Source organism: Pelmatolapia mariae, linkage group LG10_11 (assembly GCF_036321145.2).
Source record: "Pelmatolapia mariae isolate MD_Pm_ZW linkage group LG10_11, Pm_UMD_F_2, whole genome shotgun sequence".
NCBI lineage: Eukaryota > Metazoa > Chordata > Actinopteri > Cichliformes > Cichlidae > Pelmatolapia > Pelmatolapia mariae.
Window position 1 is genome coordinate 30,345,121 of NC_086236.1, and position 144,179 is coordinate 30,489,299.

At 42.3% G+C, this 144,179-nt stretch overlaps 2 protein-coding genes across 8 annotated transcripts; one reads left to right on the forward strand and one right to left on the reverse strand.

Moving 5' to 3' along the window:
- The first annotated feature begins 2,352 nt into the window (after positions 1-2,352).
- On the forward strand, positions 2,353-17,685 carry LOC134635854 (cytochrome b5 reductase 4). The gene is made up of 16 exons (XM_063485451.1): positions 2,353-2,548; positions 3,968-4,092; positions 4,800-4,953; positions 9,309-9,409; positions 10,180-10,264; positions 10,618-10,699; positions 10,796-10,853; positions 10,933-11,026; positions 12,593-12,625; positions 12,715-12,837; positions 12,985-13,125; positions 13,990-14,136; positions 14,373-14,523; positions 16,388-16,474; positions 16,871-17,032; positions 17,519-17,685. Exons 1-16 carry the CDS (start codon positions 2,437-2,439, stop codon positions 17,571-17,573), a joined length of 1,710 nt encoding a protein of 569 aa, XP_063341521.1. The 5' UTR covers positions 2,353-2,436; the 3' UTR covers positions 17,574-17,685.
- Positions 17,686-23,508: 5,823 nt separating this feature from the next.
- On the reverse strand, positions 23,509-91,548 carry cep162 (centrosomal protein 162). 7 transcript variants are annotated; one of them, XM_063484997.1, is made up of 29 exons: positions 91,387-91,541; positions 88,909-88,999; positions 88,400-88,517; positions 86,224-86,346; positions 75,479-75,656; positions 72,671-72,756; positions 72,538-72,599; positions 72,110-72,140; positions 64,194-64,268; positions 58,229-58,426; positions 57,724-57,805; positions 55,956-56,205; positions 55,651-55,879; positions 55,282-55,430; positions 53,297-53,431; positions 53,055-53,186; positions 37,887-37,999; positions 37,421-37,520; positions 37,205-37,331; positions 35,340-35,503; positions 32,321-32,422; positions 32,002-32,241; positions 30,037-30,234; positions 29,553-29,859; positions 28,137-28,269; positions 27,435-27,576; positions 27,265-27,363; positions 24,420-24,554; positions 23,509-23,931 (listed from the first exon to the last, which is right to left on the reverse strand). In XM_063484997.1, the coding sequence occupies exons 2-29, from the start codon at positions 88,972-88,974 to the stop codon at positions 23,731-23,733; spliced, it is 3,975 nt and encodes a 1,324-aa protein (XP_063341067.1). In that variant the 5' UTR covers positions 88,975-88,999; positions 91,387-91,541; the 3' UTR covers positions 23,509-23,730. The 7 variants fall into 7 exon arrangements, 6 of the variants coding, with proteins under 6 accessions (XP_063341067.1, XP_063341065.1, XP_063341066.1 ...); XM_063484995.1 differs by having other exon boundaries at positions 58,220-58,426; XM_063484996.1 differs by lacking the exon at positions 91,387-91,541 and adding an exon at positions 91,222-91,337 and having other exon boundaries at positions 58,220-58,426.
- Between the last annotated feature and the right edge of the window lie 52,631 nt (positions 91,549-144,179).

Genomic DNA, 144,179 nt, shown 5'->3' on the forward strand with positions numbered 1-144,179 from the left:
ACGGCAAGTGTGCAGCACATCAAATAAAATGGTCGCCAAAGTTATTTGTTTATCTACCCGCCTTGACCGCGTGAGTTACCATGGAAACTCTGTTCTGTGCTATCATGAGCTGTCTGGTAAACTGACCCAGGCCAGAACACTGTACATTCAGCCAGTCCAACAACCGCATGCCACTGGGAACTAACTGTCAACAACAGCAAACAGTCCATTCACTGCAAATGTTTACGAGAAGACACCGGCAATAAGGGCTGAACATGCAGAGGAAGAAGCAGATGGACATTAAGGTCTAATGGGCTGTTTCTGGTACGAACCAAGTGTTTTTCATGCTGCCTATCTTCACAGCTGCTCTGCAAAGTCCTGGCACAGATGGCTAGTTGTGAAAGAAGAATCAGGAAACAATTGTCAAGAACAACTGGTAATTTCCTGTTGCTGAGATGTGACAGCTGAGCCTAGATCAGGTACATCCCACTGAACATCAAAAATATACAATCATCATGATCATATATGACAAACTAACAAATCACCATGAGTGTGAGCAGTGCTGTGCATATCGACCTCATGTTTTCTGCTGTCTTAGGCTTTGCTCAGTGAAATGTGAAGTTTCTCTTTATTCAAATTCAGATACTGGAGTGTTTTTTGAAACTAAACTATAAAACTTTGGCCATAACAGCCCACTTCTCTTCAAGTCTTTTGGAGTTTTTTCTCTGTTCTGTCTCTCTATGCACTAACTGCCACAAACAGCAGCTGTAAGCATCTCCTTATTTCTCATTGTCTGTGGCATCATGAGAATCAGCTGCTGATTTAATCAACTATTAGCCACTGCATACAAACCCTAACAACTCGTGTGTTCATTCGCGAAACTTTAATCCTCACCATAAGGGTCACGTTCCAAACACTACTACATAATTCAGATCTTAAATATTTTTGGTAAATTAAACTGTATATTTCAATCTTTTCAGACTGCAATAACCGAAAAATGATTTCTCACTGATATTTTTACGTTTCCCAATTCGCACACAGCTTGCATAAATTTTTATTTGAACTTATTCAAACCAACACTATGGAGGTCTCCTTCATTATCTGCATTAGACCAACTTCCTGTTAATCGTTAACCAATATGGCTGGTAGCACATGTTCTAGACAAGTAGCAGGTACAGGAGGGACCCTATGAGATTTATATGTGGGACTGATTACATCATTAATTTATAGTGCAGAATGCTGAAAGATATATGAACAGAGAGTATGCAAAGGGACAGAGCAAAAATGAATGGGACTTTTATCCTCACTGAATGATTGCTTAAGTGCATCGCTTTAGTCTGCACACAAACACGAGGTCAAATAATCTTTAAAAATCTTATCTAGATTTACACTTCACACTCTGTCCCTTAATTTCCTCTGTAATGGATCCCTGATTGTCGTGGAGGAACAACCCACCATCCAAGCCCAACCCAAGCAGTGTGGTGGCCCCCAAGGGCAGGCTGGTGGTCCTTGGCCAGTGTTTGTGAAAGGGCCCCAAGCTGCGTGCACCGTGGCAAATGAGGCGCGTGACTCATCAGACCAAACATGGGATTAGCTGGTAATGATCTGGCAAATGGTTTTGAAATTGTAATTATCTGGCCTTCAGCTGGATCTGATAGGAGGCAGGGACACATAGAAGGACTGACAAAAAAGGAGGTAGAAAGGAAAGTTATAGTTACTATTTGTTACGTGACATGCACATAAGCAAAAGTCTCATTTAAATATAGTACAGTTGGGACTAACAGAAAATACACACACTTTGCACAAGATTCAAGCAGAGGGAGAACTTAAAGAAAAAGGACTGAAACATGAACAAGGAGAGGCAACAAACATGACACCTTCAAATCCTAGCACATGTCCACTCCAATCTGACATAACTGAGCTCTAACTCTGTGTTGATATTCCATGCATGCAACAAAATAACATCCACAGAGACTGATGTAAACCATTCAGTCATTACTGCTGACCTCTGCTGCCACCTGCAGGGAGGAACATAGAACAACTTGTAGCGATGCCCACTAAAGTTCCACATGCTGGGGTATTACTGCAAACCCAGCAGCAAAGCAAGAAAAATATAAAATAACACAAAAATAACACAAGTCCAAGTAAGTAATGAACCAAGAACACATATTATAGCTTTAGACTACATTTTACCAGACAGTTTGAGTTCACTGAAATATTCAATAATACACTTCATGAAGCCTGGCCATCATTAACGTTATTGCTCTCTACCGACTAACAGAAATACTTGTCAGTGGGTCTTGACTAGGCACATACAGGCTTTTATTGTGAAGGTTGGGTACTCTTGTCCATTAATCCTCTTAGCAGATTAGCCTTTGAAAAGCAAACCCTCCAGAGTGCACAGTAGTAACATTGAAATGAAGATAAAAACGCTGTGTAACATGCCACGTTTCCACAATGCCAGCTGACAACCAGACAGATTCAGACGAGGAGGAGGAGGAAGATGACGGCGGGAGTGAGGGAGGAAATAGTTCATCTGTTGTCACTTTTTTCAGCAGTTTAATTTCAGGTGTGTTTTCATGTCAGTGTAACTAACCCGACTCTATTCAAGCTAACTTTGAATTGTTGTGAGTTTTTCTGAATGGTGTAATCAGTGTTGTTTTTGATGCAGCTCCTCTTGCTCTGTAGTGACACCCTACCAAAGAGATCACACAGTGTCACCAATGTTTTGCTGATGTTGTTTGTAAATGTCTTAACTGCAGCACCCCGAGGAAACCCTGAGACCTGTACTACAAGGCAGGGTTTGGGCTTATCTGGGTAACTCTAGAGTTCACTCTGAGCCTTCTGTACTATGAAGCAAGTTCAACATATCCAGAGTATCTTTTCATGACCTGGAAGCACTTCCCCTAACACTGACAGTCAGGATAAGTGGTTGCATGATGCTGGTTATCAGCCTGCTAAGTTAACCTGGGGTTTACTGATACAAGCGTGTTCATATGAAAGAGTTGTGTTGGAAACATCTGGCAAGTCGCATTGATTAGTGTACTGGCAGCTGAATTGAAGAATAAACTATAGATTTAGAAAAAATACACACATAATACAGAATGAAAGCAACAAAACATAAATAATTAATTAAAGATGAAACTCACTTTACAGTGTTTACAGTTGGGGCATATTGCTGCCCCTCACTGAGCCTGTTTGGAAGGTTCTTCCTGTTAAAAGGGAGTTTTTCCTTCCCACTATTGCCAACTGCGTGTAGTCTGAATGTTGGGGTTTTCTCTGTGTTATTGTAAAATCTTTGTCATACAATATAAACCTCCTGGAGGAAACTCTTGCTGTGATTTGGTATTGTAAAAATAAAACTGAGCTGAAATGAATTTATTTAAAAGTATGAACAGCATCAATGAATTTGCACTTCAGGAGCTTCGGTCTGGAAAGAGGCTTTAGCTGATTTGAAGTCTAGAAAGAAGCTAAACAACTGGGCAAGTCCACAAACGTATGACTATCTCAGCTCTAAGACACGGAAGGATCTGGTGGATCATAATCGAGAATTTTCTTAAATTCATATTTTTATCGTAAGAAAACGGAAAGATAATCTGCTCACGTTAACCTTGTTTGGTCGCGAAGCAGCGACGTCGCAAAATGATGACTTCACGTCTTGACTTTGTCGTCAGACTGTGCGACAAATGTAGTCTTATTTATTTACGGAAGCTTAAGCCAGGCGGTAGTTCGCACTTACATCCTGGATAAGGAGAACTACTGAATTTGATTATTAAATATTTCTTTCAACTCGCAAACATTAACTTCAGTCGAAATCTCGATCTCTAGATTTACCTCTAAAGTACGTTGACCTGTTAGCCTAGCTTAGCCTAGCAACACTGCTGAGATGTGTCATGAGAAGCAGGGAGCTAGCACCGCCGACACTATGACAGCACTGTGATATCTGATGTTTGTGTGTGACTGTGTTAAACTGCCGCTGGTTAAACAGGGTTTGTACGAAAGTGGGGCTGCTTCCGAACCGTTCACAACATGTTAAACGTCCCGACCCAGTCCTTTCCGGCACCGAGCTCCCAGCAGCGGGTCTCTCCGTCCGGCCAGTCCGGGAGGAACAAGGTAACTCACTTTCTGGATCCCCCAAACACCCGTGAAACCCGCACACGCCCGTTACACACTTTATTGTGTTAATGCGCTTTCTCCCTTCTTTACTTTTCTAACCATTTATTAATTATCCTCCAAAATATTTATTGCGCAATTGACTTTTTTACATTTCTCTTTATTATTCTAATAAATCAAAGCTTCTCTTCTGGCAAATAAGTCAGTGAGTTCAACTTGGCACATAAAATAAGCTCACAGTGGAAATAACCGAGTAAACTGGAGACAATTGTGTCGTTGTTTCCGCTCATGAAAACAACTGAACACTTTTTGCCACATATAAATCAAGATTTCACGTTGTTATCTGAAAATGTCGAATCCAACAACGAGTTCATACCTAATTTAATCAAAGTGAAAATGTTTTTTGTTTGTTGTTTTTTCAGTGGCGGAAACAAATATTCAGCTAAATAAGTAAACGTAAAATAATGTCAGACCTCGCTTCGTGGGATGCATCAGGTGTTGTGTATGTGAAGTAACAAGGCTGGCTGCTAGTATGGCCAGTTTATGATTTATGTTTTGCATTAGAGAGTGGTATTTATTCGTTTAGAGTTTTGGATGTCACACCATTAACATCTGGTATATTAGCAAAATTGAGTTTCCACAATGCTCCAGAGAGCTCTGCTGTCTAATATTTGTTCCTAACGTTTTTCATGACTCTGCCCTTAAAGGTGGCATTGAAGCCGGGCCACAGTCTCATGGACTGGATTCGGTTTGCCAAGAGTGGAAAAGATCTTACTGGACTCAGGGGGCGCCTCATTGAAGTTACTGAGGAAGAACTGCGGAAACACAACAGGAGAGAGGACTGCTGGACCTGCATACGAGGTGAGTCTGCAGGGGCCTTTATTCTTGGAGAAAACTTCATGGCACTTCTCTTTGTGAAGTTTGTCCTTTTGATAAGGCCATCTGTGTTGATAGGCTCATGACACAACGTGGAGTTTGTGTCACTTTTAATTTGTCATTTTTCTGTGGTTTCCCCAGGTAACTGTTAAAAACCGTTTCCCTTCATGGATTGGTAAAGTAGCAAAGTGTAATGTGTAATAGATTTTGCTCAGTTTTCAAAATTCAACGAACACCATGAACCACAAAGTGCATCTAAAGAAAACAAAATACTAAATGGTGTCGGCTTTATTGAGTTTACTTCAGTGAGCAGGTCCTTCTGATTTACCTACAGCAGAATTTTATTTACTGACAATAATACTGTTTGCTTTGACCGTACAGGCCCGCTAACACATATAACATAACCCATATCAGTGTCAGTCTCATATGTCCTCACAGATGATCGACCATGTCACTGTTATACCGCTGGTTTGAAGCAGGGCTGGGCGATATGAGGAAAATCTAATATCACGATGTTTTTTGGCTGTATCACGATACACGATATATATCACAATATGTCTGAATAACCTCCAAAAACAAATGTGATTCTCAATCATACACGGCCCAACATCGCACAGCTGTACTCATTCAAATCCACCGTTCAGTATGTTTTTCTACTTTGAATACAAAAAATCTGAATGAATTGAAATGTTTTATTTTAACCCTTTTGTTGTCCTTGGGACATTTTTGTGCTCTAAAGAAATCTTTTGCTCTCAAAAATGTGTTTTTTATTCATCAAATGGTCTGAAAATAACAGAAGTTATTCATTACTATGCTGTGCATGATTGGAATAAGTTTTAAGTAATTTGATTTATTTATGGGGTTTTTATTGGATTGTATAACACCTGTGGTCCTCGGGGACAAAAATGACCCCAAAGTGTTGCAAAGGGCCGTATTTTCACACCATACTGCTTTCAAACATCTTTGATCTTGGATCACTGATGTGTGGGGTCAAGCAAAGGTCACAACAACAACAACAACAGGCAGCACAATGAGGAGGCAGGTGCTCTACATTCAAGTCAACTGTATTTATACAGCGCCAAATCACTACAACAGTCGCATCAAGGTGCTTCATGTTGTAAGGTCGACCCTACAATAATACATACACAGAAAGTTCCCCTCCAGTGCACTAGAGGCTTGTGAGCTAATTTTTTTACCATGTTGTGCAAAGGAAAGACCGGTAGAACAATGCATATATTGTCCTCTGGTGTAATGAGGAGGAAGAATTAATGTTCAGGAAGATCCAGGGTTAGAAGATAAAGAAAATATTGCAAATATTTAGATCACATGCTACCCTTTCTCTGAAAAAGCACATGACCCACCTGCAGAAGTGGAAGAAGGCTATGAAGTGAAGCAAAGTGATGAAGAATCTGAACTATGTTCAGGTAGGTTCTCAGGCATCCAGGACATGGTAGTCTGAGGAGCTTGGAAAGAAAGTGACTGGGCTTCTTGAAGTTTCTTGAATTTTCAGAATGTGAAACTGAAATAGAAGATGTGTCAGAGGACTACACATCTTCCATTTCAATTATGATGAAGATCAAGCAAGAAAGAGGAGTCAGCTGAGAGAGAGGAATATTTGCAGTAATGTGAGGAAACATTGATCTGGTCTTCTATCCTTCCCAGTGACAGACGATGCATGACTCTCTCGTGCATCACAGAGAAAGACAGTCTACCACAGTCCAAGCACATATGCCAGGTCCCATACTCCTTCAGTGGCTTTTCTACTCGAGCACTGAAAGCATTATACACCATGTATTCTGCTTGTATTCTGCTTTTTAACGTTCACATGCCAATGGATGCATCAGAGACCAAGTTGGGGTTCAGTAACTTGCCCAAGGACACCTTGGTAAGAACTCCAGACTAGAGCACACAGAGATTGAACCAACAACCATCCAAATAGCAGATGACCTGCTCTACAGCCAACTCAATGACAAACAAGGAGGGACAACGAGAGAGGAAGAAAAATGGACCGAATGCAGCTGTAGGCACATGTGGGTGTGTTGATTCTTACTGTTGTGCATCCAGTAAAGTCGCTACGGCCAGTTTATGACATCCTGAGTCTGGTAGAGAAGTTTTAAAGGTGACACAAGATTAATCATAGATGATTATCATTTCATGATAAAGACACAATAGATGATCGTCGTTCATCACACAATTATTGAGGTGTATGCAACAAGTGGGTGTTTCTCCTGCTGTGATGTAAGATCCAGGTACTGATGTGACTGTATGAGCGCCTAGTCCCCTTCAGAGGACTCTGTCCATTCCAACAGAACATCCAAAGTAAACCAGGGAACTATGAGATAAAAACATGGGCAGTATGTGATGCCAGGTCCAGCTGTACATGGAACATGCTAGTGTACGATGGCAAACCGCCTGGCCTGCAGTCAGGACACGCGAGTTGTCCCCAACATTGCAGGTTTCCAAAAGAAAACAATCACCTGTAACAACTTGTTTACTGAATATGACCCTTGGCCTGCAACTGCAGAAAAGAAAGCTGTCCATGATGGGACCAGTACAGAGGAATAAACCTGAGCTTCCTCCTGCACTTGTGTCAAATATGGACACACCTTTGTCCTCATGAAAGTTTGCCTTCACTCAGACCCATGCCCTGGTGTCCTACCATGCCAAAATATAGAAAAATCACATGTAATGAGTTGGAATAAAGATGAATAAAACCTTGAAACACAGAGATGGATGATATTTTATACTTATTGCTTTATAAACAGTCAAAGCAAACTGGGTCATTTTTGAGCCCAGAGGACAACAGATGTGATTATTTGCTGCCAGTAAAAAACTTGAAGTTGTTCAAAAACAGCTTCCTAAATAAACTTTGACATAAACCCGTCTGTGATCATCTGTTAAAGCAACTGACTCTGGTTGTGAAACGATAATCACAATAACTGATCATTTAATTTATTTTTTTACCCGAAAATAAAGAAACGTTTCGTATAAATGAGGCTTTATCAGACATAAATTTGAAATGGAATAAAGAAATAGTGTCAAAATGTTTGAATTAAGTTTAAATTAAAAGTGAGGGGTAAATCCACCTCATATTAATTAAGTATCAATCAAACCAGAAGGCGACATTTTTGACCCCTGAGGACCACAGGTGTGATTATGTGCTGCCATTTAAAATTTATAATTGGTTCAAAAAAACTTTCTCACTAAAGTTCAACATACAGCACTCTGTAGTTAGTCAGACAGTCAAAATAATCTAAACATTTTATTTTTGCTCAAAAACAGAGCATACTTTATGTAAACAAGGTCTGGTGGCCCAAAAATGTAAAATGTTGGGTAAATTTTGTGGTCATGTGTTGGTCTTAAGTCAAACTAAGCTGTAACACTGAATTGATTGGCAATTTATACTTAATACTTTAAAAAAACACTCAAATGAAATGGGGTCCCGTGAGGACCACAGGTGTGTGGGAATCGGGAGGACATGATGAGGGTTAACAGAGGTTTTTCACAGTGACGATGCTGTTCGTCTCTTTCTGTGGTCAACAACACTGACCTTTAACAGAAGGTCACGGGAACAGAAAAGGACATCGAGCAATATTTCATCAGACAAAACAACTGAAATTAAAAAGGTGCTCCTTTGTGCTTAAACAAAAACTGTCTAAACAAAAGTGTAGACAGCGACTACAAAAACCACCGACTGGTGAAATCCAAACGACAGCGAGTCTCATTCCCTCGCTCGTCTCAAACTCCCGCCGTCACCATGTTTTTCCCCATGTTGTAGTAAATAAACACGCATGCTGAGTGCAGTGTGTCAGGTTGGGAGGGGGGAATTGGTGATGCGTTTGCAGCGTGTGGGAGAAAACAAACTCAGTGAATTACATGCAGACAGCTTAATATTGCCATGGCAACGTATACTCAATGGTTATGATAAAGCCATTTATGCATCGCACGTGGAAAAACTCGTGATACATCGAGTGTATTTGATAAATATGGCCCGGCCCTAGTTTGAAGTTTGGTTTCATTTAAGGTAAAGCAGAAGTGCTGCAGCCTTTGAGGACGAGGTCTGCACAGCTCTGTGTGAGGAGCTGAGTCAGACTCTGCTGCTTCTCGGTTAGACATTGCTAACACAGCTGATTTCTCAGTAGAGTGTGTGCATGCTCACGATGTGGGACCTTTACTGGGTTTTCTGCTGGGGTGTATTCTGTGTAATTTTAAAAATATAATTAATTAAAAATATGATAATATTGAATAATCGTTTTATGCTCCTGTTTTTATCTGTATCTGTCTGCAGAGGACAAACATAAGTTAATACACATAAAACTTTGTGTGGATGTTTTTGACAGGTATGGTGTATAACGTGAGCGCCTACATGGACTACCACCCTGGTGGAGAAGAGGAGCTGATGAAGGCAGCAGGAGTAGATGGAACTGAACTCTTTGACCAGGTATGGAAGAAAAAAGTAAATGCAGTGTATTGTATAGGGAGTAAAGTGACACTAAAATACTTTTTTCCATGTTTGTCATTGACATATTTTCAGGTTTAAGATACAGTAAAAAGTCTGGAATGCATCTGCAGATTTATGATAAGTGCTAAACGTTTAATTGGTTTACCAGTGTGCACATGAAGCGACTGTAGGCTCATCACTGGAGTCCACCAATAAATCAGTTACAGAGTTGACTTCACATGTCCACTCTTTATTCTAGGCAGGATTTGTTTGTTTAGTCATGCCGATGTGTTTAGTTTAGATTTTAGCGTCAGACTGTGACATAGTTCTTTATCAGTCTCACAGTCAATTAAAACTACTCTCTTGTTGGCTTTATGTGTGAAAGTGGGGCCTCGTTAACAGGCAAAGCTGAGCAGAGGTGAAAATAACTCTGGCAAGACTGCAGCAGGACTTTTGTTTGCAGTATGATATAGATTTGTAAGCTCAAAGCTTCAATTCAGCTTTATTTATACAGCGCCAAATCACAACAACAGTCGCCTCAAGGTGCTTTATATTGTAAGGTCGACACTACATTGATAAATACAGACAAAAACCCAACAATCATATGACCCCCTATGAACAAGCACTTTGGCGACAGTGGGAAAGAAAAACTCCCTTTTAACAGGAAGAAACCTCCGACAGAACCAGGCTCAGGGAGGGGCGGGGCCATCTGCTGTGATTGGTTGGGGTGAGACTGACTTGGATGAGTGTATATGTGTGTTTGTGCGCAGGTCCATCGCTGGGTCAACTATGAGTCTATGCTGAAAGAGTGCTTGGTGGGCAGGATGAGCACCAAGGCCGCCACAGCTGTTAGAGGTACACACAGTGATTTACATCCATCTACACTCTCTACAGAAAAACACAACCTTTAACTAAATCTATGAAGCTGTTACACTTCAGTCCTGGGGGTGGGGGTAGGGGGGGGCTTTTCACAAGTATACATGTAGAAACTGCTGTGACTCTACATCCTGGTGCTGCCATAGTTGTGTTCAAAAAAATAAACATGTTTGCAGCTGTGACCAGTTTATCGGCACATCTGTAATAAATACACATAAATGAGCTCAGAGAATCGAGCCCTGCCGTGAATGTTCATGTTTAGTATGATGTGTTGTTATTATTCCAACTAAAAGTTTTTGCTGCATCAAACATGGTTTCGTCTGTTGCCATAGCAATCATCCCTCCCCCACCTGTGACTGGCCTCGCTTCACCGACTTCAGTGGCTCCTCTTCCAGACAAAGACTCTCGCCCTCGGTATGAAGGACAGTAAACACCTAAAGAACACATCTGATACATCTGATAAGGAAGCTCTCAAGTGACAATATCATCTTCTTCCTGTTGCTGCTGCAGGTACGATTGGTTCCAGACTGATGGGACTGTTCATCTGGTTGTTTATACCAGAAGAAAGGTAATCGCTCCACCTGTGATGTACCAGTACAACCAGTACCAGCTGTGCACACAGTAACTGTACGATCTGTATGTGTCAGATACCCAGCTCAGGCTGTACCACTGTCGATCTAAAGGCAGGTGTTCTTCGACTGGAGGTGCTGCTGGGGAAAATGTCCTACATGATTCATTTGCGTGAGTATTTTATTGCTGTGTTGCATCGATCCTAAGCAGCATACTACGCTGTATCGCTGCAGCAGTCTTTCACTCTACATTGTTCAATAAAATATAAACAGATTAATAATGAAAGCTCTTAGCCGTATTCGTCCAATCTGGTAAACACAGAAACATTTTTATTAACTGTTGTTATCATCTGCCTGTCACTCATAGCAGACTTTGTGTAAGGAGATAGTGTGGCACTAAGCTAAGAGGCCTTAAAGAGCTCCTGGGCTGGAAGTTTGATACACTACGTAAAAAAAGCACCGTCTGATTTTTACCCCTCAGCTGTAAAAGGCTCCTGGGGTCATCAACGTGGCCCTGCTGTGAGGGCGGGCAGCACAGGTGTATCTATGAAAAGTAAACTACAATAACTCAGAGTTTTCTGATCACATGAGACAAACACTGAGCTACACTGACGAGAGCGGGAGCTTCATACAGCCTCATTCACCCGTACAAGCAGCTTGTTTCTGTGCTTAAGTTCTTTCTATCTAACACTGATACGCATTCGTACTCTGATGGGCACATCGGTAGATCAGCTGATGACCCGCTCTACCTCCTGAGCTATTGCCACTCCAAGAACAGCCTATCAGCTGTCAAGCGTGGTGGTGGTAGCATCGGGCTGTGGGGCTGCTTTGCTGCCAGTGGTCCTGGTGCAGAAAAAGGACGACCTCTGAACTCTTCAACTTGACCTCACATCAGCAGCTAGACAGTTAAAACAGCACAGGACAGTGATCCCAGACTGGTCAGCTGTTGTTTTGGATAAAGCAGATTAACCTTCCCAAAGCCCCGAGCTCAACTGTATCGAAAATATGTGTAAAACTGACCAATTTAAACGAACTGTTCAAGGTGCAACATACCGAGAGATATTTAATCAAGTATTAGTCGGAATGTATGTACAGCATTTAAGCCTGTATGTATCTGTTTGACTTTGATGAGAGAAAATACAAAATGGATTTAAATTTGTGTGCTCAATTCTTGTTTTGTATCGTTCCACTTTGGGAAAAGAGCCGTTCCAAGAAATCATTAAAAGCCCAAAGTGAGCCTGAGTTTCGTGCCCATGATGTGTAAACGTTTGACCACAGCTATACAAGAGCTTTCTCCCAAGCATTCCTCCGTCATGGAAGTAATACAGAGATATTTGTTAGTTCCCACATGTGTTATAGCTGACTCTCTATTCTCTTCACCCCTCACACGTCACAGCAGGTGGTTCTCTTTCTGCTGTCATTAAGCATTTCATCATAGCAGACGATCTGAAAGCTGGGGTTGTAGTCTTGGTCTTTGCTTAACTTTATAAAGGTGTGAATTGGTGGTATCCAGATGTAGCTAAAATCAGATTATGGTTTGATTTGGTGCCAGAACTACTTGAATTTCTAATGAGGTTTTTAAGTGCTGTTACTTCTGGAAGCCCCAGTTTTTCTCCTGCAGAGATTGCTCTTGTTCCTCCAGCTTTTAGCATAGCTTCTGTCAACACAGCCGTAATGTGAGTTTCAAGCTTATGAATAAATGATTTTGTTTGTAAAATCGACTTTCGTGCTTTTGCAGGTCTCTCTAATGAAGTTGAGGAAAATGTTGCAGGTGAACAACATCTTTGAAAACAGATTCTGTACATTAACATTCACTGTCTTGCTCTTGTCCTTAAGTTGGTAAGTTGTTATCATCTACAGTTCACACTGCTTTCTCCGTGGGAAAGATCCAGGTTAGCATACGCAAAGGTACTCACGGAAAATGGGCGAGCCTCGGTCAACCTCTGGAGTCCCATAATACGTTTGTACGCCAAAAGGACCGAGGTGGGTTCCAACAACATCACAGATGTGCCTGTGTAGCCTGTTCACATCGTCACTGGATGACATCGTTCCACTCGCTTCCTACATGCTGTGTGCTCAGATAAAAAGAAAGATACATAGGAGACCACATTGCTGTTCCCTGTTTTACAGCTCTCTTCTATCGGGATTGTGTGTTGGTGTCTAAGACTGAGGTGAACCACAACACTTACCTGTTCAGACTGCAGCTCCCTGCTGGGACTGTCATGCATGTGCCAGTCGGGAAACACGTCCATCTGAAAGCGCTCGTCCAAGGTGAGCAGTCGTGCAGGCAGCTGGTGACACATGTATAAGCTCCAGTTTAGAGGAAGCTTAAAAACACCTGTGGAAAGCAGGTGTGGGAAGCCTGCTGAAAATAGAGCAGTGTTAGAAAGTTTATATTGTGTGTCAGAGAGGATGCTTCATTATCATCTACAACCATGAAGTATACAGTGATACAGAGTATTCACATCCTTGTTGTTAATGTGTCTTAAAACAGTTGAACATTACATAAAAGTTGTAAAGTGATTTTCATGTCATTGAGTGGAAAACATGACGTTGCACTTGGTGGAGGGATGCTTGTTGGCAAGCACAGCAGTAGATGTTCAGCAGGTTTGCACACATCTCAGGGTTTGTGCTTTTCCACTCCCGAGTGCAAGTCTGCAGTCCTGATGTCCTTTCACAGCTCTTTGGTTGTTACTTCAGGAGTATCTGACTAATTGGTTTATTATAATGTAGTGCACAGCCTTTGTGTGGGAGACAACTGTGGCTGGGTTGTAGGGGATCGCTACTTATTTTACTCAGTGAGCTGCAAATGTGTATAATTCAATTCATATGGGATTTCTAACTTTTATGTAATGATTTTTTACATCACTGTGCATTTTTGTGGCAAGTATTTCCATCAGTCTCATTCTGAGCCTTACTATAGTTAAAAATGAGCACAGCTAGATAAGTGATGACTGGTCAGTTAGTAAAATGCTGATATTAGTTTGATACAAACTGATTCAGCTTATTTTTATTATTTTAATGGCAGCGAATCACAGACAGAAACAGCTCTGACCTTGGACTGTTTCTGAGAGTGTGACATCACCGAGACAGGCCCAGCTGTAAATCTTACTGCTGTTTGTCATCTACATGCAGACGTGGAGGTAGTGAGGCCGTACACTCCAGTGGAGCACATATTTCCAGCAGCTTCTAAGAACTGGTCACAGGAATCAGACCTCTACCTCATGATCAAAGTCTACCCTGATGGAGCGTTCACCCCACACCTCAGCAGCCTGAGTGTCGGTGAGTCACATTCAGGGAGCACCTCCCTGGGAACATGGATGAGGTCCAGTGACTTCTCTCTGCTTAACCTGTAACAAACAAAAGTACAATGAAAAAACCAATGTGTGCATTTCCACGTGTGGCACAATAACGCGACCAACTCGCCATCTAACAGTAAATAATGTTTTGAATTTTGATTTGATGAAGGTGTTTAATCTGTGTAAACTGTTGTAATAATGACGTGTTTACTCTTCTAGGTGACCATGTGGCCGTAAGTAGTCCAGAAGGCACCTTCAGTCTCCGCCCTCTTCGTGATGTTACAAACCTCTACTTAATAGCTGCAGGCACAGGCTTCACGCCCATGGCTCGTCTCATCCGTGCGGCCCTCGAAGACATCGAAACCATCGGGTAGGAGCAAACTTTCAGAAGTATCGCTTATAAGTGACACCTTTGTATTCAGTGCTGATCAGTAAGTGCATTCATTTATATAAATACATGTACTTGGAGCAACCATCTGGTTGTTGGTCACCTCCCCGAACTGTATCAGGAGTCTCCAGGGCATGAGAAACAAACAAACAACGAGAGAAGCAAACAAACAACGAGAGAAGCAAACAAACAACGAGAGAAACAAACAAACAACGAGAGAAGCAAACAAACAACGAGAGAAGCAAACAAACAACGAGAGAAACAAACAAACAACGAGAGAAACAAACAAACAACGAGAGAAGCAAACAAACAACGAGAGAAGCAAACAAACAACGAGAGAAACAAACAAACAACGAGAGAAGCAAACAAACAACGAGAGAAGCAAACAAACAACGAGAGAAGCAAACAAACAACGAGAGAAGCAAACAAACAACGAGAGAAACAAACAAACAACGAGAGAAACAAACAAACAACGAGAGAAGCAAACAAACAACGAGAGAAGCAAACAAACAACGAGAGAAACAAACAAACAACGAGAGAGCAAACAAACAACGAGAAGCAAACAAACAACGAGAGAAGCAAACAAACAACGAGAGAAGCAAACAAACAACGAGAGAAGCAAACAAACAACGAGAGAAGCAAACAAACAACGAGAGAAGCAAACAAACAACGAGAGAAGCAAACAAACAACGAGAGAAGCAAACAAACAACGAGAGAGCAAACAAACAACGAGAGAGCAAACAAACAACAAGAGAAGCAAATATGCAAACAAAAAAGATGACCTGCAAAGACATTACACTCATTCATTCATTGCATGCTGTGGGTCAAATGTTTGTGCGTACCTGAGATATTTCTCTTCTTTGTTGTGATCAGTTTTGGGTTTCATTACTCAAAAAAGTTACTTATTGGTCACTTTTCTTAAAAGTAATGCAGTACGTTACCTTCCAGGAATTTGTTTCACTGCTTTTTACATCGTTTTTGAAACACACGTCTGATAATCACCATTTAAACACATAAAGCTACAGCCCCACACACCAACACTGATCTCTGTCCTAATGAGGACACACGTCATCTTTCTCTTAGTACTTAGGTGTGACCACAAAGCAAAGATGAAAGTGGTTGCCATGGTGATTGTACTGTAGAAACGGAGGCTGACTGCTCATCAGTGCTTATGTTAACTGTTGAAACTTAGAGTGTGTCTGCTGGGCTTGGGTTGCCATTCACTCAGCTTTAACGTCGCTGGGTTTTTGGCTAGATTAGCATTAGCATGTTTGCAAAGCTCCAAAGTTGCGTTAGCAGCATGATGCAGCTGTTGTGGATGCAGTTTGCACTTTACCATCGCACTCCTTTTATAGAAATAAAAGTCATGTCCATCCACTCTGAAGACTGTGGCACTATGAAGTGCAAGGGGAACTGTGGGATCGATAGACAAGCAAACTAACAAGGAATTAGACTTCTGGGAACCGGTTCTTGATTCCCATCAATACTTCGGAGTGCTTGAAGGATCTGGTTAGCTGTGCAACAGCTTTAGTATCTCACACCCACTCACCATCTTTGATTTATTCTTGCAAATCCAACAAAACAACAAATACGTTTCCACAAACTTGATCATTTTATATGCGAAAACAAGTGTTTGGCTGCAACATCTGTCTGTCATGTGTGGGTGGTTGATTATATTTTGTTTGAGGATCTGAGACTGTGTCCTTAGATGCCCTGTGTGCACTGTAACCTCTGGTGTTTTACCAGTGAACTCCCCGTGCTCTTCACATTAGTTTGAGAAAACAGTTGTAGTGTTTTTCAGTTGGCTGCTTGCTTCATAACCTACAACATTTTTGTGTGTCTCCAGAAACACAAAGCTGCTCTTTTTTAACCGACGAGAAGAGGACATCCTTTGGCGCTTTGAACTGGATGAAGTGGCTGCTAATAATGACAGGTATAGGAGCTGTGCACCTGGGCAGTGCCTCACACTGTTGGTCGTGTTAACAACAAGCCTGTAAGGTGGTGCATGTGAACAAACAGCAGGATGGACTCATTGGTAGAAAAGAACCCGAGGTCTAAGAAAGAAAAAGAAAATACAGAGAAAGAGAGACGATGAGGAAAGGAGTAGTAACCAGTTTAGGCCAGTGGATTTTTGCATCCTGTTAAATGTCTATGTCATAAATATGTTATGGCCAATTTAGATAGCTGGTTCAATATTTGTTTTAGCCTTTGGAGCTTCAATAAGCCGGTGTGTCAGAAAAATACCTCAACTGAAATGAATGGCTGTGGAGATATGTTTACATGTAAAATGGCTCTCGTGTCTCGTCTTCAGTTTGTTGCTGTGTGTTAGGTTTCAGGTGGAGCATGTCCTCTCTGAGCCCAGTGAACGCTGGACCGGCTGGAAAGGTCAGGTGAACGAGCCCATACTTACTGAGATGCTTGCCAGGCCTGATGGGTCCAAATGCTACGTGTGTGTCTGTGGCCCTGCAGCCTTTACAGAGCTAACACTCGGGTAGGTAACACAACCGCACTGCTGCTCTGACAAAGTGTTTTATTTAAAAGCCGTCCTCACAGAGATCTATGTTGTGTTCTGTTTGACTGACTGCACTGTTTCACTCGGTGTGCAATCACAGCATTTAGGAGCTCCAATACAGTCATGTGATACGTCCTAGAAATATCATTGAAACAGCCAGCGAGCATGTTCACGTAGACTCTGGCAAAGTCTCAGATTTTTATATGATCATTAAATAATAAATGTGTTATAAATTCAAAGGCCAAACTGCCTCAGCTCCTCGCTCTATTCTTTTCTTTTCTTTTCTTTTCCAAGGACTTGATGTAATTAATGGCAGATATTTTTCCACCTTTTTTAAGATCTGAAATCTTTGTAAAACATTCAGCTGCCCGGGCCTAACAACACCAGACTGAGAGCATTTTCCATGTGTAGCGTGAACTGACTCAGCTTTGTGTTGACCTCCTTTCCTGTGTGCTCTTCTTTTAGGTTGTTGAAGCATCAGGGCTTCAGTGAGCAGGAGCTCCACGCCTTCCAGGGTTGACATGAAGGGAACATTGTGTTTCTATGCGTCAAGAACTTGATGATGCTGATACGTTTGAGGTGCTCTGAGGAACATCATATAAATAAATAGAAATATCACTGGTACTGTTTCAGATACAGTGGCTCCAGAAAGTATTCATTCAACATTTGTCATGATCCAGCCTTATTCCAAAATACATTCAGTTCATTTTTCACTTTAAAATTCTACACGTGATACACCATGATAGCAAAGTGAAAAACGTTTGCTTAAAGTCTTGCAAATACACACACACACACACACACACACACATGTATGTGTGTGTGTGTGCACATGGCCTTAATGCCTACTCCAGCTCATTTAGCTTAAAGCTGCTCTTAACCTCGTCAGCGAGGTAACCTGCGCTCACTGGGCATATTTCTATTTTTATTAATTCCTGCTCACCTGAATGCTTTGAGGAGTGAGCAGCCAGTGACACCTCAACCTGAGTCCAACATGCTGATTTTTATAAACACTGCACCTTCAGTTCTGCCTTGACAGAACCTCATCACCTGCCTCTAGTTTTTAATTCAGTTTTATTTATAAAGTGTTAAAATCACAACAGCAATCCCTGCGAGGTGCTTTATATTGTAAGGTAAATAATAATACAGAGAGTTCACATTGCAGGATGTTATGCCACGCAGCTACGAGGGTAAAGGAAACCACACATAGAGACCGAGGCCTGTGGAAATCTGTGACTCTTTCTCCCGAGGGTAGAAGTTTACTAACAATGAAATGTCCCAGAAGTATCTCTGCGTGCTAAAGAAAAGTGTTGCAACAGAAGGAGATTTTTCCAACTATCAAAAAGAAAACTAATGAACGCCAAGTGCTTCCTAGCATGGTATGGTGGCACCACCGCCTGGTCACGGTGCCAGGAAAGCAGCCTTTTCCCGGGGCTTTAAAAACGTTGCTCAGGGTAAATTCAAAGGTTTGCTTTGATCATATCAAACTCATTGCTACATAATACAGGCCTCAGCAGTGCCTACCTGTGGCTGTAGCTCAGGTGGTAGAGCGGGTCACCTACTAACCAGAAGGTTGTTGGTTTGATCCCAGTCTGCATGCCAAATATCCTTGGGCATGATACTAATCCCAGGTTGCTGTTCAATGCATCCATCGGGGTGTGAATGTTAGGTAGCACTGAAAGCCTAGAAAAGTGCTGGTGTGATTGGGTGAATGAACAAGTTGTATAAAGCGCTTTGAGTGCTCAGATAGGGTAGAAAAGCGCTATATAAGAACCAGTCCATTTACCTTTAGCTCCTCCCACAATAGTTGGTGCACATTGTTCCCATTGGGCTGTAGTCTCTGGGTCTTCAGTTTCAAAAGGTTATAGCACTGAGCTACCAGGTGTTTCTTGGTTCTTTGCCCATTCATAGTTATCACATTTATGCATATAACCTCTCTGAGCTGGCATAGCCATGTTACATCAGTTCCATGTTTTCTGTCCTTACCCATGTAGGCAACTTCTCATCTGTCCTGTTCTGGTTTCCCAACACCTGACCTTGTTAAGCTGGGTGACGTCTAAGCCAGTAGTTAGGCTTAGCTAGCATTTGGGGTGTAGCCCATGCTGCATGCTGCATGCATGTCTTGAATGGGTATAATACGGTCAGTGGATACAATTAGAAAACATCGTTTACATTACAGTTGGTAAACTTCATCAATACTTGGTCAGCTGACATGACTTATCAGGCATTCGGGTCAGTCAGTCAGGGGCGCACATCCACTGTTACAGTCACGTCCAAAAGTACCTCAGCATGGCTCCTCTGCTCCTGCAGTGTGATAACACAACCCTGGAATTGTGCAACAAAGACATTCAGGCTGCAGATAGAACAATGTGATGTGCTATGTAGCTGCAACAAGAATGAATCCAGCAGATTCCATTAGTGTGCGAGCAACACCACAGCCACAGCTCTGCATTTGTGTCATATCAGTAATGCCAGCTCACAGTTTTTGTTTAGGGAAACTGCGCTACTTTTAACATAAGGCTTCAAACTTGCATTTTTTGGAGGGGGCAGCCTGTAGCTCGGGCTGGAACAAATAATCTTGAACTTGTGGAAAAATAAATTGACACCAATCAGATTTTCTGAGGTTTATTAAAAAAAATCCGGATCAATTAAGCCAGAACAGTCTTCACACCTGCACTGATACTGAAAAGAATAAATAACATCTCCTTTACACATGTGTGGATACAAACACTGTGTTTGCAGCTGTATGCAAAAGTTACAGTTAACAGTACATAGAGGTTAAATCAGGTGAAACATTTCTAACCTTTGATTATTTTAATTCATTCACAGCACTTGTGTGTAAAATGTATTAATAATAAGGATGGTGAATTAACATTGGCTGTTTTGTAGCAGATGGGTATCTCAGTGGACACTGTAAAGACAAATTAAAGCATTTACACCGAGTGTGGTGCTCAGCTGCCCCGTATCTCAGACATAACCTGGAAACACAGTCTGAAGAAGGTAACATCATCGTCCCATCCAGACCACAGTCTGTGCTCCCTGCTTCCCTCTGGGAAGAACGAGGTTCAGGAACCTCTGATCCAGAAACAACCAGCTCAGGAACACCGTTGTCACAATTTAAACCCTACACACACACAAGCACACCATGCACACAAAAATAACATTGTGCAAATACTGTGAATCCATGTACATGTTGTAATTACTCTGTAGGCTTCTCTTTTATTCATGTAAGTTACTCCGGACAATAATGTTATATCGTTTCCACTTCATATTAGATACCAAACTTTGTGTCATAGTTTGAGTATTGTAGTTTTCAGTGACAATAAAACAGTCTAATCTAATCCAAAACCGTCTTAATTTTGATTACTAATCTTCATAAGCTTCCCGTTAGGTGCAGGATTCAGGAGATCAGGTTGTTTATTCATGAGAGGCTGTTATTGAGTTTAGGCTGTGCGACACACTAATAGGTCACTCTGACAATCTGCTCTCTAACACAGGGGATGACATCATGTGTTAAGAGAGCAAACACTACATTAACACTACTGTCAGACTAATATTGTTTTCCATTGAACATGATTGTTGGGCTGCTTTAGGCAGCAAGGGTCAGTGTCACTACTGGTACCATGAAGTAGTTCTGACGTTGCACAGGCCGTAGAGAACATTATGCTGCCGTAACATCGTGCAGATGAACAGTTTGGTCTGAGGATGCATCTCCAGAGGGATGCACAGACCTCTGCAGGCTAAGCACCTGACTGCCATTAGATATCGGGCCTGAGCCCAACAATGCCTGGCCTCATGTGGCACGAGTATGCAGCCAGTTCCTGCAGCATGGGGACCATTAACTGCCCCCATCTTTGTTTTGGTCCGTCCAACACCAGCAGATTGCACTTCAGACTGTCCGGGAGCTCGGCAATGACCATCGAGACGTGGGGGGGAAATGCCCCAGGACACTATCGTCGTCTCATTAGGAGCATGCCCTGATCCTGTCAAAGTCAAATTTATTTATGTAGCACATTTAAAACAGCAACTGTTGACCAAGGTGGTGTACATTTAAGGTAATCAAAAGACATAAAAACATAGGAAGAAATGATAACATTTAAGAAAAAGAAGCATAAAATGAGAAGATTTAAGTAAGAAATGAGACAAATAAAGGTCATACAAACTCTTTCTGATTTAAAAGCCAAGGAACAAAAGTGGGTTTAAAAAGAGTCCAATGTTGGGGAGGTCCTGATGTGAAGGAGCAGTTTGTCCCACAGTTTAGGAGCAGTTACAGCAAAGGCCTGATCTCCTCTGTGCTTTAATCTGGACCTCGGCACAGGAGCATTTGAGCCGTACCCCCAGTGAGCTTGTTGGGGTGTACCAATTTAAAAGACCAGAAAGGTGTGAGGGTGCTAACCCGTGCAACGGCTTCAAAACGAATAATAAAGCAACAAAGGATCCAGCAGGTGCATCTTTCCAATCCTGGGAAATGTAGGATGCATTTGTAGGCTGTATTTGGATGAACTTATAAATTGGGACACCCGTCACTGCCTACAATACGAACCTAAACGATGCCACATCCAGTGTGTCCAAACACAGTAGTCCAGTCAGGTAGAGATATCTAGCACGGTTTTTGGGGTGTTTTTCGCAACTGATGTTTAACACTATATTAAGAATGCCTTTGCAGTGTAATTGAGAGAATCCTTCTCTCATCTCACATGATTTTATGCTATTTATGTTAAATAACAGCACTTTTTCTCCCACTTCTTTTTGAAGTATTATTCAGTATGTTTACCAGTTTTAAACAGTGTTAATGAACACGGGGTCTGTCGGTCAGTCATTTTAAAGCCAGCACATCCTGTATCACACAAATGTATTTCATCTGAGAGGGTCAGGGTCCAACACAAAGAGATGCAAAATTATGAGAAACTAGAACTTTGTAGATAACTGCTGGAAAAAAGTTGAGAATTTGTGTTCGTGATCTGACGTATTTTCTCCAAAACAAAATATTCAGCAACTCATCCACAAAGTGGCAGCCAGGTGTCAGAGACGTCCTGAGATGCATAAAGTGTAAAAGCTGCCAGTGCTCCGCTGACACAATAACACAGACCTCTGAACTTCTGGCATTAACGACACAAAAACTTCCTGATTGTAACGCAGTAAGTGCCAGGAGCTCGTAGATTTGGGATTTCATAGCCGAGTAGCTCCTACAGGAGTTAATAGTAAAGGCCCCAGTATTTTTGTCAGTTATTAATTTCACCCCCTGCTTTAAGTTTACTTTTTTGTCCCACCCTCTTAATAGAAACTCCATGTCCTGTAGTTTTCTTGGCTGCTGCTAAACAACAAGAAAGTTCAGCTCCCTCCTGAGGACCGAGGCCTGGAGACTGGCTAGGCCGCTCCTTTGTTGCCTTGGCAGTATGTTGGCAATCACTGTCAGGTTGGAAGACCACGACAATCTTCAGTATTCTTGCTGGTGGTCTTGTAGCTCGTTCCAGCCTTGTGCAGGTCCACAGCCTCGTTCCTGACATTTTTTGACAGCTCTTTGGTTTTTCCAATGGTGGTGGAGAAGCTGGAGTGGAAGAAACTGACTCTGAAGACAGGCGGCGTGCTTTAAACACAAGTTAAGATCAGTAGTGTCTGTAATTGACTGATTGTAATCTGTGTCCCACATGGGCGCACAGCTGCCACAGACTGTTGTAGGGGATCAAATCCGTATTTCACTCAGTGACATCAGCTAGGACCAGGTTTGACAGCATTCCTCGTCAATGGCTTGAGCATGAATTGATGATTAATGGATTTGCTCGCTTGATTTTATAGTAGACTTAAATATGGCTACTCTCTGCAGTTTTCTGTACTTAACTGAAAGAGTGATCACAAGGAAAACGGCATGTACATGAAGTCTTCAGAACGAGGAGTTTTCTGTTTGAATGATTCAGTGACTCTGCTGCTATAGATATGTAAGATCTGACAAACCAATGAACTGTAACAAAAAACCTTTCTCAGGTGCTATGGGTTTCATTATATTGCCAGCTCATCTAGGACCACCAAACTGTGCAAAGAATCCAAGAAGATGGAAAATTTGATAATGAAGACAAATTGGATCTATGAGTTGAATCTGGAGCTGATTTCTTATCACAAAGTGTGGCATGTAGTTGACCTGCAAAGGCACTGAAACAGAGGAAAAGAGATGAAGAATTGAGACTCTGATGTCAGTCCCATCAAAAACACCTGCAAAAAAAAAAACTGACTGGCATGTTACGCAGTGCTACCCAGCAGCCATGCTCGGGTGCAGGCTGCTAACCAAGCTGGCCAGTGTTAGCTGAGACTTGGCCTTCCACCTCACACTGGGGCCATAAGGAGAACTTTTACTGCAGAATATTTAAATATGTATTCATTGTGGTTGTGATTAAGTATATTACTTTTATCTGCAGGCCCTGTTGTCATATCTAGATATGTAAAACAGTCAAAAAACAACAAAATAATGTTCAAGAGGTTTCTTTATTTTACATTACTGTTTCCTCTGTGGAGGCAGGGATGGTAAGCCAGTCTTTGCAGGTCTTTGGTGCAATACTGATCCTAATAAATCCTACCATTACCATGAAAAACATAAAAATAGTTAAATAAAAAGGAAAAACTTCTATTGCTGACACACTGGCATGGAATCAGTGCAGCGTTCACAGTATCAGCTTTCAAACGTTGTATTAACTCCTCTGTGGAATGGCGAGCTCAGGCGTCGGGAGAACCACTCCCTGTCGTTGGAGATGTCTCAGGATGTCCAGGATGGAGTCGAGCTCAAGGCGGAAAGCATCCATCTCCCTGCTCTTGTCCTGAGCCAGACATCTCCAGTGCTCCAGCTCAGACTGCAAATCATCACCTGGCGTCTGCCACGCCCCCCTAAGCACCTGAAGGACACAAACAAAAGACCTCAGGTTGTCTTTGATACAGTATAACTACTTCATCTGACCTCTATGTGAATAATGTCATCAGGGGAAGTGTACAGTCTTCTCCACCAAACAGCATATATGTTTGGCCACAGGTTCAGCAGTGTGTTTAACTCCGATGTCTGTATGATTCGCAGAGGGTTTCCCAGAGTCCAGGAGACGTTAGAAGTCATTTATAGCATAACATTCAGGTCAGCTTACGTTTCCGTACAAGTTTGTCACTAGTTCAAGTTAGTTTCATTTACGCTGACAAAGTGGATCCAGAACTGCTTTTGTTTGAACGTGGTTAGATCAGGGGATCACCCACCGTGGATGTCCAAGCCTTTGTGTTCAAAGTTAATCACAACTGCTGATTTAAAACACCTGAATCTTGACCTTAGGGGTCACTACAGGTTCACATCAGGTTCTGGGTTCCAGTTTCTGTCAGCTGGTTGTGCCCTCACTGGTACCTGCTGCAGCTCCTTCTCTCTGTGCTGGTGTCTGAGCTCCATGTTCAGTATCTTCCTCTCCAAGGTGCACAGGAGTTTCACCTCTGAGCTTGAAGCTTCTTTAGCTTCCTTCAGCTCCTGCAGCAGTTTGGTTAGCTAAACACGAGAGAGAAGCAGCTAATCAGCTGGATAACTAGCTAAAACATCTGGTTTAAAAAAAGGAACATGTAAATGTTAGCTAGGCCTTTGAAAGTATTAACAGTCTAGTGTATTGCAGATTCAGCAGGGTCATTCAGTATGGAATGCCAGGACTGCCAAAATGAATTAATTAAATACACCATTAAATAAATAATTAAATGTGTCAATAATTAATTGGAATTAATTAATTTAATACATATTTATGACATATTTAATTAATCAATTAAATTACCAGTTTCAGTCGCCAATTCTGAATTATAACTAATGTGAAAAACATGTTTAAGTAGAGAGAGCAAAAAAATCCAGTTAACATCTGATCTTTGTGCTTTTTGTTCAATAATCAGCGTGACCTGTGTATAAATGCATAGCTTTATTAAAAGAGATAACGTCGGTGTTTCCGTCATTACTGTACGAAGCTTGTTAGACACTATGAAACACGTACAGACCTTACGCTGTTCGACTAATGTTTTTATTGTGAATACTGATCATGAGTGAAAACTGAAGCCCACTTGGCTGCCTCGGAGGCCTGTACACCACAGAGCGAGGTCAGCATATCCAGGATATCTTCAGCGCTCTAGCACACACCCTGCTCACCTGTCAGCTGTTTAACACCTGCTGCTTATTCCGGAAACACGCCCACGTTACCTGGTGATGGTCACAGTTTAACGTGGGCAGCTGCAGCTCGATATAACACAATGTCGGCGTATTGTTCTGCACAAGACAAGTAAATTTGTTTTTTTTCCTGAGCTCAGAGCTGCTGGAGTTTGTGTTTCCGTCAGAGTGACTGACCTGACGGATTTAAACGGAGAGCGATGGACACCTAGAAAACTACAGAGCACTTTATCAGCGGCTGATATCCAGTCACCGGCAAACCTTCGCTCAGTTTTAGCTCTCAGTGGTTAAACACTGGACTTAATTCACTCAGCTTCTGTCAGTCGGGTCATGTTTACTTCACCGTTTTATTTACAACTCAGCAAATCGGTTTGGCTCAGATTAAAGTTACGTTTCATAACTGCATAGTTTTACTGAATTTACATGTCTCACTGGAGCACGTTAGACTGAACCATTCGCTTTTCTTTATCTGGCGTTCATATGTGTGATTTAAACTGTGAATTTCAAGTTAAAACTAACATTAAAAATCTTTTTTTATACAAGGAGAAAAGAGAAGGCGCATTTCCACCAAGAGGAGCAGCGTTGAACCAGCGTAGATACTGAAAGACTTCAGCCTGCCCAGAAACATTACATCCTCTGTTTTTTAATAGTTATTCAACTGTATCCTAAGCAGCAGCTGTCTGTTAGAATGAGCAAAGTTTACTAAAATAAAAATAAATGAAGGTAACATCTGTTACCTTCATTTATTTATTTAGGCTTGTTACAAACTATGAAATCGTGCAGACTTCTGGATGTTAGAATAAAACTAATACTGCTCATGAATGAGACTAAAGGTGTCCTTTATAACTAAACATGTTATTATCACCTCCACATTTATATCATATTTAATTATATAGCACGTGTATTTCAGTAATAGCCGATTTATCTCAGTGTAGTGGTGAACAGTCACACAGCTCAGTGGGCGTTATCTGTGATACTCCTAAACTATAATGGAACCAAACAAATTCACTTGTCTTGTGCCGACATTGTGTTATATCGAGCACCGGCTGCCCACGTTAAACTGTGACCATCACCAGGTAACGTGGGCGTGTTTCCTGAATAAGCAGCAGGTGTTAATCAGCTGACAGGTGAGCAGGATGTGTGCAGGTAAACTGAGGGTCTGTCGAGCTGATCGCTGGTGTCGTGAGGAAAATGTCAGCTCGTTATTTATGTTACAGAAACATAAGGACATGAGAGCAGGCGGAAAGAGACGACCGTTCGGTGAAAATGAGAATCTGCGGCTGCAACATGTGGAACACACAAATCTAACTGGTTAACGTAAAAAACAGTTAAGATGGAACAGCGGGGCTGTGAGCTCGTACACGCTGTCAGCTGAATGTTAGCTAGCAACATCTCCGAAAACATCGGAACACTTTTGCAAACATGTTGTATATTGGCCAGCTGAGCAGACGTGAACTGTACGCCACTACGTTCACGGCTAAAACATTATTGAAAGTGTAGTTGGTGACAGACAAACGGCATTTAAAAAGTTACATTTTAGAGCGCCACCACCATTGCTGCTTGTGATTTGAAATGCATTCTGGGATACCTGGCTGCCCCAAGTCCACACCAGCAATCGATTATCTAGGATCGACCTGTCTTGACTTACTTTGCACGGTAACCAATCAGATGTTAGAGAAGATGCAGTGGCAGCGTTAACCCCGCCCACTTAGTTTGATAGGTCAGGACTGCCAAAATGAAATAAATAAATACATCATGAAATAATTAATTAAATGTGTCAATAATTAATTAAAATATGAAATAAATAATTAAGTAAATGTGTCAATAATTAATTAATTAATTAATTGTCATAAATATGTATTTAATTAATTCCAATTTTAATTAATTATTGACACATTTAATTAATTATTTAATGGTGTATTTCATTAATTCATTTTGGCAGTCCTGGCATTCCATAATTCAGAGGCATCTGTGTCCAATCATAACTCTGCCAATGAAAAGTGGAAGAACCAGGATAGAGAGCCATCAGAACTCGATCAGCACAGCGATCTTTCACCTGCGTCTGCAGAGCATCCTCTCTCCTCCTGGATATTTTCAGTGCTTCTTTGCACCCCTGCAGTTCTTTCAGCTGCTTGTCTAGATGATCCATCATTATCTGCAGGTACATATGAATGTTAAAACAGCAGGCTCATGTTGTACAGAGGCTGCTTGATGAGGGAGCCCTACCTCTTGAGTGCTCAGCTTATTAGTCAGTTCTGCAACCTTAGAGTCTGAGTGTTCGAGTGCATGGGTGGCCCGCAGGTGGTCCAACACTCTAAGGTGTTCTGCCTTCATAGTGGATAGCTGCTCTTCAAACTCCTCTGTCAGCCTGGGAGATTAAATCATATCTTTAATCCAGGGGCAGCAGGTGATTGGCTGGGTTATTGAAGAACATCCTGCTTCTTTGCAGGATGGGTCAATATCTATTTGCACTATGAAGCACTGTCCAATCAGTTTTGCAGTATTTGCCTGAATCTGAAGAGAGTATAACTTTATATTCTTGAGAATTCATCAGCAGTCACATCAGCAACACAAATGTTCCAATGGCAGCCATGCATCCCCAACGTGACATTCCCTTCACCGTTTTCCTGACAGATGATGTGATCTGCATCATCTCCATACACTTTTTGTTCTTGAGTATAACCAGTGGTTTGCACTTTGTTGTACACCTGTGTATTTCCACTCACAAAGGTCAGACATTGACAATGATATTCCCCCATCAGCCTTTTACGGCTGAGGGATAGAAATTCAACACTGTAAATGAACTTTGATATTTTGTCTGCTTCACTGCTTTAAGTATAACATTTCCTAAACAGCAAGTGCAAGTAGAACCATTTGGAAGCAAGCAAAAAGCACACAGAAGCAAAACTACAAAATGACCGACTGTACCTGGACAGCTGCTGCTTGGCCTGTGCAGCATCAGCCTTCAGAGCTTCCTTCTCCTGCTCGCTCTGCAGGAGCAGAAGCTCCACCTGCTTTTTTAAAGCTTCATTCTCCTGCAGAACCTCAGAGATATGACTCCCTGTCAGAAGAAGGAAACATGAAAAAAATCTTCTAGTGCCTCCAGCTAGCTGCATTTTTTTAAATCTGGAAAACCACAGCCCTGCTTATAGACGTTTTTATAAAGAAATCTCTGCTGTTAGTGTGTACACTGGGACTGATGTGGTAATGTTCTTACTTTCTTCTGATGCAAGTCTAGAATATATAAACAATATTTGTTTGTAAACCACTTTCAAGGATCGCTCGACAAATAACAGTTACACACACACACACACACACACACATATATATCAGTCGATTCACTCGACTGAACTATAACTTTTGTTCCCTGAAAGAAAGGAACGAGCTACAACACATGGTCCCTTGCTATGCAGCTTTGCTCAGTAAAGAGCAGGAACTGCAGAATGACTGTACACATGCAGGTGGGGCCACGTCCTCACAGGTCATCTGTCTTAAAGATGTAAACAGAGATGTCTTCAGCCAGGCTTGATATCCCATACTATATGTAAATGGACCAGTACTTTTCTACTACTACTAGTGCTTTTACACAACGTGCCTCATTCATGCAATACTTAAAAAAAATAAAAAAATCTAAGTGCGTTCTACCTACCGTTCACACACACTCATATGGAAACCTCGGAAAGCAACATGGGGTTAGTATCTTGCCCAAGGAAACTTGGCATGTAGACTGGAGCAGTTAGGGATCGAACCACCGACCTTCCATTCGGCAGATGACCTGCTCTACCTTTGGAGCTACAGCCACCCCCCATATGTGCATATGTGTTTCCTCTCCTTCAGGGAACAGAAGTTATAGGCATAACTGGTCATTTTTAACACTTGAGTTTTTCACACAGCTCTGAGTTTGCTATAACTCTGATCTTCTCTGTGCTGGGTGATGAACCAACAGTAACACAAGCAAGACTGTTCTACAGATCAAATGGAGCATATTTTTTGTGCACTGTCTCCATCTGACAACCAGGCTCTCTGCAAGCAGACTGCAAACGTGCTACTTCTTCTGAACCATAAATTGCCCCCTTTCACTCACTATGTACTTATACATCACTCTGCATTTAATTATGAGTTGTTATTAATCTTTGGCTCTCTTCCACAGCAGGACTTTTGTCTCGTCTCCTTGCTCTCGTCTCCTTGCTCTCATCCCCGATGAGGCGAATGTTGTTGGGATTTGGAATTATATAAATAAAATCAAAGTGAATTAAACAGTGTGACCACAAAATATTTTCATTGCATCAGGTGATCTTTAGTCCCTATTGTGTATTATTTACTTTAAAAAAAGTGCATTCCCACCTGTGAATACGGTGGGCTGATAGGTCTTCTCACACAGAGCAGCTGGAAATGTTTCTTCTCCTGCAGTGAGAAAACCGTGTGTTTTAGGGAGACCTGGTTGTTGGCGTTTGCTCTCAGTGGATCGTCTTTCTGCTCGTGTGTTGGGGGCAGACGGCATGTTCCTCCGTTCCTTCTTCAGTCTGTCCACAGTGCAGCTCAGTTCCTGAATGATCCGTGTCTTTTTAGCGAGCTCTTGATTCAGCCGCTCAAGCCGCACGCCAATTGCTGCCTCGGCTTGGCGCTGGTGCCGGCTGGGACTCAGCAGGGCCTGTAGAACGAAGGGCTCTCCTCAGTATTGTATAATCGAGTACAAGTTTATTTTGTCAACTCCTCCATTATCCTACTTCATCCATTATTTCAAGGTTTCAGAGCAAAGACTGCCTGCTCTAGCATCTGGAGACAGCTAAGAAAATAGCTCATTGCTTTTAGTAAGACTTGTACTGACCTTCTGTTTAAGCTGCTGCTGGAGAGACTCGATCTGCTCGTGCAGAGATTTCTCTTTCTGTTCGTGGCTCTGCTTCACACGGTATAGCTCTTCCTCCAGAGCCTGGACTACCGATGACTCGGACCCAGCTGCTGCTTCAACCTGCTGCTTACGTTGCAGCTGCTGCTCCAGCTCACAGATCTGCTGCTCGTAGCGAAGCTACAGAGTAGACACATAGTGGCATCCAACAAAAATCTGCTACAATGTTGCAGGTTGTTCGTTTTTAAGACTCAGTTTGTGAGCATGATTTAAAATGTGTTTGATTTTATAATGTGTCTAATTTAATTAAATAACTGTGACAAGTCATATATAAAACGGTCCTTAATGAAGAGGAATTAATAATACAGGACCAAGGGCAGAACATCAATGACTGCAAGCAAAGAAACAACAAATCAAAAGCAGCTACCGATCAAGGAACACTGTTACTGATCCCTGTGTGAAACAAACCACATGTGCTTCACACACTTTAGTGATGTCTAAACAGTGAGTGAGCTCTGCTATTTACGAGATACACAAACCACAAACAGGTACAGCTGGAAACCGAACCAGTCAGCAGCTGACAGGCTCGTGGGTGTAACTAAGCAGGTGGACGCCTACAGACTCAAATCCTCCACAATAGAGTGGCTGCATTCCATTATGAAACAATGCTCTGCAAACACTATAATGAATATGTCCAAGGCCATGACAAGAGTCCAAACTGAAATAAAACCTTTCTGTCCTTCAGTTTTTCTACAGAAATCCAAATGGCCAGTGACTCATAGAGCTGTCACACAGCGAACAGTTGCTGAGGGGTATTTTACTACAGTGAACCCCATAAAAATGGAAACTTCTATCAGAAAAATATGATAATGTATTCACTCTGCCTCATCTCTTGAGTTATCTGCTAATCGGTGGTGCTTCAATCCCTGGCTGCTCCACAGGACTGTGAGTGTGTGTGAATGTTAGAGCTTGTGGACAGGTGACTGAGACGAGCTGTATAAAGAGCTTTAAGTGCTCAGAGTAGAAAAGCGCTACTAGAGGTACTAGTTCATTTGTTCCCTCATCTGATGTTTTTAATGATCATTTCATCATTAAATGACACAAACCACAGAAAATAATGGTTCTCACATAGACTTCTATAAAAGACACTGGAGTATCTACTATAACCACGGGACAGACGTCTGAAACACGATTCTTCACTGTCATGAATCAAACTACTTCCACAGCAAGAACATTTAAAAGTGTTGGTTCAGCCAAATGAGCACATGAAACACATTTCCTCACTCATCTGCTGTAAACCAGACGTGTAAAGGAGAAAAATAAAGGTTTTACTTGTTAGTCTCACAGCTGTGCGGTTAAGAAGCTCATTTACTGACTGAAGCTGAACTTATTATGTCACACTGCTTCCTCTTTGGGCTTCACAGTTCTCTATGAAGCTTCTGTCTGTTGCTTTTCTACCACACCAAGCAGGAGGAATGCACACAGGAAGAGACGTGGTGATCACAAAGTGTGGATTCAGTGACTTCTACTGATGACCAGCAAGAGATGGTGGCTGCCCTAATTCTACAGTATTAAGATGTGATTAACGTATTTTTTTGCCATTTAAAAAGGACAAAAACCAACCCCACACTAGCAGACAGCTCTAAAAGTTGTGTATAAACACGCCCATAGCAGCCGAGGCCTCCAGCAGCATAACTAAGGCCGGATGCAGGGTCACCTGATCCAGCCCTGACTATACGCTTTATCAAATGGCAAAGTTTTAAGCCCAATCTTAAAAGCTGAGAGTGTTTGACCCCTGAACCCAAGCTGGAAGGTGGTGAACAGGTTGGTGGTGTGACAGGAGCTTTCTGTTTTGGGTCCTCTTCACAGTCACCCAGCTGTTACTTCCAGGCTGAGTGGGAAGTGCTGGCAGGTCGTTACATCGACAAGTCTGTGGACTGATGTTACCTTGACTCTGTGAAACTGCTGCTCCATAACCTGGAAGCTGCGTTTGGCTTCCTCATCGTGATTCTCCAGCTCGGCCTCCAGACGTTGGATCCTTCGCTCCAGCAGAGCAGTGATCCGGCTGGAAGAGGACATTTTGCCAGGATCCACGTCCTCGTGGCTGGCAGATGTGGCTGCAGCATAAATCAAAGCAGGCAGCGAATTTGGGTTTCTGCTCCTGAGTATTTGTTCCAGCTCCTTCACCTGGTGAAAACACAAGTGATGTGAAGTTGTAGAAGAAGGAAGGAGAAATTAATTGTTAGTGTATGCCCGTGTGCCAAACCTGTCGCTCCAAGTCCTTCATCCTCTTCAAGTCCACAAATTTGTCTCTCGCCTTTCTCTGCCAGCTGTTTCTTTTGCCCACTTCCTGTTTCAGTTTTTCTACCTGCAATGGAGACGGCCTGTTACTTCCGACACTTTCCATCCTCATTCCTAAAGCTTTCACTGTTGTCACTGTAAAGCACCACAAAAGAAGACACGCTCTAGAGCAGGGGTGTCGAACTCCAGGCCTGCAGGACACCGGCCCTCGAGGCCTGGAGTTCGACACCTGTGCTCTAGAGCAATGTTTCCAGAGTCAGGAAAGATAGGCACGTTCCTTAAAATTAACACAATTTAAATCAATTTTAGTTTTTTCAAATCAAAACAATAGTTTCCTTGATGCACATTTTACTGTAACATAAAGACCACTGAATGTTAGACAGAAACCAACAATCACACAATCCCGTATGGGAGGTACTCTGTGACAGCAGGGAAAAAAAAAAACGCACTTTTAACAAAACGATGGTTTGTGGCAAAACCATCACAGCCTGGTCACATGGTCTGACTGGGAGAGTACAACCACCAGCCTGCCTTAAATGGGAATGATAAATTATTCAAGTTGTATATCTAAAAAAAGTACAACAACAACAAAGACAAATAAAGTTCTTCATCCAGAAAAGTTCTGATCAACAGAGGAAACAGTCTCTAAGACTAAACACTGACCTCATTAATTATAAATGGTGTGATTTAATGTTTTGTTTCTATTATAAGTCCTGTTTAAATTAGTTGTTTAAAGTATTTAATGAAAACTGTATCACACAGATGCTAAAACAGACTCTTAGATGGCTCGACGACACCATCTATTTCAGGTACAAACACTGAGTCACACGTTAGAAGGTTATGTTACAGTCATTGAATTAGCCTGCTTTATGTCCTGGTGGGCGGGGCTATGACTCACCACACCCACTATCAGATCGTTACATGGAGAAACCTTTTTGAAAATGTGACATAATTTCTGTGGTAAAACCGCAAAGGATTGTGGGTACGAGTGGCAAGCGGTACTAGCGCACGCAGGCTTTCACAAGAAAACAGTCACACAGCGATAAAAACAAGCATAAAGAACGGCAAGAAGTTGTTGTATTATTAACTGCAATAGCCGGTCGCATGACAGCCATGGGAAGCCGACGGGTAAAGTGATCGGTTTTTATCGGATTCCGTCGTTGAAGAGAAATTGTTCAAGTCATGTTTCTGAAGTCACAAAGAGACGACGGATGGCCTGGATTCGACTACCAAATATAACGTCCCAGAACACTCCAGCTCACATGTTAGTCTGCTCCAAGCATTCCCAAAAAGGTAAGTCTTCTGTTGTAGTTATTACGTCATTTATCATAACATAATTGTTGATGTAGGTTACAAATAAGTCTTATATTGGTTTGAATTGAATTTGTTGCGCTATGCTGCTTTGTTCACTGTGGCTTTGCGGGCTTTGTTGTGTTTTGTAGGAAAACCAGCCTACAAAATGCAGGAATGCGATCCAGACTGCGCACCCTCTATCAACCTGGGTCAGACCGAGTGTAAAGCTGCTACCACAGCCAGATCTGATCGGTTAAGAGAGAGAGCGCGATATCAAAACAGCCACGAAAAGTCCCGCATATATGTGCCCAAGGGTTGTATTGAAGCAATCAAGTGATGAATAACTGTTTTCCACTATGCAATGGTTATTTATTTATTTATTTTTTTGCATTGTTGATTTGTTTTTCACCGAAGCAGCTAATAAAGCATAACAGAATACAATGTTGCCTCTTTCTTGTAAGATTCTATAATAGGATGAAACAATAATGTCAGTTATAAATAAAGACAATAAATTGAGTGACACTTATGACACTTTTTTTGACACTTATTTTTTTTCTATTAGAACCAAAAATGTTGTGTAATACTACAACCTGAAAGGACAAATAGATTGCGTTGGCCTGTGCAGGAGATAAAGAAAAAAAACAACAGCTGTGAAATGGAATCGTCCAAATCACCAAAGTAAACTGGACCTGGGCTTGTTGCAGGATCTGAAGTTACTAAACATGTTGTGAGTGTATGCACTCACACTTAGGACCATATAATAATAAATATGTGCGTGATGAAAGCTGGGCAGCACGCTAACATCCTTACTCCACTCTGTATGCTCGTTTGGGTCTGACCCTTTCACTCCTTTGATTTTTTCCTCCTACTTTCTTTTTGCCTCTTCGTCACGTCTGTCTTTGTAGGACCTGCCGTGTTCTCCGTCGTTTTGTACACAACTGTTTTTGGAGCAAATAAAATGCAAGCAGGGATTAAAACCACAGAAATAACGATTACCGGTGCTGGAAATGCTAGCGCTTGATGCAGTGTTTTGATTTTGTTGCCACTCGTACCCACAATGCAATGCGGGAAAGTCACGTGTTCTGTCGATCTCTATACAAAGTGTGCACAGACACCTTGGCTGCTGCCTCTAAACATATTGTGCGTTGTCGGTCTTGCGTGCTGCTCATTAACATTCAGTATTTATTATTTCCTGTTACAGGTTGCTGCTGTGCTCTGCCTACTGTGTTGTTCTCTTTTGGTTTCTTGACTTTTCTTCCAGCAGGTGATCCAGCTGATTCTTTTCCTTCTGTCCCTCTTCCCCTCTGATTTTCTTGAACTTCCCTTGTCTACGCCTTTCCCGTTCCTATCCCCTGGTCACGTCTGTTCTCATTGTAATAACTTAAAAGTAAAAATAAAGATCAATCAAGTGGACCAGTATGACAAAGCCGTAATGATCCACGTTGCCTGTTGGGCATCTTTCTTGGCCTTCAGACGATAATTCTGATGCTACAGTGCCGAACGGCACAGGAAGAAACACCCCAACAAAGAATAACTGAATTAAACTAACAACAGTGACTTGCATGAGGGAAGTTCACTGAAGTCAGAGTCTCATTTAAAATAAAAACTATATAGAACAGACAGAGGATTCATGCAGATTGAGGGTACAAAATAAATCAGTGTGTAACCATGGTGTGAGAGAGGAGCATCACCTGTTCTCTGAGCTGGTGTATCTCAGCTGTAGCAGCCTTCAGCCTGCCAGCATCTCTGTCCAGCATCTCCTGCTTCTCAGCAAACCACTGCAGTTTTTTCTTAAGGGCTGTCACTTCCTCCTGGTGCCTGTCCTCTAATACACACATCTCAAAGGTCTGATTCCCTAACAATTCAGGAGAAATGCACTCAGTTATTACTCATATATACACAGCAGGTAAAATAAGTATTGAACATGTCACAGTTTTCTAAGTAAATATATTTCTAAAGGTGCTACTGACATGAAAGCTTCACCAGATGTAACGACCAGCTTAATTCCCACATTACAAGAAATCAAACATAAATGTCCACAAATTAAGTTATGTGTAAGAATGAGGAGTGACAGAGGGACAAGTGCTGAACACAAAGGGAGGTGCAAAAGGACATGACAGGTCACACCAGCTGAACTTTATCAGTAATTAGAAAGCAATCCTGCCTTTTTATAGGCCATCAGATGGGACCATCAAGAAACATCTCATGATGGGTAAAAACAAATAATCTAGCTCAAGACCGTCACAGTCCTATTGTTGTAAAACATCCTGATTGGTTACAGAAGAATTTCTAAAATCCTGAAGGTTCCAGTGAGCCAGCGCCTGGTCATGGCCGGTTCACTCCACAGACGAGTGAACAGAATTATCCGCAGAGCCAGGGGGCACTTGTGGAGAGCTACAGAAAGACCTGGAATCCTACAATTGTTTCAAAGAACGCAATAAAAAATACCCCCATGGCCTGTATGCACAATTACTGTTCATTACTGAAGAAAAAGAACGATGAAACACATTTAAATTTTGCTGAAAAACAATCAAACAAGCCTTTGAAATGCTGGGAGAACATAGTCTGGTCAGATGAGACCATAATTCCACTCGTTGCATGCATAATAAACACCATACCAACAGGTAAAAATTGGGTTTTTCAGAATGACACTGGCAAACTTCAGGATGAATGGAAAAATGTGCCGAGACATTCCTGATAAAAATGTGCTTCCGGTTGGTAGTGAAGAAATGACAGTAGATGTACCAGCCAGAAAGGAAACTATTGACTGGCTTCAGAGAAAGAACATAAAGTGTCTCGCCCAGCCAATCACCTGACCTATATCCAGGTTAAAATCAGTGGAAAGAACTAAAGGTCAGAGGTCATAGAAAGGGCCCACGGAGCACTTTCAAGTTTTGAAGACTGTTTGTGTGGAAGAATGAGCCAAAATCACACCTGAGCAATGCACCTGGGATACTTTCTCCACACAGGAGACGTCGTGAAGCCGTCGTCTCCAACAAAGGCTTTTTGTGCGAACAGTTAAGTAAACATCAGTAAGCACGTTCAGTACTTTCACCTGTGTCACTATTACACAGAACTGAATTCATGAACATCTGTGGTTTGATGTTTTTGTATGTGTGGATTAGATGTTATCCACATCTGGTGACAATTTCACTTTGAATCATACATTTAATGACTTGTACATATTTGTCAGTTTGATATATTTTGGGGGTTTATAAACAAATCACAAGTAGCAGTTGGTTACACATCGTTTCAGTGTTGCAGTAATCCTGACAGCATTTGATGCTTTTCTTTGTCACACAACATTAAAGTGAGTCTCTTTGGTCAAACACAACATTTGAAGCTGCCACTTTGATTTATGGGTTTCTGCTAAGGCAGCACATTTTTAAACTGGCAGAATTTTGCATATTTCTACATGTTTTGAAGGCAAAATGAAGCTATAAACTTGGGGTTGTCATTATCCTATTATAGCATTTTGGAATTGGGTTTGTATGTGAAGTGAAAAGGGGATGTAAAATATGGAATATTGTAGTTTCAGGACTGTTCTTTATCTTACCCGATGTGGAGATGGCTCGGGCTTTAGCCAGGTCTCTCTCTTTCTTAATGAGCTGCAAGTCCACCTCCAGAGCCTGCTTTTCTTGCTTAAGCTTGTGGACGTCCTCAGACATCTTGGCCTCATTTCTCTGCACAACGATTCACATCTGTGCTACATGAAAGGAGCTAACATAGACCTTCAAGCCTTACAGTACAGGTGGATGAGAGCGGTACTAACCTGAAGTGTGTTTATTTGCGCTAACAAGTCTGCAATGTGTGGAGTATGATCCGTTAAGCATATATTTCCCACTGGCCTCGAAGTTTTATTCAGCTGCTCCCTGGTGAGGTTAGAAAAAGTTTACCCTAACCACAGAACAACCAATCCACATCTGGAGAACTTTATGATCTCTATTTGTTAACGACCTACTTTACAAACTTTGAATAAAGTTAGCACTGCTGTCCCTGAACACGAGTGAATCTCCGGTTTGGCCTATGTGTTGAATACTTTCCATAGCCCAAAGACGCGCTATTAGCTTCACTGTTAGGTGCTTAAATGCACAGAATGAAGCGATGCATGAATATGTGTATGACTCGCAGTGTGAAGTGTTCCAAGTGGTCAGACTTTCACAGTGCACATAAACACACATATATGGGTACAACAACATATGTGTGGGACGTACAGGTCTGTGGGACAGAAAGCTCACCTGGTGGAGGCCAGCTCATTCAGCAGCCTCTGGTTTTCTTTAAACATGGCCTCCTCATTAGCTTTACTCTTGTCCTGCTGAGCCTTCATCTGTAAATACAGCTTCTCATTCTCCTGGAGGAAGATTAATGTAAAAAAAACAATGAAAAGAACAACTAGGTACAAATGGATAGGCTCTTGTTTTTTTAAACCGTTGCTCACACCTAATACGGGCTTTTCTATTTACTGCATTTTGTATAAAACTGAAAATGATTAGAATTTCATAAATTGTGCCCACACGGCATCTTAACATAGAGAGCTTCTGAGGTAAAGCACTGCTACGAGTGGAGAGGACTTCTAAAAAGTTGTTTTAAGCAGATGGCAGAAAGACAAAGTTTAGTGCTTGGGAAAAATGAGTGAGGTCCCTCTCATTAAAGATATACTCTCATCTCCCAAACCTATGCAAACTCTTAACACACACAGCGCGCTGGCTCGGGCTCTCCAGAGAAATCTCTCCGAGGATTTCAGTGTAACTGGTCAAAGAGCAACAAGTTCTCTTTCATGGTATTTGCTTTGTGTCTCACTATGGGAACACCTCCTGTGTGACCTCATCAGAAGCTCAAATGCCATTATGCTAAGTGATGCCCATGCCAGGAGGGGCTAGTACCCCCATATAATAATTTTCAATTCAATTTTATTTATATAGCACCAAATCACAACAACAGTCGCCTCACGGCGCTTTATATAATAGGCTAACATGGTGTCAGATGACATTCAAAACAAGCCCACCTCTTCCTAGCTTCCACAGCAAGGAAGGTGAGGGGTGTCCAAATTCATGGGCTGCATCCTCCTGAGGATCCGGCCTTCGCGGTCTACGTGGGCCGGGTCCTCAGAAGGTCGGGTAGGCCACAAGTAAACGGCTGTGAAATGGGACAGTCTAGCCTTCAGATTTGCGTCACCGCTGTCTCGGTGGAGTTTAATAAACTCAGCCGTCTGCTCCTTGCTATCTAAATTATAACAGGACACTGGAGTAAACTCTCGACCGTCTCACACTTCTGTTTAATCAGTTTTCTGTTTGACGTTTATTCAGCTGTGTGAAAACCACCCAGGGGATTAATAAAGTTTTATTTAATCTAATCTAATCTAATCTAATAACTTTAATCTCAGCCAACAAAGCCCAACAATAACATTTTAGGTTGTCTAAGTGACTTATATATTACGTTTAACCTGAGTAGCGAAAGTCCGCGGTGATCTGAAAATGATGTGCCGGGACTTTGCCGTTCTCGGCGGCTCTAGTGACCCTCGAGCTCCCGGCTAGCTATCGAGCTGGTGGGTAACAGACGTCTCCGAAAACGTCGAAGCACTTTTGCAAATATGCGATGTCTTGATAAACCGAGCAGATATTTGAAGTTTACACAGCTACATTCTCGCCTGAAAATATGTTAAAAGTTTATTTTGTGACCCAGAAAGAGTAATAAGAGTAATTCTAAAACTTAGTAGCGGTCGCCATTGTTGAAAACTGGAACTGGCTGGGCCGCGCTATGAACTCTGGGATATGGTGGGCCACGAAGGACACACCCGACCCATCCTTCAAATTCAGGGAAAAGGAGGACGCATTTGTCGGCTGCATTTGAAGGAGTCGACGAATTGGGACAGCCTTCGTCGTGTTGCTGTGACACGTCTTGATTGAAATCGACTAGTTAAATTTGCCACAGTTGACAGCCTGTATGAGTGTGGGCCCAAGTTCTTTCGCCGGTTCAATTCCGAGCTGAGATTGGGAATCCTGCTACAGTGTCCTTAGATTGTGAGTGTGTATAAAAGTTAAAATTCGTTACAGCTGACAGTCTGCCTGACAGTGGGGCTGAGTTCTTTCACCAGTTAGATTCCGAGCTGGGTTCGGCGGGCCCGCTGCAGTGCCTCTACACTGTCTGGGTTAATTTTGGGGTTAGTAAATTAGGCTTAAAGTTGAAATTTGCGTCTAAAACCGTGTGTTTGGGTTTTGCAGAGCGAGACATGCGCTCTGTATGGTGTGTTGAGTGTGAGGGAGAAGGAAGTGTCTCCCAGAGCGGAGTGAAGCAGACTAACAGGAGGAGGGGCAGGCAGCCCAACTCAGAGGGGAGGAGCTGAGTGTGAGGTGGACTCAAGGAGGAGCTAGGAGAAGCAGTCTGTGTGACTGCAGGGGAAAAGTGCCTGAAACAGAGAGTCAAGAGCAAAAAAAAAAAGGGGTAAAATTATGATGAATTATGCACAGAAGCTAAAGCAGAACAGGAGGAATTGGGAAAAGAAGGCACGGGAATATTTAAATTAGCAACAAAGGGAAATGTGTTTAAAGAATCAGAGAAATGAGAGTGTCAAATAAGTAATAATAATAATAATAATAATAATAAATTTTATTTATGAGCGCCTTTCAAGTCACCCAAGGACACTTTACAATAGGATAAAACACATAGTAAAACAATGGCAGAATAAGAACAATAAAACAAAAGCAAAAGCTAAAATTAACAAACAGTGGATTCACAGTGAATATGCAGATTTGAACAGATAAGTTTTGAGTTGGGATTTAAACTGGGGGAGAGAACCAATGTTTCTTATTTCTGGGGGTAGAGAGTTCCACAGCCTGGGAGCAGAGCAGCTGAAAGCTCTGCTTCCCATGGTGGTGAGACGGAAGGAAGGTACAGCAAGATGGATAGAAGAGGAAGATCGAAGTGAACGGGCAGAACAGGTAGTGGTTAACAGGTCAGAAAGGTAAGGAGGAGCGAGGTTATGAATGGCCTTGAAAGTGAGCAGAAGAAGTTTGAATATTATCCGGAATTTAACAGGGAGCCAGTGAAGTTCCTGAAGAACAGGGGTGATGTGCTGGTAGGAGGGGGTTCTGGTGATAATGCGAGCAGCAGAGTTCTGAACCAGTTGAAGCTTATGGAGGGATTTTTGGGGGAGACCATGCAGAAGAGAATTGCAGTAGTCAATACGGGAAGTAACAAGACTGTGGACAAGAATGGACGTAGACTGGGTGGAAAGAGAAGGAAGCAATCTGTTAATGTTACGTAGATGGAAGTAGGCAGAACGGGTGAGATTATTGATGTGAGATTTATAGGAAAGTGAACTGTCTAGGATGACACCAAGGCTCTTAACCTGAGGAGAAGGGAAAACTGTGGAGTTATCGATGGTGAGTGAGAAATGGTTCGCCTTCAGAAGGTTGGATTTGGTGCCAATAAGGAGGATCTCAGTTTTATCCTCATTGAGCTTTAGAAAATTAGAGGTAAACCAGGATTTTAACTCGGATAGACATTCGGAAAGGGAGGAAGGTGGGAGGGAGGAATCAGGTTTGCAAGAGAGATATAACTGGGTGTCATCAGCAAAACAGTGAAACTGAAGATCAAATTTGCGGAAAATGGTACCTAGAGGGAGGATGTATATTATGAAGAGAAGAGGGCCTAAAACTGAGCCTTGAGGTACACCAGAGGTGACGGAGAATAGACGAGAGCGGAATGATCTTAGTTGAATAAACTGGGAACGGTCGAGGAGATATGATTGAAACCAGGCGAGGGGTGTGTCAGAGATGCCGAGAGAGGAAAGTCTGCTTAGAAGTACAGAGTGAGAAATGGTGTCGAAGGCTGAGCTCAGATCTAAAAGGACGAGAATGGTGAGAAGACCAGAGTCAGCTCCGATTAGAAGATCGTTAGTGACTTTAAGTAAAGCAGTTTCTGTACTATGACATGAGCGAAAACCAGATTGAAATCTCTCGTAGATATTATTATTAACCAGGTGTAAATGAAGTTGAGCTGCAACCACTTTTTCAAGTATCTTAGAAATGAAGGGTGATGAAAGTGATATTAAATAAATCTCTTAATGTGTTAATACTAGACTTGTAGTCAAGACCGCCTAAACCAAGACCAAGACAATACCAAGACCAAGACAGACCGAGTCAAGACCAAGACAAAAAAGTCTTTAAACTGCAGCCAGATTAGGGCTGTGCGATATGAACAAAATCTCATATCCCGATATAAGACATCTATCGTCCCGATAACGATATAAATCACAAAAATGTAACATTTTCTGAAAATTCTGTGAATCTCGGGCAGCTCGACTTGCGTGAAGTGTTTCCAGCTGGGCGTTGTGTACCTGGAGTCGAGTGTTTTAACCGATGCATGAAACTATACATTTTAGACATAAGTTGTAACGGCCGCCGTTTTCTTTGTGAGTATTTATTACACGGCGTGCTGCGGGGAAAAGCCTGTTCTAACGTTTGAGTCTCAGGTTTATTTTTTAGCACCTGACGGCTCTTTTTTGCTTCTCATCCGTAAACACTCTGCATCTTTCATGTGATTCAGTTTATTTTGAAAAGTCTCAACAGGATCTTGAGCTTTATTGTGAAAGGTTTATGTGGAAAATAAACAAGCGGACACGCGATGGTTTTACCATCGTTGTTGCTAACGACAACGCATAAAAACAGGCGCTTGTCCCTCCGTAGTGTGGTTATATTAAATATAAGAGATGGAGAGAACTTTAAGAAATGATTATAGCCACTACAGTGACCATCAAAACCATGAACAAATATTGTCGTAAACAGTTTATTTTGCGACACCACGAAACAAAGGACAGCGTAAAATGAAACGATAGACGTTTTTATATCGTCATCTGATTTATATCATCATATCGAACAGCCCTAAGCCAGATGCTGCTTCGTTTACGGGTGTCGGGCATATTCGTGTGTTTTTGCTTTCACACAGCCCTCCTCACCGCTGTCTACTGTCTCACTCACTTACTGAGAGGACAGACGCACGCTCCACTGTCGCGTCTCTCACCCTCTCTGTTTTTCACATAATGATATTATCCTATATCCTTGCATGTGATTGGCCACAATATGGAGGGATTGGAGCAAAGCTGAGCCACTGTCTGAGAGCTGAGCAGCCAAAGGAAATTAAGTGAGGAGCCGGCTCTCGCTCAGTGGGAGTCGACTCTTCTGATTCATTACAAAGCCCTCTGTAAGCACGGCTCTTAGAGCTGATGCTTTTGAAATGACACATTATCAAACATTACGTTGTGTGTCTTGGATACTGTTGACTCCAAATCTCCCGACCACTATGTCGATCTGAGACAGCAAGACCGAGACAGCGAGACCAAGACCAGACTGAGGGATCCGAGACCAGGACAAGACCAAGACCAAAGTCCGTCGAGACCAAGACAAGACCAAGACCACGTCCGGTCTCGAGACATCCAACTCTAGTTAATACAAGTGACTGCGGACCTGGATCAACCTCTTCCACAAGCACATTGGCCGGTGCAAAATGATAGATTAACATAATTGGAACCACAACCAGGCCATGTTTTGGCTGAAAATTCACAGCTTCACCTCCATGTACATCCTGAAAGGACGGTCAGTCTCTCCCTGAAGACAAAATGCAGCTTCAGAGCAACAGCATCAACGTCAAGAATCAACAATTCAAAGGGTTCAGTAGCATGTACAGATACCATCACAGGTGGAAGCATGCGCTCCTGATCACAAGCTGAGAGGTTCACATGCAACATCATTCTGTGTGAATGGACTTGAGAAGACTCTCTGAGTCTCACATTTGCCATACTGGGAGTTGAAATGGCAAAGGAAGAAAAGAGTGAAAGACATAAGGCAAAGCTGAAAAGGAACGGCCCACAGTGCCTCTGACATGTCAACAAATGAGAACTGCAGCAGTTGTGGGAGAGGAGACAGCAGCTGTGAGGAGAGGGAGGAGAACATGGAGGAAAATGAAGGCTGATGTTAAAATGAGAGAATATGAAAGTTGAGTTGAAAGGTGAGGCCGATGGACTTGTGGAGGTTGAGAGCGTGTCCAGACGATCGCAATAAAATGGTAAAAAAAAAAAAAGAAAAAAAAAAGGAAAAAAAAAAAGAGCACACTCACACACACAAACAGAGAGACGTGAAATGCTTTTTGGAGAGAATAAGGAGCTGGGGGAGACAGCTTGAATCCACAGCTCCACACCATACGTATATATTGATCTGCCTACTAACCCATACATGCAATGAAGACCAGCTTACATGCCCGTGAAGCCCGGATGAAAAGTGAGGTCGAGCAAAAGAATGCTGACCTTGATAACTCTGCATTAACAGTGCAGGGCAGTGACGGACCAACACGGAAGATCGGGCACCAGAGAAAAGGGCGTTGCAGAGAAAGAAGAAGCAACTGAGGACCAAAGGCACCTCAGAACGGACAAAACACAGAAGAAGATGCAGGTTTCACATGCGGCGAGCATGGACACTGGAGAAAGGACCAGGATGGACAGCACTGTGAGCAGCAGCAGCAGCGGTCGCAAACAGGCTGAAAAGGAGGAGGGCAGGACCCCAGGGCACGCTTCAGGCCGTGGTTTACCCAAGACACCAGAGCAGGAAAGTGAAGAACACACACACACATCTACACACACACTGTCTCAGCATGAAGTGATACACACACAAACACATGTACACCTATTGATTGAGTGAGAAATGATCCACACACAAATACACCTGCACAAGCTCGTGCAATAAAGAGCGATGCACACACACACATGCTGATGCAATGAAGAATGCTTTGCTAACAAATGCTCATGCTGAGACGCAAAATGCTGCACACACACACACACACACACACACACTCTGTTACAAGAAGCCATTGATTACTTAGAACGCATTTTATGTCATCCAGAGGGCACATATGTACATTTAACAAACAAGTTCTACAAACCTCTGCTTATGAAAACAATGTCAGTGTGTGGGGGAGAGGGCGGGGCTTCTTGCACGTGACTGCATGCCGCAGGATGTCTGTTTATGGCTCAAGGCCTGGACTGAATTGTTTACTGTGCTTCACACAGGCCTGATGACGAGCAGTGGTACAGAGTGAAAATGATGAATTAACTGTATAAATGTTTATTTCCAAGCGCCGCATTTTATATGATTGAGATTTAATTCAAGGAGGAACAAAAGAAGTTGCATTTCCCCTTGATAGGTCTAGTGACAGCAGGTGGAAAGACCGGGGCAGATTTGTGGACGATTGTAACAGAGCTCGCAACTGGCGAGTCACGGAGTGACACTTAAGTCTGAGTTCAGACCAAGAAAGTATCAGAAACTAATTAAAGCCAGGAGCAGTGAATGTAACTCTGCATGCTATGGCACCTGAGGTTATACTTCCCACAAAGCATAAACTTTCCTGTGAATATTCTGGTTGATATTGGGGTTTTTCTTAGGATAAGGTTTATTTTGCCAGTGAGGTTTGGGTTGTTTTCTTTCTCTAAGAAAGAGAGACGGTTTTATTCTTGGGCATGTCTGGAACTGGCCCTAGAATTTGTTATTTTATTATTATTTTACTGTTTACTCTTGTTTTTGCTTTTGTTACAGTGCACTGAGATAAGAAATCTGAGAGGTGTGATCCACCAGTGGTGATATTTTGTGAGTTCATGATTTAACAATCAGCTCTCTTTTAAGCAGGCCTGCAAGATTGAAATTTAAAGAGATTATGAAACCTTCTTACTGGAAATAGTCGCAAAGTGTGCTTCTCTATGATTATAATGGGCTTTGGAGAAATTCACTTATATGGGACACTGACCACATGAGATGGTGAGTCCTGAGTCTAAAAGGATTGCAGCGAGTCAATCCAGTCCAAAATCATAAACAATTGTTTTCAATTTAAAATGATGACATCGTATTGCTGTTGATGGATACTCAAATATGTTGCGCGTGAGACTCCACTATCAGCAATACCTGGTATGGATGCGTGTGAATGAACGCGTGTGACTGGACTGTGATGGACTGACGATGTGGACTAAAGTTATCACTGACTTTAAAAATTGAGATTAAAGACTGGACTTATTCTTTGAAGAAAATTGTGCTTTATTGGCCGTGGTATGGTTATTGTTGGGAAAATGCCAAATGCTACAGTGGAGAAAACTTTTGACATCACTCATCACTGGAATATGTTACTATTAACTAGAGATGGCACGATACCACTTTTTTATGTCCGATACCGATATCATAAATTTGGATATCTGCCGATATGAATCCGATATAGTGTGTTTTTTAATCAATAAAACTGTTTTTTTAATATCTTGCTGCATTTTGTATAAGTTCATACTTAAGTTTAAATAAACAAAACACTAAAGCTATTCTGTTATACCTGTATGTAAAAAATACACTGCACCCAAAATATTTCATAGTTCAGCAAAACTGATCAATCTAATAAACTTAAACCTACTCCATCCTCCCTATTCTGGTATTTTAAAGAGTACTTAGCAGAAATATTAAGCAACCTAACTAATAGGGTTCCAACTCCCAGCAAAAGAAAATGGGGAACCACCCTCCACCTGATGATGCTTAATCGATGTAATCAACTTTAATTTGATGCAGGGTGAAAAAAATGCACAGAAATAAATTATTTTTCAAGAATAATTAAATAGATTCAACATCTTTCTTCAACAGAGTTGCAGAATTCATAGATGGTACTTTCCCAAAGGAAAAAGTACTGTAGCGTACTAGGGTATATTAGACTTAATAGTTACTATATATAGTAATGGACTTCTGTACATTTTACATCAGATTAAAACTTTGGGTGTAAGATTCAGATAATTATTTATTAAAAGCTAGACATTTTAAATGAGAATAAGAAAGAAAAGTATTTCTTTGTGCCCCCTTTCCCTGTTCATGCCCTATCGGCCCCCCTGGCTAAACTTTGCTAGATCCGCCCCTGCACAGTTACCAGCCGTCAGCTACGTAGAAAAGGATCCTGGTCTAGAAAGTAATATTAAATAAATTCTAACAACAGCTTATCAAGCGTAAACGTGGTGCTGTTGTTCAGCCGCTGGTTTCCTCTTTCTGGTGCAAAGTGGGCCAAAAACAAAGAAGAGAGACGGACTCGTGACAGAAAAGCCGATCAGCTGATCATTAAGCAGTTTCACGATTTAAGTAGCAGCAGGAGCGAGAGAGAGAGAGAGAGAGGCAGTCGCTAAATATATCGGTTGTTAAGCTTAACGTGGGAATGCTTTACGAACATTCAGAGATTAACTTACACACTTGCTTTACTTCTCTCTGGGATAACTTCCTCGGAGATGAAATGCTGGTTTGGTAGCGAGGCTACAAATACACACAGCCGCTCTATCACGTGATGCACACTGCTCCGACAGCTACGGTTATGAGCCGAGTTACGCCGTGTAGCAAGTTTTGTGAGGTGTTTTTTTGATATTTAATGGATCGGATTACATTTTTTATTTCTCGCCGATATCTGATCCAGTAATTTACGTCAGCATTGGACCGATACCGATACGTAATATCGGATCGGTCCATCTCTACTATTAACCATAGCAGGCCACTGTAGACGAGTCAATTAAATTTTATAGAGGAAAATAGCCAAAACCAAAATGATATTTATGAATAACATAGAGGAATGGTAGATTTGTCATGTTCAAAATAGGGTTATGAATAACAAACACTGGTCCACGTGATTTAGGTTCCCCCTTAAAATAGTCAATCATTAAAGTAGACTACAACCGACAGCGGCATGTGCTAGGATGTGGTACTGCAAAGTAAGGAAAGAAAACCTATTGTGTTTAGCTTTGATAAATTCAAATTCAAATGTACCATTACACTCAGAGGATCAACATGAAATCAAAATATCTGCAAATTTTGTATGAAGCACATGACTGATAACTGTTCTGTCCTGAGCTTTTGTTTCCTATAGCACCCACTTGACCACACCACCAGTTTTCACGCCAAAGGAGGGTAAATTGCAAATGTTCGAGAGAGGAATATCACCAAAAGTGGGAAAGGTAAGCCCTGATGGGGGTGATAACACCATGAATGTCACTTATGCTCAATTTCCTAAAATTTGACACCAAGCATAAAATTCTCCAAAATTTAGAGACAGAGAGGAGTTCTACATAAATATAATTTAGTAAACCTCATACAGGGCTCTAGAGTGCGACCAATTTGGTCGCAAATGCAACCAAATTTTTCAATGGTGCAACTAAAAAAACTAAAAAAACGACCAACTGTTCGAGTAAAAAAAAAAAAAAGTCTCTGCAACCAATCACAGATAGTCAGGGGCGGGACCTCTCTGATTGGTCGTGGTCCAGATATTCCTGTAGTCCGTGTGTATGTCTGAAAGTGCAGGTGGAGAGAGAGAGGTGAGTAGCTTGAATAAAGCGATATCGATTCAGTAAATCCTGAATCGACTTTTAAATATAATTAAATGTATTTTGCCAGAAACGCCAGAATCTCAGGTTAAAGCTCACAAAACTATTTCAACAACCACCAAACAGCAAATGAGAGCAGGTACACGGACTCCACACAAAGACGTAAACACAGAGCAGACGCATCAGAACCAGCTTTCTCTTTCTCGGCTTTCTCACCCGACGGTCCGTACACGGACACGCTGTCAGGGCTGAAAGCTGACAGCTCACTGACTCTGACGCGTCGGGTCCGCTTTGTGTTTACGTCTTTTTTGAAGAAAGAAGATCCAAACTACAATTCAAATTTGATAAACATCGTCATGAATTCCCTCTGAGTTTTGCTGTTTTGCTTCCACCACGATAAAATCACACTTCCTGCACAGCTCTCTCTCTCTCTCTGTACTTCAAGAACAGTTTCCCGTCTCAAATCTCTGTTTTCTGCATTATTCATTCGCTTATTACCCATCAGTCTACCGTTGTTTACAGCGCTGTCAGCCGCTGTGGTTTGTTTTTTGTTTTTTTTCTTTTAACTTAAATGACCTCCGAAAAGAAAGCCTAATTTCTGCTGTTCAATACTGAAGAGATTTAAACTTTTTAAAATTATGCAAAATTGCAGAATATCTTTCAGGTCATCTGCTATAAAAAGCCAGGCCAGGAAAATCTCCTCCATGTTCTGTGTTTTATTCTCAGTTACTTTGACACAAAGGCATCTGCTGTGATGTTCCCACCTCTGATAAAGTCTCACAGTGTCAGCACTGATAAATGATCAGAATCATAATATTTCTGACTGTCTGAGGCAAAACTGAACTGAATCGAATCGGGACTTTGTGAATTGGAATCGAATGGATTATAGAAATCAGTGATGATACCCAGCCCTGGTGAGCAGCCTAGGCCCGACAGAGTGGATGTAGCTGTGGGTAATGAGAAAAGATGAAAAGAACGATTGATAACTTTTTTGGTAAGGCCTGATCTGTCTGAAATTCATAGCCAGCTCTGACATGGAGCCATCAATCTCTGAACGCTGAAAAAGCACAGTGTATCCAGAAAACACATTATATGCTGCGATAAATGCCCAAGTGTCCTCTCTCCCCACTGCCTTTCAGCAGCAGGCAGCAGCAAACAGGTCGTCAGAGGCCGATGTGATGATTAAGTTTAACATTTTCTACAATATTACCAAAGAGTGCCAACGCACTTTAAGCACAAGCACAAGATTGTTAATCATTTACAAATCAATATTGTCTGTATGGACAGCAATTTCCCCCCAAAAGTGAACATGTAAAACTGCGGCGTTAAGCGATGCGGTTGAAAAATTTGGATGCGCCTAACTTTTGTGCTTTTAGGCGCACCAGAGCAACCGTGGCAAAAAAGTTAGTCTAGAGCCCTGCCATAGGGGTGGAGGGTTTGAATCTATAATATTTTCAAATAACACCCAATATAATGTTGACTATGTTGATTATGTTTATTCTAGTGTGCAGAGATTGGCTGACCTGACCAGAGAGCGCAATAAACAGGACTGTCAGAACAGTCGGCGTTAAAGTCACCTTTGACAGTCCAGACTCGGATGGCGTTGGACATCCTCCGGGTGGAAAAAGGGTGGGTGTGACCAAGGTGTGGTTCGGCTTGTTGTATGTATATTTCAAACTGATACAGCTCTGGATGGGCCAGTTACCAGGACATGGAAGAATAACAGACATTATTAAATGAGGAGAAGGAACTTTCTGGGATTGAAGATCCTCTGGTTGACTGAAGCATGCAGAAAAGGAAAAAGCTATTATTTTATCACTGATTGGTAACTGACTGATAATTGGCCACATTCACAGCTATTGAATTGTTGTGGACGCAGTCTACTTCATGTTTAAGAACTCTAATTAACAGATTGAAAAATAGTGACACTAAGAGAAGAATATGCAGTGCCACACTATCAGATGCCAGTGACGGTTGGGCTCAGTGATGAATCAGGTGAGTTGGATTCATGGCTGAATCAAGACATAAATTCCCCTGCTGTGGTCAGTGAGGGAAGGACAGTGGGGAAAAACGGAGCTGCAAATGTGAAGTTCATGTTAACACACAAGTTTTGTTTCTAGGCAGTTCTGCGGATGCAGGCTCTGGGCGGAGCCAGGAGTCCAACAGATTTAACATGATAATTAAACTGATTTCATTCCCTAACACAGGGTAGCAGGCCTGGAGCAACGACACTCGAGAGGAGAATTTCTGAAGTTGTCTGAGAAATGATGTCACTAATCTTTTCTTTTTAATTTGATAGTTTTGGTGAAGTGACACATGGCAGTGTGTCAAAAGGGGGGAATTCGAGTTTTCACATGAAACAATGGTTTCTATGATCATTTATGACTTTATTTGTGTGTTTAATAATTTAGGTATGGTAAAACTTAAGATTATAATGACCCAGAAGTTTTTAGAACTCCAGATTTTTCCTAGAGAACCAATGAGAAGCATAAATGATTTCACACGTTAAAACGTGTGAAAGGAGGGAAAATGTTAGGATTGAAAATGTTTGATTTCTTTTACTAAAATAAGCGGTTATAATTATTTTCATACACACATTGCAAATGTGCTCATGAGAGTTGGCACTCAGTCTTCTGAAGGTCATAAGCTTCGTTCGGCGTGACTGTCCGTTCTGATATATTGTAGGAAATGACTTAGAGTGCAGAGGGGTAACTGCAAACACGCTTACACACAGATAATAATTAGAATAAATCTCTGGGTCAGATTGTCGAACATGATATTCTAAACCAACTTTGAATTACTAGAAGAACAATGGATAATAACAGTAGATTATTATTAGGCAGAGAGGTGTTTCGCTTTTCTGTCTCTTACAGAGAAAGAAGCAGACACCAGACGAGGTCACGGAGATACGAGGATCCTTCGCAGCAGACGCCGAGACTGCCAAGACAGCAATTGGGGTCAAGGGTCGTGCCGTTTGGGCTCCTGCTAGTCACCTCGAGAGGATCCCAGAACCACAGCAATAACCACGAAACGGTTGGAGGAAATCCAGAAGCACCAGACCAAGGAGGTCCGAAAGGCTCAGGCCAAAAAGGGGGACACGGCTGTGACCCCAAAAAACATCGATCCCGGCCAAGGGGCAGAATAATTCCCTGATCTATGGAACGAACCAAAGGTTAGTCGGCCCCTGAGGTTGAATCAAGAAGAGGAGAAGAGCGCAGAGAATCGCCCGTCCTGGAAGATTAGTTGTTTAACTGTAAAGAAGGTCAAAAGCCCCTCAAACAGAGGTTCTAGTCTGAGCACAAAGGTGGAAGCAGGAAACAACCAGAATGGGGATCGGGGAAGCTGAAAGTAATGGGAGACCTGAGAATTAGCTTTAGTAGTAGTCTGTGATTTTTATGTTATGACAATTGCCCAAACACAGCAGTCACCCCACATGTGGTCCACCCGTTAAAGGGGGACAGAGGACCCAGAGAGGGAAAAGAAGCATGATAACTAAGAGAACTGACACCTAGTGGGTAAAAAGGGTGTGTAATGTTTGGAGAGATGTGCTGCACTTTCATTTCCAACAATACTCCCCAGATGGTTCTGTAACTAGAGCCATGGGAAGAGTCAGAACATCATTTAAAAAAATGCATGAATATTTTGGAATTGATATAAATATGAGGTTGTGAATAAGATGCACAGGTGTGTGTTCTCAAACACAGTTAAGTAACTTATTCAGCTTATATTGATTAGCAGTGTGAACTGTATGTAATAGGGCTGCCACAAACGATTATTCTGACAGTCGACTAGTCACAGATTATTTTTGCAATTAGTCGACTAATCAGATCATCATCCATTGGACGTAAAACCTACAGCTTATTGCACCAGCAGCATCTGCTCTTATATAACTATCATTAGCTTACAGCTTTAAGTGTTTAAGGTGCTAACTAAAAATAAAGACAAGATGATAGTTTATTAAATTTTAATGAAGTTTGCAGATTGTTTCGGTGGAGTTTAATAAACTCGGCCGTCTGCTCCTTGCTGTCTAAAATATATCAGGACACCGGAGTAAATTCTCGAGCATCTCACACTTCTGATAATCAGCTGTCTGCTTGACGTTTATTCAGCTGTGTAAAAACTATAACTTTAATCTCAGCCAAACCGATTTACTCAGGAACAAATAAAACACTGAAAAAAGCCAAACAATAACATTTTTAAGTTATCTAAGTGACTCATATATGTTTAACTCGAGTAGCGAAAGACGGCGGTGGGTTTGAAAACGATTTGCTGGGAGTCCGGTGTTCTCACGGGCTCTAGTGACCCTTGACCTCCCGGCTCGCTATTGAGCTGGTGGGTAACAGACGTCTCCGAAAATGTCAGAGCGCTTTTGAAAATATGTGGTGTCTTGATAAACTGAGCAGATATTTGAGGTTTACACAGCTACATTCTCACCTGAAAATATGTTAAACGTTTATTTTGTGACCCAGAAAGAATAATGAGAGTAATATTAACACTAACTAGCTGCCGCCATTGTTGGAAACTGAGCAGGGCCGCGCTATGAATTCTGGGACACTGCTCCTTCTTCTTCTGGTTTAACGGCAGCTGGCATCCTTGTACATGCAGTGCTGCCATCTTCTGTTTCAGTCCATTATTACACCCTTAAATCCTACTGCTTATTCCTGCGTCTTTTGGGAGACGCTCCTTACAAAGCTTCAAACAACGCGTCAACTATTAAATTAGTCGTTGACGATTTTGATAGTCGACGTAATCGTGACTAGTCGACTAATCATGGCAGCCCTATTATGTAATGTCATAAATTTGCATCCATTCAGTTGATGATGTAGCAAATGTATAAAATTACTTCAGGCTCCTGTCAAATCCTTTTTACACTGCTGGGATTACAGCTGACAGAACACAAATTAGAAATCAGTCTATTTGTCTCAGAAACAAGTCCTTCTAATAAAAGTCCTTAAAAAGACGAAATAACACTGAAATCATTGAGAGAAAAAAGTTGTGACAAAAGTCACAATAAGATGTAGAGTTTAGGGTAACTAACCTGTTGGTAACCTTTTATGAGTGCCTCCTGCTCTTTTATTTCTTTATCAATCTGCTGGAACTTCTCATCTGCAGCAACATCTGCAGCCTCTACCCACCTCTTTTTCTGACTGGCTTCTTCTGCACTTCTCAGCTGTTGAGAGAAAAACCCACAGGTCTTACTCTGGCAGTACCCAAATAAGAATGGGCCATCTTACAAATGTTCCATATATATGGAATGAAAGCAGTGATGTGTTTATGCACCTTGCTTTGCAGTAGGTAATTCTGCTGTCTGAGTGAGTTGAGCTCCTCTGCTCCTGCCTTCATCATCTGCAGCTCCCTCTCCTTCTGTGCCAGCTGGGTCCTCAGCTCCTCCAGCACGGACCTGTCGTGGCCAGTCTGAAAGTCAAGACAACAAACCAAAGTCACGTCTCTCTTTCAGCAAGAATCAGTGTGCACAGGAGCTACAACATGTTTTTGCTTTTCTCCTTTTGAAACACACATTTTGACAGTATGTTTATGTTGTGACACTCTAAGTTTAGTGTTAGGTAAAACAACATTGTCCTTGTAAAAGGTGAAAAACACTATGGATGAACATGTGATCATCGGTTGTGAAGTCCTTCTTTAAACAGCGAGTGTTGCACTTTAGCTCTGCAGCTCAGTCACTCCCTGTATGGCTCTCAGCATGCTAAAGTGATGTGCAAACAACAAAGGCTCTAACTTTACTCACATCTTTCCATTTTATTTTATGTTTTAGGACCCAGAGCTGTACCAATGACCAGCTACTACGTATACTCAGGTTTTGTCTAGGATCTGTAAGCTTTAAGCTCTGCTTTGGTAACCAGCAGCAGATTTTAGGTACACAGACTTCATCCCACAAAGAGCTGTGCCTAACACTGTAAACATGGCAAAAGGAGACCTCTGAAAGTTCAGCTCAATCTCAATGCCAGACACCAACACAGATGTAGGCTGGAGAGATTATGCATCCATTCCATTGGAGAGTACCTAAACCTGCTACAGAAACTACATCTCCAATACCCTAAATGTCCTGTTACTACTGTAACTTGGCTTCAGATAAGTAATAGAAAATGAATGGATTCATGTTCTCTGTATGATGTTGTTCAAGAAAAGCAGAGGTTCAAGAAAAGCAGAGGTTATGGTTACTGCTGACACGCTTAGTACTAGAATTTGAGATGGAAGTAAGCATGAGGGTGTTTGGTTTTAATGCCACGTTCTAGATGAAGTCGGAAATTTTAATTTCTAAGTTCCAGTCAGAATATCATCTGGAATGCTCCCTCAAATCAGATTTCCAACTCAGAAGGTTGGAGCAATTAACAATCTAATATCCCAGAAATGGAAACTGCACTGACAGTGTTGTGTATTCAAGACTCACTAAATCAGCAGTACGCAGCACACAGACCAGGCTCTATCTATCAATGTGCTGCAGGAGTGTTTTTCAGCACAAAACAACAAAAGTATTACAGCAAAGGTTCCCAAAGTGGGGGACGTAGAGCCATTGCAAGGAGAGTGCGGTATGAATGAAAAAAGAATTTTTTAAAAAAGGAACGCGTGGACACTGCTGGCATAATGGACAGGTTTTTGACGGGGCGCCCACACAAATGCAAAGCAGAGGATGAAGCATCACCAAATATTTTTTCAAACCAACTTCCTTCCAAGTCAAAGAAAAGATGATCATATCTTGCCTTTGGCTTCACCTGCACAAGTGCAAAGGTAGGTCTCCCTGACAGAATTAGTTTCCCGTGCGTCGGGAGCAGCACTGGGCTCTCCAAATCACGGACACGGACAAACGTATTGATAGCAATGTTGAATATTATTACACAGGAAAAAACAACTACATATAAAATAATTAGACCATGACACCTCTGCCTTTCTAAATGGAGGGACAGTAACTGCGTGTGTGTGTAAGTGTGAAGATTTTCATGTAAAACTAAGAGGGGCCCAGGAACCACTGTAGCATGGTGTAATGTTAATGATGCATTAATGAATCTACTTTGCTAAGATACAAAACAAGCCCTGTTTTTCTCTTTTCCAGCTTCATCACTGGAATGTGCTACCTCGTAAGTGAAGTCACTCCACAGTTCAAACATCCAAGATTACCCAAACACAGCACAACAGCTGTTGTAATCTTCCTAAAGTTACACAGGTTATTACCAACCACACAGAGTAAAAAGAACAATGTGAAAAGATGCTGGTGGCCAGGAAAACTTGCACAAACAGTATTTCCTTACACTGATCTGTGGAAGATGTTGCTCCAGCCTGGTTTCTCTGACTTCCTGTGCAGAATCCTGGTGTTTGGTAGCATCTATTTGCTGCTGGAGGACAGCCACTAAGGACTGAACAGATGCCACTAGTTCATTCCTCACTTTTACTCCTGGTTCTACCAGTGAAAACACACAGAAAGGGATTCAAAGAAGTGCTACAAAGTCAAGACATTACAAAGTTACCTGACAGAATTGATACTGGTTGATAAGAAATGAAGTTAAGCAGTTATCCGATGATCGATCAATGACTGTACAGTTTCTAACAGTGTGGAAAGCACACGATTCTTTCTTACATTATCTAAAGCCTCTGATGACTTGATGTGTGCAGTTAATAACCTGTGCAATCCCAGCAATCTTCGTGGTTCTTTGTGGATGTCGCTCTGTGTGGACACTGTGAGGAAACAGCAGACTGGGTTTTGGCTGGTGTAGCAGAACCTCTACTTATCCCCGATGACCCTGAAGTCACCGCCCTTCTCCCATCCAGTCGCTTGCCTCTTATAGGAGCTGTAGTGGCTTGTCTCATTGAAGAGGTACAGGAAGGAAAAGTAAGGGAGCCACGGGAGGCCTGAGAAAAACGTATGATGCAAAGTGTGAATGTAATCTCTCTTCTACAGTAGTGCCTTTTATATAGTTTGCCTCACCGGGTGTTTCTTAGTTTTGCCAGTGTGAGATGATGTGAGAGAAGAGCTTTTGGTATGATCCTGCATCAGCTTGTCTACTTCTGCTCTGATGCTGCAAATCAGATCCTTGTTGGGGGGGTGAGCAGCACTGATTGGGTGGCTTGTCGATTCCCTGGCCCCATTTATCGCTGCAGCTGCAGGGTGCTGTGACTCATCCGGGAATCTCCTTTCCAGTCCCCTGGTTGTCTTTTCTTGGTTGGGTTCCACAACACTGCAATCAAAGTGAAAACCACAGTAAAAAATAAACAAAATATTTCATGTATTTTAACTTTACAGTTACTACTGTAACTATTTTTTTCAGAAGAGTGTCAGTTATGTCACGAAATGGTGAGTTCTTCTAAATACAGACAGATGGTAGATAACACATTTTTCCGTCATATTCATCTACATAAATTAGTACACATTAGTGCCAAGCAGAAGACGGTGGACGGACGGACGGACGGGTGGAAATATGTATACCCAGGCTTCTGCATTAGTCATCACATCTGCCCGAGTTTCATTGCTAGGTAACACATTTAGCTCACATGTCACATTTGCCTTTGCTGTGTAAACTATATACTTTTATTTTCTTGGAGGGTGCAGATGGTTTCCTAATTATTACAATCCATTTCATAATCATTGACACTCTGAGTCCAGAGTGAAAACACACTGAAAACATTTGATTCATCATGAAAAATAAAACGAAGAAGAGTCAGGAATGATGAGCAGTGAGACAAGAATGGGACAACAATCCTCTCCAACATGTTTCGTTTCCTACTTACCAGATGTTTCAGGACTGTTGTTAAAAGAAGAGGGGCTGGTACACATGGCCCAGTGTTTTTGAGATGTGCTGCTATCATTAAATACAACAGATTTTTTACATTTTGTACATTTTATAAATATCGGATATATTTTCTTTGTTTTGCTGGGAACAAATAGGGGCTTCATAATATTTGTAAATCAATGCAATGGGCTTTAATTAACATTTTGCCTCCCTGAATTTTTAGAACTGATGATCACAGAAGTTGTCATGCTCTCCATAACCATCGATGCTTTCATTATTTTCTTTTGTTTTTGACGATTACTGTGTTTGTTTCACTGTTTTTGTTTGCGAGTTTATTCTTTGCTTCACTTCTTGTTTTATTGCTAGCAGAGTTCCTCCAGTTGATCATCCCAACCCACGGATGAACTGCTGTCCACCGCATACCAAGAACTCTTGTTTATAATAATAATAATAACGATAATAATAATAATAATAATGGATTGCATATATATAGTGCTTTTTGAGACCCTCAAAGCGCTGTACAATTCCACTATTCATTCACTCTCACATTCACACACTGGTGGAGGCAGCTACAGTTGTAGCCACAGCTGCCCTGGGGCAGACTGACAGAAGCGAGGCTGCCATATCGCGCCATCGGCCCCTCTGGCCAACACCAGCAGGCGGTAGGTGAAGTGTCTTGCCCAAGGACACAACGACCGAGACTGTCCGAGCCGGGGCTCGAACCGGAAACCCTCCGATTACAAGACGAACTGCCAACTCTTGAGCCACGATCGCCCCTTAACATAGTTAAGACAGAATGTGACATCGGATTTAAGCTTGTCTGTTGGCTGATGTTTGAATATTTACAGCGAGTCCCCTCAAATGTTACTTGAACACTGTATTTGTGCCACAAACACTGATACTGATGAACTGGGAGGAAAACAAGCTGGCAGCTTGCTGAGAATCCATCAACTGCGTAGTCCTGACCTGACAGGCTGGAGGGTGAAGCCTCTAATTTGATCTGCCTCTGGTCGGAGGAGCCTCATCAGCTCTTCTGCAGTGGGTAGCTCTAAATACACACAAAGACAAAAGAATTTCTTAGCATACTTTTATCCTTTACGATCCTGCCCATCACAAATACTTTTACACAAGTAGGATGCATCTTATTTATAGGGCTAACACACATGAAGTGACATGATGTGACACAGAAGTGGAGCCCAGGTGTGACAAATGTGAAATGAAGACCTTTCTCTCAAGTCTTTGAAATCTGTGGACAAAGAAAATAATCAAAGAATATTGATGCTTTTTCCAAAACTGTCAAAACATGACATTAGGGTTAATCCATGTTGCAAATTTTCTCATTTGTAGTATCAGAAAGAGCCGTCAGGGCATGCTCACTGAGCAACCACAGAACTGGGACCTGGGGTTTATACAGTGTATACTCAACAGACTGACAAAGACTTAAAGTTGAATCATTTCTGACCTGACTCACTGGTAGAAACAGGCTGCAGAGACTGTTGGGCATGTTGAGGAGGAGAGGAAGGAGACAGAGGTCTGTTGATGCTCCATCTCACTTCCAAAGATGAGGTATGATGACCACGGTCATCTGAATCCTCCACAACATGGACCTGCCTGTAGGCCTCCTGAAGAGCCTCCAACTCTGAGGCCCCACTTTGCACGTAAGACTGACCTGCAGAGAAAATGAATTAAGTTTATCCAGAGAGCAAAGTTAAATGAAACTTGAATGATCTTTTAGGGAAGCTTCAGTCACATTTAAAGACCTCCCTGGAATTCTGTAAGTTCGTTTCACGTGTTTACATGCTTGTTTACATCCTGACCACATATGTATTGTTTACAATTTTGTCTTATAATCTGGTTTTCATTATGTATATTTACATATTATTTTACCTAATGAGGCTAAAGTTATTAAAATGTTTTCCATGAGAGTCAATATATCATTCAGACATTCATTGCATACAATGAAAATGTGAAAATGTCACATGTGAATCACAGTGTGTGAGATGTGGATTAGACACTTTGTAACCTCAAACTGGGATTAAAGTAATCTCTGTCAAAGATCAGGGACTGTGGACGATCTCCTTAGAAGTAGTAAAATCACACAGACACTAAAGAGAAAACTCCATCAGGAAAGAGAAGCCGAGAGAAAGAGCTACATCTTAAAGGAATACCAGAGCTGAAGACCATCTATCACCCTGACACTGTATTTCTGAGGCCTCAAAACAGCTGATCATGCTGGAACTCACAGTACACTGGGAGGAGCTCACCGAGGAGGCCAATGAAAGGAAACGTCCAAAGTACCAGGAACTAGTGCAGGAGTGCAGGGGAAGGGGCTGGAAGACTTTCTATGAGCCCATAGAAGTGGGTTGTAGGGGCTTTGCAGGACGATCACTCTGCAAAGTCCTAGGCCGGCTGGGTGTGGCTGGGGCAGCCAAGAAGAGGGCCATCCAGGCTGTGAGCGAAGCAGCAGAGAAAGCCACAAGGTGGCTGTGGATTAAGAGGGCTGATCCGTGGGTAGCTACTGGTACGCAAGTAGGGGCCTGATCACCCCCGGCTGGGTCGCCTGGGTGAGGGTGTATGATGTTGTGAGACCCGAAACACCTAATGACCCCAGGATACATCACTGAAGATGCGTACCAGTGCATCCAGGAGATGTGTCTTGTATAAGAAAATAATTTATAGAGTGAGGAGGAACTGGAGCGAAAAAAGGAACAGCAGCACTCCTGACATAATTTGTATGTTGTATGGTCTTTACCCTTCAAGCTCAGTTTGTCAGCCACAGAACTGGGAGCGTGATGGTCCTACAAGCACTACCACTCACACTGTTTAGGGGTCAATGCCCCGAGTGCACCAAACACCTCGTGAACCACTATTGGCTTCACCCTCCACATCTTCTCAATCTCCTCTCACAGCCCTTGAGTTTTTGTGTTATGTCCTCCTGATGTTGCTTCTACCTGGTATAACATTGATCACCATGGCCGTCTTCTTCTTCTACGCCTGGTCATCACCAGTTTGTGAGAGGGTTCAACCATAGAACTGGGACTGAACTGCACCTGTGGTGTGGTGGACCCCAGCCTCTATCGAGCTTGTGCCTGTGCGGCCATTACTAGTGCCTTTGGTGCCATTGGTAGGACCGGGTACTTCTATCTGCTGGTGGTACATGTTGTGCTTGTCTTTCCATGATGTTTCCGTTGTCTGTGTTTCTGTTGCCTCATGTATTCACTAGGCACACTGTCAGCTGTGGCCATATTCCTGATGTACTCATGGATCTTAGCCATTTCATTCTGAATAGTGGTTCTGACTTTCACTAGTTCTTAGCCTCCTTCCTTCTCTAAGTGTATCGTCTCAGGGTGCTGGACTTGGGCTGAAAGCCTCCATGCACAGAACATGGCCCCCTGTTAAATCCAGTATCTAATTTAAAATCCTTCTCATCACATAAAACATCTTACGTACAGTATTTGCCCACAGAACACTTCACTCTCAGACTGCAGGTTTACTTGTGTTTCCTATGAATATTTCTAGTTACAGAAATTTCACAGGCATATCCCTCAAAACTGTAAATGCAAAAAAGTTGCACAAAATAGTTTCCAACCACAGGAAAGTTATTTCATTTTTGAGATACACTAAGTTTTATAAACTGTAGGAAAAATGAAAATAAATATTACTGTGCACAATTTGCAACAAAACAGCATGTGCATGAAAATAAACAATTTCCAACAGTGTAATTTAAGTTCTAAGCGTCCCAGAAACTATACAGAAAGGCATAAAGTCAAACATGACTTTCAAAAACACCAGCTAACCTTTGAAAGGCCCTGTAGGGGGAAAAACTGTGTTTCCCACGAAAAGTGACGCCACGTCCGGTTTTTGCAGGTAATGGCGGACTTGAAAGTTCGCACTGACAATTTGATGATGTTAACTGCAACGTAGGAAGTGCTATGAACAGCTGATCAAGGTGTGTTTCTGGATTATGTTACTGTGGTTGCGAGCACTTTTTACTTGATTTTTGCACAGGAAACCCTGACCTGGGACAAGTTGAATGCATGCTGTGTAAGTACAACTCCTGTGGTTTCATATGCAAAAAAATGATTGCACTACCTTATTTGTGTCACGGTTTGCGGGGCAAGCCGTGTGTAAATTATTAAAGGACCCTTTATGCAGGCAGCTCAGATGCAAGTGAGTTTATTCATCAAATGTTGATACAAACAGAGATGGCGAGGGTGAGCATGAAACTAAGCAAAAACCTAAACTGGGAAAACTAACAGAAACAAACCAGAAACAGAGATGCAGGGAGACACGGAGAAACAACCTGAGACGACGGAGGGAGATACGCAGACCAGAAAACACCAAATAACGCAGACGAACCAGCAATGCACACGAGAAAACACAGGGGGCGTTTATCAATATGCGTACTTGTGCGTACTTGCGTTCTCGTGTACTCGTGATACGTCATCAGTCGGAGACCAAGTACTGTTCCAATTCGAAGTACGCATCAAGCCGAGAACGCGAAAAAGTCCCGGATGTGTTCTCGATCCGCCCGTTTTATCGAGCATGCATCGGCGTAGACTTGGTACAGCTATATATCCCAGAATGCATTTCGTCCAAAACTCAACAGCGGACTCCCGGCACATCGTCCCCCCCCCCCCCCCCCCTCCCCGCCCGCTCGCGGTCTTCTCACTACTCAGGTTAAAGAAACTCCAGCAGCTGTCTATAGTATTGAGTGTCCACTAGAATAGAAATAAAAGCGTTCTAACATCTCACCTGCTTGTTTTTATTAAGGTATGTACACGTATGTACATGTACACTATTTTTATTAATAGAGGTTTCACTACTGAGGTTAAAAATGATATATAAGTCACTTAGATCACTTCTAAATGTTAATGTTTGGTTTATTTCAGTGTTTTATTTGTTCCTGAGTAAACCGGTTTGGCTGTGATTAAAGTTAAGCTTCATAACATGTTACTCACAGTTAAATTAGGAGGGGACGGCAGTAAAAACTCCGGACCTGTGACATCATCACGTACGCTGGTACAAATCACGAGTCCGTGCTCGCGTACTTGAGGATTGAGAGACGGCCCACGAGTCCGTGCTCGCGTTCTCGGCGGGTACGTACTCCCGTGCGTTCTCGGCGAGTACGTACTCACCGAGCACGCGAGTACGTACTCGCGTATTGATAAACGGCCACGGTTTAAATACACAGGGCAATCAGGGAATGGGAAACAGGAGGGAGACGCGGCTGGGAGTAACTGGCCATAACGAGACAAGGGGAAGCAAAACTAGAAACACTAACGAGAGACGCAGACCTGCAGAATAAAACAGGAACTCACACATGCAAAGACACAGACTAAGGAACACAGACTTTACACAGAGGAAACACCGACAGAAATGACTGACGAAGAACAGAACCAAAATATATCACAACAATAGAAAACACAAAACGCTGGGTCAAAGACCCAGGATCATGACAATTTGGTTGCAATTCTACCAGGATTTTAAAATAGTCACACAAATGGGAGTGTGTACACTCCCATGGGCTTAAAGGGTTAAAGTACTTGCTCATACGGGGTCATCTGATTGGTGGAATTTTCTCTGGATCTTTACCTTACAATGTAAAGCAGCTTGAGCCAATTGTTGTTGTGGTTTGGCGCTGTATATATAAAACTGTATTAGCCAGCTGGTTGCAGTGATGGTCACAGTAGGGATTGTGCATAATGCTGCATTCTTATCCTCTAGCAGACTTTCACAGGGTGACACGGTCTTGGTAAATAGCCATGTAGCGTCTAAATTTTCTTTGCCATGATCTTCTCTTTCAGGTCAGCTGCTCTGCCATTCAATGTCAGTAGTCTCTATTGTCTCCTGTGGCCAGCGTATTATTCTAGTGGAGGTATCTGATAATTGGTGCATGCATTGATGGCTGTGATCTTATTCCTACCGTTCAAATGGCTTCTCAGCAGCTGTCTCGCCTTCTGGAAATATCTGGCTGTGGCTACCCTTTCTACATCTTCATCATGGTTCCTGTTGACCTGTGGGTAACCCAAGTACTTGTAGCTGTCCTGTGCATCTCCTATTCTGCCTTTTTACAGCTCAACCCATTCAGCCTGGACCATCTTCACTTTCTTTGCAATCATTCACCCTTATCCAGTCACAAGAACATCCAGATATCCTTGCGGCAGATCCTGGTGAGATGGATCAGTAAAGTGATGTCTCACTAACTCTTGGGATATAGCTCGATGTCGTCCATGTACACCAAAAGGCCGATGGTATTTGCTCTTAATGACGAGCTGAGTGAAGCCTATGCAGAACAGCAGTGGGGACAGTGCATTACTCTGGTATGTTGCATACTTTGTGGTAATTTGTGTGATTGATTGCCTTGTAGATGGTGTCCAGTGTCATTTTCCACAGTCCCACTGAATTTCTGATGAATATAATTAGGGCACTATTAGAGCACCTTTTACAGTGCCAAGCACTCCAATATAGTCAATCCAGCTTCATCTGTTGGCCTGAGCTACAGCCACCCACATGATCTCAGCTCTAGGTGTGTCTGTCCTTGTGCTATTGTTCCCTTGTAGCTGAGATTCCCCCATAGATAAATCTTTGGAAAAACAGGCTATTTATTCTTTTTGCCTCTCTTCATCCTAGTGGCCAACGTTGTGACCCTTAGTCTGGATCCTGTTTTTTATCAGTTCCCAGAGTCAGAACCAGACACGGAGAAGCTGCATTCAGCTTTCATGCTCCTTATATCTGGAACAAACTCCCAGAAAGCCTCAGATCAGCTGAAACACTCAGTTTATTTAAATCCAGGTTGAAGACTCACCTGTTCTCAGCTGCATTTGAATAAAGCACCAAATCCACACTTTTCAGCTTAAATTTCAAAACTTACATTTTAACTACTGATTTTATCTACTGTTCTGATTTTTGATTTTATATACTGGTTTGTTTGTTTGTTTTATTCAATTTTAAATCATGCTTTTTATTTGTTTTTGTTTTTTAATGTCTCTGTAAAGCACTTTGAATCACCTTGTTGTTGAATTGTGCTATATAAATAAACTTGCCTTAGTTTGACAGTTTCTAGAACTCAGTTATTGAGATCTTGTCCCTCTTTTTCATCCAGGAGCTGTCTCGCAGAGTCCTTCTGTACCTCCGTTAACTAACATGTTTCCGGGTTTCTATGATTTGAAGACACTGAATTACACCACATGCTTCTACCATAGTTGGCTCTTTACATCCATACAGCTTACTACTGTTCCCATTGTGCTGCAGCCTCTTGATTTCCAGCTAACAGGTGCTTCTTGATCAGTGTGTCTTATTTGCATTGTACTCATTCATAGAGCCCACATACACTGCATATAAATGCTCTCATTGTGTGTGTCTAAGATATTAGGTTTCAAATAAAACCACTTTAAAATACACATATTGATAGTCTTCTCTGGAGTTGGTGTTACCTCTGTTCAGAGACTCCACTGTGTTGTTCTTTCTCTCCTCTTCGCCTGCCTCATCCAGAGAATCATAAAAAGACACTGAAACAAACATTAAGTTGGAGTGACATATATTCTTGTAGCTGTGGATCCTTCAATAACTAAATCCAAAACAAACAAAAAAAGAGGAAGCCTTTAACACTTTAAGGTTTGATGAAGACCTCAATCATATGTTTTGAAGAAAGCGTTTTTGTGTTTCAGACAGAGCTGAGAAGTAACAAAGTACTTGTACTTTGTTACTCTACATAAGCAGAATTTGCAGTTATCTGTAGTCACGGGTTAAAGCGGGGAAGAATAAGTGCAGGTGTCTGTGAGTTGAGGTACTTTAGCACTTAGCTAGCACTAAAAAACGGAACAAGCATAAAGGAACTTTTTTTTTTTTTCCCAACTGTCAGGTAATGTGAAATGCAACATTTCTATCAGCTCAACAAACTGCACGCAAACACACAAACGAATAGTTATGTCTATAACTTCTGTTCCCTGAAGGAGAGGAACGAGGTACAACACATAAGTATGGGATATCACGCCCTCGCGTGTCCTGGCTGAAGAAACCTTTATTCACGCCTTTAAGGCAGATGACGTGTGATGACACGCGCACGGCCCCGCCCGCACATATAGCCGCTGTCATCACAGTCATCCCTCAGTTCGATAGCCGCTCTTCACCGAGCCAAACTGCTCAGTGGGGCCACCCTGTGTTGTACCTCGTTCCTCTCCTTCAGGGAACAGAAGTTATAGACATAACTATTCGTTCCCTTTCAATCGATTCACTCGGTACAACACATAAGTATGGGACATATATACACGCCCCGCAGAGCAGCCACCGAACCGGAATGGGACCACCACATCCTTAGTGAGTGGTAGACCCAGCAGAAAGGACAGCATGAGCCACCGAAGGGGCTGTAACGTCCAACCGATAAAACCGCACAAAAGTGTGCGGTGATGCCCAACTAGCTGCTGCACAAATATCACCTACAGGCACCCCTTTAAAAAGAGCCCATGAGGTCGCCATCCCCCTGGTGGGGCAACGCAAGACCTCTGGTGCCGTATGCCAGTGAGATAGCTTCTATAATCCAGTGGGACAGCCTCTGTTTGGACAGAGCTCTACCTCTATTTGGATTAGCGAAGCAGACAAACAGCTGGTCACATAAACGCACATCCTGAGTGCGCTCAATGTAGGTGCGTAGCACACGCACTGGACAAAGAGAATGCATCCTCCTCTGCTCCTCAGATTCAAAAGGAGGGGAGCAAAAGCTCAGCAACTCAAACTCCATTGAGCTATAAGATGCAGGCATGATCTTGGGAAAATAGGCAGCATTTGGGCGCAATACGACCTTGTGGCCATCAGGAGAGAACTGTGTGCAGGAGGGATGCACAGACAGCGCATGAATGGGTTCAAACGGGGGGCTACAAAGGGCCCCCAGCACCAAAGACAAGTCCCAAGCAGGGACACTGGACTTAAGCACGGGTCTCAGCCGGCGAACCCCTTTCAGAAAACATATGGCAAAGGGATGTGCACCTGGTGTCACCCCGTCAAAGCCAATATGACAAGCAGATATAGCTGCTAAATAAACCTTAACTGTCGAAAATGAAAGGCCCTTAACCAGCAGCTCCTGCAGGAATGTCAAAAAATCCACAATAGAGCACTGAAATGGGAGAGTGTGGCGGTCCTGGCACCATTGCTCGAAGGCTCGCCATTTGTAAGCGTACAAGCCTCTAGTAGATGAGGCCCTAGCGCTCTGAATTGTCGCTATCACACTAGGTGGCAAACCCTTAGCAACCAAGTTTAACCTCTCAGCAGGTAAGCATGAAGGCGCCACAGATCCGGGCGCGGATGAAACACTTCTCCTCCCGCCTGAGAGAGGAGATCCCTGCGGAGAGGAAGCTGCCAAGGACTCGCTGCTAGCAGGCTGATTATCTCTGCATACCACGACCTCGCGGGCCACCAAGGGGCCACCAGGATCAGAGAGAGGGAATGCCGACGCACCCTCTCTAGAACTGGAGATATCATTTCCACTGGGGGAAATGCATACAGGAGCACGTCTGGCCATTGGTGCGCTAGCGCGTTCAAGCCCAAGGGTGCATCGTGGTCGATTATGGAGAAGTACAGGGGGCAGTGAGTATTAACCCTGGAAGCAAAAAGATCTATTTGCGCCTCGCCAAATAGATCCCAAATCTGAGCCACTATTAAAGGGTGTAACCTCCATTCTCTCACCAGAGGACCCCCCCTGGAGAGAAGGTCCGGCCCCAGGTTCAGGTGGCCCGGGACATGGGTGGCTCTTAGAGTCAGAAAATGAACACTGCACCATAACAGCAGAGAGCGAGACAGCTGCAACAGGGGAAGAGAGCGTGTTCCTCCCTGCCTGTTTATGTAAGACACCACTGTTGAATTGTCCGTCCTGACTAAGACATGCTGGCCCTGCAGGACTGGACGGAAATGCTTTAGAGCTAAGAACACTGCTAACAGCTCTAAGTGGTTGATGTGCAGCTGGCGCTGAGCTGCGGACCAGATCCCTCTCACTGATGCACCCTCGCACAGCGCTCCCCACCCTCTTAGGGAAGCATCTGTGGACACCACCTTGCGAAACAACACCCTCCCAATCCGAGAGCCCTGATGCAGCAGCCTGGGCTCCCTCCAAGGACGGAGAGCTAGCATGCAAGACGCGGTTACCGGCAGCCTCCTCCGGAGGTGACGCGAAGCACACAAACGGTGAGAGAGAGTCCAGCGTTGAAACGCTCTCATTTTTAACAGTCCAAGCGGCACTACGGCGATCATAGATGCCATCATGCCCAACAAGCGCAATATCGTCTGGAAACGCAGTCTGCGTCCCAGCTGAAACTGAGCGAGGCAGCGATGAAACGCGGCCACTCTGTGCTCCGACAAACGTGCGCGGCTGGAAAGCGAGCATATTTCCAAACCGAGGAAAGAAATCTGCTGACTCGGGATTAGCGAGCTCTTTTGAAAGTTCACAGAGAACCCCAGTGTCTGAAAGTGTGACAGAACCAGCGACAGCTGTGTCTCCGCCTGCTCTCTGGAGCAAGCTACGAGAGCCCAGTCGTCTAGGTAGGCTAAGATGCGGATGCCTCTCTCTCTCTGAGGGGCGCTAGCGCTGCCTCGGCACATTTCGTAAAGGTGCGGGGAGCGAGCGACAGCCCGAACGGCAGCACTAGGTATTCGTAGGCTACGCCCTCGAATGCAAACCTCAGAAACTGCCTGTGTTTCGGGTGTATAGCGACATGAAAATAAGCATCTGTTAGATCGATTGTCGCAAACCAATCTCTCGGGCCGACTGCATTCAAGAGCTGTCTGAGTGTTAGCATCTTGAACCTGTACGTTCGTAGATACGTGTTCAAGACTCGCAGGTCGAGGATGGGACGAAGCCCTCCCCCTTTTTTCGGAACGACAAAATAACGGCTGTACCAACCTTTGTCTGTCTCCGAAGCGGGGACCACTCGTATTGCTCTTTTCTGCAATAGCGCCTGTATTTCCTCTCTGAGTATCATGGCTGCCTCGGAGTTGACAATCGTGTTTACGACTCTTTGGAAACGAGGCGGCTTGACCCGGAACTGCAACCGGTAACCCATGGCAACGGTTTGCAGCACCCACGGAGAGGGGGCGCAAGCGCGCCACTGAGGGAAGTGAGCAGCCAGCCGGCTGACCTGCAGCACCGTCGGCGGGGCGTCGTCGCCCCCCAGTGTGTCTGCAGGGGACTGCATCACCTGCCTGACCTGGCTCATTTTGCCTGCAGGCTGAGCATTTGTGATTGTTTGAGAATAAACAACACTCTTTATTGATTGTAACATGGAAACATGTACATTCATACATTTTGTTGGATGCACCTTTTCTGGGGCACAACAATGAAAAACAGCGGGAACACTCGATGTGGTCACTTGAACATTTAACACACCTGAACAGGGAGTTACCTGAGGCAATTTGTGTGCAGGGGTTTTGTGCTTGGGAGACGGTGATAGGAAAGTGCAGCGCCTTCTGGGGCTGACAACCTGAACAGAACTTAAGCGGCACCTCTTGTGCGGCAACAGAGGGGTAAAAACAGCGTCTCCCTGCTGCTGGACCCCTTCTCCACTCGAAACCACAGCTAGGAGGGCTGAGGCTTCTTCCTCCTGGGCGTCGGGTCCCGTCGGGGGCCCGAGGGTGGGCCTTTGCCCCAGGCCGACTGGCGTGGAGCTCGGGCCGGAGGACGTGCTCTCGCCGGCGGCACACCCACTCCAGCAGTGGGCGCCGGTCTCTTGCCAGTCGTCAGAGGAGCGGCGGGCCTGTGAGAGCTAGCTGCGGGCTTGGGCTGGAGCTGACGTCTGGGGATGATGTCGCGCAGAGCCTCCGTCTGCTTCTTCCTCAGATCGAATCTAGCCTGAATGGCTTCAAGTGAATGTCCGAATAACCCAGCCGCAGACACTGGTGCGTCCAGATACACAGCTCTGTCCCTATCCGGGACGTCGGAGAGGGTCAGCCACAGGTGCCTCTGCGCCACTACTGTCGAAGCCATCCCTCTGCCCAGGGAGAGCGCTGCACAGCGAGACGCACGGAGGATGTAATCCGTGGTGACCCTGACCTCGTTAAGAAGAGGTGCCAGCGGGCTGTCATCAGGAACCAGCGATCCAAGCTCCGCCAGGCACATTGCCTGGTACGTCTGGAGCATGGTGACGGAGCTCATGGCGCGAGCAGTGCCGGCCTGAGCCCGATAAATCTTCTCCAGCTGCGAGGCAGAGAATCTGCAGTGCTTGGACGGCAGAGTTGCGGGGCCACCGACACCATGGTTATGGGACGGGGCCAGATAAGCAGCCAGAGACGGCTCCATAGGGGGTGGGTTAGCTAAGCCAGCCCCCTCGGCGCCGTCCAATTCCATGTACTGTCCATAGCCGGGCACAGTGACGCGGGTAGACAGAGGTTTGTCCCATGACGCTGTTAGCTCGCAGAGAAAGTCTGGGAACATGGGAAGGCAGTTTTTGGCCGTTGCGGGCTCCGGTGGGAGGAAAAAACCCGCGAACCGCGACGGCTTCCGAGCTGGTGGAGGAGAGGGCCAGTCCACCTGCAGCTTCTCAGCAGCATGGCGAAACAGGGAGAAAAGAGAGGTGTCATCGTGGCCGACCGGCGCAGCAGCGGCGGCACATTGGGCCGCCAATGAGCTCTCCTGCTCATCCTCCGACAAACCATGGATGTCCAGGCCGATGTCCAGCACGTCATCGTCTTCCTGGGGAGCGCTGGCGGGCTTCAACCCAGGCTGAAGCCCGTCAGCGCTCCTGCATGGTTCCGGCTCGTCATCGGCTAACCCGTCAACATATTCCATGTGGTCAGCCCAGCTAATCGCGGGGACATCGACCGGAAAATCCTCGTCTTCGGACTCGGACGAAGCCGGGGCTCCAGACTCGGAATGGAGAGGGTCATGCCGTGCGACAGCCGAGCGTCCCAACACTCTTTCCACAAACGTCACCCGTCTTTCCAGGGTCGAGCGCCGGAGCTGGCGACAAAACGCACAGGCTTCGGGCTCCGTCAACGCTCTCCTAGCGTGGACGATCCCCAGGCAGACAGGGCAGGCATCGTGCTGGTCGCTGTCGTGCAAAGAGAAACCGCATCCCTGAGGACAGGGGCGAACAGAAGATTTCTGCTTTGCTCGCTTCGGTTTGGAGTCCATTCCAAAACGCAAAGCGAAATGCTGCACAAGAAAAACTTGAAAATAGCGCTCCGCGGGCAGCCTACGCACCAACTGGGCGGTGGAGGCTAACACCAACAGGGGCAGTTAAGCTAAGTTCAAGTTGGCAGACAACGGAGCTAACTAGCAGCAGCTAGCTAGCCCAACTCAGCAGAGGTGTTCTCAGCGAGGTGAAGAGCGTAAGAACTGAGGGATGACTGTGATGACAGCGGCTATATGTGCGGGCGGGGCCGTGCGCGTGTCATCACACGTCATCTGCCTTAAAGGCGTGAATAAAGGTTTCTTCAGCCAGGACACGCGAGGGCGTGATATCCCATACTTATGTGTTGTACCGAGTGAATCGACTGAAAGGGAACTGTTTGTGTGCAGTTTTTCGAGCAGTGTGCTGCTAGCTAAAATCCAGCCGCTGCATTTTGAGATAACTTCAGTCAGAGATGGAGGAGAAGTAAGAAACACGGGACAGAAGAGGAAGAAAAGAGGCTCAGTGACACTTGATGAACTGCAGATTTAAAGATTATGTGTAATGTAATCATCTTTCATGGATCTGTATATGATATTGTGGTGGGGCGTGGTCTGCGGTGCTGTGCAGGGAGGGCGGACGCACCTGCACGGCATCCTTAATCATGCCCACCGAGTTAAAACACGGGAACTCAGGGGTTGGTGTGTGGTGTGATGGGATCTAAATAAATGGCTCATAAGTACGATCTGTGGTGCCGCCGTGCCTTAATTCCACCACAGATATGTTTTGATATCAAGTATTGTCATATTGTGAAATATCCTGCAAAACAAATAATAATAATAATGATAATAATAATGATAATAATAATAATAATGGATTGCATTTATATAGCGCTTTTCGAGACACTCAAAGCGCTTTACAATTCCACTATTCATTCACTCTCACATTCACACGCTGGTGGAGCTACAGTTGTAGCCACAGCTGCCCTGGGGCAGACTGACAGAAGCGAGGCTGCCATATCGCGCCATCGGCCCCTCTGGCCAACACCAGTAGGCGGTAGGTGAAGTGTCTTGCCCAAGGACACAACGACCAAGACAGAGAGAGATGAGGGATCGAACCGGCAACCTTCCGGTTACAGATGAGCTTCCCATCTTGGGTTGAATAACATAAAATATACTAACTTTATGTTATTCATATGTTGCATGAAAATACTGAAATGTAGTGATTTTATAGTAAAGCACTGCATTGGACTGGTGCACAGGGGCGGTGGTGCTTATGGTCAGCGTTGCGTTCCATCAAGTGCAGTCGACTAATTTGCATTTAAGATGATGGTGATTAGATTAATTCACTGAATTCCATCAACTGTATACGGTGTAGTATAAAGACAATATACAGTATACTGTGGTCCCTCGCTATATCGCGGTTCACTTTTCTCAGCCTCGCTGTTTCCCGGATTTGTTTTGGGTGCAATTTCGCATGTTTTTTTTCTTAAAGCGCATTCTATTCTGCGTCCTGATTGGCTGTAGACCATTGTCAATCAATCTCGTGCCTTGTCTCCTGTACAGTACAGAATACGTTCAGCTTGTCAAATTTACATAAATCTTCACTAGCAGAAGACAACAAACACAACAGTGCCGACGTCAAAGGTGCATTATGTGAAACCAAACAGATAAGTCAAACTTTCCTCATTCTTCTTGCTTCCTCTACTTCCGTACCATTGATTCATTAATGTTGAATTCTCTGGCAGCTGCTCTATTCTCATGTTCTGGACCTGAAAACAGGGTTTGATCTTTGGTTTCGTCCTATAATACTGGACTTATTTTTCTCTGAACGTTTGAACTTTGAGAGTTTAAACAGGAGAGAAAAGTGTGAAAATGTTCATGCCTGTCTGAGAAAAGAGTATAAAGTGTGTAGTGAGGGGCTTTTCCAGCCTTAAAACATCTATAATAACTGTAAAAAATAAAGTTGGCTGCTTTGTGGATTTCACCTGTCACGGGTCATTTTTAGAACGTAACTCCCGCAATAAACGAGGGACCGCTGTACTCTGAGAAATGGAAATGAGCAAAGATGGCTCATGAAACATCTGCTGACATGTTAAATTGAGCTGTGTGAATCCACAAAGATCAGCAGCTCAGCCGATCACAGCCTGTCCACAAAGCTTAATGGGAACTAAAGGTCATCATTTTAGGAACACTGCCAGTGAAGACATTAACACACATCTCAGTGTGCTGGCCTCATCAACGTCATGTTTCTCTTACCTCTGGCAAGAACTGAAGCCGTCGTTGACGTCTGAAAAAGGACAAGAGTGTGACAGTGCCACAGTCACATGATATCTGTTCATTTGGAACAGTAAGTGATATATTAACTAATATTAATTATACACAGCTGTTATTATATCCACTTGTTGTCCTGAGGTCACTGTTAAACAATCATATGGTCCCTCCCCTGGACAAACGTCCAGTTTAACTCAGATCCAGTTTGTTTAGCTAATTTTTTCTTTTTACAATCGTTTTTAACTTTGTAGATACATCAACAAAGTGTGTTCAGCGACATTGATTTTCTCAAGTGTTATACTGTATATACTATTGAACTGTATTCTCTTCTCGTGCTTTTCATTGGAAAATGAACTTTTTGATAAAGTTTCTAATATTTTTCAACTTTAACAGGTACGGATTTGAGCACAAACCTCCTCCAGTGGAACCTTCACATCCTCGTCATCTTCAAAATCCTCGCTGTAGCCTGTGAAGGCTGAGAGAGGACAGACATGATTAAGACAAAGACAGACACAGCAGAGTTGGCCTGGATTTCATTATTCTTACCTGGACTGATCGTCCCTGTCCCTCCGGCCTTGCTGTGATCATCACCGCCACCTCGCTCCACTGGTTCTTCTGCTTCTTCTACATTCCTACAGGGAGGAGATCCTTCTTATTACACTGAAATCACAACACTGAGCTTCGAGGTCACAACAGCAGCTGTTCTAGGGACACTGTAAGCACAGCTAGTGTGCTATACTACTGTCCAAAATTAACTCATGTGTCTTACTCAGAAGCTTCATTTAAGGGCCTTGGGGGTGGGCACGCTACATGGCGTCCAGATGATGGTGTGTGTAGTTAACCTCACCTCCGGCACCCGTGCCCACCTCTTAATTTTAAATGCACGTAGATATTGAGGGTTCTCGGGAGGGGCCGTGCTTACACCTGCTGCTCTCTGGCAGGAAGCACCAGGCCTTCCCGTGTTTTAAATGCACTTTAGAACAACACGCAGCAACACCACATATGAGGAAGGCGTAGAGAGGTATGGGGTCTTCACACCCCCGTTCTTTGTTCGTCATAGGGGGCATGGGGGCTAGGGGCCGGAGGAAGAGTTGGCCATCTGGTCGGGGTCTGGGCTGCGGGGCCTCCCTGCTGCTGCAGGACCGGGGGACTTGTTTCCACCCCGGGGCAAAGGGTAGCATCTCCTGGGTCTGGGGGCGGATTCCCCCTCTGGGGGTGATGGTACCTGGACCTGAGGTATAGAGTATGTTCGGGGAGTGTGAGACGTAAGTGTGTGTCGGTGCGTTGGTGGTTATCGGTCCGGGGCTGGTCGCTCAGGTATGTACTGGCTCACTCCCCATAGCTGCACCATGGCTGCTGGGTGACCCCCCCGTCTGGTGCTCTCCTCAGCCCCAGATGGGGGACCCCGGTGGTCCTCCTTGGACTCTCGCACTCTGGGGGCCTCTAGATGTCTGGGGCCTGGATCTCCTCCATGCCTGCTTCATGTCTTGGGGGGCGGGGCTATGGCTCTCCACACCCACTATCAGATCGTTACATGGAGAAACCTTTTGAATACATGCGCGCTCACGCACACAGGTGTGCACAGACACCTTGGCTGCTGCCTCTAAACATATTGTGCGTTGTCAGTCCTGCGTGCTGCTCATTAAGTTTCAGTATTTATTATTTCCTGTTACTGACACTTGGTTGCTGCTGTGCTCTGCCTACTGTGTTGTTCTCTTTTTGCTTGTTTTCTTCTTTTCTTCCAGCAGGTGATCCAGCTGATTTTTACTGTCTTTTCTCTCTGTCCCTCTTCCCCTCTTTTTCTTGAACTTCCCTCGTCTACGTCTTTCCCGTTCCGATCCCCCCGGTCATGTATGTTCCCATTGTAATAACTTAAAAGTAAAAAAAATAAAATAAAACAAAGACCAATCAAGTGGAATAGTATGGCAAAGCTGTAATGGTCCACTTGGAAAAATAAACCCGTTGGGCATCTTTTTGACCTTCAGATGAAAATTCTGATGCTACAGTGCTGAACGGGGCAGGAGGGAAAAAAAGCCTAATTTAACTGAAATAACCGCAGAGGGGAGAAAAGTATCTACCATAAAATTCAGTAACTAGTTATGCAGTATAGCTGTCACCAGCAACAGATACAGGTATTTAATTGATTTATTTTATTTGTAATTCCTTTACTAACTTAAACAGTTAAAACTGTATTAAGTGATAATATTTGCTTAGCTTTATCAGACTAATACGTAATGCTAGCAACTTTATAAAGGTTTGTACTTTTGCACCTCTGAAAAGTGGATCCCCAAAGTGACTCAAAGACAGACTCCCTGCAGCTGTCCACAAAAAGTCATTCTCACATAACCAGAGATGGGCAGTGTAATCCGATTACTTTTTTCGAGTAATGAGTAAAGTAAGGGGTTACTATTGCAAAAAAGGTAATTCGATTACTGTTACTTTCCCATAAGCAGGCTGCGTTACTGCGTTACTAAAACCGTGTTTTTTTGCAGAGTGTCTCATGACAGTGACGTAAGCGAGTGCGACGTTTGTGGCAACAGCTGTGTGCAGATCAACAATGGATAATATAACGAGTGTGGCAGAGAGTATGAGCGTGCAGCGTTTAAAGCGTGGAAGTACTGACCTTACTTTGAGTTTGATTCCGTAAAAAGTGACAAAAACATTAGTGTCCGCTGTTCACTGCGTGGGAAGAAAACTTCTTTTTACAGCGAAAAAACCCGTTTTAAAAAGTTTTAAAGAGACTTTTTCATTTAAATACATTTTATATGATGGATTATGCAGAAAAAGTAGAATTGGGCTGAAAGATCTATTGTTTTATTACCTATTTAAGGGATAAATCATGTTTTAAAAAGTAACTAAGTAACTAATTACTTTTGAAAATAAGTAATCAGTAAAGTAACGTGATTACTTTTTTCGGGAAGTAATCAGTAATTAGTTACTGATTACTTTTTTCAAGTAACTTGACCAACACTGCACATAACTGACTTGAACTGATTTTCAAATGCTTGAATATATAGTTTGAGAAACGATTTCCCTTTTTCCTAAATGCAATGAAAACCTTTTGTGTTGATGGCTGCTCCTGCTGCCATAATCACACTGCATATTCATGTACACAAACTGATTTAGATGTGAAAAGTTCTGATGGTCTTCTGTTAAGCTTTTGTTCATGTTTGAGATCTCACTGCGAGAAGGAAATCCAGCACAGGAACTATCTCTGTGTTCGAACAGTTTTTAGTGGCGGGTGAATGAACACGGTGCACAATGGAAACACAAGAGCTAACTGTGGCAAAATAAAGAGAGGTGAAATATTTACTAGTGCTGAGGGGATGTAACACAGCATAGCTGCTGACATACCTGTAGTTGTTTGCAGGGGCAGAACTTGTTGAGTCCAGCTCCCTGTTCAGCTTGGAGTAGTCTATAGTAGATGAAGCTCCTGCCTCCAGCTGGGCAAAGAACCTGGCCTTCTCCTCTTCCTCCTCCAGAGTGTCTAAACCCACCGCGCTCATGTACACAGTTGACACCGTCGCCGAGCCTGCGCACACATTTAAACACAGCACAAGTGGGACACTTCTCCACAAGACTGCTTCATGTATGGTGCTTTATGTAGGTGGACAGATGAGGACGCTTTAAACAGCTGAGGGAGAGACAATAACGGTGGAGCTACTCAGTATTCAATTCAATTCAATTTATATAGCGCCAAATCACAACAAAAGTCGCCTCAAGGCGCTTTATATTGTACAGTAGATAGCACAATATTAAATACAGAGAAAAACCCAACAATCATATCATATGACCCCCTATGAGCAAGCACTTTGGCGACAGTGGGAAGGAAAAACTCCCTTTTAACAAGAAGAAACCTCCGGCAGAACCAGGCTCAGGGAGGGGCGGGGCCATCTGCTGTGATTGGTTGGGGTGAAAGAAGGAAAACAGGATAAAGACATGCTGTGGAAGAGAGACAGAGATTAATAACAGATATGATTCGATGCAGAGAGGTCTGTTAACACATAGTGAGTGAGAAGGTGACTGGAAAGGAAAAACTCGATGCATCATGGGAATCCCCGGCAGCCTACGTCTATTGCAGCATAACTAAGGGAGGATTCAGGGTCACCTGGTCCAGCCCTAACTATATGCTTTAGCAAAAAGGAAAGTTTTAAGCCTAATCTTGAAAGTAGAGATAGTGTCTGTCTCCTGAATCCAAACTGGAAGCTGGTTCCACAGAAGAGGGGCCTGAAAACTGAAGGCTCTGCCTCCCATTCTACTTTTAAATACTCTAGGAACAACAAGTAAGCCTGCAGAGCAAGAGCGAAGTGCTCTAATAGGGTGATATGGTACTACAAGGTCATTAAGATAAGATGGGGCCTGATTATTTAAGACCTTGTAAGTGAGGAGCAGGATTTTGAATTCAATTCTGGATTTAACAGGAAGCCAATGAAGGGAAGCCAAAACAGGAGAAATCTGCTCTCTCTTTCTAGTCCCTGTCAGGACTCTTGCTGCAGCATTTTGGATTAGCTGAAGACTTTTCAGCGAGTTTTTAGGACTTCCTGATAATAAAGAATTACAGTAGTCCAGCCTGGAAGTAATAAATGCATGAACTAGTTTTTCAGCGTCACTCTGAGACAGGATATTTCTAATTTTAGAGATGTTGCACAAATGGAAGAAAGCAGTCTTACATATTTGTTTAATATGTGCGTTGAAGGACATGTCCTGGTCAAAAATGACTCCAAGGTTCCTCACAGTGTTACTGGAGGCCAAGGTAATGCCATCCAGAGTAGGAATCTGGTTAGATACCATATTTCTAAGATTTTCAGGGCCGAGTACAATAACCTCAGTTTGATCTGAATTAAGAAGCAGAAAGTTAGCAGCCATCCAGGTCTTTATGTCTTTAAGACATTCCTGCAGTTTAACTAATTGGTGTGTTATCTGGCTTCATGGATAGATAGAGCTGCGTATCATCTGCATAGCAGTGAAAATTTATGCTATGTCTTCTAATGATGCTGCCTAAGGGAAGCATGTATAATGTAAACAGAATTGGTCCTAGCACTGAACCCCGTGGAACTCCATAATTAACCTCAGTGTGTGAAGAGGACTCTCCATTTACTTGAACAAATTGGAGTCTATTAGATAGATATGATACAAACCACTGCAGTGCAGTACCTGTAATACCTACAGCATGTTCCAATCGCTCTAATAGGATATTATGATCAACAGTATGGAACGCTGCACTGAGGTCTAGCAGGACAAGCACAGAGATGAGTCCACTGTCAGAGGCCATAAGAAGATCATTTGTAACCTTCACTAAAGCTGTTTCTGTGCTGTGATGAGCTCTGAAACCTGACTGAAACTCTTCAAATAAGCCATTCCTCTGCAGATGATCTGTTAGCTGTTTGACAACTACTCTTTCAAGGATGTTTGATATGAAAGGAAGGTTGGAGATTGGCCTATAATTAGCTAAGACAGCTGCGTCTAGAGATTGCTTTTTAAGTAAGGGTTTAACTACAGCCAGCTTGAAGGCCTGTGGTACATAGCTGATTATTAGAGATAGATTGATTATATTTAAGATTGAAGAATTAATTAATGGCAGGACTTCTTTAAGCAGTTTTGTAGGAATGGGGTCTAAAAGACACGTTGATGGTTTGGAGGAATTAATTATTGAAGTTAACTCAGAAAGATCGATTGGAGAAAAAGAGTCTAACTTAACATCAATGGTACTAAAAGTAGCTGTAGATAATATTACATCTGTGGGATGATTATTGGTAATTTTTTCTCTAATGATAAAAATTTTATTTCTGAAGAAGTTCATGAAGTCATTACTAGTTAACGTTAAAGGGATGGTTGGCTCAACAGAGCTCTGACTGTTTGTCAGCCTGGCTACAGTGCTGAAGAGAAACCTGGGGTTGTTCTTATTTTCTTCAATCAGTGACGAATAGTAAGATGTTCTGGCTTTGCGGAGGGCTTTCTTATAAAGCAACAAACTATTTCTCCAGGCTAAATGATGATCCTCTAAATTTGTGACACGCCATTTCCTCTCCAGCTTACGAGTTATCTGCTTTAGGCTACTTGTTTGAGAATTATACCACGGAGTCAGGGACTTCGGATTTGAGGCCTTAGTTTTCACTGGAGCTACAGTATCCAGAGTCGTACGTAGTGAGGAGGTAAAATTATTAACAAGATAATCGACCTCTGTTGGAGTAGCGTTCAGATAGCTGCTCTGCTCTGTGTTGGTACAGGGCATTGAAGATGATAACAGTGGGTGGATTATATTCTTAAACTTAGTTACAGCACTTTCAGAAAGACATCTACTGTGATAAAGTCTACTCTCCACTGCTGTGTAATCAATTATTGTAAATGTGAATGTTATCAGGAAATGATCAGACAGCAGAGGGTTTTCAGGAAACACTATTAAATGTTCAGTTTCTATGCCATATGTTAAAACAAGATCTAGAGTGTGATTAAAGTGGTGGGTGGGTTCTTTTACAGTTTGAGAGAAGCCAATTGAGTCTAATAACAGATTAAATGCAATGTTGAGGCTGTCATTTTTAGCATCTACATGGATGTTAAAATCACCCACAATAATTATTTTATCAGAGCTGAGCACTAAATCAGATAAAAAGTCTGAGAAATCAGAGAGAAACTCTGTGTAAGGCCCAGGTGGACGATAGATGATAACAAGTAAGACTGGTTTCTGAGTTTTACAGCTGGGTTGGACAAGGCTAAGCACCAGGCTTTCAAATGAATTAAAAGTCTGTCTTGGTCTTTCGTTAATTAATAGACTGGTGTGAAAAATTGCTGCCACACCGCCCCCTCGGCCTGTGCTTCGAGGTTTCTGGTAGTTAGAATGACTCGGGGGTGTTGATTCATTTAAACTAACATAATCATCCTGCTGCAACCAGGTTTCTGTAAGGCAGAGTAAATCGATTTGTTGATCAATTATTAAGTCATGTACTAACAGAGACTTGGAGGAGAGAGACCTAATATTTAATAATCCACATTTCACTGTTTTACTCTTTGGTTCAGATGTGGATTCTGTATTGTTCTTTCTTTGTGATTTTTTATGTTTAAGTTGTTTGTTGCTGGTTTTTGGTTTGTTTTTTGTCTTTTTGGGAGCTGACACAGTCTCAATGGAGATGGGTTTTTGGGGGGGTAGCAGGAGGAGAGAAGCTGCAGAGAGGCGTGTAAGACTGCAACTCTGCTTCCTGGTCCCAACTCTGGATAGTCATATTTTGGGGGGTTTAATAAATTGGTCCATATTTCTAGAAATGAGAGCTGCTCCATCCAAAGTGGGATGGATGCCGTCTCTCCTAACAAGACCAGGTTTCCTCCAGAAGGTTTGCCAATTATCTATGAAGCCCACATCGTTTCTGGGACACCACTCAGACAGCCAGCAATTTAAGGAGAACATGCGGCTAAACATGTCACTCCTGGTCTGATTGGGGAGGGGACCAGAGAAAACTACAGAGTCCGACATTGTTTTGGCAAAGTTACACACCGATTCAATATTGATTTTAGTGACCTCCGATTGGCGTAACCGGGTGTCATTACTGCCGACGTGAATTATGATCTTACTGTATTTACGTTTACCCTTAGCCAGCAGTTTAAATTTCCCTCAATGTCGCCTGCTCTGGCCCCTGGAAGACAATTGACTATGGTTGCCGGTGTCTCTAGCTTCACATGTCTGAGAACAGAATCACCAATTACCAGAGTTTGACCCCCGGCGGGTGTGTCGCCGAGTGGGGAAAAACGGTTAGACACATGAACAGGTTGGTGGTGTACCTGGGGCTTCTGTTTAAGACTATGCTTCCTCCTCACCGTCACCCAACCGCCCTCGTTCCCCAGCTGCTTGGGGTCTGCCGGGGGAGAGCTAGCGGGGCCTACGCTATCGTCGGCTGCACCAGCTACAGGGGCCTGGCTAGCTACGGGTGAATGAAGGGTGCGAAGCCGAGTCTCCAATTCAGTAATCCTGGCCTCCAGAGCTGCAAATATGCTACATTTGTTACAGGTATCATTACTGCTAAAGGAGGCCGAGTAGTAACTAAACATCTGACACAATGAGCAGGAAAGTGCAACAGGGACAGGTGAAGTAGCCATGGTGCTAACGAGTCGGCTACGAGCTAAGCTAAGCTAGCGAAACAGTAAAGAGACAGTGAGTGAATACTTTGGCTATAAATTAGGTAGTGAGTACACAGAAAGGGTGATTCAGATGAAGCACGTTAAGATTATACTATGAAAAAGGGATGTATCAAAAGATTTCAATTAAATTGCTAAGCAGAAAAGCTACTCAGAAACACCACTGTGTTTGAGCAGGAACAGGAAGTGATACTCTACCACAAAGCGAGCGAAACACCAAGTGACAGCGCCACCCCTGTACTGAGTTCACGTTTGGAACTTTTTTTTTAATTTTTTTATTTATTTATTTTTTTTAATTGCACAAGTTAACAAATACAGCGCATATCTTACAAATCAAAAAGAAATGTACAAGTATAAGTGGTTAAGAACAAAGCAGCCATCGAACAGAGAACAAAAGAAAGGAACATTATAGGTCAGAGATAATATAAAGCAGGATACAATTACATTGAATGACCTTCCTTATAAAGTAAGATACAAAATAAAATAAAATAAAAAAAGAAAAATAATAATAATAATAAACAAGAAAAGTACGCACATACAGTCTAGCTACATTAGTTGAAAAGCAGCATCAAAAATTCAAGTAAGGTGTGAGCTTTATTTAAATTACACTTGTCTAATGAAGCCTTCAATAAAAAGACTTCATTTTTAAAAGCAGCAAAGATCGGAGTAATTTTCAAGAAGCGACATTTATGAATGAAAAATTTTGCAACTATAAATAAGTTATTAATCCCAAATTCTATTTTCTTATTTTCTGTTTGTAGGCCAAATCTAATTACTTGAAAGGTTAGAGAAGGGCAGTCAATATTTTTAGAGGTTAACCAGTACTGAAAATCATCCCAAAAAGATCTGGAGCTTTCACATGAGTAAAAAAGGTGCTCTGTAGTCTCAATATCAGTGTTGCAAAATGTGCATGTGTTCGTATCTATATTGAATTTCTTGTGAAGATAGTCCTTGGACGGGTATATGGCATTTAAAACTTTAAAGTGAATTTCTTTTGCTTTTGGTGGAATTGGAAAAAAAAGATACTTAGTCAAAAACCTAGAATTATAATCTTTAAACAAATATTTTCTTTTTAGTTGAGAAGGAAAGCGTTGTTTGGTTAAAATTGTCCTTAAAAATTTATTATTGCATGTTTTTCCTTTAAATTGACGATCATCAATAATTAAGGACGGTTCACGAATTATAAAGGAAGAATAGGTTAAACTGGCTTTAGCCATCTGAATCATTGCAGGGGGAATGGCTTTCACAACTTTAGTGAATTTACTTTGAGTACATGATAAGCCATAATTTTCTATGAATTTATTAAACGATAATACATTGCCGTCATTGTCTAAAAGGTGTAAAACCGTCCAAATTCCATGATCCATCCAATCCTTATAAAAGAAGGATTTTCTTTTTATCAATATACATCTGTTGTTCCAAATTGAATTTGTATGTGGAGAAAAATTGTGCTTGTAAATCATTTTCCAGTACTGGAGAACCTGTTTATGAAAATTAGATAATTTAATTGGTAATTTGGAAATTTCAAAGTCACATTTTAAGAGAAATTCAATGCCACCAAGCTTCTCGAAAATTACTTTGGGGAAATAAAACCAAATATTGTTTGAGTTATTTATGCAAGACTGCAACCATTTGAGTTTGATGGAACCATCCATTGCTTCAAAATCAATCACATTCAAACCTCCTTCTTCAAATGACTTCACTACATCATTCTTCCTAATATAATGTTGCTTGTTTCTCCAAATGTAATTAAAGTTAATTTGATTTATATTATTGATTAGTCTATTGGAAACATACAAACATTGTGATGGATAAATCAGTCGAGAGATACCTTCTGTTTTGGTAAGTAAGATGCGTCCAAAGATGGAGAGGTCTCTTTGTAACCAGCTGATTAGGATCTTTTTAGATTTATAGGTAATATGGTCAAAATTTAGATTTTCTCTATTATTTGTATTCTTTGAGATTATAATACCCAAATATTTATTTTCAGTTTTAACAGCTATGTTAAGAGAGATACTGGGTTTACAATCATGAATAGTTAATAATTCACATTTTCTAATATTCAGGTACAAACCAGAGGCCTTTGAAAATAGTGAAATTTCATTCAGTGCGAGAGGAACCTGTGACATGTTCTTTAAAAACAGTGTAGTATCATCTGCTAATTGACTTATGATCAATGGGGCTCCCATCAAGTTCAGTGGTTGAATATTTGGATTGTGTTTCATGAAAATAGCTAAAAGTTCTGTTACAATAATGAAAAGTAACGGAGAAGCTGGACACCCCTGACGGATTCCTCGACTAATTTTAAATCGTTTAGACGTTCCAAAAGGTAAAGAAATAGAACTATTGATATCAGAGTATAACAAAGAAATTAAATCTATGAATTTTTTACCAAAACCAAAATACTGTAAAGCTTTTAAAATGAAAGGATGTTCGACCGTATCAAATGCTTTATAAAAGTCTAAAAAAAGAATCACACCATCATCTTCAATTAAGTGATTATAATCCAGTAGATCTAAAACTAATCTAATATTATTGTGGATAGAACGATTCTTAAGGAACCCAGATTGTGTTTCACTAATAATCTGATCTAAGCCGTCCTTTAATCTGTTTGCAATGACATGAGCAAGAATTTTATAATCTGTATTCAATAGAGTAATTGGACGTAGATTATCGATTAATCTTTTATCTTTACCAGGTTTGGGAATAAGGGAGATAAGACCCTGTTTCATTGTTGTTGCTAATGATTCATTACTAATGATTTCCCTGATAGTTTTGAAGAAAAATTCTTTTATTTCTTTCCAAAAGAATTTATAAAAGATGACAGTCAAGCCGTCCTGACCAGGAGCTTTGTCCATTTTCAGTTTGTTTAAGGCTTGATCTAAGTCATCCAGTGATATGTCAGAATCACAAATTTCTCTGAATACAGAATCGATTTTTGGAATATAAGGTTCAATCTGATCAAAAAAGGTAATTGAATCAGTAGTTAAATATTTAGATGAGTATAAATTTGAATAAAACTTATGTATTTCTTCTGCTATAGTCTTATGATTTGTGTATTCTTCCCCATTTACAATTAAGGTATTAATAGATTTCTTCTCTTGCCTCCGTTTCTCCAGATTGTAGAAATATGAAGTACTTTTTTCACCTTCTTCTATCCATTTTGCACGAGCTCTAATGTATGCTCCATGAGCCTTTTTCTTGTATAAATCATCTAATTGAGCCTGTAAAGACAAAAGAGATTTCTTATCAGCCTCTGACATAAACTGTCTATTACAATAGTTATTTATATTGTAAAGTAATTTACTTTCAAACTCCTTTTGTTGTCTACTTTTCATTTTACTAAACGTAATTGAAAATTCTCTAACTTTAAATTTAAAAAATTCCCATCTGTGTGTGTAAGTACCAATTGTTCCATCATTGTAAATTTTATGGATGAGATCTTTAACCATCTTAACATACCCATCATCAATTAACAGATCTGCATTAAATTTCCAGTAATCTTTTTTAAATTGTGTTTTATTTTCAGGGTTAAGTTTAAGAGTAATAGTACTGTGATCTGTCAGCGGGGCTGCTGAGATAGACACATGTGAAACATATCTATATAGTACAGACGAGCCCAACCACAGATCTAATCTGGACATATTATTTCCATTTGGTTTAATCCAAGAGAATTGAGTAACTCCAGGGTTTTTCTCTCTCCATATGTCACTTAAATTGTTTGAATCAATGAACTTTGTTAGAGTTGGATTCCACTGATTAACATTGTATCTAGGAGGGTTTCTATCCTGCCATTCATTTGGAACAAGATTAAAGTCACCTCCTAGTAATACATGGTCTGTGTGGTATAAGAGTTTATACTCGGAAAGGACATCTGTTATTTTTTCCAGCATAAGCTTATTTAGAGTAACAGAGGAGTATCCATAAACATTTACTAGAATCACAAATGAACCATCAATATTCAATACAACTGCCAGCCAGTGTCCTGAAACATCAGCCTGAAAAGTCACGACCTTCCCTGGACATCGGCAGAAACAGAGAGCTACTCCAGCAGAGTGGTTGGATCCGTGGCTGAAGAGGATTTTTTCACCCCACTGATTTGACCAGAAGGTGGCATCAGCGTCACTTGAATGAGTTTCTTGTAGTAAGGCACAATTCGCTTTTAGCCCTTTGATAAACATAAACATTGCTTTTCTTTTAACATTATCCCTGAGACCTCTAACATTCAACGACACAAAGGATAAACACGTGCGTAGCATTAAAAATAAACAAAAACAGAGTTCAAAATATTAATAATATCAAACTTGACTATATACAAAAAGAGAATTTTCAGTTTACTTTCCTGTTTAGGGAAAGGTGAAAGAAGAGCGGTGCCGGCACCTCCCATCCCATTCAAAACTGTCAAGCGTCCCTCTTTAGGTAGAGTTCAGAGAACAAGTAAAAGTGAACAGTTTTCAGCCATCCGCCAGAACGCGACGGCCGTTAATATAGCCGACAGCTCCTCTGTAGTAAGCCTTCTCCCCTGCATTTCTGGCTTGTAAAATTTTCGGCCAAACTTTCTCCCTTTCCAGATGATCCTCCTTCGTCAAATCCTCGGCAAAACGGATTTTTTCCCTCTCACAAATCTGAGCATTTTTGGACATCTTCCATATTCCATCTCGGTGTAAGCGCTTTGTAAACTGAATTATGACTTGGCGATTTCTGCCCTCTTCTTTTCTTCCAATCCGATGCACAGTGTCGACGATGTACTCCATATTATCCGACCATTCTGGGGCGATCTTGGCGAGAATCTTGATCACCTCTTTTCTGATATCTTCGCTCACGCCTTCTTTCATCCCTTTAATCCTTAGATTCCATCTTCGTGAATACCGGTCTCGTTCTCTTGCCTTTTCTTTGAGATCGTCAACTTCTCTCCGTAAGGTTGAGGCTTCCTTCTCCAAACCCGCAATTTTATCTTTACAATCACGGACTTCAGCTGCATTGAACTCAATGGACTCAGCAAGACTGGCAATCAACGAGGCATTCTCCGATAGTTTGTTGTTAATGTCGCCATTTTGTCATCTTGTTTATCAAATCTCACGTGGAGAGCTTGAATAGCTGCCAGTATGTCGCTCGCTGTGGGACTGGGACTAGCAATCTTTCTCGGATGATCACCTTTAGACGGAGTCGAGAGAAGCAAGTCATTCATTTCCTCCAGATTTCTTTTTTCCCCTCCGCCACTTTCAAACTCCATGTCTGAAAGGCAGTAGTCGTGGTCATCCGCAGCTGAAGCCAAATCTTGTATCTTATCATTCTGGGAAGACTTGGTTTCTCTTTTGTCCTTCTTCTGTTCTTTTGGCATCTTTGTAAAGTCAGCGTAAGATTTTTGAGGGAACAAAGCGTCGAAAAAGGAGGGATAAGAGGTACCTTGCACCAGAGCTAAGTTAAGGACAGCCTCTTAGTTCGCCATCTTGCCGCCTCCCTCATGTTTGGAACTTTGATTTCTGTTTGGGGTTTTTTTGGAGGGGTGGTCCTAAACCTTAGATCAGCTGTAAAACAGCCTGTTTCAGTTTAAGCTTTGATTTCAATAATCTGCTCAAAAAAATGTTTTGCACCATTGCCATCCTGGTTACATAATAAAAGATGAAAAATGCTTTTTTTCATCATTTATATGAATAAGAAGATGTAGGAAAATCGGAGCGCTAGCACAATTTCTCCAAACATGAATTTCTGTAACACTTTATTAACTTAGCTGCCGGTACATTTCTGGAGCCTCCCAAATAAACTGGTAGTCTCACGAATTTGAACATCTGTTTCTGTTCTTCATCGGATATTTTTCTTCTCGGTTCTTCCTTCCGTTTGAACCTATTATTGATTTTCTTTCTTTTATAAAAACTTTATTTAAGCATAGTTTTCTGCATGCTCCTCTGTTGTTTGCTTTTTAAATACCTTCACATATCGCTCTCGCTGGTTCGTCTGTGTGTTCAAGGACTCACCCTCTGTGTCTTTGTTGTCTCTCAAGACGAGGTCTTCCTCCTTTGAGTGAATACCTTCTGCCTCCTCATCCTCCTCTTGAATAGACTCAGACTTCCTTAAAGAAATCTGAGATTCCAACCGTGCTGACAGAAATAAAAATATCTCAATCTAAACAAATTAGGAAAAGCAACAATAGATCCACCAGCTGGGACCCAACCTTCACATACACACTGTTAACAAGTGTACAACACATCAGACACAGTCACCATAATAGAAACGATATTATTGGCTTAACAAAAGGCCCACGCTGCCACCTAGTGTATGCATCAGCTCACTGACTGTCTTCATCAGATCATTTAAATTTTTTCTGCTTAGCCTGTATCAGGTTTTAGGTGCTGTTGAAACATTTCTCACTGTCTCATATTATAGGATGACACCAACATTAACATGTGCAGTAAGGTCCTATCATCACTTGAATAACCTAATCAGGGTGGCTGTAGCTCAGAAGGTCCTCTACTGACCGAAAGGTATCCTGAGCAACATACTGAGGCCACGTTGCTCTCTGATGCAGCCGTCAGAGTATGAATGTGTGTGACTGTTAGACAGAAAGCACTAAAACATAGAAGAAAGTGCTGGTGCGAATGGGTGAAGTGAGGACAACGTACAAAAAATAAATAGTTATTCAAACACAGTTTACTGTCATTTAGCTGGAAAGCAACCCAAGATTAGAGCACATTTAAATTCAATATTAGCTCTAGTCTGAAAAGTTCCTGTTTATGTTTTCTTATGTATAACATTTTATAGTAAACAGTATAAATGTGTTGTTAAGATGTATTCATTTATTATTGTTGTTATTTTTTTAGTTTGACGAGTGGCTGCTTTCTGGTTTCTACCAGAGACACAAATATGTGTAAACAGTAAAACATGTTCCCGACTGCTAACAAATACATTCTTGTGGTTTATGCAATAATAAAAACATGCGATTAAAAGAAGCTACAATTCTAAAATAACTGCAATGAAAAAGTCAAAACAAACTCAATTACTCACAAAATGCATTTGAAAGCCACAATAAATAGGGCTGGGTTTAAAAAATAGTTCTTTAAATATAAATGTATTTTGCTAGAAACGCCAGAATCTCAGGGTAAAGCTCAGAAAACTGGCAGGGAGGTTTCATCCTTACAGAATCCACAGACATCCACATTACTCACACTCTCATAACACATACATTATAGGGCCTTGAGGGTGGGCACGCTACATGGCGTCCAGAGGACGGTCTGTGTATTCAACCTCACCTCTGGCGCCCACCTCTGAGTTTTAAATGCATGTAGACACTGAGGGTTCTGGGGAGGGGCCGTGCTGGCACCTGCTGCTCTCTGGCAGCAGCACCATGCCCTCCCGTGTTGTAAATGCACTTTAGAACAACACGCAGCAGCACTGCACATGAGCAGGAGGAGGGAGGTTTGGCATCTTCCCCATAAATTTGAAAACTCAGTTTTTGCGTCGCAGTGTGGATTGTGAAAACAGAGGCTTTCGAAAAACGATAAGGCATTTTAGTCACACGATGCAGTCATGTGACCAAGTCAACTAAGATGACGGACGGCATGGTGGAGCACTTGTTTAGTCTTTTCCCATTTTTCACAGCCCTATTAAAGATGACTATCTGTTCGTACATGCTCCCCATAGCTTTTCTTCAAAGAGGACCAAATGTTAATTTCGGCGTATTTGTTTTGGTACGTCTCCCAGTCTATATTCTCGCTCGCTTTTCAACTTTGTACTCTTGTGTTACTCGCAGCAACAACTCCACCTCATTGTTAGTCCATGTAAAAAACTCTGTGCTTTTCCTCGACATTTTGCTGCGAAGTTTCAAAGAGCCGGAAAGTAAATAAACAGCAGACAGAAATGAGGCAGGTCGAATCGTCTTACGTTTCACGCATGCGCAGGACTGGAACGTAGGCGTTTTTAGTCGTTTCATTGTGGATGAAAAACTCTTCGGCTCTTGTGGACACGGAGCGTTTTTAGACAAAAACAGCATTTTCAAATGTATCCAGATTAGTGTAGACGCAGCCTAATTCACGTTTTTATTTACAGACTTCTGCATATAAGAAAAAAACCCACAAACAAAGAGAGAGGAGAGAGTGATCTACAATAAAGCTAATGTCTCACATGTGTATGTGCTGGATGTTTTATCATTATTACCTGCTGCTGAACCTCCACCACTGAGTGCCTCATCTTGCCTCACTGTTGGTTTCTGGTTGCTTTTAGAGTGTGGCTGCTTGTCAGGACCACCTAAATCCACAGAGTCATCTGAAACAGACTGACAAAGAGATGCCCTTAAGACAAAACTGTGGTTTCCTGGGATTTTTATTGCTGATATGAAGGGACCACTGATCACGGTGACATTTTTGATATTACATACACAAAGAGCTCCCTCTGTTTGGCTGAGATACGAACACTTCTCAGTAAAATCACTTACTCCTGATATTAGCCTTTCAGTACTAGCACAGTTCACATGCAGTCAGTGCTCTAAGGGGGCGCTGACTGTAGAGGGCTCATAGATGAAAAACCCACCACCCAAAATAATAAGTGACCCATTTAGATTTTGATGAATCAGATCAGAATCAAATGAATGAAAGACTTTATACGGGTAATTGATAGTGTGATGATGATTTACAAACATCAGCACAGACGCATTAATGTTGCATTACCTCTTTTAAGAACTGCTCGAACTGTGCATCCAGCTCTTCTTTGGTTAGTCTGCGAGACATAATCATGCTCACCTCATCCACCAGCAGGAAACTAGGAAAGAACAACATACAATAAAACATGAACATTATGAGAAGCATCACCGTCACCTACTTAATACTCAGTTACAAAGAGTCAATATGCCATTCACAGAATGCTATTTCTGTTTTGTTGCATCATTCAAATGAATATGCAGTGAATTCATATTGAAATTAGAATCAGAATAGTGTATGAAATATGTGAGATAACTAGCTTTTTGGCCCGGGAAGGGCTTGAAACAATTCACCCTATGACTCATCCAAACACTAATGTTATCATGTCCTTTCAAGATTTCAGGTTTTCATTTAACAGGAGCAGAAAGCCTTTTCAGAAGCACATCAGTGTAATTCACTTCAGGTCTGTTCACAACTACTAACGTTACCCCAAGTGCACAAAGCACGCAAGGGCTGAGTGGACGTATGGATGTCACATGTTTTCATCACATTTGAAAAACACAGAACAGTTGTAACCAAACTGCCTGACCATGGCCAAATGTTCAAGGAGAATGCAGTGCCCACAAGAACCCAACAAACAACTTAAGCATGTTCCTTTTAAAAATGTGTTCACAAGAGTCAAAACCATCCAAAATCAGCGTCCTACCTCAACAAAATAAACTTTCCTGTCCATCCAAATAAACTTCAAAGCACCTGTCAACCCACAGTAAGCACTTTGTGAAAGGCAATATCATTTTCGCTGGCTCATCTTGCTTCGACACTGTTTCACTGCATGAAATATCAAGATTGGAAGAACGCAGTGAAATGGAACATCGTTCAGTTGGTTGTATAAATTCTAAGTCGTGTCTTATAGAGACAACAATTATTTCTAAACTGTTTTAAACCAGAATTTTCAGACAAAATATTTCAAGACAGCATTTCTGTTACTATTTAGGGTGATTTTTTTTTCTTTAAAAAGTTACTGCCTTGGCTATAGTGGAGACTGATAAGGAATACACCTACTAGAAAATATGACACGCTGTGCTGTTAGTATAGTACATGCAGAAACCATTAGCAGTCAGATTACGTATTAGAAAACATAACGTTCTGTCCAAACACCCAAAACTACCATTACTTTAATGAGTGAAACACTGTGGTGTTTCATGTTTTTTGCATCACATTTGAGAGAAACCCAGTCCACACTTTGACTGTGAATGGGTCTTTACTAGGTCCTAAAAACACTTAATGATGACAAAGCAAAGTCTTCAACCATAGATGGAGTTTGCTCAGTTGTCATGGAGAGATCTCTTATGGCCATTTCACACCTGAATTATCGCCATGGCAACTGAGCAAACCATGCTGCTAATGACGACTGAACTGAGTAATTTGAGTTATGATTACCTTATTAAATAAAACAGATTTTTCATATTAACTTTGACAACATTTTCGATGGCAGGCTCAGAATGATCCAAATATGAAGTGAGAAGACTCACTCGCATATCAGGTCAATCTTTTCTTCACTGTAACACAAGTATAACGTCAAACCATCATTACGCTTATTAACAACACAAATAGTCAAATATTTGCGGCTTTCACACTTATTTGCCTTCAACATTTGCCTTGGCTCGTCTGATTCATATTGTTTCATTACTACATATGTGTTTTGTCAGGTTTCATTAGGTATGTGTGTTTGTGAAGGGATTTTTCTGTAAAGCAAATCTACCTGTGGGTATAAATAAAGTAACCTTAACCTTGGTCTCTACGAGTACCATCGAGTGTTTTTCGACAGCAGATTCTAAAATACTCGCACGTATCTTACAATCTGTGGTGGAAAAACACTGCTTGGCGCTTATTTCGCTGAAATATTTGACCTTTTTTACTTTTGGTGTGCGAACTAAACGTTACAAAGGTCAAACATTTCAGCAAAACGTGCTGCATGCTAAATTACCATAGCGACACACCACAACACAGCCTGCAAGACAACGTCGCACGATGAAACGGTCACTTCCGATCACCCCTACCATAATAAAGCTCGACCCCAGCCCGTCCATTAAAAACTATAATTATATAATACGATCATTCTCATTGAACTTAATTATATCTAATAATGTCTACATTTGTTAGTGTTTTGTAAAAAATCGTTTCAGCAAATGAGTTTAATACTTCATTTTTATTGCCTGTTCTTATTGTCCTTATCTACAACGTTATGCTGCTCTGTTGTTTGTTAATTGCCCTTTGGGGATAAATAAATTCTGATTCTGATACTTTGTGACTGGTTTTTATTTTGAAAATGAACTAACTTACTTCCGGTATTTTCGGGTGCCTTAAAGCCAACTACAGCCGCAGTTTATCTTGTAACGTTAGCTGGCTAAAGAGAAGAGCTGTTTCCCTACTGCATCTGCTGCATCTTGAGTAGCTTAGATGTGTCGCTCTTGTATCAGCACAACTCACATAACACAATGGACTTACTCAGAGGAACACTTGTTGAAACGTCTCTGTCACTACCCGATCCGTACCGGAAACCCGATCGGTACCCCGCATGCGCGAAAGGTGTCTACTTCCGGTCGAAGCGTTTTACGATAGTTACGGGTCAGAGTATCTGTTAAGATGTTAAGAATAATAAGTATCTCTTAAAATGTTTCCAATAATGAAATATTTCAATATAATGTAGACAAAAACGAAAAATAAAAAGATAGTTACGGATCAGGACTCCCCGATCCTTACTGCGCATGTGCAAAGTCGGACCGTACAAATCGGGTCTACCCGATCCGTACCGCGCATGTGCAGGGGTTTTCTTCTTCTTCTGTTCGTTTAATGGCAGTTTACTCCCCAGTGTAAGAGGATACTGCCACCTGCTGACCGAGCGAATGAACCCTATTGTAAACTGAATTAGCGCCATTACAATCGTGTATTAAATTTGATTTAGTGATAGTCGAGTGTGTTTATGCTTGTCTGTGTGGAGAGGATTGTTGGAATAGTGATGATGATGTCCACTATCACTGTCAATTGTCAGTAAAAACTTCATCTGGCTGATGAAGCTACACGTGAGATATTACAAAGTCTGTATTATTAACTCTGTAATTAGGCGCCATTCTTCTTATTTTACGGCGCTGTTGTTCAATCGGGGAACGCTCTCTGTTGAGGAGAAAAGCATGAATTTGTTTGTATACGGATTATCCATTGTTTAAATATCCCGGTAGTCGAAAAGGAGGCAGAGCTGTTGAGAAATGCTAGGAGCTAACTGGGCGCTAACCGTATCATTCAAATATATTGAATGTCGCAATGTTGGCAAAGAGAGGAAGTGACGTAAGACTTGCGCATGCGGGGTACCGATCGGGTAGCGACAGTCTCCTCTGTTTGTTGTCTTAAATGACTTACCCTGACGCAACCCTATTGGCTGACCCGATGCGTCACAGACCAACGACTACAGAAAAAAATTCAAGACCTAACAGCTTTCAAAAACTGAAAGCAAAGCATCTCTATCGCCCCCTGGTGTCGGGCGGCAGGATGGCTGTTAAACTGGTCATACTAAAACAATAAAGCTAACCTCAGCCATTAGTAGTAATTCTCGTCTGGCTGATTTGATTCTGTTTCAAATCCAATCTATTAGTTTTATTTTGATTAATAACCTGATTCTATAAGATGAGGCATTTATGTATGTATTTACTAACATTTCCTGTAGTTTGTGTCTCAGGAGTGTGGGCTGGATTATGAACTTGAGATCAAAGAAGGTAAACCTCACCGTGCAGCTTTTTCTATCTAAATGGAAGTATGGTTTCTGGAGAAGTTCAGGAGAAGTTTTATTCTGCAGTCTCAGTGGGCCAAAACTAGTGTCTCTGGATCCATATAATCTCTCTTTACAACTGCCTCACTGGCTCTGTTCCACACAACCTTGCACACACTCCCCCAGCTGTGTGACAGGGATACTAGCTGGAACAAGAACGCATACATGGTGCTCCATTTTGCTGACCATCATTCCAGTTTATCTGACAGACATTACCCATAATTTTGTGCACAGTAAGCACAATACACTCATACCGTATATCTTAGCTCGTAAAGCAACAGAGGGAGCATTAAATGAGCGTGCTTTCCTACTGCCTGGGTGTTTGGTACGCAGGGGCCACTACTGAAAACAGGAAGGCTGTGCAGACGGTAATCAACACAATGCAAAAAATCACTGGCTGCCCTCTGCCTCACCTGGAGGCCATTGCCAGATCCTCCAGCCTCAGTAAAACCAGGGTAACCCCTTGCACCCCCGTAACCCTTTTCTCACATACGAACTCTATACACAGACCTTTTGCACTGCTTCCAAGCACTTTACTCTCCATTGTGTGCCTTTCTCTTGTTTTGTATATATTCCTCTTGACTGTATATATATCTGTTCGTTTGCTATTTATTCCTGATGTCTTTACTATTTATATTTTTTTAATCCTCCACAGTTGGCATGGAGCACCCATGATGTTGTTGTACATGTGCAATGACAATAAAGGCTATTCTATTATATTCTACTGCATTTGAGTTTCAAAAAGTTATTCATCCAGAACTCCTCCTGGAAATAGTTGTGTTTTACACCACATCACTAGACATCCTTAAGGCTTTTTGAGAGAGGGTTTCTTAAGAAAAATATCACCTGCTACCAGAACAACTCACTGATAGTTGTCAAGAGTTTACGACAGAAAGATATTCACAGATACAACAAAACAGATAAAGTGTTTAACACACAACTTACAAACAAATGCTTCAAACAGGGTTGTAGCAATAGGTATATACAGGCGGAGATAATATGAAATGAAAATTAAACCTGAACCATTGTAATATATGAGAATAATGAGAGTATTATTGCCACGTCTGCTGCAGCAGATGGTGGAGATGGAGAGTGGAGACCCAATTGCAACCAATGGACATGGAATTGAAAATAACCAAAAGCAAGCCTTTATTTCTGGCTGTACACAAAAATACCAAGAAAAGCAAAGGGAGATTAAGATTAAACTAACAAAACCTAAATTGGGGAAAGCTAAACCCAAAAAGTGAAGTACATAGAGGAAAATACAAAACCTGAACCACAGAGACATGAGACCTGAAAAATCGGTGACTAGGAAACACAAGGGAAGATTAGCAGACAGTGCGACAAGAGGCAGAGGAAGACAGATGTAACCCACATTTAAACATGGCTTTGATCAAATAGGTTACAATGTTTTGTAGAAATCTTTATTTGCTGAACAAAAATTAAAACAAAAAGTTGTGTTTTATTCAAAATGTGATTGAAATTGTAAATATTTTAACTACTGAAAAGACTGAAGAAGCCCTTGAAACCAGTGCAAAGATTATTACATATTTCACAGTTTTATTTTCAATTGTAAACATGGTTAATGTTACAAACAGTACTTTTATGTGCTAACAGTTTGTGAAGTGTGATTATTTGGAAACTCAGTGTGTCCTATGACAGTGTTGTTGACAGGTCAGGGGTTTTTCGATGCATTAGAATGGATCTGATATTGATGGCGAGCCAATCCCACCGACAGACCAGTTGATTTTGTTCCTGTGCTGCACGGCAGAGTGTGGTAGGCCAGCTGCAACAAAAATCCCATGGCACTTTGAACTTGCTGTCCTCTTACACACACACACACACACACACACACACACACACACACACACACACATTCCCCTGGACTTTTGGACATTTTACTTTGAGGAGTTTTACAGACATCTCCACACACAGGAAGTGGATTTGGTGTGGGCAAGTTGGACCTGTTCCTCCTAATTAAGGTTTTGTTGCAACTAGCTAACAAGGTCTATGCAATGTCAAATGAATGTTGCCATTTGGACTTTTGTCTTTGAAATTGTGGTTTATTTTGAACTGGAAACCTCAATTGTACATTTAGAAGGGTGCACCCAGGGGGTTTCCGGTACGTGTAAGGTGAGCGCTCCCAGACTCACTAACCAAAACTCCCCAAATTTACTCTGACAGCATTTTATACTAATGGAGGGGAAAACTGGTCGTAAACAGAGAGGCAAGACACCAATGAAAATGGGAAAAGTTGAAAAACAAACAATGGAAAAAGACACAGATGACGACAGCGACAAGGGTATGGATGGCCTGCAAGCTAGCATCTGCAAACTTGTAAATAACTCATGAAAGAATAAAGTTACGTTAAAACCAAGCACACCATTGTTTTTCTTGTGACATTACCAATAAGTTTGATGTGTCACATGGCCCTCTTCTTATTGAAAAAACAAAAGTTGTATCCAAGATGGCCGACTTCTAAATGGCCACCATGGTCACCACCCATCTCATCTCATCATCTCATCCCATCTGTCACTGGTACAGTGCTGCACTGATACCTCAGGAAGGGATCAGTGCAGCACTGTACCAGTGACAGTGAGGAAAGCTGCTCATCATTGGTTATGGGTCAAAAACTGCTCCAAAATCTAATTACCACCTCCATTCCTGAAAAGCAGGCAATTTATGAAAGATTATGTGTATTATATATGTATTATGCCCGTTCCTTCATTTTATGATACAGGCAATAATTCATGAACCCTGTCTGTGTCTATCCTATGAATTCTAGCCAAAAGCACCTGAGAACATTCACATGATGGGGCGAACAACCAGTGTCCAGAGAACAGCGATGAAGACAGAGTGGAACAAGTTTCAAGGAAGAGGAAATAGCTTCTGACCCTCCAGGTAACTGCACACAGATAAACTGAGACATATGTAAAGCATACAGTGGGTCTGTGTAATGGTTTATTGGGTAGAAACAAGCTTTAAACCAGGGTTGTTTTATACAATTATATTTGGCCCCCGAGATCATTTCACATGCCAATTATCAATGGCTCGTGGGAGCCGAATCCTCAGCCCTGCTGAGAATCTGTGGAGTGTTGGAGTTTATTTCAATGGGCACACCATGCAGCCAATCACAGGCAAAGACAGACAGGGATCATATCATGCAGGCAGGCATGCAGAGAGATGGGGGAGCTGGAAAAGCTAGTGTGTTGGGAAAAAGTGGCAAAGCAATTTCAATGATAGATCGCAAAGCTGAGTGCAGAATTGATCAGAGGAGCTGGATAAAGTGTTACCTGTTTTCCATTTGCCATTTTCCATTGTTTCAAACTTGTCCAGGCCTTAGACCTCATGTGCGTTCTCCCTAGTAGTATTAATGCATAAAAATAATGCTTTTATGAAAACACTGAATAAAATATTGCTTTGTTGAAAAAGAAAATGTATATTTGAAAATGGTGGCTGCAGCTCAGGTGGTAGGGCAGGTCATCTACTGATCGGAAGGTTGGTGGTTCGATTCCTGGCTTCCCCTAGTCTGCATGCCAAATATCCTTGGGCAAGATACTAACCCCAAATTGCTCTCCGATGCATCCATCGGAGTGTGAATGTGTGTGAATGTTAGCTTTGAAGCACTTAGAACAATGTACTTGTGTGAATGGGTGAATGCACAAGTTGTGTAAAGCGCTTTGAGTGCTCAGATGAGTAGAAAAGTGCTATATAAGAACCAGTCCATTTACCAAAATGACATAAAATAAAATAGATACAAAGTGTCTTTGAATGGCAGAGATGTGTGCACGTACCAGAGCCATGGCTCACTGAGTGTCTAAATGAGTCTCACAGACCTGAACGCTTGCCTGAAGTCGTTAATAATTCTTAACTTGTTGGATCTGCTGCTCATGAATTTTGGACTTTAAACTGTATTTTTATAAGTTTTACAGCTTTTCCTAGTGATAAAAACCTCCTTTATTGCCATTCATGCTACACAAAGTCATCATCAAAGTGGGCTGTGTGTGGCCTGCCATGTAAAATGAGTATAAATCTTCATGGTCTGAGAGATGTAGCCCACAAGAATGATTGAGGAATCAGGGCTGGACTGGGAGGAAAGCGGCCCTGGCATTTTTGGTCTAGGTGGCCGATCATGATCGCTCCAAAAAAAGACAGAAATATATAAAAAATAAAATAAACTAATATACAGTGGTGTGAAAAAGTGTCACACTTAAATGTTTCAGATTATAACATTTAAATATTACACAACAACAACACAAGTAAATACAAATTGCACTTTTTAAATGAAAATGTTTATTATTAAGATAAATTAACTGTGGTGTGTCACAGACCAGAAGATCCTCAAAAGCCAGACATCATGCCAGCATCCTAAGAAATTCAGAAACAAATGAATTGAGATCTGTCAGTTTGGAAAAGGTTGTAAAGCCATGTCTAAAGCTATGGGACTCCACCAAACCACAGAGAGAGTCATTATCCACAAATGGAAAACATGGAACAGCGGTGAACCTTCCTCGGAGCAGCCGGGCATCCAGCCACGACTCATCCAAGAGGTCACCAAACAGCCCAGAACAACATCCAAAGAGCTGCACGACTCACTCGCCTCAGTTAAGGTTCATCACAAGGGGGAAGTAACAAAGTACAAATACTTTTTACACTGTAAAAACTGTGACTTGAGGTTACTTAAAAAACCTATGGCAACAAAGTGACACTTAATTTACTTAAGTAGATTTTAATTTATGTGATTTATGTAAAATGTATATAAAATGTTAATTAAATTTCAACAAAACAAAAGTAGATATTAATAAAATTCAGTTGTAAATATGTCTTGGATTAATGGACAAAATCTCAAATTGAAGGTTAAAATTGCCTAATTGTAACAAAAAAATAATTCATTTGAAATAAATCTCTGACAAAAATTACTTTGAATTTACTAACAATCTGGCAAAGGTTTAGTAAAAAATTACTAAAATATCCATTACAAAGAAATGAAATTTTTTTGTTTTTAAGTAAAACTCAAATTGGATTAAATAATTTTACAATTAAACTTAATGACTGAATGATAAGAGAAAATCAAATTAATTTAACTTCTTTTCTGAGTAAAATGAATGATTTTCACAAAGAGAACATTCAAACAGTAATTGTTTTTATTGTGGAATATAAAACGTATAAAAAATTTATAATATAACACTTTTCTGCTTAATTTACATTGTATGCACTGAAATTCTTCACTAGTGCTTGCCCCACAATAATAGGAAGAATAGGCCATAATTGAAAATACAGTTTCAGCCAACTTCTCGAGAATGTCAGTCTTTACTTTGGAGGTGGGCAGAAGATTTCCATTCTTTTAATACACTCAGTGGCTCTTTCCAGTTACATTTCAGTTTTGTATGCAGACTGTGGAATGGGGAACAGCTTCGGCCAGGGCTCACAACGTTCTGTCAACTTCTGCCTTTTGAGAATAATGGTGTCCTGAGAAGATGTGGTTGCAGCAGAATCTACATTGGATACAACTGGATTGGATGATGAGTCATAGTCAGTTGACAGCTGATCAGAGGGGCTGCCGAAACTGGCAGGATGACCAGGGTGATGCCAACAACCTTCACGGCGTCTTTTTCTTTTATCTGGTCACTTCTGTGAATAGTGAAGTAGTCCTGAAATTCTGGGTCAAAATACTGAAGACTGAAGTCGTTTGAAATCCCAAAGGTATCCTTCACAACACTGCAGCTCCTCTACTGTTGGTAGGATCCCTGATGGAAGAACCAACTTCTCCATTTGGTCATCAGTGATTACATGGAGCTCTAACTCGTTCAACCTAGAATAAAATGTAAAAGGGCAGAGTTAAGTTAGATTAAGTAGGGCCAACTTGGTCATTTTCTGCTGCTTCAATTTCAAAACTAGTAGTTTAATTTAATACAATCATCCATCACAACCTATTTAAAATGCATAGTCTACATACTGATCAGCTGAATTTAAGTTGAGGGATCTTCCAACAACTGAAAAGAACACAACATTAATAACAGTCCCTGGGTTCATGTGTTATATTCTTTCTGTCTGCCTCTCAGTGTCTAGTCTGCGTCTTTGTGGAGTGGTTTCTTGTTTCCTGTTTTATTGTGAAGGTCCGTGTCTCATGTGAGTGTATTCAGTTTTGGCTCCCTTGTCTCGTCTCGTCAATTACTTCCAGCTGTGTTCCCCACTTGTGTGTAATCTCCCTGTGTTCTTCTTGTGTTTATTTAAGTTGTGTCTTCTTATGTTGTAGTCGCTGGTCCGTCTGTGAATCTACCGTGTGTCTTCCCTGCTATCAACCATCATCTACTTTCCTTCATGTTCGGGTTTGCAGTTTTGTAGTTTAGTTTTTTCCCAGTATAGTTTAGCTTTTGTTCCGTTCTGTCATTGTTCACCCCGTGCTTTGTATTTTCAATAAACCACCTTCACTTATCAGCGAGGGTCTGCATTTGGATCTTCCTTTATTTTGTCCCACACGGCTCATCCCACTCGCCGTGACAAGACGTCCTTTTAATCTACACAATGTCATCTCTGTATCCAAACACCGTTGGGTGTTAAACATAGAAATTATGAAAGACTTATGTCAGATTAAAGACGTATTACTATATTATTTCCTGAATGTACCTTTGTCTTGAAGGTTGCTCTACAGAAACAGAACATTGTGACTGTGTCTCACTGATACACCGACCAAGTTTAACTGGAAACTCGCATCATCCCTCTATGTGAGCTGTGCCTGCACTAAAGTCACAGGACTCCGACAGCATGAAAATAAAAACCAGTTATGTCACTGGACTGAGCCACTTTAGCTTAATTACCACAACTGAAAAACACTGCGTGGAGACAAAAGCTTCGAAAAACTGTGACTGACAAAATCCTACACGAATGATTTTAAGTACATCACTCACCACTGAGTGCGAAACATTTTCATAAAATTTTAAAAAGGTTACAGCCCATTGAAATATATCATTGATATATTTTTTTAATATGGTAAAACATGTGGTTAGTCAAAGCTCTGAAGTAACACAGCCGTGAAGGCTTGGAGAGTGACCTGATGCTAGCAGTCCACTTCGTGCCATTTTGCGTAAAAATACGATACTGTCGTTACAGTGGTCATTATTAATCTAATTTTGACGTATCATACTGTTTAGAACTTTTACTCAAAACTGCTATACGTTATTGTTTAAAACTTGCCGTATTTTTGAACAAATTAAGATAATCTTACCTCGGACAAAATGCAGGTCATCCACTGCTGAAGCGTGTGTGTCCAACGGACTACGGGTGGAAGTGTAGAGTGATTGAGATGAAAATGCTTTCATCAGTTAAATTTATTAGATTTCTTCATTTTTCATGGTACTCATACATTTCTGTTAAATCTGCTCAACAAACTATTGCTTAATTTACCCCAAACAAAATTGTGTAAATTTAAAACAATTGTATTTGTTTTGAACGTTGTATATTTATGTGGTATGCGTATTTTGACTTTTGTTGTCATGATGCCAGGTCTCTCTTGAAAATGAGATTTTTAATCTCAATGAGATTTTTTACCTGGATAAATAAAGGACAAATAAATAAATAAATAAAAATAAATAACTGAACATCTCAAAAATGTTTAATTTTGCTTAGATTTAATTAAAACACATATGTTTTTACTGAGTAATAGTTACTATTATTTTCCTATTAGATACTAATTAACCCAAATCACAGTTTTTACAGTATACTCTACTGTTCTAAAGTAGAACTTTCAGGCATCTGTACTTTACTGAAGTACTTTTTACTTTTCCTCAGTACATTTTGAAACAAATATCTGTACCTTGGACTCCTTACATTTTCTCGTTACTTTTAGTTTAACAAATTTGCAGGGAGTTATTGTTTTTGTCACTCTGAGCCTTCAGCCTTCAATAATCACCAGGGGACGGTCACATAAAAAGAGATGACGTGTACCATAGTAATGGGTCCAAGTGGGCCGCTGTGTGGTTTTGTTCTTTTGGCATAGCTCTGGAACGACTGCAGGTGTCCATAAGTTGTGGTTGCAGTACTTCAGCATCTAATGAGCCCTACAGAAGACGATCAAGCATAAAATATAATTCCCTCGAAGCACAGGCAGACGCAAGTGGTTTTCTGTCACTGGTTTATTTGAAGACTTCTCTCCAAAGCCACCGTGAAAACTATACAGTATTAACAAAATAAAACTCAGCGTAAGACACAGCACTAAAAATAACACTGTACAACAAACCCGATAAATCAATAAATACCTCGTTGGCTGCATGCTGCAAAAAGGGAATTAGCCGCCGTTCTTCTGAGGTTTCCTTTAACCGTTTAACTGTGTGTAGTTAAAGTAAACTTAACATGTCTTTGAATAAAAACCATCCTTTCTGCGCGCTTACAGGTGTTTTTTCTTCTTTCTACCCAAAGAGGAAACTAGCGCAACTTGTAAGAGAACTCGACTTTCAAAATAAAAGCACCAAAATGTTGACTACAAAACAAACATAAAGTAATGTACAGCTTAAACAATTTACAATCATGACATGGATCTTGACAAGATAAAGAAATAATCCAAATTATATACAACGTCATCATACCAACAGCTACACTCCCACCAAATCACACAAATCTTTACGTGGGATTTCTCTAATGAAATAGTCTCTGCAAACAAGAATTTCTACTTATCACCAAATAATTCTCGTTATCAACCCTTTGTCAGGTAACTTCCAGCAAACAAGTATTTAGTCTGCTTCTAAGAGAGTAACCACTTTTTGAACAGGTCTCTCAAGAAAAACTGTTTTAGCTGTGCGACTCCCTCCCCCGTCATGTGCATTATCACGGACGAGCAGCTTTATTTTCCTCACTCGATCATCTGATCCTGGATAAACTTCTGTGACTCTAGCCATCTTCCACTCATTGCGTGGTGCCAGATCATCTTGTAGAAGGACAATGTCATCAACCTTGATGTTCCTTCTGTTCTTCCGCCACTTTTGTCGCTCTTGTAAATTTAGAAGATATTCTTTCTTCCATCGGGTCCAAAACATATTAGCCAAACACTGCACTCGACGCCATCTTTTCCTAAGATAAACATCTTCTTTGACAAACTCTCCAGGTGGGGGCAGAATGATCTTGGACTTCATTGTTAAGATGTGGTTTGGAGTCAACGGTTCAGGGCCTGATGGATCATTCAAATGTTCAGTCGTGAGTGGTCTGCTGTTGATGATAGCCATGACCTCATACAGAAAGGTTCTTAAGGAGGTGCAGTCAAGCCTTTGTGATGACTGATCGAGAATAGCAGTAAGAACACTTCTTATAGTCCTTATTTGACGCTCCCAGACACCTCCCATATGGCTTGCTGCTGGAGGGTTCATGAGAAATTCACATCCTAGAGTCTTAGTCTTTTCTTGATCCATTCCTTTCATTAACTCCATGAACTCTCTCCTGGCACCAACAAAATTTGTTCCTTGGTCGGATCTCAGCTGTCGAACATTTCCTCTTATGGCAATGAATGCCCTTAAAGCATTGAGAAACGCATCAGTTGTCATGTCATCAACCACTTCTATATGTATGGCTCTTGAACATAGACAGGTAAACAAAAGACCATATCTTTTGAGAGTCTTTCTTCCTTCCTTAACATAGATTGGACCAAAGCAGTCCATGCCGACATAAGTAAAAGGCGGTGTTGTTGCTGTCCTATCTTGTGGCAAGTCACCCATTTTTTGCTCTTCAGTGGATCTTCTGTACTTCCTGCAGGTCACACATTTAAAAATATGTGATGAAACTACACCACTGCATCCCAGGATCCACCAACCATTCGCTCTCAGTTCATTCATTGTCATTCCACGTCCTTCATGATGGATTCTTTCGTGAAAATGCTTGATTAGTAAAGCTGCTACGTGGCTATTCTTTGGCAGAATTGCTGGGTGCTTCACATGAGGGTGCAACGTGGTTTGACTTAAACGTCCTCCCACTCTTAAGATCCCTTCTTCATCCAAGAAAGGATTTAACTTGCACAGTGGACTGTTTTCAACTACCGTCTTTCGTTTCAAGCTCTTTATCTCATCTGAGAATGCTTCTTCCTGAACCAACTTGATAATAACAAGTTCTGCTTCTTTTCTCTCCTCTAGACTTGTGCTATCACTTGTTCTTTGCTGAATACCTTTGTGCATTCTGATGTATCGTTTCAGTCTGGCAACTGCTCTCGATAACCTTGACCAGTCAGAAAATTTCTTGAAGTTATCCAACAATGATCTGTCTTCTTTTAACTTAGTGTTACACACAATCACCTTGCGGAGTTCAGGATCATCCTCCTCGATTTCTCCCACCTTGCATTGTCTGCCAGGAAGTTCCTTTTGCCAAAGAAATGTTGGGCCGGTAAACCAATTTGAGGTCCTAAGTCGCTCAGCAGTCAAACCTCGAGAGGCATGATCAGCTGGATTATCTTCTGAAGCGACATAACCCCATTGTTCAGGGTTTGTACTTGACTTGATCCTCTGTATGCGATTTGCTACGTATACCTGAAACCTTCTGGCATCGTTGTTTATGTAGCCAAGAACAACAGTGGAATCTGTCCAGAAGAATTCCTGAAGATCCTGGATTTCCAGTTCACTGCGAAGCATGTCACTGGTTCGGGCTGCAACAACTGCTGCAGTGAGTTCCAGTCTTGGTATCGTAGTAACGCTGACTGGGGAAACTCTGGATTTTCCCATTACCAAAGAGCAATGTACTTCATCAGATTCACTGATGGCTCGCAGGTAAGTACATACACCATATCCTGAGAAACTGGCATCTGAGAAATGGTGAAGTTCATACCTTTTGACATTACCAAAATCTGAAGGTAAGAAGAATCTTTTGACTTGCATTTTAGTCAGGTTGGGAAGGTCTCTAATCCAGGACTCCCACTGAGGTTTTAGGATTTCTGGAAGCTCCTCATCCCAGCCAATCCTTTCTTTACACATTTGCTGGAGCATTTGTTTCCCTACAAGGACGAAGGGTGCGATGAATCCCAAGGGGTCATATATAGAGGCCACAGTAGAGAGTACACCTCTTCTTGTTAGTGGATTGGATTTCACTTGAACTCTGAACTTGAATGAGTCAGACGTGACGCACCACTCTACTCCAAGAGCTCTTTCCATATGTGGTAAGTCCAAAGCCATGTTCAAATCCTTGATTTTGGCACGCTCTTCTTGTGGAATGGTTGCCATGACATTCTCGCTGTTGGAAACAAACTTATGCAGCCTCAATCGTCCGATACTACAAAGCTCTCGTGATTCCTTGACAAGCTGGATGGCTTCCTTCTCAGTCGGAACACTTGCCAATCCATCGTCTACGTAGAAATTCCTTTGGATGAAATGTATAGTTTCTTCGTTGAACTGACCTTGTCCTTGTGTTGCCAGATGTTTTAGGCCAAAATTGGCACAGCCAGGTGACGAGGCCGCTCCAAACAAATGAACCTTCATTCTGTAAACTGATGGTGAGGTTTCCAAGTTGCCATTCTCCCACCATAGGAATCTCAAATAATCTTGATCTTCCCTTTTGACATGAAACTGGTGGAACATTCTCTCAATGTCGCACATGATTGCAACAGAACCTTTTCGAAAGCGACAAAGGACACCCACCACTGTGTTCGTTAAATCTGGACCAGTGAGTAGATGGTCGTTGAGAGATGTTTCTTGGAATTTGGCAGAGCAGTCAAATACCACACGTATTTTCCCTGGTTTCTGTGGATGATAAACCCCATGATGTGGAATATACCAAGCCAATTTCTCATCATTTTCTTCATCAGGGACTTTCTCTGCATCACCACATGAAATGATGTCATTCATGAAGCTTATGTAGTCTCTGTAGTACTGTTGGTCCTTCTTTAGTCTCCTTTCCAGGCACTTCAAGCGATGTATGGCACATATCTTGTTGTTGGGTAATTTAGGCCTGTCTTCTTTAAATGGCAGCGGCATTTCAAAGTGACCTGTATCATTTTGCACAATGTTTTCTCTCAACTTTGTCAGGAACTTGAGATCATCTTGAGACACAATATCATCTCCAGTTCTTTCTGAGAAGTCTGATTCCAAGATCCTTATGATGTCTGAGGGAGTTACTTCCTTTACTTTGGTTTGGCTCGCATAATGCACTACCCTTTTGAGGTTGACAGAAGACTCAACATCTGGTATCACTTGTCTCACAACTATGCGATGACTGATTCCAATTGCGTCCCCATAATCAACACAAGGGTTCCCATTACCGACAATACTCCATCCAAGGTCCGTACATTGTGCATAAGGCTCGTTCTCTTTGCCAAACACAACTTCTCTCGGAAGCAGGGCTTGTGAACAGTCATATCCGATAAGCAGACCCACTTCACAGTCCTGCAGAGGTGCAATTTCTGACTGTAAGTGTTCTAGATGGGGCCACGCCTCTGCAGTTTCATTAGTTGGGATGTGAGTTCTGTTAGCTGGGATGAAATCACGCGTGTACACTGGTGGTAAGGAGATTCTCTTGCTGGAGTAAAAGCCACGGACTTGTAGGTTACTTACTCTTTGAGAACTCACAACTGTAGTTGTTGACGTCATGGTAGAAAGCTTAAGCTTGACTTGTTCTCTATTTATCTGTAAGGTTTCTGCTACTTCGCTCAACACAAATGTTGTGTCGCTCTGCGAATCCAATAAAGCATACACAAGGACTTCCTGTGCTGGTTGTGTTGTGCAGGAAAGCCACACTGGAACTATTGCAGCTGTTTGTGTTTTAGCTCCATGAAGCATTACTGTATTTGAAGTAGCAGTTCTGGTCATTTCGTGATCCTGTGCTAGTTGTACTTCTTCATGAACCTCACTCGAAGTTTCATGATTCCGATTTTGCTTGGCCTGTTGTGGTTTTTGCTTCTCTTTGGTTCGTTCTTCATGCAAACAGGTAGGATGACGCTTCTGGCACTTGTCACAAACACTCCTACTGATGCAACTCTTTGAGTGATGACCGTACTTCAGACAACCAAAGCACAACTTTTCCATTTGAATGAATTTAACTCTATCATTAACTGCTTTCTCCACGAACTTCCTGCATTGGTGCAACGTATGCCCAGTCCTTTTGCAGAAAAGACATGTATCAGCCTTTTTTTCACTGGAACTTGTGATCAGTGTCTTCGCTGCAAGGTTGAAATGTCTTGAGGATTTGGTTTTTTCAGCTCCATCTTCTTTCAGTGCCTGCAGCGATGTGAGAGGGTTGCAAGCAATTTTCACCTCTCTTGTCAAGAACTTCACAAATTGGCTGAAGGAGGGAAATTGATTAGTCGCTTCTTCTATTTCAATAACTTGTCTATTCCATCTTGCTGTTAGCCAATCTGGTAACTTTGACAAAATTTTTCTGTTTTCATTACAGTCATTCAAGATTTCCAGGGCCTTAATATGGACCATGGCGGCTTCACAACTACGGAGAAAGTCAGAAAACTCTCTGAGTTCAAAGCTGTCCTTGGAGCCTATCTTGGGCCATGTCTGAAGCTTGTCTCTATATGCCTTTGCAATCGTGAATGGGTTTCCATATCTTTCCTCCAAAATCTCAACTGCTGCAGAATAGGCTGATTCAGTTCCAAGAAGGAAATAGCCATCGATTGCTTTCTTAGCTTGTCCACTTACATACCGGCGAAGGTAGTAGATTTTCTCCTTGTCTTGAATGCTCTTTTGATCTATCAGCGTTTCAAAGGAGATTTTCCAGTCACTGTATTTCAATGGATCCCCACTGAATACTGTAGGTTCAGGAATTGGAATTCGGTTGGCACTCAAAGCTCCTGCCAGCACTTTGACAAGTTCTGCAGTGTTGTCATTTGAAGAAGTGGTCACAACTTGTGGTGCAGGAGGCATACACTGGGGCAAAGAGCCTGTGGGAGCACAAACTTTATTATCCACTACAACCTCAGGTTGCAGTACGTCGTTTTGCTCTTCCTCTTTGTCATTCTCTTGATCGTACACCAGCATTCTTGCCCTTGCTGCACTGAGATCCTTCATTGCCTCCAGATGCTGTAATTTCCTCCGTTTTTCCTCCAGAGTCCTTTGTAGAGCTACATGTTCTTCCTCTAGTTGAGCCTTAATTTTAGCTTCCTCTTCCTCTCTCTGCATTCTTCGTTTTACCTCTTCTGCCTCTCTTTCTAACTGACGTTTTACTGCTGCTGCCTCCTGCTCAGCTATCTTCTTCTTAGCTTCAGCTTCTAGACGCTCAATTTCTAACTGTTCCTTTTCTTGTTCTTGTAGCACTTTAAGAACAGCTTGACTTGCAGCAACATCAGCAGCAGCATCTTGTCGTCTTGCAGAAGACCTGCTTGAAAGTACTGAGGTGCCTTTCAAAATGGAAACAACAGAACCTGAATTGCAGGTGCTTGAATGAAAGAGAGAGCCTGCTTCTGGCCAGTCTTGCTCCTCCTTTTCTGGAGACTTTCCATGCACCCTACTTGAGGCTCTGGATACAACAAATGTAGAAATCTCTACACACCGATCCACTCTACGGCGCGTGACCTGGTCTGGAGCAGAGATCTTTCGTAGCTCTTCATAGACACGCTGGACATCTGCAGAAAGACCTGTGACATCACTTATAATATCATTAAGCAAGTCCTCAGATAAGGTCTCTGTAGTCCGTGATAAGGATTGTCTTGCAGATTTAACTTGTGTTTTCCATTTGTCATATATATAGTTAAACCTTTGCTGGAGTGCTTTAATTTTCTCATCTTGCATTTCTTTGCCTTTCTCTGTTAGAGTTCTGATTCTTTCACTTCGTCTTGGCTGCTGCACTTCCTCTTGCTGAGCTTCAGCACCATACACTTGACCTTCTTCAGGCTGATCTTGAAAGTCTGCACTGTCACTAAACTGAACTGTAGGCTCGCTTGGTTCTGACATTTTACAACACTTCTTAATCAACCACTTAGAAATAAGAAATGTAGATGGTTAACCAAGCCTCAATGTTTAACACTTACTCATATGTAAATGGCACAAAAATAACACAGTTCAAATGGAAGTGTTATCTTACAAAAATACACCTGATAATAAACTTCAAACCAGTTCAAGAATTTCCATCCAAAACCTTCACTTATTGCTTCCCAAATGCACTTTTACCTTAAAATCTTCAAAATAAAAAGAACTGTAGCTTACACAACAAAAGAAGAGGTACTATACACCACAGTAGTTATCAAACACACAGTATTCTTCGGCAATGTTTGCAAAAGTCCCTTCTTAGGCCACTTAACTTAAAGACTTTCCTTAAAACACTGCCCTTTAATACTTGTGCATGTGTTATATCACCATATGCATATAGTACTTTCTAGCTTATCTGCCAGTTCTTGTCAGCTCCGCTGCGCTGTAGACATGTAGTAACAAGTCCGCTGATGCTTTGAAGTTGCCGCATCGTCAATTAGTGGCCGTTTGCGTCGACGAACAGTCCGAGTTTTCACTATAATTCCCTCGAAGCACAGGCAGACGCAAGTGGTTTTCTGTCACTGGTTTATTTGAAGACTTCTCTCCAAAGCCACCGTGAAAACTATACAGTATTAACAAAATAAAACTCAGCGTAAGACAGCACTAAAAATAACACTGTACAACAAACCCGATAAATCAATAAATACCTCGTTGGCTGCATGCTGCAAAAAGGGAATTAGCCGCCGTTCTTCTGAGGTTTCCTTTAACCGTTTAACTGTGTGTAGTTAAAGTAAACTTAACATGTCTTTGAATAAAAACCATCCTTTCTGCGCGCTTACAGGTGTTTTTTCTTCTTTCTACCCAAAGAGGAAACTAGCGCAACTTGTAAGAGAACTCGACTTTCAAAATAAAAGCACCAAAATGTTGACTACAAAACAAACATAAAGTAATGTACAGCTTAAACAATTTACAATCATGACATGGATCTTGACAAGATAAAGAAATAATCCAAATTATATACAACGTCATCATACCAACAGCTACATAAAAGGAGTAACATGTTGTGGCAGGTAATTTCAAATGCAACGTTTCTATCAGCTCAACAAACATCAGCAAACACACAAACTGTTTTTGTGCAGTTTGAAATAACTCTACTCAGAGATGGAGAAAGAATACAGGACAGGACAGGAAGAAGAGAGCTTATATTTAAAGGTAAGAACTGTTCAGTGGCATTTGATGTAAATTTAAAGCTTAGAAGTCCTCATGTTCTCATGTTGTGAAACACGCTGCAAAACAAACTAACTGTGTTATTTAAAGACCACATGAAAATCCTCTGCAGGTTAGTGCAGGATAATCAGGTTAGTTTACAGTAAAGAACTGTGTGTGACTGATGCACAATGGCTGTGGTGCTCGTGGTCTGTTACATCAAGTGTAACAGAGATGAATATGAATTTCAGCTGGTGATGCTTAAATGTAGAAAAAAGACGGTGGAAACAGTGAACTGTCAGTGTAGAGGGTGGAAATCAGCCAGGACAGCTCATCAAATACCTGCTTACATCTTGTTGATTTCAGTTGTGTAAATCTACAAAGAGCCACTACAGCTGATTTCAGGTTTCCCCCACCTGCTAAATCACACTGTAAGATGAAACCCCCGCTGAGCAAAAGAAACAAAGGCTGGTCTCAGTTTTGCCAGAAAACATCTTGATGATCCCCGAGACTTTTGGGAAAATACTCTGGACTGTTGAACTGTCTCTGCTGCAGAAATGACGAGTATCTCAGCCTTCCACACGGTTAGCCTTTTGTTCTCTTCATTTATGTTGTACCATTGACTTTAAGATCTGTTGTTTTAACTCTTCCTTCCATCTCTTCTGGTTTATTTCTCACCGATCTCACTTGCTACAGTGACTACAATAAAAACATCCCGTTTGTGTCTGATCATTCTGCACTGCATGCTCAATACAAATCTCACCAACAGTAAGGGCCTCAGTCACAAAGACAAAACCTCAACACATAATATACACAATACATAAATCCCAGGTGTCCTAATGTGCACCAAAAAGGGATTAACACTGTTTTTTCTCAGTCCTTACAGCGCTTTCTGTCATGAACTGGCTGTGTGCAGGCAGCTGACCTCAAAAATCACTGCTTTATTGCAGGCTTACCAATGATACAGAACTAGTCTGGGAATGATAAACTGAGGACCGAGGAAGCACAGGGAAAATCACACCGCTTCAGGGATGAGAGATTGACGACGCGACACTAAGCACGAAGAATGCAGGTCTTAAATGTAATAGGCAGTAACAAGGAAATGAGACACACAAGGGGAGCACGGCTGGGAGCAATCAAACCTGATGAGACTGAGGAAAGCGAAACAGAACATATTAACCTAAGACGCTGACCTTCAAAGTAAAACAGGAAACGCACAGACAGAACTTACAGAAGCAGACTCAGGGGAAACAGAGACACAGAACAAAAGGAGCTCAAAATATAACCAAAACCTAACCCCAAACATGAAAACGAGAATTAACCTAAAACAAAAGATAACAATAATCAAAACCAAAACCACTGAGTCACAGACTCAGGACCATGACAGCTTTCTGTCTCCTAGAGCCAGTTAATGTCTCCTGACCAGCCCTAAAGAAGTGCTCCCTGATCTTTGAAAATGAATCCACTGTGAGTGTGTGAACAAATGTCATTGTTTTTAAGCCCCACAGATACAATCATAGTCTAACTGTACAATGCAATGTAGTCCAAATAATCCAGCACATATACAGCAGTTAAGAGACAGAGGGGTCAGTGAGCAGGGACCTTTCAAAATGCTACATTTTAGGTTTTATCTTTTGCCAGAATCACACTCTTACTTTTCTGTGTTCATGAATTTTAAGTGAAATTAAAGCTAATTAGAGCTTAATGGCATGAAAGTGAAAGTGGAAAGTGCTAAAAATACAGAATTATCCTTTTAAGTGAATCTAAATATTTTCATTCCTCTGTCTAAAAGAAGCTTCATCTCCTCTCTGTTTATACCAACTCTATTGTCTGACTGGCTTTTGGAGACTCAGATTTGAAGTTTGCCAAACAGAAAAATCGATATTGTTTTCACTGAATGTTTTCTAACAGTAAATACTTTTCAAACATTTGTTTCCCGTTTCTGTCTTTCCATGTGTTGTCCCGTAATCTGAACCGGAACCAAATGAAGCAGAGTGTAATCACCTCCTACGAGCCATCCTGTCACAGTGAGTGGAAGCTGCAGTATAATATACTGGCTCTTTGTGACTTACAATGTGAGCTATTCATGGTGGCCTAAAACAAACTGTGTGCATGCTCTTGTTGTTAAAGGGACTCATCCTGTGAAGCCACAAGTCAGCGTCACCTCTGTTTCCTGCTTGTCCAAAGTGTTTTGTGTAACCACAAGGGAGCCTGTTCTATGGCCCTGGGTCGGTGACCCAGTGTTTTTGGTTTTTGTACTTTTTTCTTTTGATTTCATCATGGATTGTGACTATTTGTGTTTTCAAGGTTCAAGGTTCTTTATTTGTCACATGCATAGTTATACAAGTATAACACACAAGCTGTGTCCCAAAACGTCGGCTGCATCCTTCGGAGGACCCGGCCTTCGCGGTCTACGTGGGCCGGGTCCTTCGAAGACCAAGAAGGCCGGAAGTGCGAGGCTGTGAAATGGGACAGTCTAGCCTTCAGATTAGCGTCACCGCTGTGTCGGTGGAGTTTAATAAACTCAGCTGTCTGCTCCTTGCTATCTAAAATATAACAGGACACTGTGTAAATTCTCGACCGTCTCATACTTCTGTTTAATCCGTTTTCTGTTTGACGTTTATTCAGCTGTGTGAAAATCCTGGAGGACCCCACCCGAAGGATTAATAAAGTTTTATCTAATCTAATCTACTCTAATAACTTTGATCTCAGCCAAACCGATTTACTCCGGAACAAATAAAACACAGAAAAAAGCCAAACAATTACTGTGGAGTCCAAACTCAGACCCCACTGACTCAGAGACTTATTCCCGTGAAGGAAAAAACAAGGCAACAACGATCGATCGATTTACTTGCGCAAGGGAGGCCTCAGTCGCTATCTCAGGAACACACTTCGAATCCTATCACAAATGACCTCGACTCCGGCCTCCGCTCGCTGCCTTTTATTGAAAAACTGTTACAATACACAATAGTTTACACAAGCACCTCCCCTCGTAAAACCCCCCTTGGTTACAAAGACCAAGGGGGGTTGTGTGTGTGTGGTTGTGTGGGTGTGTGTGTGTCTCTCTGTGTGCGTGACTTCCTGATCACAACATCCTTAGTCATAAAGGGGGTAATCTCCCCCACACCCAATGTATGGCTCAATTCCTGTATTGGTTCACCATGCACAACACAGTGAAGCCATAAAAGGGCAGGAAACTTACCAAACATCAAACAAACCTTCACATGGGATGTGCTTGTGATAAAACACTACAGCCTCCCCCCAGAACCCCGAGAGGCTGGGGAGGGGGACAAAGGAATGTAGAGATGGTAAGCATAAAAATGACAACATTTAACAATTCACTTTAACAATTACATTTTTAAGTAACCCGAGTGCCGAGTCTTCGCGTGTGTTTTGAGGTTCCTGTTTTATTGTGAAAGTCTGTGTCTTATGCCAGTGTGTTCAGTTTGTGTTTCCCCTGTCTCGTCTTGTCAATCACAATCAGCTGTGCCTCCCTCCTGTGTGTAGTTTCCTCGTTCCCATCTGTGTATTTATAGTGTGTGTTCTCTCATGTTCGCCGCTAGTCCGTCTGTGTTTCTTCCCTGTGTTTTCTCCCAGAGTCGTCCGTTCAGGTTCGTTTTGTTAGTCATTCCCAGTTTAGGTCACCTTTAGGTTTTGTTTTGCTCGCCGTGTTCTGTTTGTGCCACCAGTGTGTGTAAATAAAGCTCGTTCACGTCTGTTAGGTTTTTGTAATGTTGATTGTCATTTATGCTTAGAAATATTTAACCATATATGCTTAGAGGTGTATAATCGATTGTGTAGTGATAGGATGTGTGATCTTTAGTAGGCTTTGTGTGCATTCCAGAGTGCTCTGGCTTTTACACCCACACTCTGGGAGCATGGGAGAGGTCGTACCTTGTCTTATTGTTTTATGGTAGGATAAACGTATCTATATCTGTTTTAGTCTAAGTGCCTTTTGTTTAGATGAACTGCTGGACTTCCAGGCCAGCAGGTTTAGGGAAGTCATTTATGGGGGTCATGGTTTGACCCCACACACACACACAGGGTATTCTTTGTTCACATGTATACCTATGTGAGACGTCGTATGTTAATGAACCTATGCATATTCATGTGACCTCAATAAAAGAGCAGTGTTGCGGGGGAGCGGACGAGAGCAACTGGGGTCAAGCGAAGGAACGGCGCTTGTCCGGTTCTCTCCCGTGCACGTGAAACATAAAGAACTTTGCCTACTCATGTCTTGCTTTGCTGTGTAATTACATTGTCTTCAACATTCCAGCGAATAGGTTTGTAGCTTGAACCTATCATTAATTGGTCCTCCGAGCCAGAGCCCTGGAGTCGGCATCCACGAGGAGAGAGGAGACACGCTGAAAGACTGACGTCAGCGAGACATGAGAATTTGTCATCAGGCCGGTGGATTAGCTGTCTGTTTTCTCTCCTCGACGGATGACGATCGGCGGGATCCGAGGCTGATATTACACGCTAAGGAACACCAAGTAAGATCCTAGAGCCCGACTCTATAACCGTGTGGTTGTGTTGTCCTCCGCCACTTTGTGAGGCGTTGAGAAGTTCCGTAGAGTCCAGACTGTGCTGGACAATAGGCCTATGTTGTTGTTGTTGTTGTTGTGTGAATGCTGCGGAGCAGGCGTGGTCTGTGACACGGTTGTTGTTATCATGGGTTCCTGAGCAAGTAAGACTACCTCACAGGGAGACGACACATTTATGCAAGAATTTACTCCCGGCAGTGCGAGGTATTTATATTCTCATAACTGTAATGAGCGTAAACTAGTCGTTGGAGAATGTCAAATGTTAGAAGTTGTCAGAAAACATAGCGGCCTCGAAGAGCGAGCAGAGAAGGCCAGCCCACATCAGCAGCAGTTAAGCTATGCTCTGGTGAATGGCTTTCACCCACCCATTGCTGATTTCATTAGGAAGCAAAATGTTAATCATAATTCTGACGGGTCCTTCAAATGCATTTACTGCACCCGCTGTGCACAGGAAGGAATTAAAGAAACACAGAAGAAGTCACAAAACTCTGCAGTCGCCGCTTCCCTAGCAGATAAAATCATTTTCCAGGGACAGACTGGAAGAGGGCTGAATAGGGGCAGAAATAAGAGAGGTGAAGGCCCGCGGGGACTTAGGTGGGAACGCGACAGAAGAAAGGAGAAATGCTATGCATGTAGAGAAAGGGGTCACTATGCTAGAGAGTGTCCTAAGCGCAAGCCTGAGTAACCCCACCTGTAATAAATGATTAGTACCCGTCAAAACTGCCAATACACACACATATTTAGATTATTTTTTTAGCTTGCCCTGATCAACAACAGCCTGTGCTCCAGACCATAGATTTAACTGAGGTGGATAATTGTTAAAAGTAATCTGCATTAAGCTTAGGGTTGCTCAAATTCAGTACAATGACATATGAGATGAAGTGAAATGGGTAAATATTTAAACTAATGACGTGCATAGAGGCACTTGACCTGTTTGAAAGACTGTCGTCTTATTATGAGCCATTGTTAAGATATAGAGCACACCTATGAAAACAACTAATATGCTGAACCCTGTATGAAATAGCTGAAAACTACATGATGGAGAAGCTGAATTGAATATGAAAATGCAAGTCTTTGCCACTGTGGGCAAAGCACACAACCACTGTGTGAGGTTGCGTTGCTGTCTCTTCTGAGCTGATGAGCAAGCTACACATTATCAGATCGGGAGCTGGCTGAGAACTCATCAAAGAAAGGGAAACAGAACTATGATAACTCGAGTATGTAGCGTATCCGTGAGTTCAGCTTCGTCTTTCAGATGCGTAGCAGTTTTCCTGTATCTTGACTCATGTGTGTAGAGTGTTCATAGCATCAGCATCATGTTTTTGTTTACTTGTTTTGTTGGGTTGAAAAATAATTAAATAAACTTGTGATCACACTTATGGATCACCATGGCACATATCATCAGCCATGTGATTTATTTATGCAGATGAAAAAAGTGAGTGTGAATGTGCCTGATGTCGCAGTGTGTGTGTGTGCGCTGTGTAAAAGTAATTGCCTCCAATTGTGAGAGCGGTGATTCTGCAGGTCACCAGTTATTTAAAAAAAAAAAAAAAAAAAAAGAGTAAAAAAGAGACAAAATCTACATTGTAGATGAAAAATAATCATAGGCAAAAGGTTTTGTGTTTATCAGCCAAGAACAACTACAATCTAAATTCCTGCTTTTAAGACATGAGAGTTCAAAAACAGAGAGAGATGTGTGTTGGTTAAGCAGTGATGATAATAATGAAAATGTCTTAGTTTGTCACTTTCAGATGAAAAGCAGACCTGGATCAATTTTCCACATGCAGCAGTCGGAAGAAAGTTATAGTTTAAGATCATTGGAAAGCAGGGGAGACATCCCCCCCCCTCTGTCCCCTTCTGGCCACCTGTGCCTCAATTTTATTCCACAACTTAGACATCCACATTATTCACACTGTCATAACACACACATATATATAGGGCCTTGAGGGTGACCACGCCAACGGCGTCCAGTGAATGGTCTGAGTATTCAACCCTACCTCTGGCGCCGGTGCCCACCTCTCAATTTTAAATCCATGTAGACATTGAGGGTTCTCGGGAGGGGCCGTGCTAACACCTGCTGCTCTCCGGCAGCAGCACCATGCCCTCCCCTGTTTTAAATGCACTTTAGAACAACACGCAGCAACACTACACATGAGCGGGAGGAGGGAGGTATGGGGTCTTCACACACCCCCGTTCTCTGCCAGCCATCGGGGCGGGGGGCTGGGAGGAGGTGTTGGCTGACAGATTGGCCTCCCTGCTTCTGCGAGGCCTGGGGCGGTCTGCTTGCCTCCACCCCGGGGGGAAAGGGTCACATCTCTTGGGTCTGGGTGCCGTTTCCCCCTCTGGGGGCGAGGGTACCTGGACCCGGGGTATAGAGTATGTTTGGGGAGTGCGATTGTGTGTACATGTGCATATATGTCTATTCCTACGTTGGATGAGTGTTTGTATATGTGTGCATGAGGGTGGGAAAGCATGTTTGTGTCTGTGTGTGCCTGTTTGTCTGTGTTTATATGTCAGGTCAGGTCTTAGACTCCACCTCTCTGGGAACACCCAGGCCCTCCAAAGTGTGGAGGCCTATCTCCCCTCACCACACTCCCTGCCGGTAACTGATGCACTCAGGGGTCGGTGCATTGGTGGTTCTTGGTGTCCGGGGCTGGGCGCTCAGGTATACACCAGCTCACTCCCGGTGGCTACTTGGCGGGGCCTGGTGCCTGTCGCTCGGTCAGGCCTCTTCCGGGGCAAAGGGGGCCCTCGAACCTCCGGCCTCGGGGCCTGCAGCTCGGTTCACTCTGGCACAGCTGGCTGCCGGCAGAGCCGGCGGGCGCTCCAGTGCAGCCCCCTCTGGCTTCTGCTCCGTGGCTACTGGGTGACCCCTCGTCTGGGGATCTCCTCAGCCCTTCCCAGGAGGGTGGCACGGATGCCCCTCCGGTGGTACTCCTTGGGCTCTCGCACTCTGGGGTCCCTGGATGTCTGGAGCCTGGATCTCCTCCATGCCTGCTTCATGCCCTGGGGGACGGGGCTATGGCCCTCCACACCCTCTAGCAGACCGTTACATGGAGAAACCTTCTGTATACAAGCGCGCTGATCCACACGGGTGTGCACACGGGTGTTCACTGTTCGTAGACATAAACTACACCTTTCTTAGCTGCTACTTCAAAGCACATTGTGCGCTGTCTGTGCTGCACAACAACATTCAATATTTAGTATTTACTGCTGTTTACACTTAGCTAGATTAACGTGATGGTGTTGTGTTTAGTATGTTGCTTTGTTTTTTGTTTTTTTTTGCTTGTTTTCTATTCTTTTTCTCTCAACAGGTGATCCAGGAGATTTTTTTTTTCTCTTTGTCTTTGTAAGTGCCCTTTCTCACTGTCCCTCTTCCCTTCTGTTTTTCTTTTCCTTCCTCTCTTTCTTTCTCCCTTTCCTATCCCCCAATCATGTCTGTCTCATCTGTAACTACTGAAAATAAAATAAATAATAACAACAAAAGTTGATCAAATGGACCAATACGGCAATGCCATGATGATCCATTTGGCAAAATAAATCCATTTGGTATCCTTGTTGGTCTTCAGACAGCAATTCTGACGGCTAAAGAACCAAATGGGACAGACAAAAAAAAAAAAAAAAAAAAAAAGATCATTGGAAACGTCCAGGCCAAGTTACAATAACAGACATACATGCAATGAAAATCAGCTTGTTATCTCTCATCAGTGTTAAAATAGTGTCAATTTAGCAGACACTTGTTATCAAATGCTGAATTTATCCAATGCTGACAGTTAACTCTCTAGGTTGCAGGACAACAGTTTAATTTTTGTGGGGGAAAAAAAAAAGATTCTGGTTTGACCAACCAGTGATCGGACAATAAATTTAGTTGTTAATATAGTAAATTGGGAGATGCTTTCTGCCTGATTGATGCAGCACAAGTAATTTACTGTATGGGGGAAATTCTATTTTTGTGATAATATTTTGAACATGCATTTCTGTTGTCCTGTCATCTTAAGTGGGTTAATAGCTGATATGCAAATTAGTTGATCGTTCTTAGATTAATGAAAGGTGATTGAATTCTAGCACGAGTGAATGAGATGTGTTGGAGTCTGTTAGAGTGGAGACTCTAAAACACTGAGTTTCCTGTTGTGATGTGCGAGTGAATCCTGCACCCAGATACACAACTCTGAATACATAAGAACAAACTTCTTTTGTGAAATGCATGACAACATGTCACATGTTTTATGATGACAGGGAAAGAGGAAAACTAAATAAAATCTGTTGCCTAAATGAGTGAAAAGTACAAACCTGGGGATTAAACTCATAGCTAATAAGATATTAGGGTTATGTTGTGTGTTGTGCGGCTGATGGTTGGTTTGGAGTTTATCTAGCTGATGATTTTTCTTTTGTTGTGAAGTTGAGCCTGCCAATTAGTATGATGGTATGATAAATCATGCTAATGGTATGATTTACCCTCCTGAGATGAGGCGCATGTGTCATGACTTAACGAGGCCTTTTTATTTTGATACTTTCACAGTGCACTGAAAGTTTTGTTTGGTGATCTCGTTTAGAGCAGATCTGCATGATTACAACAGAAGCGCTATACGACATGTCGAGAAAACCGTTGCAAGTGAGTTTCTCCACAATTACAATGAGCTCTGGAGGAAGTCACTTTTTGGGACAATTAGAAAATAGGTCCCTGCCCAAAAAGGATTAAGCGAGGTAATCCGATCTAAAGTTCTTCTTTTTCTTTTTGAAATGACGTCATTTTGCTAAGAGTGGAAACTAAATGCGCCGATAGGTTCCACTATCAGCAAAGAAAGAATGAATGAATGAGTGAAAGAGAGAAAAAACTGACTGACTGGTAAAAGCTGACGAAAGTTGACAAAAGCTGACAAGACTTTACTGATGTAACACGACTGTGCGAAGTTAACCCCCACCTGACAAAGGTGCAGATAAATCTATGTGTGTTTCTTTTTACAGGAGCAGAAAGATGACAACAACATTCGAGGTTGCATGACGATTTAACCTTTTAAATGCCACTTTCTGTGTCTGTGCATCTATCAGGGGTGTTATTCACTACCTTGTGTTGCTCACAGAGATCACTGTGAGAAAGTGTGTATACACCTGCGCAGCGCTAACATTTGCATTTTCTTTTCTGCAGCATTACAGTTCTTCATGTGAGTTGATCATGTGATTTTTATCAGGATAGCTGGTTGATGTTTTTCTACTACAGGATTTCTGGGTTTATGTGTGAAGAAAACTGTGTTTACAGGTTATGAGTTGGTGATGCTGTTACACTGTGTTGTTGGGAAAATGTGAAGGTTACTTTGATGATGTGAATAACATGTAAAACATTCCCTGTGTTGAAACTAATGTCACTTCTTTCCACAGCTATGGATGGCTAACTTTATGGTCTTTTTACAGCACCTCTGGACCCTGTCAATTTGTCCCTGACCTCCAGGATTGTCCATGTGTGTTGCTAATGTTTGTTTTTTCTAAGAGTGCATGTAGAGGATTCAGCAGAGGCGGGCAAGTAACATGAGAAAGCAAATAAGAGATGCAGTGTTTATGGAATAGTTTAATATGGGGCTCATTAGCTGGCCACTACTGAGCTCCTAGTGTTAAATACATGGAGTGACTTTGCTTAAGTGAAGTCACCGATTACATTAAGGTTGACTGAGTACATGGGATGATCCATGTCTGGGGCGAATTATGGCAATAATTGTAGTTTTCTGATTTGAGGAAACCTGCACATGATACTTGTCCTGTTGATGCTGAGTGCTTTATTACTCTTATGATACAATTGTTTATAAGTGTGAAGTTTGATTTCACTTCCAGATCTTGTTTTCCAGGCCATGATGGTGTGTATGCAGGCTCCAGGCGGAGCCAGGTTTTAAGCAATCTTAATATGCAGAACACACTAACATCTTTTATTGCAGGGTTACGGAGCTGCTCCGGAGGAGGTGCCCTGGTGTTGCCTGGGACATGATCTAGCTAACCTTTTTCTTTAAGACAGGAATCTAGGTTTGATGAGTTGACTCATGGGAGTGTCCATGCGTCAAGAGGAGGGGTCCAGAATTATATGAATTACATGAAACTATGTTTTCTATGTTTTCTAAACAATGCTTTTATGATTTTTGCAGTGATTTGTGTGATTAACAGTTCATTTACGGGTATTAAACCTATGCAAGTGGTGCATCCATGTCCAGATGAGGCTTTGATGGTCCATAAATGAAGCTCACTGAACTAAAGAATGCGGTTTGATGATGATTGACATGCTTTCCAAATAGAGGTTTCTCCTCCTAGCAAGGAAATACAGGTGCAGCAGTCAGAGTATTGCTGAAAGGAATCTCCTGAGAAATCTTCAGAGGCCCAGTAAGAAGCAAGAACCATTCCAGGCATAGCGGATAGTCCCGGCAGTGGTTGAGGTCAAAGGTCGAGTTGTTTGGGGCCCATCATGAGATCAGATTTCGGAGCCACAGCAAGGACCGTGAAGCTGCGTTGGAATGAGAGCTGTGCCAAGGGCGCTTTCCAGAGGCCAACAGAGGAGATTGTGGACGACATACGGGCACCTGAAGGATGAGGGGAGCATGCCACGCTCCATCGACAGCGCAGGGGGAGTCCAAGGATGGCATCATGATTCTGTGAAAAGCACAGGAACCAGAAGCTATGGTGGTGATGACAGCAGTTTCCTATGACCATCACCTAATGCTGTGTCACTGTACTGTGTATACGATGACACTCTGAAGACTGCTGGGATCATAACAGCAGTAAAACAACTGGATCCAGCACCCTTTCCACAGAGGGTTTTCCTGCAGAGATGTATCCCCCACAGGACAAGGAGGCCTGAAGTGAGGTGATGGAGGTTGGTAGAGGCCATAAAACTAGAGTGCTGAAGAGGTCTGCAGCTTTCAAGATAGCTGAGACCCATGTTGACAAACAACAAACTCAACTGGTATGTTTGAATGTCTATTCTACATACATTTGGACTCTGGTCCTATTGACAGTGATGGAAACAACTGGAAGAGACATTTATGATGCCCTGCAGAACTTAAACCACTCTGCAGAGAGACATGCGATTTACATGTCTTGCAGAGGAGCACCACCAAGCTGGAGTGTTTTTGAAAATGTTAATTTCCTATTTTGACCATTAACAATTCATTTCTTTGCTCGTAGGATGCAGTTTACCATTGGATGAGAACTTGGATAACTGCTAATATATTTGTCAAACTGTGTGTGTTTAAAGTAATTTAGGGTGATTTGACATATGCTGAGTATAAAAATGTTAGCCTTGACACTGTCAGACATGAGGTGATCATAACTGGGTGCTTTTCTAGCATAACTGTCAAAGGGGGGAATGTTAGGTTTTTGTAATGTTGATTGTCATTTATGCTTAGGAATATTTAACCATATATGCTTAGAGGTGTATAATCGATTGTGTAGTGATAGGATGTGTGATCTTTAGTAGGCTTTGTGTGCATTCCAGAGTGCTCTGGCTTTTACACCCACACTCTGGGAGCATGGGAGAGGTCGTACTTTGTCTTATTGTTTTATTGTAGGATAAACGTATCTATATCTGTTTTAGTCTAAGTGCCTTTTGTTTAGATGAACTGCTGGACTTCCAGGCCAGCAGGTTTAGGGAAGTCATTTATGGGGTCATGGTTTGACCCCACACACACACACACACGCACGCGCGCGCGCGCACACACACACACACACACACACACACACACACACACACACACAGGGTATTCTTTGTTCACATGTATACCTATGTAAGACGTCGTATGTTAATGAACCTATGCATATTCATGTAACCACAATAAAAAAGCAGTGTTGCGGGGGAGTGGACGAGAGCAACTGGGGTCAAGCGAAGGAACGGCGCTTGTCCGGTTCTCTCCCGTGCACGTGAAACATAAAGAACTTTGCCTACTCGTGTCTTGCTTTGCTGTGTAATTACATTGTCTTCAACGTTCCAGCGAATAGGTTCAAGCTACAAACCTATCAACGTCCAAGCCAGTGCCAGCGTCTGGGTCCTCTCTCACACCCTCCACACGTCTGCCACTGCAGCCGTAACAGTACGGACTAGCCACCATGGATCCAGCGGCACTGGATTCATCCGAGGAGCTTCGTGGAGATATTATTTACTCCATTGAGAAGCTGATTAATCTTTGGTTGAATTACGAGGGGAGAGAACTTCGCCAAGCTGTAGCTAACCAGCTACAGCATTTAATCTCCGGTCTCCCCTGGCTGCTTACTTCGCTACACCCTTTGGCACAGGATTTTCTCTGTAATAAGTTACAGCTCCACCCTGCCGCTACCGCTCCTCCGTCCGGTCCAGCGGGGGATGATCCGCTTGGCCCGTTAGAGCTGTCTCCGAAAAAGAAGGGACGGTTACGCCGCCGACGCCTCTCGCCACAGTCGGACCCCGGGATTTCTGAGCGGCCGGCTGTGGTGAGTAACAAGGACAATGTGTGATTGGTGTGGGGGTAGGGACAGGCTTAGGGCGTCGGGGGGTTCCCCAGGAGCATCTTCCTTGGGGGGCTCAACCCGGGGTAGCGGTCATGGCCAATTAGGGGCTCTGTTGGCTCTTAGGTGACGGTTTCCTCGTGGCTGCGTGCAGCGGGGCTAGGGGAGGGTCTGTGCTGACGGACGTGGGTTACTGACCTGGTAGCCTGGCTGCCCCTGGGTGGGTCCGGGACGGGCGTGAGGTTCTGGGGGCGCTCCGTCTCTGGGCTGGGGCCCTGGCCGGGCCTCAGGGGCTTGGGTCCTGGTTGGTGTGTTGCCGAGGTTGTGGGCGGGTGGGTGTATGGGGGCCCGGCCCTGGCGCAGGGTGCCGCCGGTGCATCGAGCCACCTGGGGGGCTCTTCAACTGGTGGGGGAGGTTGTCACATCTTGCAGGAGCTTTCCTCTCTTCAGGAACTCTCTCTGAAGGAGGGGGAGATACAGGAGAGGTGGAGGTAGATCTCAGCCTGGGCGTCCATTGTCTTGTGTAGTCTGGAAGATGAGTGGATGATGGGGTGGGTGCAGTTTTCTCTGTGGTGGGGTCAGGTGGACTGTCCCGGGCTCTGTGGGGCCGGGCGGCGCTGCTGCACTGGGCCCCGGTCCGGATGGGCCTGGGCCCCCTTTCCCTGGCGGGTTGCAGAGTATGGGGGTGCCTACTGGGGTCAGCGGGGGAGCTGGCCCCAGGGAGGGGTCACTTGCCCCTCCCTTCCTTCCCTCCCCATCTCCAGCTGCCTCCCTCTTCCTGCTCCACCACAATCACCCACACATGCAGGGCCTTGGGGTAGGGGTATGTCACCAGGGTGCAGAGGAGGCATCCCCCCTCCCCGTCCCCTTCTGGCTGCCTCTGCTTCAATTTTATCCCACAACTTAGACATTCACATTACTCACACTCTCATTACACATACATATAGGATCTTGGGGGTGGGCACGCTACACGGATTCCAAATTACCATCAGGGTGTACACCTCACCCCTGGCATCGTTGCCCACCTCTCAATTTTAAATACACGTAGACATTGAGGGCTAGCAGGAGGGGCTATGCGCTTACCTGCTGCTCTGGCAGGTAGCTCCATGCCCTCCTGGGTTTTAAATGCACCTTAGAACACACATGCATCAACACTACATATGAGCGGGTGGAGGGAGGTTTGGAGTCTTCCTACACCCCCGTTCTCTGCAGCCTGCTGGAGCGGGGGGGCTAGGAGGAGGAGTTGGCCGTCCGACTGGGGTCTGGAATGTGGGGCCTCCCTGCTGCTGCGGAGTCGGGGCGGTCTGCTTCTCCCCACCACAGGGAAAAGGGTAACACCACCTGGGTCTGGGTGCAGTTTCCCCCTCCAGGGGCAAGGGTACCTAGACCCGGTTCTTAGAGTACGCTTGGGGAGTATGATTGTGTGTACAGTGTCTCTCTATGTCTGTCTCCATGTTGGTTGAGTGTGGAGTAATTGCTTATGAGAGCATGAGGGTGGGAATGGATGTTTGTATTTGAGTGTGCCTGTATGTCTGTGTCTATATGTCAGGTTGGGTATCAGACGCCACCTCTCTGGGGACATCTCAGGCCCTCCAAGGTTTGGAGGCCTATCTCCCCCCACCACTTCCCCTGCCGGCCCTCAGACATCGGTGCGTTGGTGGTTCTTTGTGTCCGGGGATGGGTGCCCAGGTACACACCGGCTCACTCCTTGGCGGCTGCTTATCGGGGCCTGGAGCCTGGGGCTCGCTCGGGCCACTTCGGGGATGGGGTGCCCTCGGCCTCTCAGCCCGGGGCTCGGTCACTCAGGCGCAGCTGGCTGCCGGCGGAGCTCACGGGCACGTCACTGCAACCCCCCCTGGCTTCTGCTCCGCGGCTGCTGAGTGACCCCTCATCTGGGACTCTCCTCAGCTCTTTCTGGGATAGTGGCGCGGCTGCCCCTCTGTTGGTCTTCCTTGGTCTCTTGTGTTCTGGGGGCCTCTGGATGTCTGGAGTTTCGATCTCCTCCATACCTGCTTCATGCCCTGGAGGACGGGGCAGTGGCCCCCCACACCCTCTAGCAGATCATTACATGAAGGAACCTTTTAAAAAAACAAGCGCGTCCATGCTCACAGGTGTACACACAGGTGATCACACACACAAACTACACCCTTTTTGGCTCCTACCTCAAAGCACACTGTGCGCTGTCGATCTCACGTGCTGCACAATAATGTTTAATATTTAGTATTTACTGTCATATTCCCATATATCATTGTGATGTTGTTTATTCTATTACTCTCGTTTTCTTCTGCTTGTTTTCTTTTTTCTTTCTCAACAGGTGATCCAGGTGATCGATATATGTATTTTTTTGTCTGCTTATTCTGTTGGTTTTTGTTTTTTGCCCTTTTTCCCCGTCCCTCTTCTCAGTTTGTTTTCTTTCCCTCTTTCTTTCTCCCCTTTCTTTCCACCAGTCAAGTCTGTCCCGTATTCAGCAAGTGAAAATAAAATAAACAATAAAAGGTGAATCAAATGGACCATTACGGCAAGGCTGGGATGGTCAATTTGGTAAAGTAAATCTGTTGGGCATCTTTCTTCGCCTTTAGACAATAATTCTGATGGCAAAAGAGCCAAACGGGACAGGTTTAAAAAAAAAAAAAAAAAAAAGAAGAGTAACAAGGACAATTTTTCCATGAGACTGTTTATTCCGGGGCCGTGCTCTGCGTGGTAGATACCGATAATGATGACATTAGTTTTTCTGTTTCTGCAATGGACATTACAAGGACTGCCATTTCCGTGGCAACTTTAACTTCCAGTGATTGTGTCCTCTCTGCTGCTTCTGAGCCGGGAGTTATAATAACTGAAACCGTTGGTTTAAAGACTGAGAACTCTTTCTCATGTGCGGGTTCCATACCTAAAACTAGTGTCACACAAACTGTTGTAGTTGCGCCTGCTCCTCCGCCCATCAGTGTTTCAGCCTCTCGTTCACTACAACCAGCACCGCCTGAAGCTCTTTCGCTAGCCCAGTCAGCCACTCCACCACAATCATCACTGCTGCCCGCAGCCCAGCCATTTGCTCCGTCATCAGCAGCTCCGTTTGCACCTGAACCATTAGCTCAGTTGCCCTCAGTTCAGTCTCCTGTTCAGTCCCCTGTGGCAGTTCAGTCTCTAGTGTTTCCCGCAGCTCAGTCAACTACTCCGCCACTAGCTCCAGTTTCACCTCAGCTATCACTTCAGCCATTAACCCAGTCTGCTATTCCGCCTCCTATGTTGCCATTAGCCCAGTCTGCAGTTCAACCTTTAGTTCGGCCACTTGTGCAATCCATAGCTCAATCACCTGTTCAGGGCCGAGCTCAGTCTCCAGCCCCGCCACTAGTTCAGTTCCCCGTAGTAGCTCGGTCTCCAGCCCCACTACCTGTAGCTCGGTCTCCTGTATTGCCACTAGCTGAGTCTGCTGTTCAGTCCGCAGCTCGGCCACCCTTTCTGCCATCATTCTCACCCATCCATTCTTTGCAGGGAAAAAGTATCACGCTAACACTAGGTGTTTCGTATGAACTGGCTACCTTAACCCTCTGGGGTCCGGGGTATAATTTTTCACTACTTTTGATTTTACCTCTATATTTCACCTTTAAAAACTGTTTATCTTGCCTTGTTTGGTATCATTATTTTCAGCACAACCTCAAATATCTGAAATTGGAGTTATTTTTTCATTTTGGCATACTATATTAGCACAATTGATCTAAATCCAGACAAAAAATTCAAAATCCGAGTAGAAAAAAAGTTATATTTTTTACTGTAAAACCCACAAACATGTTTAACAAATCATTTTCATAACTTGAAATGCAAATAGAAATTGTACATGTCTAAAAATTATGCACAAGTTTTGCAAACAAATTTATATGGTACTATTTACCTAAAATGCAGCCAAGGCCTCAGGCATTTTCATATAACCATTTAAATCTATTTTCAGAACAATCAGGTGTGCTGCATCAAATAAGAAGGCACACAAATAATTTGTGCCACTCCAAAAAAAAAAATAGTTTGTCCATTATAAGACAGAGGAGAACAGCACAGGCCCAAACCCTGCAGGTCTGACAGCAGGAGGTGTATCAGTCCTGTTTTCCAGGTGGAGCCAGCGTTTACACTGGAATCTGCCTTTGGTGGCTTTTTTGGAGCAAACGTGACATTCAGCAGTATAACTGACACACAATACAAAACAATAACTACACAACACACTAACTATAGCCTCCAAACACTAAACGTCACTAATGTCTCAGATATGAAAACTCTCTCTCTCTTTCTTTCGCTTGCCCGCTTTCCGTCGCGGGTGTCACTTCTAAAACTTCCCCTTCTCCCTAAATAAACCAAGTGCCACATGTTGCCATATCAATTTTTGATTGGCTGACATGGTAAATTTTAACACCAATAGGGAAGGGGTGTTTTTTATTTTTATTTTTTCACTTGCAAGCGGAGATTGTTTGCTAGCGCTGTCCTTAGAAAACACCGTAGTAGTAATACGATGGCACTAGTTCAAGATGGCGGCCAACCGGTTTGACCGGTTTCGTGCGCATGCGCGTTCAGGTGTGCTGGGGGTATGCGTGTTCCTGTGTGGAAAAACACCCCCTCTGGGCGTCAGAGAGGTTACATGAGTTTACAGGTTTTTAACTGGGTTTTAATTAAATCAAACCATAGGCTTTTTAATTAAACTATTTTTATCACTTTGGTGCGTCTCAACATTCAGTTATGCAGACATATGTGTCCTTAAGAGCAATTCTTTGTTTTGCAGGTGGAGTGGCAGGCGTTTTGCTTTGCAGTGCGCCTTAACAAAGTGGGAATGCTTTTTATTTACATCTAGTCAAAAATGTTGATAATTGTGTTTTAATCACACTAATTTTGTGATTCTGACAATGTCTCAACAGACAGCGATGCAACCATTTTATTTTAAAAATGGCACAAATGCGAATTTCTTCTGAATGGGCAATGTCAGCCTGTTCACAAGCGTTTCATTTAATCAAACCACTAGTTTTAATTTAACTAGTTTTTACGCATCTACTGGGGTTTCTTTCATGGGTTGATGCGATCATTTTATTTAAAAATCGGGATTTTGGAATGTTGATCCAAGAGGGAGACAGAGCCAGCTAGTTTTTTAACACAGTAAATGGTCACAAATAACATTCAGCCCCTTTAGAAAATAAATGCTATAAGCAGGCAGTATCGCTCTTTTCAAACTAATTGTGTTTTAATCACACTAATTTTGTGATTCTGCTGTCACAGCATGCAGCGATGCAAGCATTTTATTTTAAAAACGGCACAAGTGGGAATTTCTTCTGTATGGGTAAATTCAGCCTTTATGACTGTTCACAAGAGTTTCATTTAATCAAACACGTTTTTTTTAATCTAACTAGTTTTTACGCATCTAGTGAGGGTTTCTTTCACGGGTTGATGCGATCATTTTATTTAAAAATCGGGATTTTGGAATGTTGATCCAAGAGGGAGACAGAGCCAGCTAGTTTTTAACGCAATAGGTGGTCACAAATAACATTCAGCCCTTTAGAAATAAATGCTTTTGGGCTACTTCTAAAACACGTTGCACAAGATGTCACCTTTTCCCCCAAAGCAGCCAGTATCGCTCTTTTCAAACTAATTGTGTTTTAATCACACTCATTTTGTGATTCTGATGTCACAGCATGCAGCGATGCATGCCTTTTATTTTAAAAACGGATCAAACGGGAATTTCCTTCCGTAAGGGGTTTCATAGTTTCAGAGTAGTTTTTAACACAACAGATGGTCGCAAATAACATTCAGCCCTTTAGAAAATAAACGCAGCAGTGATACTTCTAAAACCAGTCGCACAGACCCGCTCCGTCTTTTCAACAGGCGGTTAATTATTTGAAATTGTTCAGGATTGCAAAAGCCCACCGCGGGTATCATTTAATTGTTGGGATTCCTTAGGAAAAGGTAAAAGCCGACAGGTGTACCAGTACCCGACCTATTGTTTAAAGTGGCCGGTATCGGCTCCTTTTGTAATTCCTGGACAAGGTAAAAGCCCCGCAGATGTACCAGTCATGCAAGTTCTCACCTATTTTCTGAAGTAGCCAGCAACAGCGGACCCTTAGGCCTATCTTGGCCAGTTACACCGGATCTCAGCAACTGCGTGCCCCACCCTCATTGTTTTAAACTTGCACAGCAAGGTGATGCCCTGCAGGTGTATCGCCCCCCAGACTTATCGGCACACCATCTATTGTTTTTGGAAGCACCCGGTCCTATATGAAGCGTTCCTCAGAGCGTGAGACCCTCGCCATTTTGCGTCAGGACCAGCGCCGGTGCAGACCATTTTCTACCCACACAGAGCGTTTCTGACAGGCTGGCGTTGCTTATGCATAAGAGAAAAGCGACAATACAACACGGTTCTCTGCTCCAAGACATCCGCGGTCCTTTCACACGGTAAGCAAGTGTGTTATAGCTGGCGCTTCATAAATGTCTGTCTGGCAGCGCAGATTATTCAAACTGTTTTTAAAACATGACTCGTTTGTTGGACAATAAACATTTCCTCTAAATTTGCAAAGTTACTGATTTAAAAATATATATTTTTGATTTTTTAGTTGGATGTCAAACATATGATAGACTCTTGAGCATATTTGTATAGCAAAATTCACAGTGGTATAACCATAAAAGATGCCCAACTGTGCACCAATGCACTGTAATGCAAGCCTTTAAACTGCATGCTGATAAGTGCATGAAGTATACCTCAATAGCTGAAAAGAGTCTGTATCCATAATTTGTGGATCTATTGATTTGTTTTTAATGTGGCACTTTTTCACGAACTGCAGATGATGAAATCCTCTTTATTTGAGAAAGTGTCCCTAAGCTACTGCGGCTCATACTTACTGAGTTCCCTAGCTACTTCTTTACTATGTCAGTAAACTTTTTGAACAAGGCAGGTATCGTAGATTTAAAGACACATCTTCATTGAAGCAAAGGCAAAAAATTGGAATGAATTTTATGTGGCTGTTCATATTAAATCCATCAAAGAGTGAAAATCCAAAATCTCTGTGTGTGCAAACGTGTTGGCAATGCTGCGTGTGCTACTATGTGAGTGCGTGTGTGTGTGTGTGTGTGTGTGTGTGTGTGTGCTCGCAGAACGAAGGTCAAGACAGGAGCTTTTTTTTTTTTTTTTTTTTTTTTTTTTTTGACTGCATCTCCAATCAGCTTTTTTTTGTTGTTTTTTTTAACAAGAAGTGTAGCTCATACATTGCAATAAATGCATTCTGCTACATCTGCTAACGAGAGAACATGTTTTTTCATCATAAAGACTGTGATATTGTTAAGGTGTCACCTCAGTAATGCTGCTGAGGGAAACAAGTGTTGACTCATTTCTTTTTAAATACATGACTTAAAACACTAAAATCTAATTTCAGGGGTTTATTTTAAGTTTACAGAATATAACAGCTGATAAGACGATGAGTTTTACTTCTCACTGTCCGTGTTATGTTGTAGTATCCATTGTCATATATGCTACTTTGCTCTGTAGACTGTAAAATGTTTCATTGTATTCATGAAATAAACCAGACTTTCAATGTCTGAATCTTTTACCGTTTTTTCTGCTTTTGTTCACCCCAAGTTGACAAAACCCACAGACATCCTGAGTTAACTCACTAAAATGTGGAGCAATCTCAGTGTATTTAGCTGCTTTTACCCTAAACACAATCAGCTGACTGAGAGAAATGTCTGTAGTCCACACTTTGGTCATTATGAATGTTGAAGGAGATTTGTTCCATAGACACCTTATTCTAGTGTTTCCTACACTTAATCCAACACTACTATGTTCTATTTAAATCCAGATTTCTTTTATAGCGTGCAATGAAATTTGTTAAACCATCGCTTAATGGGACAGAGGTACAAGTTGCTCTTTACTAGCACATTGTAGATAAGTTTATTGCTGGACAATAAAGCTAGCAGTCTCACATTCTCTTTAGATTTTTGAAGTTTTGTGTGTAATGGTTTAGTCTCTCACACCTTACCCTTTTCTCACCAGTATCACAACAGTATGACTCTCAAAGTGCGGCTCAGTAAACAAACAAGGACTCTAAATTCAGAACAGAAATATACAGTTGGAAGATTAATGATTGCTTTTTTTTTTTTTTTGGGCTTTTTATGATGCGTAGTAAACTACCCCCTCTTCTTCTTCTCTGTGTTGATGTTGTTCTTGTGTGTGTGTGTGTGTGTGTGCGTGAATGCCTTAGAAGTCAAAGTGTACATTAGCCATACTTACAAAAACATTTTTTAATTTCTTAATTTCCAATAGCTGATTGGAGATGCATTCAAAAAAAAAAAAAAAAAAAGCTCCTGTCTTGACCTTCGTTCTGCGAGCACACACGCACTCACACACACACACACACACACACGCACTCACATAGTAGCACACGCAGCATTGCCAACACGTTTGCACACACAGAGATTTTGGATTTTCACTCTTTGATGGATTTAATATGAACAGCCACATAAAATTCATTCCAATTTTTTGCCTTTGCTTCAATGAAGATGTGTCTTTAAATCTACGATACCTGCCTTGTTCAAAAAGTTTACTGACATAGTAAAGAAGTAGCTAGGGAACTCAGTAAGTATGAGCCGCAGTAGCTTAGGGACACTTTCTCAAATAAAGAGGATTTCATCATCTGCAGTTCGTGAAAAAGTGCCACATTAAAAACAAATCAATAGATCCACAAATTATGGATACAGACTCTTTTCAGCTATTGAGGTATACTTCATGCACTTATCAGCATGCAGTTTAAAGGCTTGCATTACAGTGCATTGGTGCACAGTTGGGCATCTTTTATGGTTATACCACTGTGAATTTTGCTATACAAATATGCTCAAGAGTCTATCATATGTTTGACATCCAACTAAAAAATCAAAAATATATATTTTTAAATCAGTAACTTTGCAAATTTAGAGGAAATGTTTATTGTCCAACAAACGAGTCATGTTTTAAAAACAGTTTGAATAATCTGCGCTGCCAGACAGACATTTATGAAGCGCCAGCTATAACACACTTGCTTACCGTGTGAAAGGACCGCGGATGTCTTGGAGCAGAGAACCGTGTTGTATTGTCGCTTTTCTCTTATGCATAAGCAACGCCAGCCTGTCAGAAACGCTCTGTGTGGGTAGAAAATGGTCTGCACCGGCGCTGGTCCTGACGCAAAATGGCGAGGGTCTCACGCTCTGAGGAACGCTTCATATAGGACCGGGTGCTTCCAAAAACAATAGATGGTGTGCCGATAAGTCTGGGGGGCGATACACCTGCAGGGCATCACCTTGCTGTGCAAGTTTAAAACAATGAGGGTGGGGCACGCAGTTGCTGAGATCCGGTGTAACTGGCCAAGATAGGCCTAAGGGTCCGCTGTTGCTGGCTACTTCAGAAAATAGGTGAGAACTTGCATGACTGGTACATCTGCGGGGCTTTTACCTTGTCCAGGAATTACAAAAGGAGCCGATACCGGCCACTTTAAACAATAGGTCGGGTACTGGTACACCTGTCGGCTTTTACCTTTTCCTAAGGAATCCCAACAATTAAATGATACCCGCGGTGGGCTTTTGCAATCCTGAACAATTTCAAATAATTAACCGCCTGTTGAAAAGACGGAGCGGGTCTGTGCGACTGGTTTTAGAAGTATCACTGCTGCGTTTATTTTCTAAAGGGCTGAATGTTATTTGCGACCATCTGTTGTGTTAAAAACTACTCTGAAACTATGAAACCCCTTACGGAAGGAAATTCCCGTTTGATCCGTTTTTAAAATAAAAGGCATGCATCGCTGCATGCTGTGACATCAGAATCACAAAATGAGTGTGATTAAAACACAATTAGTTTGAAAAGAGCGATACTGGCTGCTTTGGGGGAAAAGGTGACATCTTGTGCAACGTGTTTTAGAAGTAGCCCAAAAGCATTTATTTCTAAAGGGCTGAATGTTATTTGTGACCACCTATTGCGTTAAAAACTAGCTGGCTCTGTCTCCCTCTTGGATCAACATTCCAAAATCCCGATTTTTAAATAAAATGATCGCATCAACCCGTGAAAGAAACCCTCACTAGATGCGTAAAAACTAGTTAGATTAAAAAAAACGTGTTTGATTAAATGAAACTCTTGTGAACAGTCATAAAGGCTGAATTTACCCATACAGAAGAAATTCCCACTTGTGCCGTTTTTAAAATAAAATGCTTGCATCGCTGCATGCTGTGACAGCAGAATCACAAAATTAGTGTGATTAAAACACAATTAGTTTGAAAAGAGCGATACTGCCTGCTTATAGCATTTATTTTCTAAAGGGGCTGAATGTTATTTGTGACCATTTACTGTGTTAAAAAACTAGCTGGCTCTGTCTCCCTCTTGGATCAACATTCCAAAATCCCGATTTTTAAATAAAATGATCGCATCAACCCATGAAAGAAACCCCAGTAGATGCGTAAAAACTAGTTAAATTAAAACTAGTGGTTTGATTAAATGAAACGCTTGTGAACAGGCTGACATTGCCCATTCAGAAGAAATTCGCATTTGTGCCATTTTTAAAATAAAATGGTTGCATCGCTGTCTGTTGAGACATTGTCAGAATCACAAAATTAGTGTGATTAAAACACAATTATCAACATTTTTGACTAGATGTAAATAAAAAGCATTCCCACTTTGTTAAGGCGCACTGCAAAGCAAAACGCCTGCCACTCCACCTGCAAAACAAAGAATTGCTCTTAAGGACACATATGTCTGCATAACTGAATGTTGAGACGCACCAAAGTGATAAAAATAGTTTAATTAAAAAGCCTATGGTTTGATTTAATTAAAACCCAGTTAAAAACCTGTAAACTCATGTAACCTCTCTGACGCCCAGAGGGGGTGTTTTTCCACACAGGAACACGCATACCCCCAGCACACCTGAACGCGCATGCGCACGAAACCGGTCAAACCGGCTGTCAAACCGGTTTGGTTGGCCGCCATCTTGAACTAGTGCCATCGTATTACTACTCGCCGTTTTTACCGTTCTTCCCGCTGTAAACACCACTGTTTTGTTCAGAAAAAAACATTGCGTTTATTTTTTATCATAACTCTGGTTTTCCGACTCAGAGTTGCTGCATCTTGTAGCTGTGTCGTCTTGAATTGGTCATGTGATTTTGACGCGCCGGCACGTCCGTCGACCCCAGAGGGTTAAAGACAGTTACTCACTCCAGGGCCTCCCCAGAAGCAGGGTTTAGGGCCGTAGCTTATTCTGGACCCCTGGAGGCTAAGGAGCCTACTGAGAACTACACCTTGTTAGCACTGCCTGGGCAGACCCAGTGCCCAGCGCAGCTCCAGCTACCCTTATGTCTGCCAGAGGACTCCATGCCTGCTGGCTTTGTGTTAGTCTCCGCTGGGGCGCCCGAGAGGCCCGTCCAGCCTTCGTCTGTCTCTGCTGGAGGGTCCAAGGAGCCCGTCCAGCCTCATGCTTCGTCAGCTGGAGGGTCCGAGGGGCCGCTTCAGCCTTCGTTTGTCTCTGCTGGAGGGTCCGAGGGGCCGCTTCAGCCTTCGTTTACCTCTGCTGGAGGGCCCGAGGGGCCCGTCCGGCCTATGCCTGCAGCGCTGTCGCCCGCAGCTGGTCCCGCCTCATCTGGTTCCGCCTCGTCTGGTCCCGCCTCGTCTGGTCCCACCTCATCTGGTCCCGCCTCGTCTGATCCCGCCTCGTCTGGTCCTGCGGCTGCCAGGCCGCCATCCGGTCCGCGCTCTGCACCTCAACATCGGCGGCCACTTTTCTGGCCACAAGCTGGACATCATCGCCGTCGAGGGCGGCCCCAGCCCTTCGGTTTAGTTTTGGACCCCAGCTCCTGGGATTTTGATTTATTGGACTCCTCTTTTTCTACTTTGGACTCTGTTTTGGACTATATTATACACATTCGGCCTGTAAGGTTTCAGATCTGCAGATGCTTAGCACCGTGCACATCTCCCTTCCGGAAGGTAACGATTGAATAAAATGATTATAAATATTTTGACCACTCTGAGTCTGCGTCTTCTCTGTCTGGTCTGAAGAATAGAAGAACCTGGGTCAATAGTAGTTTCTTGCAACGTGTACTCAGATATTTATGCAATACTTATGCAAGAATGCTGTTTGTTGACTTCAGCTCAGCATAGGTAAAGTTATTCCCTCCAAGCTGATCACCAAACTTGTGGATCTTGGAATCAGCAACTCCATCTGTACCTGGATCATGGACTTTCTCACCAACAGACCCCAGCATGTTAGGCCAGGCCATAACTGCTCTACCACCATCACACTCAACACTGGCACTCCACAGAGCTGTGTGCTGAGCCCGTTCCTCTATGACTGCAGACCTAGGTATGCATCCAACTCCATCATCAAGTCTGCAGATGACACCACGGTGACTGTCTCATCAGTGACAACGATGAGTCTGCTACGGGGAAGAGGTAAAGCACCTAGCTGTGTGGTGCTGACAATAACCTGCTCCTGAATACCAGCAAAACCAAAGAGCTCATTGTGGACTTCAGGGGAGAGGAGACAGACACCCATGTAGGGCTGCCACAAACGATTATTTTGATAGTTGGCTAGTCACCGATTATTTTTGCGATTAGTCGACTAATCAGATCATCATCCATTGGACGTAAAACGTACAGCTTATTGCACCAGCAGCATCTGCTCTTATATAACTATCATTAGCTTACAGCTTTAAGTGTTTAAGGTGCTAACTAAAAATAAAGACAAGATGATAGCTTATTAAATTTTAATGAAATTTGCAGATTGTTTCGGTGGAGTTGAATAAACTCAGCCGTCTGCTCCTTGCTGTCTAAAATATATCAGGACACCGGAGTAAATTCTCGAGCATCTCACACTTCTGATAATCAGCTGTCTGCTTGACGTTTATTCAGCTGTGTAAAAACTATAATTTAATCTCAGTCAAACCGATTTACTCAGGAACAAATAAAACACTGAAAAAAGCCAAACAATAACAGTTACCTAAGTGACTTATATATCATGTTTAACCTGAGTAGCGAAAGACGGCGGTGGGTTTGAAAACGATTTGCTGGGAGTCCGGTGTTCTCACCGGCTCTAGTGACCCTTGACCTCCCGGCTAGCTATCGAGCTGGTGGGTAACAGACGTCTCTGAAAATGTCAGAGCACTTTTGAAAATATGTGGTGTCTTGATAAACTGAGCAGATATTTGAGGTTTACACAGCTACATTCTCGCCTGAAAATATGTTAAACGTTTATTTTGTGACCCAGAAAGAATAATGAGAGTAATATTAACACTAAATAGCTGCCGCCATTGTTGGAAACTGAGCAGGGCCGCGCTATGAATTCTGGGACACTGCTCCTTCTTCTTCTGGTTTAACGGCAGCTGGCATCCTTCTTCATGCAGTGCTGCCATCTTCTGTTTCAGGCCGTTATTACACTCTTAAATCCTACTACTTATTCCTGCGTCTTTTGGGATCTTACAAAGCTTCAAACGACACGTCGACTATTAAATTAGTCCTCGACGATTTTAATAGTCGACGTAATCGTGACTAGTCAACTAATCGTGGCAGCCCTACACCCATGTCCCCATCTACATAAATGGCACAGCTATTGAACGGGTCTCCAACTTCAAGTTCTTGGGGACCCACATCTCTGAGAATCTGTCCTGGTCAACTAACACCTCCAGCCTGGTCAAGAAGGCCCATCAGCTCCTCTTTTTCTTGAGGACACTGAAGAAGAACCACCTGTCTGCTGACATACTGGTTAACTTCTACCACTGTACGATAGAGAGCATCCTGAACAACTGTGTCACAGTGTGGTATGGGAACTGCTCTGTTGCTGACCGCAAGGCACTGCAGCGGGTGGTGAAAACTGCCCAACGCATCACAGGGACTCCACTTCCTGCCATTGAGGATGTCCACAAGAAGAGATGTCTATGCCAAGCACGCATCATTCTCAGGGACTCCTCTCATCCTGCCAGTAAACTCCTCCAGCTCCTGGAGGAGTCCAGGAGGCGCTACAGGAGCCTTCAGACTAAAACCAGCAGATTTAGGAACAGCTTCTTCCTCACAGCTGTCACCCTGCTGAACTCAGCCCCCTGCTGAACCTTTCCATCCACACTCACTGAACCCTTCTACACTCCTCCTCCCAGTGACCGTGATCATGTCATTCTCAGCATTCACCATATGCTCACATTGGTTACTGCTATAGTTTTAGGACACTGACAGAGTCTCTGTTATAGTGCCTACACTGTTCACTGTTATAGTCTGTTCAGAGAGCTACGCTTCCACTGCTGTAGATATATTCATAGCACTCTGTAGATCTGTTTACCTCACACTGCTACATCTGTATATATGTAGCACATCTGTATATTTGTTCATAGTACACCTGTAAATCTGCCTGTCTGTACAGCAATATAAAACATCTGTATGCTATACATATGTCTGTAGTTCAGCTGTATGTTTGGTCTCTCTGTTCTTGACTTTTTCACCATCTATACTACCCTTATCTGTATATATCAGTACATCTGTATGTTTGCTCTCTACTGAACTTGTATATCATCTGCTCTTATTGCACTTACTGATTAGATGCAAACTGTATTTTGTTTCCCTGTATTTAGACATGTGTAATGACAGTAAAGTTGAATTATAAATGCTATCCTAAACATTTAAACAAAAATCACAGCTACAGAAGTTTTTAGAAGTGATTTTTAGAAGGCCAGTAAAGAGAGCATAGAGACAGATGGAGGATGCCAAATCCACTGAATCTACACGCTTCCTGTTTCCACCTCATCCTTCCAGTGCTCTACTATACTCTCTGCTCTCTCTACCACAACTGCCTTTGAACTTGCCTGGGCCAGGTCTGAGTCCAGCTTTGCCAGATCACATGACACAGGGGTTTGCTGTGATGTCAGCAGGCAGGTCAGTGGAGCCCTCTGGTGATGGATATATGCCAGTGAAACAGGAGGAGGCCTGAGAACAGACAGCAGGCTTAACTAGCAGGACAAAGTAGCATGTAGTACCTGAAGGAGTCATCACAGCCAATCAGCTCTCAGGAAAATGGAACATCACATAAATATTTCTCTTCTTTGATTTTCATCAATGTATTTCCTTTGATAGATTTTCTGTCAGCATTTCTGCCTGATTAGAAGCTCATAGGCAGTTCCTGTCACTCTACAATAAAACAATGTAAAGGCTGCCCTCTCTGCCCTCCCACTAGCTGACCTAACTGACACAAGTAAACTGTGCTAAGATACCCTACATGCACTAAGGTTCTTGGCCACATACATATAGATTTGCTTGGCTGTAGAAATCATGCCATGAAGCTCCCAGCGCACATTTTTGATGCTTCTGTCTGTGGCAGAGGAGGTTTGGAGCTCTGCAGAGCCTTGGTGACTTTTACTGACTATGCACCCCTACCCATTTATTATGAACTAACAGCACAACGGTTTGTGCTTTTTTCTATAATACACATGTATGATTTAGATTTATAATAATGTGGCAGCTATTTACTGACCTGACAAAGTTATTTGAAATGATGTCATGTCACGAATAACACAAGTTATTTTCCATGAAAACTAAAAGTGGGGAGAGTCTCAAAAAATGAATGAGACGTGCATATAATTTGACATATTTTGTTGTTTTGTGTGTGTGTTTGTCTGTGTGAAGTTTTGATGTGTATCTGAAAAACACAATTTTGAAAACACTGTAAAAAGACCTCGAGACATTTTTTCCTTTACTTTCTATGTAAACAAAAATTCCCACCAAGGCTTTTCAGTGTGAAATTTAGTGTGTAGAGAAAATACCTGTGCCAGGTTGTCTCCATCTAGTGGTGAACATGGCCTTACCACTACATCAGGTGAGTTTTTCTCTGTGCACAGTGACACAAAACTCATTTAACAACACAAACTTTAAAAAAATGATGTAGGCAGATCAAGGCAATGTTACAGATTCAGTAAGAACTGAAGTTTATTGCAATCCTTCAAATATGCAGAGCGTCACACTAACACAGCTGCTTATGTCCAGCATAGCTCTGTTATTATCAATTTGATGCGAAACGTGTCCAGTTTAATGTCTTAAACTAAACTGGCATTAAAGTTTCAATGAACTAAAGTGGTCCCTCTGAGTCAGCACCCAGAAAGCTCGGCTCTTTTAAAAATGTGGCCATAAATACGAGCGTTGCTAAGATCTTAAAACACTGGGGCTAAATCCAGACCTGAAATCTTTGGAAGTTTCACTCAGTAACAGCACCTTTTTAATATTATTGACTATATGTTATAGTCACATTTATATAAAATGTCAAACATTATACATTAGCTAAAGGTTGAAGTCACAGAATTATACTGAACAACAATGCAATTTGAGTTGTTCTTGTTTGTTCTTTATATTTGATTTATTATAAGCAGCGGGAGTAAAAGCTAAAGAAAAAATAGTAAAAATATGAATGAATCTCTGCTCTTACAGCTTTTATTGTGCCGTGATGTCTCCTTTGAAACTGTCCTCTTGCTCATCTTTTGGATGCTCACCTTTTCTTCACCTTTCCTCTTCCTTTCACCAAACTGCTGCACTCTTGTTCTCTGCTCTCGCCTTCTGTTCTGGTTATAATTAGAATGCAGTCAGCATGTGCCAAACAAACTCGCTCCAAATCTATCATGTTTGATATGATGATGACTAGGGATGGGTACCGGGCACCGGTTCTGACATAAACGGTAGTAACCAGACCGAAAAGCAGCGCACATTTCGGTGCTTTATTTCGGTGCTTTTTTTTCCTGAGCCAATTCTAGCCAATCATTTTACGTTTCCGAGGATAGTAGGCGGGCCCAGGTACGTACGTTCTTTTAGAGCAGAGCTACAGATTAAAAATGCCCAAGGCGAAGCGGTCAAAAGTCTGGCTGTACTTCGCAGCAAAAGATGCAAACTCAGCAGCCTGCAACAAGTGCTTTAAGGTGATACTGTGATACTGTCAAAGGAGGTAACACCTCGAATCCGATGAAACACCTGGCGACGCATAGCGTTTTTTTTTTTAAAGCCGAGAAATGCGCCGTGTTTGATAGCTTGCTGCGAGACCTCACACCGAGCACATCTACTGCGGGTGTGGTGCCTGTTATCGGACCTGGAGTTAGCACCATCCCCCAAGAACCCGAAGAGTAGAGTCCTGGCCCCTAGCCCTGCCAGTGTAGCAGAAATGATGAGGATGATGATGGCAGCAGCAGCCGTTCTTCTCTGCGTGAGTAGCTTAATATTGTTCGTGTGTAATTTACGTTGAGTACGCTAACCACATTATTATATTAATGCATGTAAGGTGAACTAGCAAACATCATCATAGCTACATGCGGCTGTCTTCTTGTTTGATGGCAGATACTCCCTTCACCCTGGCCAAAAAGGCTAAAATGACCAAAGAAAAAGTGGAAAACAGTTAAACATGAGAGGTATTTGGACAAAGTTTGTGTTTTTTCCATTGTTTAAACACTGCTTCCAGCCAAGAGTAATACCATATATGCCCTATAGCTGAAGAAAAGGCTAACATTGTTATCTTTTTACAAAAAAAACAGCTAAACATGAGGTTTTTGGACAAAGTTTGTGTTTTTCCATTGATTAAGCACTACTTCCAGCCAAGAGTGATACCATATATGCCCTATAGCTTCAGAAAAGGCTAACATTGTTATCTTTTTACAAAAAAACAGCTGAACATGAGAGGTTTTTGGACCAATTTTGTGTTCTCCATTCTTTAAGCACCGGTTTGAGCACCGTTTAAGCACCGGCACCGTTTCAAAAGTACCGGTTTGACACCGGTATCGGATAAAACCTAAACGATACCCATCCCTAATGATGACATTTTTAACATCTTATTTATGCACTTATTTAATACATTGTATCGATCAATTATTAAACAAATATCAGACTGTAGAAAAGCAAATAATAATGCACTGAGCAAGTTCATGCCATAAGAGCTAAATGGCCATCAAAGAAAATCCTGAAGGCCTAATACAGGACAGGCCAACATTTAATGCAGCCACAGATCGACATCAGTCAGCTTTCTGCACTTTCCACCTGATCACATCTGTCCTCAAAGTCATGTCACTTCCTCTTTGGTTCATTTATGTTTACTTTTACATTTGCAGTTAAAATAACTTCAGTGACAGAGTGCACATGATTTCCTATGGACTGCTGGCTTATCTTGGTTTATTTAAGTTAGTATTTTTAAAGTCAGTCAGCGATTTTTTAGGTTATTTGATAGAAAAAAGGATCTTGTACTCATAAACAAACATAGAATAGAAGATAACAATGACACATTGTTAAACGCGTCATTGGTCACTGCTTAATTTCCTCATTATTTAAGCATTATTCATCCTTAGTATGTTATTTATAAATACAGATATACGTTCTTAGAAAGAACCACTTCTGAGCCTGATCTCCTTACTCCAAGGAGCTTTTCTGAGTTATCATTGTGCCAGAGGAGGAGGGAATCCACTACTTCTTTCATTTCACCTGAGTTCGCCTGTGGGAAAGCACAGCGCTGAATCCCCTGACTATTTCTTTGAATTCAGGAGTACTAGGGAACTAATCTTGAGTGATTACTGAATTATCTGACTAAAGCCAATGAACCAGAGAAATTCTAAACTCTTAAACATCCAGGGATGTCTGAATTTGTGTCTGCACCTTCAGACTCCAGATATGAAGGATCATACCTGTTTTACCTCCATTGTTGTGCTCGTGTGTGATCGTCTGACAAAAACTGATTTCCAATGTCTTTACTTATATTGGTAAATAGACTTTAGTGAACATGATTTACAAAAGGGTATATATCAAATTTAATAACGACCCATTTTTTCAAGTATATTTATAACTCTGTGTTATTGTAACTATATTAAAACCAACCCAGTCCTTTTGGGACACTTAAAATATGTTTAGAGAACTATTATTATATTTGTTGCAATTTCTGCTGACCTCTTGGCCAGATTACTCTTTAAAAAAGTAATTTTAATGTCAAATGAATGAATAAGAAGTAAAAATCACTGCCAAAAACTGATTGCAGCTTCTACCTTGTGACAGGAATGTTGTTTGTGGCACAAGATGACTCGATATCACTCATGAGGGATACATTTGACATGTTTCACATATTATAGACCAAAAAGTTGTTTATAGCAGTTTAAATATGATCAACTGGTTTTTGACAAATACCGGAAATTAGTTTATGGCAGATATGACTTTTTGACACAACACCAGCTAACTGATAAGACCTAGTTATAAGCTAATATTACGGTTGAATATTATTGCACCTAACCTTAGGCTCCAGTATTCTAAAACTCGCACTTCCCCTCTGATAAACCATATGATTATGTAACAAATATGTCAGCTTACCAAAGAACAGAGGACAGTTTATTCAGGGTGTTACAGCACTTTACCACCTGTGTCCAACATATCATACAAATTTCTGGACTGGAGAACATATATCCTTAAAAACTCCAGGACTTCATCACAGCCTCTCTCACATCCGCTTTACATGTGCAGTTTACAGGAAACGTAACTAACACTGGGTGAATATGTTTGTAGCAGGATAAAATTAGGGTCCCTTATATGAATGGGATTTAAACAGGGAGAAAGAAGAGAAATATTGGCATCAGTTACCAACACTTCACTTAATATCAAATTGAGACTCACTTGTGTTTAACCCTGGAATATGTGAACATATTACTTATTGAGTCCTTTCTCAGTCCATGGGTTGTAAAACCGTAACATCTTCCATCCGTAGTAAGAGAAAGCGTCTGTGGCAATAACCAAAATGTCTCCATAAAGTCTTTGTGAATAAGAAAATGGCTGGCCAGGAAAATATTTTTTTTTAAAAATGTATAGAGCTAACTATGAAACGTGTCTGTGAGTCACTGCACTATTAATGTTAGCTATGTTATATTGCTGCCTCTGTTTGGTGGTGTCGAGCCAAACGGACTTTAACGTGTGTTTGAACGAGCTGACGGTTCACTCGTTAAGCTGAAAGAAAGATGCTTTAATCACAGGAGTCACACATGTGTCCACTGTACCATCTGGAACTCTTCTTGTTTAGCACTCGTAATAACACAAACACTAAATCCTCCTTCTCTTGTGCTGTTTTGTAGCAGTGTATACACCTGAGACTATCACCTGTCTGTCTGTCCTGCACTCTCTCTCTGTTTCTTTCTCTCTGATTGTGGAATAAAAGTATGAACATGTATTTATAAGTTACACTTGTGTTTGAATCCTGCAGTTTATCACACATTTGATTTCCATGTGTGACAACTGCAAGTGTCCAGAGTGAGGACAGACTGAGGGACCCACTGCTGCACATCATCTGTGAGGCTTTGCACCCCTGATGATCCACCAGGACAAACTCAGCAGTGTGTGAGGAAGAGGAGGAGGAAGAGCCAGCAGCAGCTGACAGATGGAGAGAATAGACAGACTGTTCCCTGTTTGTGAAGGACTGCTAGGAAAGTTTAACATAACTAATTATCTGTCCTGAATCAGTCTTATTAGGTAATGTTCAAATAATGTTATCATTCCAGTGTTTTCAGTGTGGGAGAAAGTACTCAGGGCCTTCAAGTTACACACTATGAAAGGCAGCAACAAGTTTAATGTTCAGAAACCTAAAGTATGTATCAGCAGCAGAATGGAGCTAAAAATAAATGTTTGTTTCACTTCTATGAAGCTTTGAGTATTTTGGATTAGTAGCACTGCTGTGTTTGTTGCATCATATTGCTGTAATTGTTTATATGCTTTATATATTCTGAGGTAAGTTGATCTATAGTGTTACATCATATTCTATAAGGATGTTATGTGTTTGTAGACTTTCTGCCCAGTTTGACCCATTTAGCAGAAGTCAGCCTGTTTAAGGCTCTGATATCTATTCTGTATGACTTAAAGCAGTTATGACATGGTCTGATTTTCTCACCCAATAAAGGAATATTTCATATATCAGTCTACTCTTCATTCTATCAGACACAGTTATCACAGCTCGTACATTTTCTTTTTACACATATATGTAAGCATTGAACCAAATTTAGTAATGCCAACAAATTAAACGAACAATATTTGTCTGTTATATATAATACATCTAGATATACACTGTCAGAGATACTTGTCTTTGAGTGAAGATTTAAGGTGATAGGAAATATAAATAACTGCAACTTGAATCTTTACTGAAGCTCAGTATTTGACACAGAGTTCAGGCTCACTGCTGTAATATATCATAATAATCTGACAATAAATATAATATTGGCCATATTATATTTACATTACCACAGTGAGATGATTTTAGTCTCATGAACAACATTAGCTAATTGTTATTTACTAGCTAATCTTAAAATGACTGTTCAGTACAGAAATGAAGCCCAACAATCATGTTTTACAGTCCCGTGGTCTCAGCCTCAACTAATCAAAGTGAGGTCATAAAAAATGAATGAACAACAAAACATTTTTTCTCCTTCATTTCTGTCAAACAAAGCTGTATGAAACGTTTCTCGCGGTTAGTATCATGGTTGCTAGGCAACCTGAGCAGCGCGACGACGGCTAGACCGTCCCATTTCACAAGCCTCTCACTTCCGAGCTTCTCGTACTTTGTTTACGCGCCGTACGTGCGGTCGCTGGATTGGGACACAGCCCATGTGTGCTCATAGCCCCTAAACAACAACAGTGCAGTCTGCTAGTTCAAATGCACAACATAAATGACAACTTACTGTACACTGAACACACATCGCTCACTGAGTTTAAAACACATCCCTTAAGCTTACATCTTAAAAGTAGTGCAAGCCATATGGGTTTATATTCCAAACGGTGACACACGAACTTCATCACCCAAGTCCGCTTAACATGGCTGCTAATTTTCAAGCTTACTAGCTTATTCACGATTAGCACACTAATAATCAGCATTAACCACACATCATAACATAACCAAACGATAAAATATAGAAAGAAACAATGTACGTATAAAACACCAATTCTTACCTAGCAGGAGAATAAATAATCAGTATTTTAAGGCTACTGCATGTACAGATGTCACTGCTGGCTCACATGAGCTACCTCTGAGAACCGCCACAGTTTACTCCCCAGCTGACTGTCGCGAAAGAGTCACCGGCATTGTAAAACTTTAAATTATTCCAGGGCATGTTAAAAACAAAACACCAAACAGATGGACTGGATATTAAACCGTATCAAACGACTAATTTAACACGGGGTTACAATTACATTCTACCATCGTCACATCCAGAGTTTATTCATTAATCATCAGAGTTCAACGATGTTACATCCAGTTGAAAACAGCTTCACTAACGCCAGCCAAAACAGGCTAACAGTATATAAGAGCACAAAAACAGCCGTGCTTATCGACAGCTCGACATATCCTCAACAGCTCACCTCAGTACGGCTGCCATCGGTCACCTTTTAACTGTCCGCTTTACAGCCTCGTCCAGAAA

Excerpts from the sequence above, each read along its gene's own strand:
- LOC134635854 (XM_063485451.1), top strand. The coding sequence starts at position 2,437 with ATGCCAGCTGACAACCAGACAGATTCAGACGAGGAGGAGGAGGAAGAT. Across the intron at positions 10,700-10,795 it reads GACAAAGACTCTCGCCCTCG|GTACGATTGGTTCCAGACTG; the intron begins GTATGAAGGACA and ends TTGCTGCTGCAG. Across the intron at positions 13,126-13,989 it reads TCTGAAAGCGCTCGTCCAAG|ACGTGGAGGTAGTGAGGCCG; the intron begins GTGAGCAGTCGT and ends ATCTACATGCAG.
- cep162 (XM_063484995.1), bottom strand. The coding sequence starts at position 88,974 with ATGATTATGTCTCGCAGACTAACCAAAGAAGAGCTGGATGCACAGTTC. Across the intron at positions 88,518-88,908 it reads TCGAGCAGTTCTTAAAAGAG|TCTGTTTCAGATGACTCTGT; the intron begins GTAATGCAACAT and ends TCTCTTTGTCAG. Across the intron at positions 75,657-86,223 it reads AGACAACAAAGACACAGAGG|GCTCGGCGACGGTGTCAACT; the intron begins GTGAGTCCTTGA and ends ATGTGTGCGCAG.